This window comes from Pollachius pollachius (genome assembly GCF_949987615.1).
Source record: "Pollachius pollachius genome assembly, chromosome: 3".
Taxonomy (NCBI): Eukaryota; Metazoa; Chordata; class Actinopteri; order Gadiformes; family Gadidae; genus Pollachius; species Pollachius pollachius.
Window position 1 is genome coordinate 40,020,636 of NC_136936.1, and position 142,792 is coordinate 40,163,427.

At 41.9% G+C, this 142,792-nt stretch overlaps 12 protein-coding genes and 1 pseudogene across 17 annotated transcripts; 4 read left to right on the forward strand and 9 right to left on the reverse strand.

Annotated features, from left to right (window-relative positions):
- Positions 1 to 2,860: 2,860 nt before the first annotated feature.
- LOC307072687 (TSC22 domain family protein 1-like) lies at positions 2,861 to 9,776 on the reverse strand. 3 transcript variants are annotated; one of them, XM_079732098.1, is made up of 4 exons: positions 7,130 to 7,257; positions 6,741 to 6,950; positions 5,586 to 5,637; positions 2,861 to 4,521 (listed from the first exon to the last, which is right to left on the reverse strand). In XM_079732098.1, exons 2-4 carry the CDS (start codon positions 6,944 to 6,946, stop codon positions 4,258 to 4,260), a joined length of 522 nt encoding a protein of 173 aa, XP_079588224.1. In that variant the 5' UTR covers positions 6,947 to 6,950; positions 7,130 to 7,257; the 3' UTR covers positions 2,861 to 4,257. The 3 variants fall into 3 exon arrangements, 2 of the variants coding, with proteins under 2 accessions (XP_079588224.1, XP_079588223.1); XM_079732097.1 differs by having other exon boundaries at positions 6,741 to 9,776; XR_013811697.1 differs by lacking the exon at positions 2,861 to 4,521 and having other exon boundaries at positions 7,130 to 9,776.
- Positions 9,777 to 10,906: 1,130 nt separating this feature from the next.
- LOC307074019 (general transcription factor IIF subunit 2-like) lies at positions 10,907 to 25,992 on the forward strand (the record flags this gene model as incomplete). Its single annotated transcript, XM_079734006.1, has 8 exons — positions 10,907 to 10,978; positions 11,064 to 11,137; positions 11,251 to 11,269; positions 11,665 to 11,803; positions 21,338 to 21,416; positions 22,118 to 22,217; positions 22,381 to 22,524; positions 25,864 to 25,992. The coding sequence occupies 8 exons, from the start codon at positions 10,907 to 10,909 to the stop codon at positions 25,990 to 25,992; spliced, it is 756 nt and encodes a 251-aa protein (XP_079590132.1).
- kctd4 (potassium channel tetramerization domain containing 4) lies at positions 17,414 to 18,190 on the reverse strand (the record flags this gene model as incomplete). The annotated part of the gene is made up of 1 exon (XM_079734005.1): positions 17,414 to 18,190. The coding sequence occupies one exon, from the start codon at positions 18,188 to 18,190 to the stop codon at positions 17,414 to 17,416; it is 777 nt and encodes a 258-aa protein (XP_079590131.1).
- A 751-nt stretch (positions 25,993 to 26,743) lies between the features above and the next one.
- On the reverse strand, positions 26,744 to 28,962 carry tpt1 (tumor protein, translationally-controlled 1). The gene is made up of 6 exons (XM_079733011.1): positions 28,842 to 28,962; positions 28,387 to 28,460; positions 27,647 to 27,834; positions 27,458 to 27,563; positions 27,261 to 27,377; positions 26,744 to 27,152 (listed from the first exon to the last, which is right to left on the reverse strand). Exons 1-6 carry the CDS (start codon positions 28,867 to 28,869, stop codon positions 27,150 to 27,152), a joined length of 516 nt encoding a protein of 171 aa, XP_079589137.1. The 5' UTR covers positions 28,870 to 28,962; the 3' UTR covers positions 26,744 to 27,149.
- A 595-nt stretch (positions 28,963 to 29,557) lies between these two features.
- On the reverse strand, positions 29,558 to 55,115 carry ranbp2 (RAN binding protein 2). The gene is made up of 29 exons (XM_079733593.1): positions 54,927 to 55,115; positions 54,359 to 54,426; positions 54,148 to 54,259; positions 53,911 to 54,063; positions 52,947 to 53,177; positions 52,704 to 52,846; positions 52,350 to 52,545; positions 51,913 to 52,053; positions 51,610 to 51,769; positions 50,812 to 50,993; positions 50,107 to 50,294; positions 49,546 to 49,669; positions 48,715 to 48,876; positions 48,463 to 48,600; positions 48,195 to 48,320; positions 47,892 to 48,107; positions 47,711 to 47,794; positions 47,163 to 47,304; positions 46,850 to 46,941; positions 41,105 to 46,067; positions 38,196 to 38,366; positions 36,241 to 36,324; positions 35,887 to 36,056; positions 34,014 to 34,407; positions 32,887 to 32,985; positions 32,524 to 32,672; positions 31,914 to 32,187; positions 31,366 to 31,712; positions 29,558 to 30,467 (listed from the first exon to the last, which is right to left on the reverse strand). The coding sequence occupies exons 1-29, from the start codon at positions 54,996 to 54,998 to the stop codon at positions 30,159 to 30,161; spliced, it is 9,690 nt and encodes a 3,229-aa protein (XP_079589719.1). The 5' UTR covers positions 54,999 to 55,115; the 3' UTR covers positions 29,558 to 30,158.
- A 508-nt stretch (positions 55,116 to 55,623) lies between these two features.
- On the reverse strand, positions 55,624 to 65,029 carry LOC307073681 (LIM and senescent cell antigen-like-containing domain protein 1). 3 transcript variants are annotated; one of them, XM_079733594.1, is made up of 10 exons: positions 64,720 to 65,029; positions 60,159 to 60,318; positions 59,831 to 59,897; positions 59,565 to 59,685; positions 59,304 to 59,453; positions 58,898 to 59,048; positions 58,066 to 58,158; positions 57,823 to 57,871; positions 57,567 to 57,642; positions 55,624 to 56,552 (listed from the first exon to the last, which is right to left on the reverse strand). In XM_079733594.1, the coding sequence occupies exons 1-10, from the start codon at positions 64,818 to 64,820 to the stop codon at positions 56,438 to 56,440; spliced, it is 1,083 nt and encodes a 360-aa protein (XP_079589720.1). In that variant the 5' UTR covers positions 64,821 to 65,029; the 3' UTR covers positions 55,624 to 56,437. The 3 variants fall into 3 exon arrangements, with proteins under 3 accessions (XP_079589720.1, XP_079589722.1, XP_079589721.1); XM_079733596.1 differs by lacking the exon at positions 64,720 to 65,029 and adding an exon at positions 61,842 to 62,668; XM_079733595.1 differs by lacking the exons at positions 55,624 to 56,552; positions 64,720 to 65,029 and adding exons at positions 56,599 to 57,367; positions 61,842 to 62,670.
- A 627-nt stretch (positions 65,030 to 65,656) lies between these two features.
- LOC307073856 (ranBP2-like and GRIP domain-containing protein 4) lies at positions 65,657 to 86,195 on the reverse strand. The gene is made up of 25 exons (XM_079733815.1): positions 85,968 to 86,195; positions 85,712 to 85,779; positions 85,498 to 85,609; positions 85,261 to 85,413; positions 82,417 to 82,647; positions 82,140 to 82,282; positions 81,809 to 82,004; positions 81,270 to 81,410; positions 80,983 to 81,142; positions 80,466 to 80,647; positions 79,747 to 79,934; positions 79,268 to 79,391; positions 78,877 to 79,038; positions 78,615 to 78,752; positions 78,343 to 78,468; positions 78,084 to 78,263; positions 77,931 to 77,987; positions 76,410 to 76,551; positions 74,738 to 74,832; positions 70,243 to 74,316; positions 69,811 to 69,954; positions 69,269 to 69,506; positions 69,011 to 69,132; positions 67,286 to 67,478; positions 65,657 to 67,195 (listed from the first exon to the last, which is right to left on the reverse strand). Exons 1-25 carry the CDS (start codon positions 86,037 to 86,039, stop codon positions 67,122 to 67,124), a joined length of 7,515 nt encoding a protein of 2,504 aa, XP_079589941.1. The 5' UTR covers positions 86,040 to 86,195; the 3' UTR covers positions 65,657 to 67,121.
- On the forward strand, positions 67,502 to 68,877 carry LOC307073682 (transmembrane protein 223-like; annotated as a pseudogene). Its single transcript has one exon. The product of its transcript is annotated as a transmembrane protein 223-like (transcript).
- Positions 86,196 to 93,204: 7,009 nt separating the features above from the next.
- gcc2 (GRIP and coiled-coil domain containing 2) lies at positions 93,205 to 109,473 on the reverse strand. The gene is made up of 24 exons (XM_079732639.1): positions 109,309 to 109,473; positions 109,033 to 109,095; positions 108,834 to 108,918; positions 108,656 to 108,732; positions 108,425 to 108,529; positions 107,345 to 107,783; positions 105,212 to 107,169; positions 104,964 to 105,027; positions 104,714 to 104,814; positions 104,516 to 104,614; positions 103,829 to 103,948; positions 102,730 to 102,894; positions 102,252 to 102,356; positions 101,501 to 101,663; positions 101,041 to 101,141; positions 100,737 to 100,814; positions 99,999 to 100,136; positions 99,193 to 99,314; positions 97,945 to 98,121; positions 97,384 to 97,592; positions 96,040 to 96,258; positions 95,762 to 95,901; positions 94,040 to 94,241; positions 93,205 to 93,949 (listed from the first exon to the last, which is right to left on the reverse strand). Exons 1-24 carry the CDS (start codon positions 109,312 to 109,314, stop codon positions 93,876 to 93,878), a joined length of 5,010 nt encoding a protein of 1,669 aa, XP_079588765.1. The 5' UTR covers positions 109,315 to 109,473; the 3' UTR covers positions 93,205 to 93,875.
- On the forward strand, positions 94,383 to 95,679 carry LOC307073001 (transmembrane protein 223-like). Its single transcript, XM_079732640.1, has one exon. The coding sequence runs from the start codon at positions 94,754 to 94,756 to the stop codon at positions 95,588 to 95,590; it is 837 nt and encodes a 278-aa protein (XP_079588766.1). The 5' UTR covers positions 94,383 to 94,753; the 3' UTR covers positions 95,591 to 95,679.
- Positions 109,474 to 125,051: 15,578 nt separating the features above from the next.
- On the reverse strand, positions 125,052 to 128,931 carry LOC307073857 (high-affinity choline transporter 1-like; the record flags this gene model as incomplete). Its single annotated transcript, XM_079733816.1, has 8 exons — positions 125,052 to 125,690; positions 125,936 to 126,153; positions 126,916 to 127,069; positions 127,209 to 127,352; positions 127,474 to 127,622; positions 127,920 to 128,075; positions 128,202 to 128,315; positions 128,748 to 128,931. The coding sequence occupies 8 exons, from the start codon at positions 128,929 to 128,931 to the stop codon at positions 125,052 to 125,054; spliced, it is 1,758 nt and encodes a 585-aa protein (XP_079589942.1).
- A 5,452-nt stretch (positions 128,932 to 134,383) lies between these two features.
- Positions 134,384 to 135,246, reverse strand: LOC307073858 (claudin-14-like; the record flags this gene model as incomplete). The annotated part of the gene is made up of 2 exons (XM_079733817.1): positions 134,384 to 134,896; positions 135,022 to 135,246. The coding sequence occupies 2 exons, from the start codon at positions 135,244 to 135,246 to the stop codon at positions 134,384 to 134,386; spliced, it is 738 nt and encodes a 245-aa protein (XP_079589943.1).
- A 1,334-nt stretch (positions 135,247 to 136,580) lies between these two features.
- LOC307073859 (F-box only protein 47-like) lies at positions 136,581 to 142,679 on the forward strand (the record flags this gene model as incomplete). Its single annotated transcript, XM_079733818.1, has 10 exons — positions 136,581 to 136,671; positions 136,765 to 136,929; positions 137,127 to 137,203; positions 137,350 to 137,427; positions 137,560 to 137,668; positions 138,571 to 138,744; positions 138,930 to 139,079; positions 139,385 to 139,527; positions 139,734 to 139,893; positions 142,570 to 142,679. 10 exons carry the CDS (start codon positions 136,581 to 136,583, stop codon positions 142,677 to 142,679), a joined length of 1,257 nt encoding a protein of 418 aa, XP_079589944.1.
- Positions 142,680 to 142,792: the final 113 nt, after the last annotated feature.

Sequence of the window (142,792 nt, forward strand, 5' to 3'; positions counted from 1 at the left end):
TTGGATTACTTCCTGCAATTGGTTTTGTTCTCACCACAAACAAAACTGCACAGTTTCATCTGAGACTTGGAGTGGTTGTTTTTTTTGCTGCAACCGAGCGGCACCAGGGTTCGACTGAAATGGACCTGTGTGCAGGGGAACGCACCCTAAGTGTGAAAGAACCCCTAGCATTTAAAGTGTAATGGATTAAAGGATGCAACCTTCATCTCTCTGTACATATGTTACAACCCTAAATGGATCTCAGACATGATAGCGAAGTAATAAAGCAAAAAGAGATTGAGATGACACTTTACAACCAGGCAACATTAAAAAAAGTAACATTAAGTGATGGTTCCTACTGTTTTCCGAAGGCATGTGTTGCAATTGGCAAGTGACCACCCATGTTCCGGGCACTTTTGGGGTTACCAAAACCTACGACCGGACCCTGAAATTATTTTGGCTTTGGTTTGAAAGCTCCACTTGGTCCCATCTCTCTAGGGGAGCCATTTTAATGGGTGAGTCCGCTTCCAAAGACGAAGTCTGGGAACCAGTTCCTGTGACTTTAATGTGTACCATTCTTTCACTCCAGGGGGGCTGAAAGGGATGGGACTGGAGATAGTTCTGAGCATAGTACAGCTGCAGCATCAGTTTCTCTTGTGTCTGGTTTGGTGGCACAGGTCGATGTGGATTGTGTCAAAGTCTGAAACGACATTAAACAGTGTGCCAGGCTCCCAAATGTTGAAATCCTGTCACGGCTGGCTACTGACCTGTCTGACATTTCTGAAAGACAAAAAGAAGATGCAAGGTGTTAATTGATACGTACCACATCCTGTTAGGAGATGTCCCTTCATGCCCGACACTGTTAAACCATGATGTTGATATTGGTAAAGCCACTCCTGTAAAGCAGCAGGCCTACTGGTGCCCAATAGTAAATAGGGACACGAAGGAGGAAGCAGCGTATCTGATTGAGCACTGACCTGCGATAAAGACTCATAGCCCCTGGAGTCCCTGTTTATTGGCTCAAAGTCTGATGGTTCTTCACAATTCTGGACAGATTTTGTAGAGCTAAATGCAGTTGAAGTGCCGGACTCATTCCCCTTGCCCCATATGGAGGATTGTGTGGATAGAATTGGTTTAGCAACCTTTATCACCAACCTTGATTTACTAAAAGGGCATTGGCAGGTCCCCCCTACACTGCGATCATCTCAAATATCTGCATTTGTCACTCCCGACCACATCCCACAGTGTACAGTAATAGCCTTAGGGATGCAAAATGAGCCAGCAACCTTTCAGAGGCTCATGAATACTGTAGTTGGTGCAATGTGTACCTAGATGATGTGGTTGTGTAATCCTCATGCTGGCCAGAGCATATGGCTGTTTTAGCAACAGATTTTGATAGTCAAGAAATCTCTCATTAAATCTTGCCAAGTGTGAACTTGGAAAGGCTTCGGCCACGCACCTTGGTAAGCAGGTTGCCATGGGAAGTTCCACCACTAGACTTGAGCTTTGTAGATTCCTGGGTATGGTGGGTTATTATCGTTGTTTTTGTCGGAAACCGTTTTGCAGTCCAAACAGACCCTATATATGGACTATTGATTGCCAATCTGCTTCCCACTGTGCAAAGTCAGGTCTTTGGAGTGCCCTGGTGTTGGCTGCACCTGATTTCTCCCAGCCCTTCAAGATTAACGGGGATACAAGTGTGTAAGGAGCTGGAGCAGTGCTGCTGCAAAACGATGCAGATGACCTCAGCCTCCTGGTTTGCTACATCTCAACGAAGTACAAGCAGCATCAGCTAGGGTATTCCACCATGGAGAAGGAGACACTGGCCATGCCCATGCCCCTTTAAGGTGTATGTGGGGTCCAGTAAAGTGCCAGTCGTGGTGTACATCGACCACAACCCGTGGGTTTTCCTCCGAATGTATAACCACAACCAAAGACTAGTGTGGTTGGCTCTGCTGGCCCAAGGGTTCACAACATCATGGAGTGGATAGGGGTGACTTACATTATTTTGGCCTAGGGGAAGCCAAGGCGAAAATAATAACCAAAAGACCCCCTGACTTTTAAACAAAACCATCAGTCTAGGCTTGAACAAAAACACACTTCTAAACTACCTCTCTGGACAAACACTGACAAATCCGAACTCTGCTAACCCTAACTCGGTACTGATTCACATATTCCCATGCATACACCGTGTATGGGATTATTGTTATAGCTTTTAAGTTGTGAAATATAAAATATTGCACCATGAATACAAAGCGTTTGCATCACTTGTTAATGGTATCCACTCAATTTAAAATTGTAGAAAAGTTGCAAGAATATGATTAGCAAACAAAAATATATCTTGTTTGTGTATTTATGCAGGACCCATATATAGATCAAAGGACTTTTATGTAAAATTGTGTAGGCCCTACTTATTTCATATAAAATAGATTCCAAAGTTGTATGCATGATCAATGTATGACCTAGTATTGTATCATGGTCTGAAATTAAATCTAATATATTTTCAAAGGAATTAACACGAGGTGTAGTGACCATTTCCAGGGTTGCAGTGGAATTTGTAAATACTTTGTTTGACAAAGTCCTATTATCCCCCCATCTGCTGATGCATAATCCATCTACTTTGTAATGAATGAGGTGGATCTAGTTTGAATTATTTGAACATACAATGTGTTCATTAGAGTGCTGAAACGAATCAATCATTCAATAACACTCTGCAGAAGCAGCATGAGCACAGAACTGTCTGGTTAGACTGTGTTCCCAGTGTACCATATGTCACCTTCAGAGGACACACATCAATAGTCATGAAGCCCCACTATTACTCTGAAAGCACAATGTAAAATATTTGTTGTATCAGTCTGGTGATATACTTCCGTAACTCGTTTTTATTTAAAGACATGAAGTACAGCTGGCAGGTGCAAAGATATTATGGTACAATCTCTTGTCCTTTTTTTTCTCCAAAAACATGCATAGAACATGAGCATACAAATCATACATGGAATGCAAAAAAATATATGTATCTCAAGGCTGTGTGTGTATGTGTGTGGTGTGCGTGTTTTTGTTTTTTGATATTGTTTTTTTCATTGCTAGGTGTGTGGTTATCCAGGGGCATTTCAAAGTCAATGCATTACATCAGAAAAACAGAACAAAAAGATTTTCACTCTTATTGTCACTGCATTTGAATTAGAAGCTCTTGCCATTCGTTGGTCAGGTAAGTAACTTCAGAGCACATGGTTGCCCATCATCCAGGAATACAGCATTTACAAATGAGACAGCACAGTGTGAGCAGGAACGCCACATTTCCAGCCCACCTATTCAATTCAGTGTCGTTTCTCATCTTTTTCACAATATTCAAATATACAGAAATATACAGTAATATGCCAAACTAAAAAAATTGCAGCGAAGCTCATTGTGCCAAACCTGCCTTGTGATACAGATTTTTACATGCCATTGCAGGATTGATAAAACTGCTATAATGAGCTTTGTTCAGGGCAAATAGTCTAATAGAGTCTAGAGTCTCAGTTCTTAAATATGGATAATATTATCATTTTGCTTTATTATCCATGTGTTGAAGAGATAACCCCTGCCCTCTTGACATCCAACTGCCGCTAAAGATCAACAAATATTAGCTGTTCTCATCCCACACATAACGGGATATTGTTTATAAAGGGCCATCTTTTACCACCTGGTGCGAGCCATTTTAGAAACTGCCTCACCCTCCAAGTCACAGGGCAGATTTTGAAATGGATATAATGGCTATTTACCATCACACCTGGTCATAAAAGATGGGCTCTTCAAAGCAATGGTTCACATTTTTCAATGAAATTCAAGAAGGCTGGCTTTATGCTACCCTTTAATCTTATAGCTGTATCATTGATACACTACAATAACCTCCTCTATTTACACTTGACTCACCACCTGGAGACAATTAATACCCCCTCCTTCTCATCAATACTATTGTAAATTGAATCCGCATCAGGACACAGGCACAGTGATTTTGTAATTCTAAGTCCAGCATAATGTTAATTTACATTTCGGACATTTTAATGGATATGTCAAATCAACTTTTGGCATTCTGTCATTGACTCTATACAACTGCACTCCAAAGCATTCCATGTCAGTGATCCACTTGCCGCCTTCCCAAGAGTCAAATATGTGCAAATTCCTAACAGCATAGCATTTGCAATAAGAGGCAAAGCTCTGCCGTTATCGTACAATTCTGTAGTCAGTTTGTTGGCATGGTTAAGTTAAGGGAACATAGCCTCCTCGGTGTGCATGTTGCTATGCAGAGGAGAAAGAGTTGTGGGTCCCCGGTTGAGCCGTGGCAGCTAAGTTCGGGGGTCCTGTGGTCGCTACGGAGACCGGAGGAGATCCGGTCTGCACCTGGGACTGGAACTGGGCTATCTGCTCAGGGCTGGCCAGGGTCTTCAGAAGGGTGTTTTCTTGTTCAAGTTGTGTGTTGCGGTCGATCAGGTCCTTTATCTGCTCTTTGAGCACTTCCACCTCCTCTCGTACTGCAAACATCAGATGGCTCTTGACCAGGTCCTGAGGGAGGGACATGAACCAGAGCAGGTACATTTGAGGGTTTGTTTTTGGTTGATCATCACCACAAATGTAGAAATGAGACATAACTTATAATGCTTGAGGAGGGATTCCTCCCTCCGTCCAGTTCCACTGTTGGCATACATTTGACTCAACATGGCCCTCGGAGTATTCGGGATGACAATAATTGGACACTGTTAGACCGCCTCTTTTGCTTGTTTCAAGGATATGACAAATGCTTTTCTGGTAGTGCAAGGCAGTCACCTACTCTTCAAAGATTTGCTATGGCTGGATAAACTGGGCAGACTAGTAGGAATAATAGAAATTGCTACTATACATCTGTGTGACTTTCCTTATACGGACAACCTATGACCCGTTGCCTTGTTCCGTAACCTCCACCAGTGGTTCGGCACGGAAGAGAGCCGCTTCCTTTTGCAACACTTGTCAGGCTGCTAGGCCGTGCTGTCTCAAGGGCATTACAGGTGGCTGCACAACCAGGGACTCAAAAATTGGTCAGGCTTATCCTGGAAAGATGTGTGATGAGCAAAAATCAAACTTTGATGGATGATTAATAACATCAACTATTAATAAATAAAACCCATTTCCTGTATGTATGTATGTATGTATCTATCTATCTATCTATCTATCTATCTATCTATCTATCTATCTATCTATCTATCTATCTATCTATCTATATTAAACCACAATGGTGTACAATGAATCAATCAAGATTGTTTGAGCACAGTGACATTCAACAATAAAACAAACCTGATTGTAGCTGAATGAATTAGGCTCAAATCCAAGTTTAAAAAAGCAGCCAAGTTATGGATGGTTGCCTATAAACTCCAGACACATTAAAATAATGCATTGTGTCAAATACTTACTTCCAGTATTTTAGACGGTTAAGATTGTCGCACGAGTAGTAGTAGGAAAATGTTACTTGGAATCTATCAGCAATCGGCCGTTGCTTTTCTGACAATCATTGGAGTATTATAGGCATCATTAACATTCATTCATTCTTATCACTATTAACACTGAAGTATTGATAAGACAAGTTAGAAACTCACCATAGCTTGCTCAATCTTGTTGTCTATGGCCACGACACTGGCTCCAGACAAACTGAAATCATATATACAAAATGTCAGGCCTAGTAAGTGTTTTTTTTTTTGCGATAGGCCTGTAAACAAAATTACATGTATCACGCTGAGTCCAACCAATATACGTCATATCAACGTCTGAGTTTATGACCGGAACATGTTGAATTTAATTGGGAAAGGCTTTTGGCCAAGCTTCACTTTGATAATACTAGTAGAAGCTTTATGACTACATGTCTATGGAGAGCAGCAGATATACTGCATGAGGCAATGATGAGCAAGGCAGGTTCTAATGATGGTCATTTTGGCCTTCCAACAGAGCGGCAGCGTACATTTGGGCTGACAACAGCAAGTCCTCACTCTATACAGATTGACTCACCGACACCAAGAGGGACCTGTCAAATGCACGCACATCCACACACTGTTAGAATGGCCCAGATACACTAGATCAGCATTTCAGCAGTCTCCCGTCTCATAGACTTGGACACAGTTGGATGTATAAACACAAAGTCAGCTAGTATTTGGATTGAAGGTTTGAAGGGACAGGGTTTAAGTCTGATCTTTTATGCGGTAATTACAAGCACACATTAGAGGGTGACTGGAGGCATGGTTAACTTAACTTAACTGTAATACAACTTGAGATAACAATTTAAAATTTGTATATAATTCAGTGAAAATATAACGGGCCAATGTGTCAACGTGTATTTCCATTTCACAATACATAATTGCAAAAGTTGTAAAAACAACAGTTGTTTTTACAACTTTTCCCAAACTAAAATTGTATTCATAGCACTGGCAAATATTTATCCATGGACTGATGCTCCTTCTTAGTCCCCAAATTGCATGCTGCTTTAATAAAATATCACCTTTAATCAATAGCAGAGATATATTCCTAGCGATGAGGCATATTTGATCCTAGCACTGGTAGATGTGCTAATTTGATCACATTCAAAATGTTCAATGTCAAATATGCTTCAAGACACAAAATATGTGTGCCAGTCTGACAATCAGATATAAACATTACACAGAGTAAAATAAGATTATTACACTATGAGTGTATGCTTATTTATCTTCATTAAAAAAAGCATTAAGTCTACCAATAAATTACAGAATGAAAAAGCATCTCACCCATCTTCTCCATCTATGGCCTTAAGAAAAACGGTTGAAGTTAAGGCACTGGAGTCGCCCTCCTGCCCGAAAGCAGCGCTGGCTGGAGAGCTAGCTTCAGCTAGCTTGGGTAGCCCCAACAGAGCTGACTGGTGCTGAAGGAGAAGGCGCTGAGCATCCTCCAACTGGGTGGTTGTGAATGTGGGCAAACTGGCATACAGTGCCATCCCACTGTTCACACCATTGTGCATTTGGGACATGGATAGAGGATAATTCTTAAGGTTAGCAGGAGATGGCACTTGACTTGCACTGGGAAGATGGGTTAAAAGGCCTTGCGCTGTGAGCGGCTGTTGCTGTTGGCGATCAAGCATAATAGGGTTGCTTGTGCCTTGCTGGTCGGGCCCACCTACCCCCATCTGAGGGACAACAGAAAAGGTGTTGACTTGGAGGGAGGTGGTCTGCTGGAGCCGCATCTGAGCCGGCATAGATATCATAGGCTGCTCATGTTGACGTCCAACCATATTTCCATTACCAGGACCAGAAGGATTGGGCGCTAAAGGTTGAGATTCGGCAGGCTGAGGGATACTTTGGTGCGACTGACCATACTGGGCAGTAACGGAAGATGGCTGATGAACCTTCAATGGGCCTTTATTGGAGCCCGGGGATTGGTTAGCAACTGCCTGCGCGTAGGAGAGCTGCTGCTGGGACACTGCAAAGATAGGATTCCCTGTTGGGTTCTGGACACCTGTCATGGAGACCGACTGGAGGTTACCAGTCTGAGCAGAAGGGGGGCCGGTGGTCTGGGTGAGATCCTTGTGAATTAGAGTCTCAGTTTGGGACACTCCCATGTTTAAGCCATTGAAAAGGGATGTCTGGAAGCCCTGAAGAGAAGTTACATAGTCCTGGGAATGCTGAACCCTTCCAACTTTTCCACCGCCGACAGTGTCAGTGTAATAGTTTTGCGTACTGACCGTGCTACTTACAGTACACATACTCCCGATTGTGCTCTCTCTTCCTGCACCGCTATTAAAGCACTCAGGATAATTTTGCTGCATGCTCTCCCCTGCTCGCATTCCCGGGGCTGTCACTTCAGGAGTGGAAAAAGAAGGAGCAGAAGCCGGGGCATCTTTGTCGTGGTAGTCAGTGCATGTCCATCGGCCCTTTTTGAATGGCTCCGAGCTAGAGTCCAGCTTTACCACCCTGAAGCGAGAGCTAGTGGTGGTCGTTGTAGGGGCAGATGTGGGTAAAGGCTGTTGTTGGGTTAAAGATACAGAGGCAACAGTCACAACTGTCACGGCCGCACTAGACTGAGTTATACTTCCTCCCAGGTTCCCATTTGGTAATCCTATAACTGCAGGGCCAGAGGTGAAGGCCACAGCAGCATTAGCATTCTCAAATGTGGTTGATATGATAGTAGAGTTCATAGTTTGGTCTTGCTGGATTGTTTCATTTATATTGGCCCCAATGGCCACTCTGCCTGTGACACCTTCAATATTGCTAATATTGCCACTCCCACTTTTATTATCCCTCACAAAGACATTGGACGAAGGCACATTCACATATCCAGCATTGCTGCTCTGGTGATTAATTACACCAGTAGTTGTTCCGGTCACAGAACTGTGCATTCTAGCAACAGAAGCTGAGGTCACATCTCCTCCAGAAGAAATGTTTCCACTTGAAGTATTTTCCAGGATAACCCCAATGTTAGAAGATGGTGAGGCCGCAGGAGACGTAGATTGAGGAGGATGACGGAGTGTCACATGATGATGTAGATAGTGGTGATGCATAGTCCCATTAACTATGGTTCCAGATTGGTTCATGAGGTGGAGATGGGAGAGCTGGTTGGGAGAGATGGCTCCAGGACTCTCGACCTCATGGAAGTTATTGAGCGTTTCCTCAGATGAACTCCGCTCAGCTCCAGCTAGGTCATTTGCCCGAGAGAGAGAAACATCAAGGATTTCTGATGAAGACATGTCCTCAGTGTGTGATTCATCCAGATCATCATAGCTCTCGGTGTCCTCTGCAATACTGTTGTTAGTGCCAACGGATACCTGGGCTGAAGTAACACTAGTAATCTGGAAGCCACTCTTCTTTTTCATCTGAGCGCCTGCTGACTGGGATGATAGGGAGTGCAAGCTCAGGTTGTGAGGAGGTTGCTGTGAAGCTTGGGAAGACAATACTGATGCAGATTGAGTCAACAGACATTCATCGACCGGAATTTGGACGCTATTGACAACAGTGTTTGGTGGGGTTGACAACAATGTGCCACCGTCACTGCCCGTGTGGCTACCACTTGCAGGATAAATCCTTTGATGTGCCATCTTTCCATTGCTGGAGACTCCTGCAGAATCCGGATGATGCATTGTTAAATAATCCTGTAGGTAGTGGCTCTTTGACAGTTCTTTAGAATAGTGAACTCGGTTAACCCCGCCGTTTTTACGATGTCGTTATATTCAACAGCTACAACTAAAACTCAATAAAGCACACACGATGGCTCACACAATAATATCTCCCATACGGAGGCACATCCCTCGAATGGTCAAAGCCATTCCTCCCGTAGACAGACAGTCGGGAATCCTAGTAGCCACTGGCTAGTAGTCCGGGAGGCGCGCTAACGTCAGCTGACAGTCTCGCCACCCAGCGGTGTGGTGCGTAAGCTAGCAACTTTCGATTGTTGGCTTGAACCTTGACTACACCGAAATAACGTAAATCATTCAAGAAACCGAAGCATCCGAGGCTAAATCAATGCATGTATAGGTCATATTAATCTGAAGGAAAGGTAAAAGCTGCTAGCATGATGCCACATCCTCCATTCCCGGTTAGTGAAACACAGAACCAGGCTGGTAGCTTTAGCTATCGCCTTGTCAAATGATAACAAAAAAGAATAGAAGTAACCCGTTATCCGGCACAGGGCTGGGCGGTGTCGCGTAGTTCGTTTCTCCTGGAAAAAGCCTAATCCGTTCCATGCAGACTAGGTTTACAACAATATTTGCTGTATCACCCCTCCAACGTGGTAGAGTGTCACAACGCCTTCAAGCATCGGTCCTGCTGACTGGCTTTTGCTTTGCTCGTTTCTGGTGCGAGACTTTTTTTTTGTCAGCGCGAGACCGAGTGGGAGGAGGGCTTGCTTCGTAATGTGGCGACTGCGCATGACCGGTGCAGTGCAGACCAGACATAAAGCAGTCTGGGGGCCAAACGGGTTGAATCCATACACAGTATACACCAAACTAAATAAGGGACATAGGGGCCACGCAAAGTTATTCATAAATGAACGTTTATTAATTTGGATTATAAAAAAGTAAAAGGCAGTAGAAAATAGAAAAGGCTAAATTGGCAATTCCTCTTCAATTATTTGAGCTGCAACAGGCAACAGCAATCAACCATTAATATTCTCGCCCGTTTCGTCCCCTCCCTCCCTGCTGTATTTAGGTGTGCCCCTTGTAGCAAACTCCAGTAGAGCCAGAACGAGAGGTCATTTCCATCAGCACAACGTTTGTTTTTTCCCCAACAATATTGTATGCATACAAAGATATTAGGCAGTTAACACTTAAGTTAACACTCTGTATACTTAACCAAACACTCTGTGTTAACTTAACCTAAGATCTAGACAACCAGGCGACATCATGTTTGTGTGAATAATATATCGTATATATATATATCAACTCAGTAAAAGTAACACCAGGAACACGTGTATGCTGTGGTAAGATTAATTATGTTGTTCTGGATCATCTGATTTTACAGCAGTCTAATCGAACTCTCGCCTGGTCTTTATTCCCCTTCCTCAGTCGACTTGACCTCTTGCATTATCCAACCATGAAATTTTTCGTTATACGTGTTTTTCGAAAACATACTTTAAAATGGTCTTAAACGGATTGAATGTGGTATAAAGAAGGCGAAAGTCCCTGTGTGTTTGTGATAAATGCCACAACTGTTTAGCGGGGAAAATCCTCGAGTGGTCAATTATAGTACCAAATAAAGCACTTCAGTGAGAAAATGTAGCAAAGCGTCTAGCGTTTGGTTCTGGGAATTCAACACCGGAGGAGTAGTTGACCATGTGGCCACATGTCGGCAGTATGTGATAACTCAATTTGTGGAACCACAACATTAGTGAAAGCCACGCGCAAATGATCACGTGTTAAACACGTGAAATCCTCAGGTGTGTTGCTAAACTTCTTATTACCCCAAATATGTCTGAAAAAGCATCAATCGATCTTGCCGGAGTCAAACAAAGTCAAGGCATGGGCCTGTGGCTCGTAAAGGTGTGTCCACAGCGCTCATTATGACTGATGTGAGGCACTTGTATGTGTATTTTTGACTAATAACCTCACCCTAATATCAATTCAGGTTCCCAAGTATTTGTCTCAACAATGGGACAAAGCATTGGATAATGGAGAAGTTGGCAACCTCAGAATTGGAAAGTATGGATGCTGATATCAAATTGTTTCTAATATGATTTCTAGAATTCAATGCAAACTCATTAAGCACAAAACTGTACCAACAGTATTTCTCTGTCTTATGTCGTGCCCTACAGGAAACAAGGGAAAGAAGAGGTCAGGTCACTCACATTTTCTACATATAATCTAGCTCAATATTGAAATGACATTGTTAAGCAAAATACAAAGCACTTAGTTAGTTTTATAGGACTCATGTACAATGTAAACTGTTTTAGGCAAATATTGTATTGTTTTTGTGGCTAAGCGGGACATGGCTTCAATAAGTGTAGCTACAAATAGGTCAGGCGTTGAGATATGCACACACATATACACAAAGCCAAGTGGTCACCGAACACTACAAGTGTGACGAGGCCCACGATAGTTCTTTATAAAAAAATGTATCTAGTGTATCCAAACGCCTGTTTTTTAACATTGAGCACAGTACAACTGTACAAAAATAGTTCTTAAAGTCAGAATGCTTAATGTGTTTAGAATATTGAATTTTCTCCCAGGTGTCTTTCAAGCTAAATGAAGAACTGTGCACCCTGAGCTCTCGTGAGGTTGAAGTGATGAAGATCCCCAGAGACCATCCCTTCACAATGCCACCGGCGGGGGGCCCATCGCTCGCAGTCTACACCACATCTGAAACAGGTCGGTGCCACAGTAACTGCTGGTTGCTAAATCTCCAAGGAAACTGCTGCCCAGTGTTTCTAAACTCCCGCAGTTGATTAGGACAGTACAGAGGTCGGCTGCTGGCTCTCTTGATTCACACTGATGGAGCTATAACCACAACACCCCATCACTACTCACAGAATAGTGCATCACATACCCTCAGATCTACTAAATCTAACCTGAACTCATGATTGCAATCTGAGATCTCATGCAACACAATATGGTATCACATGGTTGGATAACAACAATCTACCAGGAAAACCAAAATGAAGCACTTACTCATCACTTGTATAACACATTTATTTAAGTCCCTAAAATCTAAAAATCTAAATATACCCAAGTTGAATAATGTTGCCCTGTTAGGAGTATGTTATGAGATAGGTGCATAGCAAATGTAGATCAATATTATTGATCTATATTAAGGGCTATTGATCAATATTAAGGGCCTTCATTATACCCGAATACATATCATTTTAATAATTAGTGGTTTTAGTTTGGACTTGCTCACAGTTGTCGTGGAAGCATACAACTCACTTGAGAGCAGTCGTTGATCCGTTTCCACTTGTCACATGCTTAACATCAATGTCTACTGCTTCAAGGAATTGCTACCTGCCAGGGGTAATTTAGCTTCTCCCTAATATCGATTCTTCCCTTATGGATTTGTCTTTTCTGTGCCTATCGAGAACTGGGTAGAGAGAAACATTCCTGGATCCTTCCTTTATATTATATTTGGTTTCAGCGTGGTGCTGCAAAAGGATTTTAGTCCATCTTATGTCACAGTAATGGCATCAGAAAGTTTCTATACATTGACAAGATACCCATTTGCAATCCCCCCATTTCACTGAATCCCACTGGCGCAATATTAGATTTTTGAAGACGCCAGTCTTCAGACTTTCTGTCTGAAAGTTTTGCCTCGATAGCTAAACCTCATCAAGGTCAAAATTGTTGTGCATAATTGTGACTGAGTGCTGCATTCACTTAGCGTGTCTGCGGATCAGATCGGCGAGGGCTGTGTGACTGCAGTGTTTTTATCTCCAGAGGACTCGTCATAAAAGAAACAAAGAGTTGACTCACTTTGAGTGGATTTCATTTTGAATTGAATGTCCACACAATGGGGTAGTATTCAAGTTGCTATTGAAAGTTATTCACCTACATCGATGCACGTAGATGGCCTAACCATTCCCTCATCTATCGCCTCTTGTCTTTGCTGCTTCCCTACATACACATTTACATGCAACGCCTGTGTCTTCGGTACATGATTTCCACACCACAATACAACCATTAAAAAAACGCTGTTTAATTTGACACTGTTGGGTTTTCTCCTGACATGGATAATGGTGTTACTTTTGGTTTGCTTTGACAAGCCACATCTGTTTATCAGGGGGTTGCTTAGCAACAGATGTAGTTGCAACAATAGTCCTACAATGATAAAGACATGATAATGATAAGCCGTAATTGTTTGTACAATTTTATTCCACTTGCATGTCGCTCGCTCTCCATCTGTCTTGTTCTAAAATATATTTTTCTTCTGGGATATTTTTCTCCCAGATATTTTTTCAGTAGGAAAAATGTTCAAGGCTAAAGCTCAGAGCTCCCTGTATTTGTTGCTAGATTTTCTCGCAGTAAACACTCAACGTAAGTCACGTGTGTAGTACACACAAACGCCGTAGAGGTAAAGTAATTTGAAATACGACCCGAGGCTTTGATTGTGTCCACCTAACACCATATTTGTTATTACGCTATCCCTTTTTTGAGGGCCACATTTTAGTTCTACAAAATGCAAAAATATTTGCTTTTTGTAAAGTGTGCATATTGGCCGCATGTTGTAAGTCCCCATTAGATCTATATGGCAAGCAGAGCACATTCTGCATGCTATGTAACAGTCCTGGAGAGGCTGTTGTGTGTTCAATTACAATGATTGGCTGGCTCAGTTTCATGGGTTTCCTGCCGGCTGTGGTTCATGAGGGCTGAGTACTTAGATGGTAAAATCTCTTGACTAGATCCTCTTGAAAAGCTAAGCCGAATCACTAAACTTCACATTTGCAGTGGGCTTTGAATGGTCAACTGCACAGTCATTCTTAATTGGTAAAATATATGTATATGTGTGAACAAATATGTTTGTGTGTGCATGTGCATATGCATATACATTTATCTGCGTGCATACTGTGCAGTAGACTAAACCAGCACAGCCCACTGCAAAATGTCAAGTTTAGTGGTTGGGCTTAGCTTTTCAAGAGGTATGTAGTCAAGAGATGTTACCATCTGAGTGCTCAGCCCTTCATGAACCATAGCTGGCGGAAAACTCATGAAACATAAATAGATTATATTCTAAGCCAACTGGGACCTCAATCTGCAGGAGGCGACAAAGGATTGTCGCCTCCTGCCACTAGGACTGGGAAACAACTACCATCAACAAGGGCTGTGAAACTACTTTCTGTATAAATAAGGTGGAAAAATAAATCCAATGTCCTATGTGGGCTGCCGTGACTTTTCTTTTGCAGATCCAAATGCCACTGCCTACCTGCTGCAACAGCACCTTGAAAGTGAATCTCTAAACTAATCGTTGACAATGCTGCATTTGCTTTGAATGGCAAACTAGTCAACGAAAATAAGTGATTTTATTATTCACTCGTAATACAAAGCAAATAATGACCTTCTTGTTCAGTGAGGATGTCAGCTGCTAATTCATCTTCATAATATGGATTTTCCAAGGCCCTAGTCGTCAGTTATGTTTGACAGGTTATTAAGGATTGAATGTTATTGTTTCCATCCATAGAATAGTGCAAGGCTGCCCTTCAATTGTCGCCCATATTGTGCGAAATATGGATAGTTTTCACTGCTGGTATCAAAAATCGTAAACAACACTCCAGAGAAGGCAATATCACAGCCTAAAGTGGTTGTGGTGACGTCATGGACTCTACGGATGTAATTTCAATGTCCTGCAGTACTTCATGTCAAAACCACCTGAGGAAGTGTACAACAGAACGCATTGCTAATGTGTAGCTAAGTGATGGAAGAATTGCTGGTTTTACCGTGGCATTCAATCTGTCCTCGTACATTGACATATAGGTAAATAAAACAAAGTATGCAGAATTAAATATCGAAGGGGGGCTGAATTATAGGATACGTGTATTTGGTGCAATGATACAATATTCAGTGAATTGCAATAGCATGCTTGCAACCGCTAGCCAATGACTCACTACCTACCTTGACATGTATTTGAGGTAATGTCTTGATACGCCTTTTGTGATTTTAAATATGTGCTGTTATTTTTATTACAATGCAACACATTTTTTAAGTTGCCCTTGACTTTTTTCAAAGATTTTAATGCACACCTTGTATCCCTTATTAAAATGGTAAATTACAGATTTTTTATATATAATCCGTCACTTTTAAAGGCCAGTTGTTAAAATTGCCCTGAAAAATTAGTGAGCAATAGGCACACACAAATTTATGGTTTAATAACAATATTCATCCCAAGCAGTATGTCAAAATATACAAAAGGATTTATGCCATCTGTTGGTGCTGACTACCTAGTCTATTTCTTTGGTTTGTCGAAGTCCTATTACATTGTTTATGTTCATTTGAATCGTTTTGGGTTGAATCGTTTTGGGTTTCAGTATAGTGAAGAAAGTTAGCCAATTATCAGACGCAAAAAAGACTGTACATTGTAGATTGAGGATGTTGATGCTATGATGAACTGTGAAGTCTATACCCAGCACACTTTAAATTTTCCCCGGAAATGCTACACATCATTCTCTGTGTGAATATGATTTCGGACATTCTACATATATTATCAATCTAATATACTGTTGGGCAATTTTTGTGCTCTGCCATGCTCATGAGACAAATCTCTAAGCTCGTCTTGATAATATCCACATATAATTTCTGAGGGCTTTTTGTGGATAATGTGCTTCATTTATTTCCGTTGGTTTGTATCGTTTTCTCTGTGACTCGTTTGCGGTTCCATCCAGTATCAACCTTGTAAAAGGGATGCATGAATTGAATTTGAACTCCACTAACCCGAGCTGTATTTCATTGGGCTGATGGCATTGTGCTTGTATTTCCCTTTTAGCTGTGAAAGCTGATTTCCACTCTTTATTGTTCTCATCAATCTCATCGTGTTGCTATTCCCCCATTTCCCATTGTCTTCTCGTGTTCCGAGTCTCTGTAAGTCGGTGCAGAATGACTCATCTGCCTGGCATTCAGAAGCATACAACCATGGCAACAAATAAGATGGCATGTCCTTGTACATATGTGTATGTGACAGACAGAGAGAGAAACATTTTGTGTGAGCGTATAATCCTCCCAAAATGCTGTTACTGTGTGTGTTGGAGGAGTCATGTTGTGAAAAATAATATTTTCAGCGTTCAAGGCTCGAGGCTGTGGTTGACTGGCTTTTGTTAGGGTTATTTAGAAATGTGAGAAAAGGATTCTGTTGCACAGCAGTCAAAGCAGGTGGGAGTATCAGTTTGTACTTCTGGTTTCCTAGACTTAGAATAGTAGCAGCAGCTACCCCATAATTAATACTTATCCACGCATCCTTAAAATGAAATAAATGGGAAGACTTTGCAACCAAGTAGACCAACTCATGTCAATGTTATAATCAACAACAACATACTGCACACAAGCTGTTCGAAGATGGGAATTGTTGAAGGTTTTGATTGCAACTTTTATTTATGTTTTATACATTGAAAAAACAGTTGAACAGTGGTTGGTTACTGTACTTCAATTATAGATCAAAACAATATGGCACTAACAGACCGTTGTTACTTAAAGGTACATGTATCATGCTTGAAACTAAGCAAACCACACACACACACACACACACACACACACACACACACACACACACACACACACACACACACACACACACACACACACACACACACACACACACACACACACGTAAAGGGAAAGGCAAGCATGATAAGAGATACATTGTGGATTACTTTTTATCTGTATTTTCACATTGACTTGATAAATCTTTTCCACTTGGGTGTAACATCACTCGTATAGGCTCCATAGAGGGAGAAAGAAGAGGGACATGACAGAGTTGTGTTTTATATCCCTTAAACATGGTTTCAAACGCACGCATGCACACTGTTGGTTGGTTTAAGAACACTGTTGGTTTAAGAACAACATGGCAGAAAGGTTATTTTTTGCATTAGGAGTAGCAATGCTTTAGGCTTCATATCATAAAAAAGTACAAATTTTATCAACCAGGGTTTGACTTGTAAGAGATATGACACTGCATCCCATTCAAAAAATTTTTTCAACAGGATTCTCTCATTTTGATCAATCTGAAACGTTAAGACACTTGTTTAAAATAATATTGTAATACTTGAAATTCTAAGTTCTAAGAACCATGTGACTCCCTTGCCATCTCTTTAATCCCCTACCTCATGATGCAACAACTTTGTACACAACACAAGCTATCAACAATTTCACACAAAAAGATCAGTTGTTTAAGATGGGTATGGACTCTGTCACTGCTTTCTCCTTTTCCATGTGACGATGTGCCCTCTCTCTCTCTCTCTCTCTCCCCCTCTCTGTCTCTCATGACCCCTGCTCTTTAACACCGTTCTACTTGACAAAGTGCAGGGCCTCAGCCGCCACCACCGACCCTTTGCTGCTGTCGAGGCTGGTGATGAGCTTGAAGCCCCCCTTGAGGGCCAGCATCACCGTCTCCAGCTTGAGACAGTCCAGGGTGCACAGAAAGGTGCTGTCCTCCTTCAGCACCAGTCGGGAGCCCGGCTCCGACTTGATGAAGTGGCGGAACTGGATCACGTTCGACGACACCTCAAACTCCTCCGGGAAGCCGTCCAGGCGGCTCTTGGAGATCTGCACCAGCCGCGCCTTGACCTTGTCGATAAACGCTGGATCGCTGCAGTACACCTTGAGGCCCTGTGACCGCTCGTGGCTGTCCGTCACCTCCAGGAAGGCGGGCTCTCTCTTGGCGGTCCTCTGCTCCTCCCACTCGAACACGGCGTCCACCAGTTCGCTCAGGCGGTAGAACTCCGCCTCTTTCCGGAGGAGCCCCACCTCCCGGAAGTCATCGGGCAGCTGGAGGTCCCCAGTGCGCAGGAAGTTGAGCACATGGCGGAACACGGGTCCGTCCCGGTCGATGAAAGGGTTTCCCATGGAGTCGGTGTGCTGCACGGGCTTCTTCCCATTGGCCAGCTCCTCGAGCAGCGAGCCCTGGTATTTGACCAGAGTGGTGCGGTGGGCCGTGTAGAGGAAGCCCCCCACGTTGAGTGTGATTGTGCCCGAGGAGGGCTTCTTGAAGCTCTTACTGGGCTGCAGTAAGTCGGGATTAATCTGCCTTATTTCGCTGTCCATCCTTCTTAGATTCCATTCCATGCCGCAATCCACCGGGTCTGCCTGCTGTATGCCCCAGCCCCTCGCAGACTTGGAAGTGTGTGTGCAACGCAACAAAGCTGCCTCTTCCGTTCTCTTCTCCCTGCCAGGCGCTCTATATGTGCGAGTTCTCTGTGCTGTTCAGATGGAAGAGCTGTTGGTAGATGCCAGGTGGGGGAGTGTGCGCGATAGCAACTGGTGGATCGTGCTGTCTGAGAAAATCACACACTGCACTGGTTGCTTAGAGCAAAACCACATCTCAGTGCTCCTCTCTGTTCCACCCCCTCTCTTTCGCTCTCTCTCTCGCTCACTGTTGCTCACTTTCTCTCTCTCTCTCCTGCTCCTTCCCTAATTAGCTTTGATGAAAATGGTCTTGTGCTTTGCGAAGCGCGCACACACACACACACACACACACACACACACACACACACACACACACACACACACACACACACACACACACACACACACACACACACACACACACACACACACACACACCTCCCGCCCCCAGTCTCCAGATGGTTGGAGGCTGCAGCACTGTAAACTAAGGGGTGTGCATCTCCGAAAGGTGCTAAGGTGTTTGGATTGGTTTATAATGCCTGTTTTGTTCAATCTATGCTCTATAAGTCAAAGTGCTTCCCTTTGCTTCTCCAAACAGGATAACAAGTGGTTGCCAAAACCTCTGTTCTTGTGCTCTCTCTAAATACTCAATGTGCTTAGCTGTCTGGTAATTGGGTGCAGCTACCTGAAACCTTGTGTCGTTGGTTGTTGTGTCCCTGTATGTTTACTGTATTCACAGTGCACCACTGCTACCGACTGCAAATAGTTAAGATGGCTTTTCTGCTATGCCCGTACCAAAGCAAAAAGCCCAGGCTGTGTTATGAGAACTGTGATCTAGATGATGTCAGCAGTTGGAGCTAGTCTATTGCCAATCACGATGTATAATTCAGAGAGTGGCCGGGGCATATTGGACTTGAAATGCAATGTATTAGTTATATTCATTTTATGACATGGAGGGAAGTTACGACATTTTTCCTTTTAAACAGTGAGCGACTTATCATGCAACATTGTATAAAGATATTTGAAAAGCTACATAATGTACAAATTCAGGGGGAACCAAGAACCAGAGAACACATTACACGGCTCAATGAGGCCAATGGTCTCACTTTTCCATCGATTTTGCGGAAACAAAGTTGATGTTGAAGACTAGATTTAACTTTTTTTTCAAAAACTCATGAGCAGCACTGTTAAATTTGACTATAGCAGAGCATGATATATTGGACTGCATATACACTGACTTTGTTTTGGTGTAAGATTATGGGGCTCTTTGTATGTGAGTATTTTATTTGCCCTTTGTCTAACGTCAACTTGCGGGTTTTTCCTTTATCACATCTAACAGGAGGGTGATTAACAAATCCCTGTATTTCTTTTTTACTCTAGGCGATAACCAAAGCTTATTTCCTACTGTACCTTTAATTAATCAACCAATGGTGAGTGCGCTCCCTGCATTCAAAGGAATTTAATTATTCATTGGTATGGTGTCTGCGCTGGTGGCGTAATGCAAAGTGGTTGACTGCTGTGACGCTGGCATGGCAACCACTTAAAATAGAGCTATGTATGAGCTATGTCACTTTTCCTATTCCCTTTTATGGTATCTTAGAGGCACATGACACAGACATGCACCACGAAAAACAAATCACACTCATCACCCTTTTATTCTTGAACATGGGTTTAAAGTTAAGTTGATTTGGAGAGGATTAGGTCGTCAATGATTCTAAACCATGTTGAAATCCCAAATTAGATCAAGTCAAAAATCGTTTCTGGATAATGACTTTCTCTCTGACCGGAGGCTGATGGGAAATGACATTAGGAGTCAATGTTGTTTATTTAACAACTTCCATCTGTTCCTTATCTTTGCACTCTTGGTGTATGTATTGGTATTGACAGTCCCATTAGGACTTTCATGATCAAACAGAAAATCAAAAAGTCTCTAGAAATATATTAAAGCAGGGAACTGCGTGTTCACATGTTCCAAGATGGAGAAAATAATGGAGATGTGTATCTAGAGTTAAGGCGTATGTGGGGGTGGACAGGAGGTCGTTTGTTTGCCGTGGCAACCCCAGCAAGGTCGGAGCTGGGAGGTGAGGAGAGGGGAGAGAAATTCATTCTGGAAAATGGATTACGGGGGCGAAAAATAGACCTCTTGAACTTGTCAGGTTGCTATGTTTTTCATACGCCTCGTTCTTTTGTCTTCTTCCCTGCTTCTGCAAACCATTATGTGTTTTTATGTAATTCCCCTCTACATCCATATCCAGCCCTCAAAACCTCTACTGCAGATCCTGGAGAAAATGTAAAGAATCACTACTGGCATTGATCGTGTTGACCAAAGCCTTAGGCTCCCACTCTACTTGATTAACAGAGGGGAGAGTTTGAGAGAGTTGGAGGATAAAGGCGTACGGCCACTTGTAACAAATCCTATTTTTCACAAGATGATTTGTATACGTAATTGCCAATCAATGGTTATAGATGACAACATACACAATTGATAAACCGTATTTGGTAATTATACAGTTTTAACATGCATTCAAGGCACAGTATTAACTGTAAATCAGAAAGTTAATATGGACTGTTTATCTGTCAAATCAAATCCATTTAATGTTCAAGGACACAGGGAATCTAATTCTAAATGAAAAATGATAAGGCGGCTTACGTTTTAAAGTGTTTGACCTCCTACGTCATTATACAGTCCAATCACAATAATCCCGCATCCTTGTCATTTTAGAAATCAAAGATGGACCGTTGGAGGAGATGGCTCAGCCCACACGCAAGCACATATTAAACCCACATGCATGTGTGGGTTTAATAGAGCTATCAGCAAGGGCTCTGGCTAGTCATGGTCCAATAATTGCATGTAATTGCAGCAATTTGTGGCAAAGCTGAAGATGGCCATGGGCAAGTGACATTGTGAAGTGCAAAGTATTCACTATATACATGTGTATTTCATATACTTGAGGTGGTGGTCCTGTGCATTTGACTTTTACCTACTTCCTTAATGAAAGCTTGCTCCCTGAAATTGCCGTCTTCTCAACAAAAGCAACATTTTAGATCGGCCAGTTGACATATTACCAAACTCTTCATCTTTTCCAGGGGAAATAAGCATGGAGGGGATGATCGTTAAAAAGGCTGAATGCAAGCCAGCAGTCCAGGGCTACATGAAGCTCAAAAAGTGAGTGATCTGTTAGTGACACTGTGCAGGGTTTTGAATAGGCAACAGGGGAGAGTAGTAGAATACGCTGGGAGCTTGGAGACAATTCTACTACATTGCTATATATCAATGTCTTGTAAATAATGCTTTCCCATTTGAAGAAATCTTGAATTTGCAAGCAATATGTGCCTCTGCAAGTTATCCAGGAGGCTGAATGACTGCAGTGGCAGGCGTAATTGGCAACAGGGTCTAACACCCCTAGTTATGTTTCAGACCCATTTCTGTACTATTTAAATGTCTCATGACACAACACTTGCCTTAGAGGTTGATGCATTACTCATCTATGAATATGTTGACATTCAATCATTAGAGCATTACTACTCCTACTACTATTACTACCGTTACAAAAATCATGCATCTTAATTTTTTTCATCTTAAAAGATTCCAGCCATAGCTCACCGATGGGATCACTATAGCAACATAGTCATTATTAGTCATAGTCATTCAGTGATAAATGCAGAGATTGTGAGTAGTTAATCCCCCATCAACCATGATGGCGTCATGCTCTGAAATATCACAATGTGCTCAACAGTCAAGCAGTAGACATCTACATAAGCGGACACATTCATGTGGATATTGTTAAAGGACAGAATGTTTACTGCCCTCAAACACACTTATGCAGAATATGTATAAATGTACTTATTTATTTGAATGTGTGTCAGACTGCAGCTCGAGGAGTCCACCAAACCACAGCGTCTGTCGCAGCAGCTCGAGAAAGCCGTCACAAACATCTATAAGCCTGTGGCCAACCATATTGTCAATGTAAGGTGTGTGTGTGTGTGTGTGTGTGTGTCAAGCTCTTGTCATGTGTGATCTACTGTGCCACTGGAAAGGAATTGAATATGTACTTCATTGTTTATTTGATTTGTAAACTACAAAAGCTACCGATCATCTGTGGAAGGTTAAAGTGTGTTTATGACGGCAGGCGGAGTTCGAGAAGAAGAAACGGCAAGAGGGGAGGATGGTCCGGGCAGAGCGACGGGTCGTGTTGGATATGCTCTTCTCGGCGTTTGAGAGGCACCAGTATTACAACATTAAGGACCTGGTGGACATCACTAAACAACCTGTGGTGAGACAAACGCACACACACATTCAGTTTTAGTTTGAAAGATCCCATTCAATATTATTTTATTTCAATAATAATCAATAAATCAAACCCACCTGTTTGAATTGACATAACAAACTAGCTGAGTTGTGCCTTTTTATATCATTACTTACTGATACATTTAACCATATCAGTAATGTGGATCCCAATATCCTCAGTAAGGAACAGCATAATCACCATTGTTGTGTGAAAAGTAATAATTATGATTTGTAAATTAAACTACACCCCGATCTTTTAATAGTCACAAATGTTTACTTAAATCTATTAATGGAAGAAATGATTGACTGTCACAGTGGATTGGAATTCAGCCCCAGTAAAAATGAGAAAATTCAAATGATCGATATTAACCTTCCAATTCTATTTAATTTATGTTTTGTTTAATTGGAATTAAACAGGCATCTGCGTATCCCTTTTAAAGTCCTGTATTTCAGTTTCAGTTGAGTGCTGTGTGCAAGCTCAGTTTAAGTTTCTTATTTTAGGTAACGCATTGCTTATTCTAACAGCTTTTCTTGATTTCAGTGTCCATTAAGTACAAACACATGCGCCCGCATACGCACACCCTCTCTTAGGTGGAGGGAAGAAAACAATAGTTTTCCTGCCCACCTTTCACCATACCCTGCCTTGTGAAACCAAATCACCCACAGTGTATGTTCTCGACCATTTACACACTTGTTTAGCGTTCTCTCTCATGCTCTCGCCCTCTCGAATGGAGAGACTGATACTGTGGATCCATTCCAACAGAGAACAGCAGTGTGTAGGTGCTGATGACCTTGGGGTCCTTCGATTACATAACCACGGGCAGAGTAGGAGTCAAACACCACACATGCTTTCATTCTTCCCTTAAGCACTTAGCCAACACTCAAATCAAGTGAACTAAAGTAGTCAAATGGTTCTGTTGTGACGCAATCAACTTGTTGTATATTTTCGAGGGGTGCGTGCAGAACCCACTCCGTTTGAATTTTACTGATTAGCCATGTTTGCTCCGATAGCTCACCAAGACTGCTGTAGAAATGTCATGTCATTCCAGTTTAGTTTCCTCAAAATAGGTTACCTTTTGATCTATTTGAAGGTACGATTTAAGAGCTATTATTTGAGTGCCACCCGTGCTTCCGTACCAGTAGAACCCCATGGAACTTTATTTCGGAACAAAATATGTATGGTAGTCAGTGGCGAGAGACAAAGAAACTATCCCATTTTATCTCTGCCAATTCAACATGAATTTAGTCAATTTATTAAGTGTGCAAGTCGAGAAAGTCACAGTTTGACGTAAAACTGATTAAGTGTAAGAATGTTGGAGGTTTTTAGACTACAATATTGATGGGTCGTTTGCGACCGAATCAGTTCGAATGAACAAATCTTTAACAAAAAAGGAACCAAACTGATTCTTCTCTCTCGTTTTTCCTGTCGTCTCGTTCGTGCTCAGACTCGTCTCCTCCCGGACCCACTAGTCGCTGACTCGCTGTTCGTTCACTGACTGTGAGTGGTGAAGGGGGAAGAGGCTTAGTGAGCGAACGTACGATAATATGATTCAATGTCAGTGAAATGGTAAATGCATGCTCTTTGTACTTTCTGTGTCACGCCGGATTACTCAAATATTTGAATGTCTCGTCAATCTGTCTCGTTCTTTCATGGTTCGTTCTCAGCCCGGGACCCCCACCATCATTGCTAAATCAAGTCTATTATCTTGCTGATATGCTAAACATCCAATAATCAACTACACCCCCCATCCCGTTGCGTTTGGTTAAAGTTTAGTTACATTGATAGGAAGACGAAACACCATTGCAACAACGTTATAACAATACATGGAATATCATATGCTACACTTCCCTCGCTGTGCTTATCTTGGCAGTTGTGTCAAAGTAGCTTTTACACAAACGTGACTCGGACATTATCCACAGTTGCGTTGAGGCCTAGGCGACGTTGTGAGCACAATCTCTGTGTTATTCCGACAGGTTAGTGTGACCATAACTAACACATAAAACGGACCGGAAAAGAACCATGGGCCGATGCAAGACATCCTACGGAACGTCATTGAAACGGTTACATTACAGAACCGTAATGTAACAGTTATCGTGGCTCTGCCTAGTAAAAAACCATACCAGCCGACACTTTACATATTCTTCACAATATACCATGAACAGTTATCACTATTCCTTACCTGTCTATAAGAAACGAGCCATCTCAGCGTCCGATTTTGCGTTTCTCCGGTCACGTAACTCGCCATCGCTCATAAGCCACGCCAATGTTTACTCTGGTTTTGTTTCGAGCTCTCTCCGCCTCCCTTTTAGTAGCTGTCCTTTCAACAAGTGTCTTTCCTCTTTTTTTCGCCGTCTTAGCGGTGCTAGTTGTTGGTAACCGGGGAATGGGAAATTTAGGGGCCGTTGATGAAGACATTGCTATTCATTTGTTGTCGCCGTAGTAGTGCAAAACTGACTGCTAGGCTCGTGAACGCTCACGCAAGGACGCACCAACGTCGTTGCCAAGGTGAACGGACAGTCCCACAGCCAATAAGAACGGAGAATCAGAGCCTCGCTCTGATTGGTCAAAGTGTACATGAGCGGTGGCAATTTTTGGGGGCGGCACACGGAGGCAGGGGAGAGCAAAGTAATTGGCAGATATTCTCAGAGCACTTCACCTACATATAGCTGACTGGCTATTATGACAGTTTTGCCAAATATTACAGTAAAAAAATCACCCACCCTAGCTTTAAGTCACCCAAGGTCACCTTACAAAGTATGAGTATAAAATCATAGAAGAAAAAGGAAAATAAATAAGATAGATAGTTGCTGGATAAAACGCATCAGGTATGCATTATTTATATTTCCTCCATAGCTAAGTATGCTTTACAGAAATAAAATTGTACATTCAATTGTATTACCAATTTCAATTGACAGTACTTGATGATTTTTACATGGAGAACGGAAGCCTCTCTTACGTGTGTGGGAAGGAAAAACCTATTATATTAAAGAGGAATTGTATGGATAAGCAGAGGAAACCTTTGGTTATCACAAAAAATCACATTCGAGGTCATTAAAATACGCAGAAGATTTGTCTTATCACCCTAAACCTTTTTTATATATTTTGTATATGTGTTGCTTGTTGCCATGGCAACGTTCCCGCCGACATCACGTCAGTCGTTGCTCCAAAATAATCAAATCGACTGCGACATCTTGTGGCCAAATAAAATCATACGTTATGTTCTTGACTTAAGTCAACGTTTGGCCTATTCCCATCTGAACATAAATCCGTACATGATCACATTAATGACGTTAAACCTTCCTTTCTCAACGTCTTTCTTTCAAGACTTACCTGAAAGAGATAATGAGAGAGATTGGGGTATACAACACCAAGGGATTGCACAAGAGCACATGGGAGCTGAAACCGGAGTACCGCCACTACCAGTCTACGGAGGTGGCGAGGGATGAAGACTAGCCCGGAGAACCCATTGCCCTTTCACACCGGATACTTTCCTGGACCAGTGTCAACGGCAGAAATAACATTGCTTCTCACTTTGTTATGAGTTACTTTAAGAGACAGCCAATGCAAATAAAATGATATGGCTATGACTATTCATTTCTACATACATTGATTCTCGAATGTGGTTTTCCTAGTATTAACACAATGGCTCTTATGTACAGCCCAGTACTTCCAATTAGCTACGTTACCTTTACCCTATCATATTGTAGGGTCAGTTTGGTAGTCCCACAAATCACTGAATATAACGGGTCTGGGAGGGCACTGAAATCTGATAACTGGAGATGCCACTTTTGCCTCCACCAATCGGGTGGCTAGGATTTTGTTAGCTCCCTCACTTGTAACTAAATATTGCAGTTAGTCACATCCCAACTTCATTTGCAAAGGCAACATGTCAGACTACCATTTACAGTTAAGGCAGTCCAAATTTGAATATCTCTGGATATAATTCCAGGAATTAAAAGCAGTACATATAATTTCAATGTTTGTTGGATAGGACAACCAAAGAAGCTTTGGCAGGGATTGTTTTCCTTGCCCTTTAGAGGGAATCTCATGTGGCCATAAGGCCATACAATACTAGAAATACTGAAGTATGTAACCACTGAACTGAAGCAGGCAAGGACCAAACCTGATAATTATTTGTCAACCTTTTTCATACTACACCAGGGACATTTTTGGGTGAAGTGTTGGCTATAGTCATTCCAAAACAGACGTTTCAAGGTTTTTATTTAAAACCAGAATCATACTCAGTCAGGGAGATGGTAAATTGCATGCCGTCAGACAAGGCAGACGGTGATGAGGGTAAGCCAATCAGCCCCACAGAAAACATGATGCAGAATGGAATATTGGAATCATCAAGAAGCGAAGTTCATGCAAGATAAAAAGCAGAGCCCAATTTTCTTGCTTCTGTGTCTTCAATTAAGTGATGAAAAAGTACAATTGACAACTTGTGTATTAGATGAAAATTCACTCGCATTACCGATACTGTGGGCCATAATGTCAATAATCAGTGGACTGCACAAATAATTCCTTTGGGTTGATAAAGACCAGGTTCTTTCCCATATCCGTAAGTCCATTCAAAATCCACAAGAAAAGCCGAAGGGGTCTTTGAGTTGTTACTGGAGAGGGAGAGAAAGAAAAAATTTGTGTTGTGTTCTTTAATCTGAAATGCACCAGACATTCAAAATAACCTATGATTACAAGCAGACTGAGATTAAAGTACGTACAACTTTCTCGACCTCCAGACCGTCCTTGAAGAAAATCATGAATGGGGTGACGCCATCCTCACGGAAGTCAAGCATGCCCAACATGCCCAGGGGGTTCATTGAATCACCTGTGAAAAACTGATGAGAAATATTTAAATGGCAGCCAGTCTTTGCAACAAAATAAATGCTGCCACTGACCAACGAGTGCATGTCTTTACCTGGTAGTTCTTAATGTTAGCCATAATATCCCGGACCCGGTCGCCAATTTGCTTCATGAAAGGTTCCACTCTTTCTGGCTTGGTCTCCTGCAGTTTGGCTGTGAGTCTAAATAAACAAAAGGTATACTTTTAGTTGTACATTACATGCATTAGACTAGTGCAATTAACCAATTCCCATTTTAGACTTACTCCTTGACATAGTCCTTGATGTAGACTTTGAAGCTTTTCTTGTTTAAAATGGTCTCCTGCAGTTTTGAATTGAGCACAATATCCACACCCGATTCTGTGACTTTGTCGAAGTCTTCCACCTGTTCTTCTGCAGATTTGTTTCCACCGATGAGAGATTCGCTGATGTCACCCCCCGACCTGGTGACCATCTGAACACAAACACAGAAGGTATTGGTCATTTTGGTGTAGCCTTGTAAGATCATCTTAATATCAAATTGTAGTTCCTTGCTCAGATCAGACTGTTTCACAAAAAAAATACATTGACTAGAAATTATTCAATGAAGTATAAAGACGTAAGCAAACATTGATCATACAGTTAAGCTGATTATTTCCAAACGTCACATTGGCGATTTGACAAGACGCTGACTCAATTCAATGTTGGCGATTTTAACACTTTTTAGGACGCCCTTCCATTCGTGCGCAGTAGGACACGATCCTTGATGAGTCAATACCGGGACGTGCTTTTAGTGTGACGGTGACGTAGGCGGAAAGGCAGAATGTTTCCGGTCCAATGGTATGGACCTCAAAATGTGTACATTTATATCGATACATTAGTGTTTAAGATGTAGCGGTGAACCGATGTACAAAGTGTTGGTCAAATCAGGACTGAACTTCTATTTAAAGTCAGTGGTGTTGCCCCAGAAAATGAGCCCGGTTCCCCATCTATTTATCAACCGGGAAGTTGTAAAATATACACTCACCGCTCCTTCTACCTCGATGAAAAACCCATCTTCAGTTTCCTTGATCTTGTAGATGTCGGTGAACATCTCATCACCTGCGATGAGAGAAAAAGTTTTCGATTTTGTAAGAATTAAAACGTCAGGAACAGCAGGCAACGCTAGGCGGCAATGGCTACGCGGCAAACAGCCACGATGATCACACTAAACAATGACAAAAAACAACAATGTTTTTTCAACTCCGATACTTAATCTACACGGTTTAGGTAGTCTGCTTTCGAAACGATGACATAGAAAACAGAAGAGAAGAAAACGTTTTAGCTGACGATTCCAAAATGACGAAGTAGCCCGTGTTAGCATGACGGACATTTTGATTAGCATTGTTAGCAAAGCGGCTCGAGAAAATGTGTTGAGAATAACCCAAGTCGGTGAAACAGCTTAAACAAAATCCCAAGTCGTTGAATACGGTGTTTACATACCTGAGACTATGTCCTTGTAGATCAGCATTTTGACGGATTGATGTTAAGATACTGCGGGACAAGACGGCAAACCTCCCACCACGACGGGACCTGACGAGAAAAAGACCGATCCGGCCTCAGACGGAACATTTACATGGGATCGCGGTGACGTAGCCATTAAAAGGGACACCACGCGATATTGCCGCCTCGTGGCTGGAGTGTTACATAAACGCAATCCATTTCTACTTATTTTCTATGTACACACAGGAAAATAGTTGACACAAGTTGATCAGCAACCCGTTTTTTCTCAATAAGGTATATAAGCCGGAGAAAGAGATTTTAATAAATTAGTAAATGTTAATATATTAGTTGTATATTATTATCAGTTAATATAATATATATAATAGTTTTTTCCCCATCAATTAATTTGCATTCCTATTTAGTTCATATTCATGTAAATATTACGATTTTCTTTGGTAAAAAGGGTAGCTGTAAATGTTTATATTGAAGTAATAGCAAGCTACTTGAGCATTGTGCAACATCATCCATTCTAACGATATCAATGTAGTTATTTTTGCACAATGCTGCATTTAAGCGACCAGTATCTCTTCACCATCAGCATTATATTTAAGGTCACAAAACCAATCTTCACAAGAATTTAATTATCGAGGGCGGTGAAGTGGAATAAATGCTTAAATCAACCACAAAATTAAAAACGCATAAAAAAAAAAGCCAAAAACAATTACAGCAACTTTATTAAATTCTTCATCTCAGTACGAGAAGAACCCTTTTTACTTTTGATATTTTTAGGGTAAATCTGGTTCCGTCTGTCCCGTTACAATGCAGGAATTTTGTAGCCTTAGGTATAACCATCGTTCTTACAGAAACAGGGACAGGCAAAACAAGTCATATAGAAAGTCAGCATTAAAAAAAAGGAACACAACGTCAGGAAAATATGGTGCATGGTGAATTATCAATGCTACCTCTGAAAACAGGAAAATAACTATACATATTTGTACAACAACTTCCCTTAAAAGGTGACATGTAATGTAAAACCTAAGTGCAACCCAGCAACAACACCGGACTCTAACAAAAAGCTGTCTCGTTATACCTTCGCCAATATGATCAGTACGAATGTTTGGACTACTCCAGTCCAGCTTAAAAAAGGAGGGCAAGAATCAATCTGCATTAAAGGACTGAAGAAGAGAAAGAACAATCATCACATGCTCTCATTATAGCATTTAACTTCCGATTCCTGGGGAGTTGATTGAGAAAATAATGACATTTAGAGTTTCCTGTGCTCATCAAAGTGTTTTTCACCATATTAGTTATCAATGTCTATGAAACCTGTCCACAGTTCACAATGCTTATCTTCTTGCTGGACTTGCCGGACGCAGAGCCCAGCTCAGCCATCGCCCGCACCACCTCCATGCCCTCGTGAACCCAGCCAAACACCACGTGTTTAAAGTCCAGATGCTCGGCCTTCTTCAGAGTGATGAAGAACTGGGAGTTGTTTGTGTCCCGACCGCGGTTCGCCATGGACAGGAGGCCCGGGCCCGTGTGTCGGATGTCAAAGTTCTCATCTTCAAACTGTCCACCGTAGATGGACTTGCCGCCGGTGCCATCATGGTTTGTGAAATCACCTCCCTGAAAACAGAGAGTCATGTAAGGTTCCTGATGACAGCAATAATATCATAAAACAGTGTTACCGGATTGAAACCGCAAAGATTTTTCTCCACAGGTTTTCAAACCTAAGAATTGCCTCGTTTATTACAAAAGGAGGGGCTTTCAACGTGGTGGGGGTAAAATTCAGTTTAATATCATATATTTATTTGACCTTTTATTATTCGGAGACGGATGCTCAACTCCAACGTACTAGATTCCGTCGTTACTGTACTTTAGTGCGGAAGAGGTTGAATCTTTCTAGTCTAAAATGTATTACTATTGAATTGTATAATCTTTCACCCTGCTCCATGTCTTTTAATTCCAAAACCCTATATGATAACTGTATCCTGGACTTTACATTGATTGTAAACTTTTTCTCTACCTAGCCTGTTAACCAGACAAATCTTGCAATCTCTTGTTTCATTTGCTCTCCAGATAAGGTATGGCTTCCCTCCCATACAACAAATGTTCTGCCTCGTACAAAATAGAACAGCAATCACAATGGTTTGTCTAACATGAGGCGGGATAAAAAGGATGATGGTGCAGGCGCGCCATAGAGGCATTTCAACAACAATAGAGATAGCTGCCGCTGCTGTAGAATGGTCTGTTGATTACACCATCGAGACAGTACTTAACTAACGTGACGTCATTTCATTTCTGCGCCAGTTGTTGACACCCTTTGTAAATCCAAAATTAACAGAGCGGTTCGAGACTAATTGCAGTCTGCAATTTGTCTGGCAATGCAAGGGTGTGCTTTACCCGGATACGGGTACATTTGGGATGAAGAGGTTGGTGAACACTAGGGTTGGGTGGTATCTGGTTTTACCGGTACGGTGTGGTGTGGTCTCATATTTTCTAAATATTGCTATTAACAGCTGACCTGACACATGAAGTTGGGTATAACCCTGTGGAAGATGGAGTTTTTCAGGCCAAAGCCCCTGCCTCCCGTGCAGAGCACCCGGAAGTTCTCTGCCGTCTTTGGGACAGCGTGGGAATACAGTTCGACGCCGATGGTGCCGAGGGTCTTGTCATCAGCGGCGATGGTCAGGAAAACTCTGGGATTGGTGTCCCGGGAATGTTCCTGGGCTCGGGACAACGTCTGCAAGGTGGCGTCTTCACTGGGCTGACTCAACCGCTGCTGACACTCCAAAAAGGTCTTCTTGAATTTGTCAGCTAGGTCTGCGTTCTTGAACTTGGCTGCCAGCTGCTCCACACTAGCATTGCCCTCTGGAGGAGGAGAAAGAGTTAACAGCTGCCGTCAAAGATAAAAAAGAAAGAAATCTCATACAAATTATAATAATTAAGTAACATGAATATTGACAAATTCTGATTGGCTAATAGATTGACGAACACATTGGAGACTGTAGAAAAGGGGGTATATATATTAAGGATCACATCACAACACTCCTGATGCGAGTGGCCTTTTACCTGCATAGTCAGTGGTGGTCCAGACCAGAGCGTTGGCTGACGAGTTCATGGGCTTGAGCTCCATGATGGGTGTGATGATGTGATTGGCGCACACGTTGAGCACCTGCTCTCTCCTCATGATGACACGGTAGGTGCCCTTGACGGGGTGGTAGAGGATCTTTATGTCTCCCACGCCGCGCTCCTTCCACTGGTTGAGCCCGCGGTCCCAGCGGTAAAGCTTGGTGCGCTCCTTGAACAGGATTTCCTCGTCCTCCTCACCCGACTTGGTCTCCACCTGGGGAGGGACAGCGAGAACTTGAATGGAAGCCGACTTCAGCGCTTAAAAGGGAGAAGAGTTTCTGATGGGTCTGCAAAGTACAAGAGGCGCTGCTGTGTATGTATGAAACCACTACGCTAGTACAAATCATGTACATCAAAAGAGCTTTCCATGCATTTTGACTATGTTAGAAAACTTTGCGTAAGTAATGCTAGTACAAATATTTGCATTTCGACAGCAGTTCATCATTCACACAATCTTGAACCTGGCTGATAACCTGTTGGATTACAAAGGAGAATCTAAATCATTTTAAATAAATGTAATCCAATTGAAGAGGAGGTGGAGACAAGGTACCTCTGGCAGAGACACTATGGGCTCGAAGTGAATGTCCACTTCTTCGGCAGCCTCCCCTTCATCCCCTTCCCCCTCCTCGCCATTGTTCTTCGGTTTGGCTGCACCACCAAACACCGAGGCTCCAGCATTTGCCCAGGAGAAGTTGGTGTCTAAAGAGGAGAGGAAGATAGGTGTCCGCTCATTATGAGCAGCTATGCTTCTAAATATCCCGGAAAGTTGAGTTCACTGAAAGTTGTTTTGGAAAAAGCATCCGAAAGTGACGGAGGAGCATATGTAAAAATTATATCAAGGAAAGGTCAAAGAAGAAAAAGGAACACAGGCAATGCAAACGGCATTTGTTCCAACTTGTAAATGATCAGTGACCTTTCGATCCAAAGGCATATTCTCCATCTCCAGTGTTTTGTGCAAGTTCTGCGAAGGAGAAGCTTCCGCCCCCGAGCGTGTTAAAGCCGAAGTTGATGTCTGCATTAAGAAGGTAAAGAAGAGAAACATGTTGAACATTGTGGATCCCAATGGACCAAACTTGCATAATGTTCTATTGTTTAAATACGACTTTGTTATATTGCAATAACACAATATATATTAATGCCGTTGAAAAAAAATATATGTTTATCAAGGTACATATTAGGGGGGGAATCTATCATACGTTGTTTACATCTATAATGTAAACAACGTATGAGTAGGCCCTTAGGAAAATATAAGTATGGTGGACAGAGGCAAACTATCGATAGAACACTCAAAGAGACTTTATCATATGAAAAAAATATTAATGATGGGCCTGCTACTTTTATATACCAGGGTAAGGGTAGAAGGGTAAACTACTGAATATAACAACCATTGACTATTGAACCTTATCCTTGAGCTGTCATAGCAAGGTAAACACAAGTGTTAACATTGATTAGGTAGGCAGGTTGGTCTTCTACCCATACATGGTACACACAAGAAATAGTACCAGCATGAGTGTAATGAGCAAAATGAGTTTATCCTACGATGACGCCTCTGAAAAGGGTCCATTACAGCTAGGGTAAGCAATTTTGAGAAACCAGCCAAAGTAAGCCAATGATATAAATATTAAACCCAAAAAATGTATCTCCCTTCCCTTCAGGCATCCCGCAAAAGCCACTCCTCAAAAACACATGACAAGCTCGCTAGCTTAAGGCCAAAGGTCTGCCTAGCCTTGGAAGACGTATCACGCGCAATATTCTTTTTATTACTTCATCTCACATTTATGTGAGATGACTTGTAGTCAGGGTGGATTGCTTTGAGTTAACAAACAACATTCTTAGTCATGGACACCCTAGTCCCCACCTATTTAGTGTGACACACCTAAATGGAACAGGACCATAATAAATGTTATACTCTCACCCGTGTTCACCCTTCAATGACAAAATGTCTGCTGTGAAAAGGGCCTATGTAGAAATGCAGTTACGAGTAGGTTATGTTACTAACACAGCCTTACACACTAGTTAAAGATAACCAAACATGTATACCTTGATTAGTAGTGGTGAAAATATTGGCAAGTGAAGGAGTTGCAGCATCAACATTCGAGTCTGGCTCTTTGCTTTTCTTGGTTGAGAGATCGATGGGACAACCGTTGCTTGGGACAGTATTCTGGGCCTCAGCCAAGGTGCTGACTGCCCCCTCGGTGCAGACTGCACCCTCTGTGCAGACTGCATCTTCTGTGCAGACGGCGTCCTCAGTGCAGACGGCGTCCTCAGTGCAGACGGCGTCCTTAGTGCAGACGGCGTCCTCAGTGCAGACGGCGTCCTCAGTGCTGACGGCGTCCCCTGTGCTGACTGCATCCTCCGTGCCGGAGAGCTGGCCTGAAGGCAGCGTCTCTGAAGCACCAGCGGAAGACTTCGCCTCTGCACTTTGTTGGGCAATCTACAACAAAAGGAAACCAAAAAACAAACAAAAAAAATAATTACCTTATTTCATGCATTGATAAAAAATATTACTTAAAGGTGACATTATGGTGTTTCCCAACAAGTAAACATAGTATATGAGATCCAGAAAACATGTTTTTTAAGCTGTTTGCCGGAGATAGCTTTTAGGAAAAAAAATCTCTCCTACCGCTATTCCCATCTGTTTCAGTCCCTTCAGAATGAGCTGTTTCTAGTGTCTGTAACTAATGCAAATAAGCTGCTGCTGCCCATTGACCAATGAGCTGTCAGAGTGAACCCCAGCATGGAGAAGTGATTGTTGCCGTTTGCGGACTCCTGGAGCTCTATCTAATATAATACAGTGTTTCCCATACCAACCCACAGAATCAAAACCGAGCGCCACAAATTGATTCTGCTTTTAATTATTTATTTTTTACGCAATTTTGAAATATAAATATCGTTCCGTTCATTCATATCCGCATAGCACTCTTTCTCCCTGTCATTCTCGTTCACACACGCACAGGCACACAGAGCGAAGCGCGCATACATGCCAATGGTGAGTGGGTACACTACCACATATTGGATATACCCGCGTATCACTGACAGCACTGACAGCGGATTCGCCCGCTTCTCTCATCGTGCCTACAAAGGAAAATCTGAGGCAGCGGAATATTTGCGATTAATGTGAAATGTGGTTATAGTTTAGATAGATTACGTTGTTGGATCCCTGCCAGGCAGTCACATGGCAAACGGACAAATTAGACAACTATTTTTGAATGGAATATCCCTGCTTCTGAAATGCAAACATCTCCGCCAAGATCTCATCCGCTGGTCCAAAAAATCTAATCTAAATCTATGCTCTGATTGGAGGGGGGTGGGGAAGTGGGAGGTAATATTCAAATGTGCCCCCTTCCTACGTAGGAGGGGGCGACAAAACTGACTCGCTCGTATGGTAACTGTAGGCGGGGTACTTTCAGAAATGCATATCTCCCTCAAAAAATCATGTCGATTTTTTTCAAAGTTTGTATGCGTGTGGGAGCACCAGAGACCCAAAACAACACCCCAAATCCCAGGAAAAGTGTTGTTTTCATAATATGTCCCCTTTAAGATTATTCTTTTAAAATGGAGGTATGATAAAATAGAAGGATCAAGAACAATCTTAGCTTCAAGTAAAAGGTGCACCATTTCATATTTTCAAGTTATCAAACACTTTGAGCAACCGTTTTGAAAAATGGGGCACCACTTTTTAGCCTCAAATCAAGGCTATTTATTGTATAATCCATGAGTGGTTGATTAATTTCATGTACAACATTGCTCATTATAAGCTCTAATCCCCCTACTTCTTGAGTTAGGGTCTCCACCCAAAATGCATCTTTTGTTGTGGAAAATCAAGCTGAAACAGGGGGTTCACTTCAGCTTTAAAATCCTCCTGAAATAAAATGACAACATGGATTATCTCATACTTAAGTTCCATACACACCAGTGCCTCTTGAACTTTGCGGACCTCCGTCTCAAACTCCTCAGCCTTGTCTCCCTCTGAATCACTTGTGCCCAGTTCACAGAAGAAGGTTGGGGGGAGTTGTAGGCTCTTTGCCTTCTCCTCCTCTTCTGGTGTGGGCTTCTTCTCCCAGACCACCTGGCAGTCTGGATCTGAGGTAAATCCGGTCAGAGAAAAGACAAACTCTTAGGCTATATTTGGAAAGCCCCATAATTCATAGTAGGCTGCAGCCCTTACAATAAGTGTTACTATGTGTAGTGTACTATGAGAATTGTTGTGTAGATTTTCTCTTGAATACTGATATCTTCCATGAAATTAGGGCTGTATATCACGTACCATCAGATGCTGTGGTTCCTCTCTCCGTAGGGTCAGGGTAGAGCTTTCCGTTTAAGGAGTTCACAGCAGATTCATAGTCTTCATCTGAAAAGTCAAAATCAAATTCAACCCGTAGACTTTCATCACAACCCATAATGTGTCCCAGACAGGACACTTGAAGCAGAACCATTGCAGACCTGATTCTTTTCTTCCGCAATATTTGACTCATCTGATTGAAAAAGAACTATCACCTTTGGTCAATTTGCGTCAACTGTTCTGCTCCATCAAGTGCATTTAAAAAACGTTAAAAGGCACCAATGAAAACAATGTTGCCAAGATTCACGTATTGATACCAAGGGAATACCTTTATTTAAATTGCTTTTTATTACTGGGATGTGTCGCAGTCATATACAGGACCTCGTTGGTCAATCGTTTTTTTATTTATGAAAAAGCATCTCCAGGGGAGCTCAAGGCCCATTCAGGGCTGGTCAGCTTCCCCATGGTTCGCACCTCAATTAGAATCAGCTCGGTTGTTGAGGTTAGCACGCTGTTCTTAGCTGCTAGTCAAAATCCACTGCTCAATTGATACTTGATTGGCAATTCAAATATTTGCAGTGGAGAGCCTTATATTCTGTATTATATAACACATCTAAGAAAGAGTAGGTGGGCCTCCTTCCGTGCATACCCTGCTCCCCCCCACAGGTCAGCTACCATAACGTAGCTAATCTAATTATGTGGGATATACTATCTTGCCATTAAAATGTCAAAAAGTACATACATCTACATCGCAAAGTCAGTTAGTGGGGTCTAACCCCACCTTGCTGTTTTGTTTTGTTTGTACGACTTAAACCACACCTATACGCACCGTCGCGTAATGAGAATGGCTTCGCTTTGCCCCTTGAGCATTCGGCAATTGGTAACTTGTAGGGGTGTAATGATACACGTATTTGTACTGAACCGTCACAGTACAGGCAGAGGTGGACCGCGCTGCGTAAATGTGGTGTATATAGCGTTAATATGGCGAATGTAAAGGCTTGTTTTGCGATGCGGAATTTAAAACATGAAGTCGGAGTTCCCCCTGGACTATTTAGCCAAAGTATACTACTCCGACTCTGTAATCCGACTCCGTAACTATGGAGACACCTCGAGCATTCGCAGTTCTCCGTCGGGATGTCGGATACGCAATGCAATTCGCCGCCGGATCGATCTTATATGTTGACTAAAAACCATGTAAGCAGTGTTAAACTTCCAAAGCTTTTCAAATCTTTTTTGGTGTTTTATTGATCCTTAATGTGCAAAGTAAACAATGTACAAAGTAAATAAGGTGCAAAGTCAAACCAGAGAAGTGATTCCGGAAATGATTTTGTTAGAGGACCAATTACAGCCCTTGCCGTCTCCGTTGCGTCGACGGATAGTTAAAAAATATTGGATGCGCACATAAGCTACGGAGATGGTCTCCGACAGGCTCTACGGAGAGGGTTCTCCGTGCAGCACTTCAACATGCACACGCATTTGAAAAGGCACCATCCAGGTGTTACTATCACCATTGCTGTGCAGTTATAACGAGCTGTGCAAACCCAGCTTACGACACTATTTCAACAACCCCGTCTGGGAATTCAGAAATGCAAATGCCATAACCAAGTTTATTGGTGTTTTCATTGCTGCTGATCAAAAATGTTCCCCTTAACTATGAACCGTACCGTCCTGTACCATACCGTGACTTCAAAACCGAGGTACATACCGAACCTTGACTTTTGTTTACCGTTACACCCCTAGTTACTTGGCTTTGCAGCCAGGAGGAAAAATAGACCAATTCAATATACCAAAAGGAGTAGATACTGAAATGAGGATAGCTTTCACTGTATTCAATCAAAAAATATTTATGCTTAATGCACAACTTAACAAAACAATTTGAAGTCAATTGCAGATGTCTGTTGTGCATTACTTTGATAACCTCTTATTTGTTATAACCTTACCATCAGTTTCATCGTCGCTGGTGTAGCTTGGTTCGTTCTTGTAGCAGAAGAAAGTCAGTGGCAGAAGTAAACTCTTGGCCAACGCTGCCTGCTCAGGCGTAGGCTCCCTCACGTACACCACCTCAACATCAGAGACCCAATCTTCACCACTTCCTTCAGCAGAACTGGGTACTGGAACAGAAATTTGGAGGAAAAAAAGAATTTAGATTAGAAAGAAAGATGTCATTGTATTTGCAGTTACTTAATTTACCCAGCTGATTTAAATCAAAGACAGGACGTTAATATGTTAGGAATTCACACAAATGAACAAGATGCTTTAGAAAAAAACTAAAAACGTGCAATTGTATTAGAATAACTATTATCAAAAACCTCAGGGAAAGTAAACTTCTTTCAAGGTGTGTATTCTTCCTTTCTTTTTTAATATGCTGTTTGACAGTCCAATTTCTATTTAATTATAAGCTGTAATGTAATTTCTTTAGTTCACTGGGAACAAAAGGAAAGCTTTTCTTTGGTACTGGTTCACCTATTAAGAATTTTGAAATAGACAAGGAAACTGCTTTCTGGCTAATGCATTTTAAACTATAGCCTTTTTCCACTCAAAGCCCCCTTCCCTTTCCCAAAAGTGTTTGTGGCTAGAAGCCAACCTAACATTCAATATTTCAGAACTGCACCATAACCCAATTAACAAAAGAAGCCATACTTTAGGGACCTATAAATATTAGGGGTGGAACGGTTCAGAAAATTCCAGGTTCGGTTTGGTACGTTTTTTGGTAAAGCAGGGGATAACATTGAGCTTATATCTATATAAAAAAATTATAGTATATTACCGTAGCAGCTGGTTATTATTAGTAGGTACAACTTTTTGATAGGAGGAGTGTGAATAATTGGTTTGTGAGGAAAGAGATTGGCGGCACTGGCAATATAGAAAGAACTATACAATAAATTATTTCTACTGTTTATTTAATTTGAGTTTACCAAATTTGCTAAGGTACCTTAATTACAGCACAAAAGGTTATTTGAACCCAATGAACCTGAAGAATACATACATGCTCCAATCTGTGACAAGGGAACTGATAGTTCAGATTTTGAATTGGAACGTTAATTCCCTTATACATATGATACATTTTAATCTGGAAATTCCATCAACATTAAGGGCTCTCAGGTTGGGAATTTCTGAACTAGGGGTCAAACGCTACATTTTTTAAAGATGATCAATTGATTTATTCCAGTCCTATTGAACGCCCAAGATAATCAAATAAAAACTGAATAATCGACCAATACGACTACTGGTCTTTTGGTTCCAATACCAAATCAATTCTTTGTTTCTTTTTTTAAATGTAATGTCATGGCGGTTCAATGATTGAACCGCCGAGTTCAGTTTAATTGTAACATTTTCTTAAAATAATAACCTTTAGATAAAAAGTTAAGCAAACGTAATGTAGTACAGAGATGTTTGATTACACCAGGTTAAGGACATGTCTGACCTAGTCAGGTGCTGTACTACGGCCTTGGAATAGTTCCTGAATGGAATATTTGAGCATGCCACTCACATGCACGATCAGTTATATCATTGCAATAAAACATGCACTACTGTTAGCGAGTAGCACACGTTTATACACTTTTGTGCCCATCGAGATCCGAACATCGGAACCAATCTTTTGGTCCAGATCTCTGTAGTAAAGTGCCACAAGTGTTGAATAGTTCTTAAAAAGTAATGAGGCCTATAGGTTGATTAAAATGGCAAAAGTAATGTCAACAAATTCACCAAGGCAGTGTGCAGCATAATTTACACACCCTTTAGCCCATGATCAAGTGAAACTTTTTAAATTTGTGACAGACTCCAACAGTGGGAGGATAATATTACTGTGCCAACATCGCCCTTTGGAAATTATCATGGCTTTGGATTCAATGACAGTATAAAGGTTTAACTGCTCATTCAAAGTTGAGTTACACTCTGTTTTTGGCAACACACACTGGGCATGCAACATGTTAAATGTGTGTTGCTTCCCGGCTATCGCCTTCTTTCAGGTGAAAGCTGGTAACATGTGGCATAGCATGGCACACACAGACAGGGGCATGGCAATGAGAAGTACCTGGGGACTCAAATTGGAAGGACGATGTGGTGGTCCAAAAAGCCATTGGATTATCTTTGAAAAGCCTAAAATCCAATCCTAAAAAGATAGCATGTTTGAAGAAAGAAGCTAAATTCATCTCCATTTCATATCTCAGCTGAATTAACTACTATTCTAACGAAAAACTGCACCACATAAACCATTGTCAAATTAGATAATCTGGCATTTACTGTTTGGTGGACACTTTTAACCAAATCGTCTCGCAATGTGTATATTATTTTTTATTAAGGGTGGCCCCAAGACCCTGGCAGTGTTAATGCCATGCTCTACCAGTTAAGATAGCCTTATTTTGTATATATTTAGGACTTTTTTAGGGTTTTTCTGCCTTCTACATAATTCGAGCTAAATGAATTGAAGTGGGCATGAAAAAAGACAAAAATGGATGGGGGATTTATGAATGGTTGCTGAAAGGGAGGTACTTTAGATAGCGATTAGGTGCAGAATAATTTAATTCCATCAATGGAAGATCTGTGTACCTGTGATCTCAAACAATTGTAGGACCTAATTCAACACTTTTAAAGAAATAGTGTGTTCAATTAAAATGTCACGGGCTACATTTAAATTGGGAATGATCATTTACAAAGTGTCCCCCGATTATCCAACTAGTCAAAAATTTCCACATTTATTCTTGAAAGTGAAGTGTTTGCTAACCCATGTTGGCGAGCTCCTCTCAGCATTGAGCATTGAATAGTGTTGCACGGTAAGGATGGGGATACACTTTAAAACATGGACCAACTAAATGGAATGAATTACAATATTTGGCTTTGGAAGATTTACCTTTCTCTGGGATTTTGAATGCAGGTGATGCAGATGACTGGGACACATTGAGGTTATCTTCGGTCCTTGAGTTAGATGAAGAATTCTCTGGGTCTGGAGAAGACTTGGTTGGGCCAAAGATTTTTTGGAGGGTATCTGTACCAAAGACAAACTTGGGGGGAGAAACCACCATCTTCATAGGGTTTGAAGGACTGGAAGTTATAGCTGTCAATGGCTGAATGTCTGAAATCAGGTCTGTGCGCTCTTTAATGGCTTCTTCCAGGATGGCAATCGCTTCTTTTCCACATACTTGTGTAGGTGTACTCATAGCTGGCATTGTTTCCTGAGGAGTGGCCACCCTTGAAGTCACTGGGGTCATTGGTGTCTCACTATCCTGTGCATTTTTGGCCTTCTCAAATACCTCTTTGAATGCATTTGCTACATCCTGTAGTTTGAACCTCACAGCCAATTGTTCAACTCTGCCATCTTTAGCATCCGTAAAGTCTAAAGCACTCCACACCCAGGCCTTCTCAGATCCTTTCATCATTTCTAGCTTCATTGCCGTTGTAATCCAGTGGTTGCAACAAATCTTGAGCACCTGATCTCGTCTCATGATAAGCCTCACTCGTCTAGTGTCGTAGTTCTGCAGGATCCTGATTTCTCCGATGCCCCTCTCCTTCCATTGGTTAAGGTCTTTGTCGTAACGGTACAGTTTAGCCCGGTGATTGAAGACCACCTGCTCATTTTCCTCTCCTGTGGAAATCTCAACAAGATCAGGCAAGGGTACAATGGGTTCAAAGTACTGACCATCTTTGTCCTCATCTTGAGTTGAATCTTGCTCATCATCAGTGCCCACTGACACTCCGCTCTGATTGAGCTTAGCAGGAGACTTGGAAGGGCTGATGCCAGGCTGAAAACTGAAGCTAAAACCACTGGTGGATTCTCCAAATTTAAATAGGTTCTTTCTAACGGGACTGCTTGCTAGAGGAGAAGCATATACAGAAGTGTCAGCAGAGTCATCTAAAGGTTCTCCTCTAAGATCGTAGTTATCCCATTCCAAAGTAGGACCTGTGCCTTCAGTGTTGGGCTTTACGGTCAGCCCCATTACATTGCTAGATGGTGTGAGGTTTGCTGCGCTCTCATCACAGAGTTTAGTTTTCCCATCGGTCAGGAAACATTTCAAATCTTTTAAACCAGTCTTCATTTCCTCAGCTTTCTGAATGAGATGGGCTGTTCTGCCAGTGTCAACAAGCTTGTGTGGTGTCTGCAATGGGATATCTAGTAGGAGTCTCTGGCACTCTTCAAACTTCTGCTTGAACTCCGATGCTAGCTCTGGTGTTTTGAACTTGGCTGCTAGCTGTTCTAGTCTAGCATCTCCATCAGAGAAATCATTTGCTAACCACATCCATGCTTTGTCTGACCCTGCTAGAGGCTTAAGATTCATTGTGGTGGTGATCCAGTGGTTGGCACATACCTTCAGGACCTGCTCTCTTCTCATTAAAACTCTTAGTCTGCCATTAGCGGCATTTTTGAGAAATTTGAGGACACCTAAGCCCCGTTCTTTCCATTGGCTTAGGCCGGTATCAAAACGAAACAGCTTAACACGCTGGAAGTATAGAACCTGCTCTTCCTCCTCTCCCGTGACCAGGTCAACCTTTTCCGGCAACTGAACAACAGGCTCAAACTGTATGTCATCATTCTCCTCCGTCTTGTACATGTCCTCCTCCTCCTGGGCAGCCGAAGAGTCTACCTTGCTTGGAGACCCCTGGTTGGATGAAAACAGATTCTCGCCAGCACGAGAGAAGCCCTTAAAAGTGGGATCATTCTGGCCAAATTGAAAGTCCCCACTAGAAGAGGTGGCCAAGGCTGCAAAACTGAATGCATCATGCCTACCAGTAAACAGTGCATTTTCGTCTTCCTTAGTTCCATCAATAGATTGTGTAGACATTGTTTCTTTGTGTTGGTCCGCTAAGTTTTTGAGGACTGTAGAAGCAGTCACTGGTCCAGTTTTCATCACAGATACTTCATTTGTAGTTTCTTGAGCACCAAACTTGAATCCCCCAGCTTGGATGGGCAATGAAAATGAAAAGCTTGAAGCGCTAGTAACAGGAATTTCTGATTGGGGCACTCCAAACTTAAAGGAAGAACCATTGCTGCTACCAAAGCCAGAAGTAAAGGCAGTTCCAGCTGATTGACTCGATGCAGTTTTATCTCCAAAACTAAAGCTAAATGTTGAGCTACTGATGCCTGAGGAAGTACCAGGGCCCCTAGAACTTTGGTTAGGATTAGGCGTCTGACAGGACAAACATTGATTGACCGACGCATTGTTTCTGACCAAACAAGTGTCACAGTCCCACTCCCCAACTTTCTTAGCAAACATGGCTCCCAGTGATAGAGTAGGGCATGGTGCTTTAGCTGTAGGGGAAGTCGTTTTGGATAAGGGATTCAAAGTTTGACAGGCAACACAACTCTTGGATGAGGACTCATTTCTTACATAACATGCATCACAGTCCCACTGTCCTGGTTTCATCCCAAATTGGCCACCGAAATTCGAGCCAAACGCAGAGCTCAGAGGCTTGGTGGTTGGGGCAGCTTTCATTTGGGCAGGTGTTCCTGCTTTTTCTGTGACAACTGATGCTGCTGAGGCCTGAGGAGTTTGACAGGCAACACAACTATTTGAGGAGGACTCATTTCTCACATAACATGCATCACAGTCCCATTGACCTTGTTTCATCCCAAATTGGCCACCAAAACTCGATCCAAACACAGAGCTCTGGGGCTTGCTGGTTGGGGCAGCTGCTGTTTCTGCAGGTGGGCCTGCTGTTTGAGAGACAACTGATGCTGCTGAGGCCTGAGGAGTTTGACAGGCAACGCAACTCTTCGATGAGGACTCATTTCTCACATAACATGCATCACAGTCCCATTGACCTTGTTTTATCCCAAATTGGCTACCGAAACTCGATCCAAACGCAGAGCTCTGGGGCTTGCTGTTTGGGCCAGCAGCCATTTGTGCAGATGGACCGAATGTTCCTGAGACAACGGATGCTGCTGAGGCCTGAGGAGTTTGACAGGCAACACAACTCGTCGATGATGACTCATTTCTTACATAACATGCATCACAGTCCCATTGACCTGCCTTCATCCCAAATTGGCTTCCGAAACTCGAGCCAAACGCAGAGCTCTGAGACTTGGTGGTTGGGGCAGCTGCTGTTTCTGCAGGTGGACCAGCGGTTTCTGATGGTTTTGTTACACCTGATGCTGTTGCGGAATGAGGAGCTTGACAGGCAACGCAACTGTTCGAGGCCGACTCATTTCTTACATTACATGCAGCACAGTCCCATTGACCTTGCTTCTTATTAAACTGAGCTCCAAATGCACTGGTTCCAGTATCGGCCAGGCTTTGACAACTAGTACCAAATGAAAATGGAGGATTAGAAGAACCGAATGCACCAAATCCTGAAAATGGAGTGCTAGAACTATTCTTTGAAGACTCAGTGCCAAATTTGAAAGTGAAGCTACTTGCTGCTGTTGGTCCTCCAAGTGGGGGTGGTGGTTTGGAGTCAGTGACTGTCGTTCCTTCTGGTTTTGACACAGTTTGTGGATTTTTGGTCTGACAAGCTACACATTGAATATCTTTGGGCTTGTTTCGCACATAGCAAACATTGCAGTCCCATTCTCCTTCCTTAAGTGCAAACTGGGCTCCAAATGATGATTTGGTTTCATTCAGTTTATAGCCCACCTCTCTCTTTTCCTGCAAGCAATGCTTTGCTGGTGACTTGGGCACATTTTGTTGAGCTTCATCGAACTTTGTTTTGAAAAGCATTGCCTCCTCCGCAGTTTTGAAACGGATGGCTAGTTGTTCAGGTTTGGGCTGCTCATCTGCATAATCAATGGCATTCCAAACCCATGACTTGTCTGAGCCAGCATTGGGTTTAAGTAGGGTATCAGCGTTGATATAGTGGTTGGCACAGATCTTAAGGACTTGTTCTCTCCTCATTAAGATTCGCACCTTTCCTGAAATGTTATGCTTTAAAATCTTTATATTTCCAATACCCCGCTCTTTCCACTCTTTTGTCTCCATTTCAAAACGGTACAGCTTGGCCCTATTACAGAACAATTCCTGTTCTTCTTCCTCACCTGTTTTGACATCTATCTTATCGGGCAGAGGTACAATAGGTTCAAAATGAGGACCATCATCATCATCCTCTAACTGGGTGCTGTCATTGTCACTTTCCAGTGGCTGATTTTGCTCGACTTGAGGTTGCTTTTCAACTTCATCTATAGGCTTGTTGACATCCCCAAAACTAAATGGCTTCTCAACTTTTTCAAATACGCCTGAAATTCCAGTGTTTGTTGTTGCACTTGCGAAACTGAACCCAGAAAGATTTTTAGTTCCAAATGTGAAGATGCTCCCTTGGCTAGTGGATTGATCCTGAGTCCCAGGCTTCTGCTCAAAGTCTGTTTTAGTGGAAATATCCGAAGTCAGCAGCCCAAGCAGACTCTCACTGTGCTTGACTGGAGAAGCAGAGAAGGTAAAGTCTCCGTCGTTGGATTTGAAATTATTAGTGTTGAATTTGAAATCTGCAGATTGTGCAGTTTGACTAGTTGGCCCAGCAACAAGACTAGGAACCTTTGGGATGTCAGTCGATGCTATTTGGCCAAAAGAGATTTTCCCAAAATCCATTGCTTTCCCCTCAATGCTCTTGGGTTGAACGGTAACCGGAGAGGGTTTGGTGAAGTAACCAGGCTCAGGAAGGGGCAGGTTGGTTGTTGGCTGAGTCACACCATGGCTGTAATATTCCTCACTGTACGGTGAGAGAAGGTTGGTTGCTGGTGACTCAAAGCGAAGAGGTGCACCGAAAACTTGTTCTTGTGGGGGGTAGACGCAGGGCGGTGCAGGTTGCATTGGTGGTGTGTGGTTCGGCTGCTGGTAGGAATACATATGCTGTTGTGGGGGCATACGATTCATGTTGTACATTGAACCCTGTGATAAAGCACAAAAATATGCATTAGAAGAGTCATAGCTCACTGGTCCAAAATAGGGATCCACCGATAGTAATATTCTGGGCCAATATTCTTGCCAATGGCATATAACGATGTTATTTCTTTGTTTAATTTTCTTTCTTGCCAATGCAGAGTACAGATCAGATCTTGAACTTCAAAATAGAGCGCTAGAGTTTAGTTTGGACTACGGTTTACAGAACATCTCAATACGTTAAAAGTTAATTATTTAAAAGAAAAAGGAGATATAGTCTGAAGGAGAACTGTTCATTGAAATGATTAAGCCAACAAAATCACTCGCACTCCAAGGATAAGAGAAACGGATTATACCATTGACTATATGGTTAATACACACCCAACACTGATTTATCCTAACATATAAGCGAATGTTATAGTTTCACGTTTGATAAACTGCACGTATCAGAATGCTCAAACTGTTCCTCTACCGGGAAGCCGCAGCTGTAGTAACTAAGCTTTAATGAATCAATAATGAGTTGGACCGTTTCAAGGACATTTTTGCATTGGGTGTGTATAAAGAACAAACAGCTTTCCTGCACGTGTCTGGATTGTGTATGATAATGGTGAGCTCATTAACGTATGTGTTTGCATCCAACATTAGCCACTCCCATCGATGAATGACATCTTATTCTCCGATAGGCCGATGGCAGTCAACAAGGCAAGTATCAGCCGAGACGGATGAATCTCAAACAAATCGGTGCATCCCTAGTCCAAAATGGCAATCTGAATATCAACTACTTATCTTACCTTTGTGGGGGTCACATTTGCTGATGTGCGTAGATATTGAGAGTTATAAGATGAAGACTGGTTGTAGTACCCAGACTGCCCTGTGGTAGCATCTGAGAAAGAACACACACGTTTTACTTGTTTAGAAACCTAACTAGTTATTCTACTTTAGGAAAGAGTTGCGATCAGATCCCAAGGATTTAAAGATGTGTTATATTGCCTTCCATGCCATGACAAGATAGATGCTGCAATCTGTGGAGGGTAACCTAAGTTTATAGTCACCTCATATAGCTTAAACAAGTAACTGACAATACCGACTTATTTAGAAACCTACCTGTTAATTGTGGTGCTTGAAAGGGCGGTACCGGGGTGTAGGGCTCTTGTAGGCCATCGGCTCCATAGCTGTCCCCATACATCCGATGATGAGGGGAGCCCAGGTTCCCACTAGAATTGTGCTTTAGATCGTGGACCTCATTCTACAATGTAAAGAAAATGCGTCTGAGTTTCTACACACAAACAATCCATGTTTGTTGGTTGGAAAGTAGTTACAGCCCCATTTTATTACTTATTTTTTACACACGCACAGCTGCACAATAACAACAAATGTACAGTAGAGGGTGATTTATCACCAGACTACACAACCAATGTGCAGAACATCTGGATAATAGATAAAAGGCAAAAAAAAGGTCTCAGCCTTTCTTTCAAACTGTAGATGCGCAGGGTTTTTTAGTTTAATGTTTGATCAAATGCCCAAGGGTTACGGTAAATCATATTTTGACTCGAATAGAGAGGGCTCCGATCTCGAGATTTTGCGACTACCAAAACTGCATGCTAGCGTGCTCAGATTGCAATACCACAAAAATGCAACATAAAAAACCTTACTTTGAGAGCTTCTACTTGCTGGCAGAGCATCTGTAGCAGAGACTTCTGATCCTCGACCCAATGCGGTGGTGTCTTAGGAGACATCTGTTGATAATGTAAAGAAAACCTTGTAAGTTACGGAAAACATCAGCAATAGGTTTATTAAATTAGTCAACCCATTTATAAATGAAAAATAACCAACCAGGTGTATTTTGGAGGGAGAAACTGTGCTTTTATTGGGTGACGTGGTTGGGAAGTTGATGCGGGAGAAAGTTGCGGTAGTTTCTGGTGTGGGCCGGGTTGGTGCTCTTCGGGCCCCTCCCGTCTCCTCTTTCTCCTCTGCAATCTCACCAATCTCTTCCAGCTGCTGATTCACCTCATTCAAGAGGTCCATCACCTCTTCCATGGATATCGGCAGCTGGGGTAGAATTGATTTATCACTGACTTATACCTATAGAGGAAACAATTCACCCCATAATTTTGTCCACAACAAACCACAACAAACCTGCTCCAGGTCATCTGAATTGTAGATCTTCAACAGGTAAGTTCTGAACTTTTTGAGGAACATGATACACCGGTCTTGTGTCTCCTCTACCCCACTGCCTGCCTCCTCTGACAGCCTTTGGTAGATCTGTGGAGAATATCAATGAAAGGCAGCCTCTACTTAAACCAAATCAACTGAATGCGGCTGATCTGCTAGTGGCAACACAATAATTGTCAACAGCAACCCGAGTACAATTAGTTCATTCAAGTAATCTGAAACTTGGACTTGCCCGTGCAAGATGCCAGGAAGATGACACGTTATTGATCGTTTCCAGGGTGGAAATGGCTTCTTCTGTCTTACCCTCTACGTCCAAGAGAGACGCAAATCCTATCATGGCTTCTTCCTCATAGCCCTTCACAATTGAGATCTGAAAGTAGGAAAAAGTTAACAGGTGTTAACAAACTGTTGCAGTCATATAACTTGTATGCATGCAACATAGTCTTAAACTGTAAAGAAATTATCAAATTAAATAATAATTTACCTGGATATCTCTGTTGGAGAAATGAATGAAGAGGGGGTCAAGGGGTTCTGGTATGCTTCGCCTGTTTTTGATCTTGTCTAAGAGAGGAAGAGCAGCCTTCCAGTAGTGGACACTACGGCCGATGTATTCCTTCTGGTCATAGTATGAGTTCACCTCCATGCCCTGAGGAGACAAATCTGGTTTAATGACGAGTATGTAAAAAGTCTGGGCATAGTACTAAACAGAGAAATACTACTGTTTTAATCAAAGCCAAGTAAAAAAATAAGTTTCAACATTAAATGAGAAATCCGGTGTGAAATGGATCTGGGATATGTTTAGTATCAGTTAGAATGTTCGTTTGGGAGCAAAAAAGCACAATAGACGCATTCTTAAGTTGGCTGTTTTTAGCCGATTCTACCAAAACGCTATGAACTTGGAATGATAGGGGCATGTCTCATGGTAAAAACTAAACCGCTTTTTTATACCACTTAAAAGGCTAGAAGTAGCCCGACACTTATTTGGTAGTATAATAAGGGTCTTAACATATAAAACGAGGCATTGCTAACTTTTGTTTAAAATAGCGATTTAGTTTTTACCATGAGACATGCCCCTATCGTTCCAAATTTATAGCATTTTTGGTAGAATCGGCTAAAAACAGCGAACTTAAGAATGCGTCTCTAGGCGCTTTTTTGCTCCCAAACGAACATTACAACTCGTTATCATAGCAAACATATCCCAGATCCATTTTACACCGGATTTCTCCTTTAACCGAACGTGAACAATGTGAAGGCAACAGCATGCACGCAAGTATTGGGTAACCTGCTAGGTGCTAAACACTGGATACATGCTCACCATCTGGCTGAGATGTTGAGCCCAGGAAATAGCGAGTGCTGGCTGCAAGCCGTGTTTCTCTCCTGCTCTGAGTGAACTCAGACCATGCTGCACAACCAGACGCAGCTTGGCTGACGTGCCAGTTCTGCAAAATAAAAAATGCAAAATTGATGCAATGTAGAGCACTTTTAAAACACTGAGGGAGTCCGACAAGTGGGAAATTCTTATTAAGCTCATCTAGAATATAGAAAATTGTTCATGAAGTTGTGCTTCTGAGGAATGTAATAACCCAAGGTCTGAATCTTGGGAGTTTATTCCATGAGTTGCAAAACTCTATAGCATATTACCCTCAATATAGAATCTATGTCATAAATTAAAAAAACACCCATTATTTATTTTTACCAACCAGAACGGAATTCATATCATTACCTAGGCTTTAAAGTTTACAGTCATACAGTCAAAAGGTGGATTGAAAAAAATTCAAATATTTTGCGGGCTGTAAAAGGGTGTTAGTTGAAAAAAAATGGAAAGAATGCCTTTGGCCTTCATTGTGGCCACATGCAGATCTCTCAATAAACGTACAGGGCTTGTTTATGGATGAGACTGTAGATGGCATCCCACCACTCCCTCTGCCGATCACTGGACAGGGAGCGGAGTAGAGGAAGAGGAAGGCATCGGGGCTCGCTGAGTGGCTGCTGGCCGACACAGCTGATCTTAGCAGTCTCCTGGAGCTGGCTATGGCAGCAGAACACCACCCCGCACACAAACACCTTGAGAAAAAAAGTTTAAATAAATCAGAATGGAAGCTACCTTCTGCTACCTTCAACAGGAGCAACTTTTAGTCTTTGAATAGTTAAGAATTCCTATGTGTGAAGTGAACCTATTCATTATTTTGTGAAGGCATACTGAACCCCATCTAGGTAGTCCATTATGATTTTTAGAAGATTATACCGAAATACTGTATCATTCTCAGAAAAACTGGAAATTAAATTTGAGCTTGAATAAGGTCTGAATGTCAAACCCCATTTGAAAGTAGTTTGATAAAATTGTGGAAACCCAACCAAAACTAATAAAACATGACTAAAACAAATGAGGCCTTGTGTGCACCTTTGATTTGACTGCCCTCTCAAGCACTAGTTGAACCTTCACATCAGACCTGCATTGTGATACTACAGGGTTCATATATAGGGAGTACACCACTACCTGATGATTCCCAATGCTGGAAGATATGATCAGGTTTTCAAACAGGGTTTGTATTTAAAGTAACATCTAGTCCCTGGAAAGTACCTCCAGGTCCAGCAGGGAGATGGACTCGGGAGCATTGGTGTCAAGTTTGGATGTTTCCAGGTTGAGTCTGGGGAAGAGCTGCTTGAGCCAGTCTCGAAGGGCTGGCCTCTGGGCCAACAAGGTCCACTGCAGGCCCAGCCAGCTCAGGTGCTGCAAGTCTCCTCCATGGAGCATGATGGAACCTACAGAACACAAACAGAACCAATTGAGAGCCATTATGTTCTAGCAAATTACACATATTACGTTTTTTGCAAGGACTAAAAAGTGGCAGAATAACTCGACTAGTGGTAACCTCGAACTATCAATGATTTGAGTCTATAATAAAAATACATTTGGTTGTCGTCGTCCTTAATGGAATCCTCGCGTCTTTAAAGTTGTGCGTGTTTAACAGAGGGACAAATACACCGGGAGCATGGTGGGGCTAAATTAATGATAGCACAGCATTGTTTGGCTTCAAGAAGGAAAACTTATCAGTTATACGATGACTGGTTTGTGGGGGGGAATCTGTCTTTTCTAAGGCTTTTTCTAAAGCTCATAGCAGCCTATATTTTATAAATATTGCATATTCTGTATTTTTTTTTGCAGATGCTGAAATCAATGTTTTGGTATTTTGGTATGCAATTTGTTGTCATAGATGGTGAGTCTTTTAGCAGTCGCTGTGCTTGCCTAAAGACAGCTGTGGGAAATCCAGATAGGCCAATTGATTTATAGAAGTTTAGAGTGTTTGAACCATTCGGCATCACTCGACCATGCAGTTTTTGTAAAGGGCTGTCGAGGACACCCCTGTACTCCACTTACCATTGTCCCACTTAGCCAGCTGGGAAAATTCTGGGACTTGTGTGTTGATGGAACAGAAGTCATCATTGGCCATGAAGGAGGCACTTGTTGAGGACTGCTCTCCAAACAGGAGCTCAAAAAGAGAGCTCTGCCCGATGCGATTACCAAATGCTTCCACCACCTACAATACAATAAAATGTACAATGTATGAAAAGGAAAGGCAGCTCAAATACATCCATTCCAAAGTCAAGAAAAAAAACAAGCAGCATAAGATGGTTGTTTGAGCTGAAAAGTGATGAAATGGTAAACGATTGTTCCACTGACCTCAGTGATAAAGGTTTGTGGCTCCGAGCTAAGGTTGAGCAGCATGTGCCCAGCCTGGCTCTGTCTATCGTTGGCCATCAGCTCCAACAGCTGGGGTGCCAACTGATCTCCTTTAGTCAGCTTAAGCTTTGGTCTGGGCACCTAAAATGACAAAGCAATATTGACATTTAACTTTTCGAACAACTCCATCCAATTGCTCACTCGCCTTTCTCTACCTTTATGTTGTCTACGACCAGCCATCTATTACTGACATTATCAGTGTGAGGGGCTATCTATACAGTAGTATAATAACATCATTTCACTATAAAGTTGCACTGTTTAATTAAGACGTGCACTTTTGAACCCCCGAACTGGCTGTGTGCTGTATGCTACGTTTTATTGTTGGGAACAGTTACACTTTTAATATAGTAACCTTTCTAGGTTCTATAAGCATATACCTGGTAAGACAACAGGAAGCAGAGGGTGGCCAAGTCGGTCACAGCTCTCCAGTTCTGCTCACGCTCTTGGGCCATTTTCAGTAGGAGGGTACCAGTGTGCAGGTAAAGGTGAGCTCGCATTTCTCCAAACACCTCACACAGCTCGTCTGTCTGGCCACCTGCTGTGGCACTCACAGACCGCATGGCTTCATCAAAACTAAAAATAAATAAAAATAAAACACAAACACGCACATACATTATATCTGGTTTATCTCAAAGGGGTTATGCCGCATGGCGCTTTGGAGATCTTAAAGAGTTGGGTTTAATCAATGCTTATGCCGTCTGCGTGGGCATATGCAAACACACTAAACCTACCTTCTTAGGGCATCAAGTGCGGGCATCACTCCACTGACTGATAGTTCGAGTCTCAACAGGTTGCAGTGGGCCAGCAGCAGCTCTCCTTTAAGGCGACGACACAGCTTTTCATTGTTGGAGACACCGGGCTGGGCCAGGTTTTCCTTAAAACACATGCCAAGTCAGTTAAAGTATTAAAAGGTGAAAACGTCACACTATTTTTATCTACACTATCTTTTTTATCCAAAATACATAATGGCTGACCTGCAGAGTGTCGACCACCACAGAGTTCCAATCCAGACTTTTGCGTAGCTGGCCCTTTTTCTCATGGCTCAAGCAGTGTTTCACAGCCTCATCCAGGCGGCCATCTTTAGAGTACAGCTCAACCAGCTTTATGTTGACGTGGACATCGGCTGGGCGCACCGCTAACTCAGACTGCAGAAGATCGAAAAGGCGGTTCCATCCCTGTTGGCCCTGACGGCTGAGAAGCTTCTCCTGATTAGGGAAACAATTGTACATAGATGAGGGGTACGAGGATGATGGAGGGGGTAACCATTCACTCAGCTCACGATTTGGTTTGATTCCCGATATTGGGTTTGCGATTCCATTCTCCAAAGTAAATGAGAATATACTGTATATATATACTGAGTCGTAATACGACAGGAAGAGATGTTAAATTGAAGGTATTTAGAATAGGATAGATAGAATAAGTCGGTGGCTATAGAGAAGACTGGAGAATTAAGAAGAGTGAACAAGTTGTCCTGGTGTTATAGTGAATGAAGGCTTAATGAATTAACTGTTCTAAATGTTCTCACCGGGCGACTGAATCGCTATGTGAGCCTAAAGGAATACAATATTGTTGGCATGTGGCCGTTCATCATTGGTAATAGGAATAATTACTACAAGAGAAGTAATGCTTCATGATCGAATGATGAATTGCCCAAACGACAATCTTTTTAAAAGTTGTATTAAAGTATCTGAACCAGCTGTGCCTTTTTCATTAGTCTTGTTTACATGTGATGTATTGTAGGTTACTGCAGTTCTATGCAAACAAAACTAGAACCGAAACACAGAAGCGATAGTATTGTAGCAGCATTCAGCTCCATTTTTGTATAACCTGCTACAGACTAGAGAGTGTGACGCATGACGTTGAACCAACCAAGTTAAATTAATATTAACATTGGCATGTTGTTATTAATGGTTGAAAGTAGCTTGCAGTTGATCTCACCTTGAGGTTGAAGACAGCTGGGTTACCAGGGAGCAGCTTGTTGGCCTTCTCCACCCAGAACTCTGCCCTGCCGTCAGTTGGATCCTTACTGCACAGCAACTCAGCCACCTTCAGAACCAGGTCCTTCTGTGCTGGGTTCAGGTCCACTGACCGCTACACACAGACAGAACTCTTTAATGTAGTTTACCTTCAACAGTGGAAGCATTGCAGATGGCTACAGTATATGTGATTACATACCTTATAACATCCAACTGCTTTGTCAACTTCTCCCTCTTTCTCAAAAAGCTGACCAAGGAATTTGTGTGCTTTGGGGTCCCTCTCCTGGACTTTAAGATACTCGGACACATGTCTAAAGACAGAACAAAACAAACATTTACGTATGCAAATATAAACAAACTCCAAAACAAAATGGTATTCAAATGGTTTGCTTTAAATAAAAAAGGCTTACCTTTTAGCAAGTTCATACTCCTTCGCCTCAAAATACAGCTTGGCAAATAAAAAGCCTTTGATTGGCTTCTGTAGAAGAAATTACAGCATTGGATATTCAAGTCATGAAAGTTTGACATGGTCGTTTGAACAAGACGACTATTAATTCAACGAACTCAGAAAACCATATTCGACCGGAAAGCTACGACGAACCATTATGCGTAGTGAATAACAGCATATTAAGTCATGTTAAACGTTAACTACTTAATAAAGGACAGGGGTAACGTCCAGCTGGCGGTCCCACATCAGCCAGACATCGCGGCCGAAGCAGCGCGACTCGGGATTCTACCGCGCATTTCCAATGGAGGACACGGTCAAGACTCAAGCTAACAAAATAGTGATCTAGTAACGGTAACGTTTCAACGAACCACAATATTCTGCTCGTTTCACCTTGCAGAGACGTCAGTAAGGTTAACATATTAGCTTCATGTTTGTGGTGGGTACAACTTGCTTATTCGCCATAACGTTTAGCACATGCTGGTATAAACATGATGGCTGAACGGCTAATTTTAGCCACCGGCTCAACTCACCTCTTTGAGCGAAGGGGACGAACTGTGTACTGAAGAGATATAGCGATCCACTTCAGCCTTACTTCGCCTCATGGCTTCGGAAATTAATGTTAGATCTCTATACTAATGTGTGGCAGAATCAATTGTTGAACGATAATTAGAAATAGTGTTCGTAATTTCTCAAATCGTTACTGCCTCAATAGCTCTTCCGCCATCATGGTGACAGTGCGCAGTCTCGTAACAGCAAATGGCAGCAATGGTTGTTGAGTCACGTGGGCGGGAGACTCCTTTGTCATTGGCTTGTTTGAGTTGACGGATAATACGAAATTGAAACTTTGAATCACCGATTGACGCACTTTTACTTTGAAGTTGTTCACACCCGGCCTAGAACAGTCTCTTGACCGATAGAACCGTGCATAGCCCAAGCGTCATTATTTAATTAAATAACAACAACATTCTGTTCTCGACTCGAGTGAAGTAACGTGGATAAAATATTATCATTGAATGGTAAATGTTATATACAAATTGGCACCTCAAGAATATTTATTAAGATCATTAATATTAATATTTAAAAATAATAATATAATCATTGACATTTACATGAGGAAAATAAAATCAGTGTAAAGCATACACCTTCAACAGTAACAAAGTAGAAGATGAATACAATAGCATAAAGAAAATGTTTATTTTCCAACAAAAATCTCTTGTGAGTTGCCAATAGACACACTGCCCATTGCTTAAACCATTCATAGGCCAGCAATGTGTGTATAAATATAAATAGAGCTAAAATAGATTATAATTAAAAAATGCGGGATTTACAATTTGATGAGTCAACAATCGTTTTATTACAACTCACATTCACAATGCTATATGTCCTGTATAACAGCATTGGAATGTGTTCATTAAATGACTTGGTATTCAAAAGTGTTCATTTATGACAGAATATTGATGCTGTAGTCAAATGGTTATAGTGTTTCCTGATGAGAAAGCCATCCCTGAGGAATTCAGCATACCTCCTCAAGTAGATCTTTACGTTTTGTTGCGCTCATGGTGATCATGACGCTTACAAAAAACTCGGACAATGGTTGGTGTGATTATTAGAGTTAAACGCTTAATCAATAGTGAATACATTGTTAAAACAAATAAACTTTATCAAGATCAGTATGCTTAGCCTTTTGTAAGTGTAATCATTTTTTATATTTATAATCCAGCAATGTAATTTCCAGGATTTAGACAATTAAATTAGTTAATTACAGTATTTGGAAAGTTTAACTGGATTGCATTTTTGAGCAAGGGACAGTTTTAACAGTGCTGTTCAGCTTATTCCAAACATGAAATTTGCCAAATTATAATAATAAAATATGAGGTAGTGGGCAACGCTTTAAATCCATCTGCCAGTGTGGGATCTATAGCAGACATGTAAATACTTTAGGGCAAAACAATACTATTAATTACTAGACAATTGCTCCATCATTTGCCTGCAAACTTCTAAAATAATATCCTAGTTACAATATGAAATACACATATTTAGATTACTTCCGTGGCATAGGTTCTGAAAGCTTCTTGAGTCTTTTCTTCAGCTCCAGGGGAAACTTCTGGTAACACTTTTTACACACTGGTTTCATGTCAAACTCCACAAACTTGTTCCTTCAGAAAGAAAAGACACAAGAAGGAAAGAAAATAAAAAGGCAACGTCACTGTCTTCTCCAAAACATGTCTCATGCAAGTAAAATATCTTTATTATTTACTTACCAGTATTTATTATTTATTTTTGGAAATATATTATTGTTAATATCATAAGACAAACGGTTGTATATAAAAACAATGCACCAGCATTATCATATGATCCTATTTTGCCAAAGACAAAATTTGCAACAGAGAGTGCAGAAAGTATGCTCTTTTAAGTATACACTCAAGATCAAACAGAATCATCGAGAAAATCCAGGGTTGGAGAAATAGATACAGTGAATGGGCATATGCCCCTGTTTGCAAAGCAGAGGAAATTGTGATACAAAGAGATGTAGTCAAATTCTTGAAAATCTGCAATGTTATTTGGTTTGAAAAAATAAATAATAAAGTATTTCCTCAAACTATTGCTATAATTAACGTGTCTTATTACAATCATTAACTACATTATGCATTCTATAATACCATACTCCTTAGTTCAAGTCTAAATGAAAGTGAGAGTACGCCATATTTTGCAGTATAAGGAGCAGCATAATTGCATTGAAACAATCAAGATGAAATTAATGGAAGAAAATAAAGATTGAGACTAACCAAAGCACATGGAATCAAGCAGAGATGGATAGTGAAATAATTAGAGGCAAATGGGGATGAATAACTTTTTCTTCTTGTCTTTGGAGTTGTGCTCGGTCCTGGACAACCGGTATCTCATGTCTTCTGGCATTCGATCATAGCAGCGCTTACATACTGGTTTCAGATCCACCTCTACAAATTTATCTCTGCCAGAACCCAGAAGCCAGCATGAAAAGGGAGTTGAAAGAGAAGATGTTAAGATAAGCAAAAAAGCACATGAAGGGAAGAGAATAAAGCAGAAGAAATGAAAGTCATACATAGGGGAAGAAGGATAAGGAGGCAATGAGGAAGCACATTAATGAGGATGTGGCAGAACGCTACAGATCATAATGTTGACAGACTTACTTGAGAGTGAGCTTGGTGTTGCAGGTGGAACAGGAGAAACAGTTGATACACCAGGCTTTGTTTAGGGCCGACACCACTGAATCATGGAGGAGCAAATATTCTTGCATTAATTGATATATATATATATATTTATATATATATATATTTATATTCTGTATATACATACACACTTGTGTGTGTAGGGCTTTATATACACACCCAAGTGTATACATGCATACATAAAAACAAAATTGCTAACACATTTGAGTGTACCTACCATCTCCCTCGATGACACGGTTGCAGTGGTAGCAAACATCCCCAAACAGCTGAAGAAAGGGTAAACAATGGAGAAGGCCATACTTAAACTCTTTAATACAAAGTACTGTAATCAAAAGAAAAATACACAAATCTTAAAACTGCCTTAAATCGCAGGCTGGAAATTCCTTCCATTAAAAGGAATCATATCACCTACATTCGGAAATGTATCCCACCATATAGTGGGGCCTTATTCTGGATTTACCTGGTTGTAGTGGACCTCGCAGTATGCCAGGCCTTTGCGTTCATAATGGCGATGCCCCAGGAAAGGTTTCTCACACTTGGCACACACAAAATGCTGGAACAACAAACAAGCCAATGCTGAAATGATTAGCCCAAATTCACATAAGTGTTCCTGGTTATTTTAGCCTCCACATAATTTGTCCTTTTGAATGATTTTTTTGTAGGAAACTTATGAGTGTTTCAAACTTAATAAAAGACAGGTGTGAAGAGGGTCCAAATATCACACCTCAGAGCAGATGCCTCTTGATACATAAACGTGCGACAATGGGCAAACTAAGGTCAAGAGAGTATCATACAGAGGACAATGGTGTGTTCGAGACTAGAGGTTCAATACAAGTAGATTTTCGTAACCACAAGGATGTAGATAATGCGATGCATGTGCCAAAAATGAGTTTTCTTCCTTATTTTATCTTTGAAAGACATTCTCTCTCTATCCCTCCACCAGAGGGAACCAGTGTCCTCACCTCATGCTGTGTTCTCAATCGCAATCGCAAAAATGTCCCATTTTTTCTGTTGGGCAGGCTCGAAGGCTATATTCACGAACAGCCGTTTGTCCTTAAGAACTTTAGCTTAGTCTTGTCAACATACATAAGCCTACATGTTGGTGCTTTTTATGTTGATTAATGACTAATGAACTGACTTTCATTACATTTTATGAAGCAGAATTACTACCAGAGCTAATAGCAGATTACATCTGACACATAGAAAAGGTAGGATCAGTATAAATTGCATAAATAATAGCATATAATGATAAAGAACCTCATTTATAGGGTAGCTTCTTTCCCTAAACATACCTCCACATGCCATTGTTTGCCCATTGCGTTGACCACACGGCCCTCGATCGGTCTGCGGCAGGCTCCACAGATTGGAACCCCCATCTTGTCATGGCAGGGAAGGCAGTACAGCTCGCCCTTCAACTCCCTGGCATCCGATGTTAACTCCTTCCTAAAAAGTAGAAGAACCAGTTAGGAAAAATGTTGTATTTATAGTTGTGCAAAGCTTTGCTTATGTTTATTCTACTGTAATCAAATCTTGACACACGTGTGTTATGTCTGGATACATTTGGTTGTGGTTTAATGAAGCCAATATGTAATATTGTCCACTACAATGTTCAAATCCTATTTGATGTAGAACTACAACAGACGTTCTTTGTCTGTCAGGAGGTGGGCAGTATGTATGTGTGTGTGTTGCGAGCGGCACCCGCAATTGTTGCAGCTGAAATGATCAGGGTGGTAGGAGTCATTTTTGAAGAGAAGTGGCTTCTCCTCGATGATGGCGTGACACTTCTGACACATGTACTTGCCCATCCCACGGGCCTTCTCACGGTTGTGGCACGGACGACACAAGTGCCTGATGGCAGGAGTGAAAAAGAAGAGTAAGTGAAGTAAATAAATGATGATTCGAGTAGGGACAGGAGTGTCAACACATCCAGAGTGTGTGTGCATCAGTCTGCATACTCACCGGCCAGCATTCTTGACAAAGCCCACATCAGCAAGCACATCTTGACAGATGTCACAGCAGAAACAGTCTGGGTGCCAGCTGTTGTTCATAGCCTTAATGACGCGGCCAATAATGAACTCGCCTGAGAGACGAACATTTGTATTTATTATTTTATTGTAAATGGTATATGGAATTAGACAGTTAGAAGTGTGCATGTAAGAATTGTTAAAGACAGCGGTTATGATCCAGCATCACAACCGACAGAGTAGTAGAAATCTTTTACCCACCACATTGGTGACAGCATGGAGCGAATAACATCTGGAAGTCATGCTCACAGTATTTTCTGCCTTCAAACTGCAAAAATAAAAACATGCTCATTTTGAGATAAAATAATGCATTTAAATATATTGGCATCAAGCAGTTTATGCCTTTAGTTAATGATGACCCTTCTTGATCATACTGTTTATGGTTTGTCTGCTTGCATGACGATTGTACTGAAGCATAACTATGTTATGGCTAACTCAGTCATAACATGCAGGAACCATACTTCCATCTTAAACTTAATGGGCATAAACTTCATAGACTGACAGAGAGATGGATAGATGGAGACCTCACCTCGTAGAAAAGTCCCTCTGGGAACTGCTGGAAACATTGAGCACAGACAAAACACTGCTCATGGTAAAGTTCCCCATTGCTGTTCACGATCTTCTCGGCGGGAGCGAAGGTCCCCTTGCAGCGCTCACACATGGCGTTCGCCAGGGCATTCGCCATGTTACTGGAAGGAAGAGAAGGGAAGAGAACATAAGAAAGATGAGGAGAAAACGAGAACGAGTAAAAAACGAGTAAAAATCCTCTCAAGAATATGAGAGGATATGTGAAGAAATGTGAATCAAAGTGAGCTGAGGTATTATAAAGCATAACAAAATACATGTTATTATACTTTTTTCTTTCATTTCAATCTTGCTTTCTACCATCCTGGCACTTCAGAGGTTGTAATCCCAACGTTGATGAATGATTGGCTAAGGTAGTTGTTTCTATGCAAAATGCTGATCTTTATGTATACGACAAAATGATATTGAGGTAACAGATCGTGGGAACCTCATATCATTTGAACCTTGAACACAACAACTGTCTCACAGGGTTTCTCACAGAGTACAGATACTCCCAATTGCCTCGGTTACTGGAACAGACATAGTTCAGAAACTTTGTTCAAAAAGTGGTGAGTATTCGATCATTAAAGTTTAATCATTCCTCAAGTGAAAGCACTTAGGGGGAAAGCACTTATATATATATATATATATATATATATATATATATATAACCCAAGTGTGCTCTGGTCTATACACCTCCAATGCCCACATACTTGGCCTATTTCACCTTGCATACCGTCTGTCTCGGCACTGAAATAGACTTCACTGCGCCTTCCATGACATTGACCAGGAAGCAGCTGAGTGGCAGTCAATGGTTATTCCTGCACATACACAGCAACTTAGAACTTTGACGAGTCACACCTACAGCAACAAGCATATTGGAATTCTTTCTGGCACAAATAAACCAAGAAACAGCCGAAAAGCATTTCTGATCTTCTTCCCTATATTTTTATATTTTCTGTATATATATTGTGTATGCATACCTTATCCTCACATTTTTTGTACGTATGGAAATGTTCTCTTAACGTTTTGGAAGAAATGGCAATTGTTTTTGTTACATTTGTATTGCCTGGACTTTTTTGGTTTCTATTTTTTTCTTACATTTATCCTCTTCTCTTTCTTCTATTATCTTGAGAAGAGCAATTGTAACAGTAACAATTTCCCCCAGTATCAATAAAGAAACCTAAATATGAATATGACTTATATGTGACTGAGGTTGGTGAGGAAGGAACGAGATTGCAAAATGTGTGTCCGATCTCCAAAAATAAAAAAATACCTCCACAAGGATTTCTTTTTGCCTCTTGCCAGGCCGTTATTGTAAATAAGAATTTATTAATGCATATATTTTATAATATAACTTGATTGGTAAAATAAAGGTTGATGATGATAAGTCACTTCATAAAGCATACATTTTTTAAAGACTCACTATACTAACCAATAATTTATTCTTAATACAGGCAAACAAACACAAATGGAATGCGAATCCATTGTGTTTTCAGCCTTGAAGACGCACACGTACACGTAGACGTACACACACACACACACACACACACACACACACACACACACACAATCACGCCAGCACACTAGCACACACTCTTATTACAGCAAACAGTATCTGGATAAATCTTCTCACGTGATCACTTACAAGCGGGCATAAAAGTCACAGAACTCTTTGTACACTTTAACGTCACTCTTCCGTCTCTGGGACTTGGAAACAGGCACCTCTGCTTCTCCACTGTCCCCAAAGCGGAGGCCTCCCGGCTCCTCGTCCACACCCCGACGAGGGGGGTCCGGACACTCCCCATCTTCAGGTATCAGCGGGGGCAGGGTACGGCCATTCATCTTGAATATTGTAATCCACCGGAGCCAATAAAGAGCCTAATGGGATCTATCAGTTCAGCCGGTCGGTTAAATCCACTTTGTGTCTGACTCTGTGGTCCTGCCCATCAACCAACATTAGCTTTATCTCGGGAACAGGCTGGAGTTTTTGTCAAATCCACCACAAAAGGGTAGAAGTGGTATTACTAGGGGAGCTGTAGCATTCCAGTTTGTCGCTTCCAACTCTGCTGTATCCCCTCGCTCTCTCTGCTTTAGTCTTCAGCCACCCCTCTCTCATACTCAGACACATCCCTCTCCATGACCTCCTCACTCCCCCCATCTCACTCACTGGACCACCCCTCGTTTCACACACACAAGCTATTCTTGGGTAGGTTACTCATCCCTGACGCCAGAGGGTCCCCTGTGCACACACACACACACACACACACACACACACACACACACACACACACACACACACACAGACACCCACCGTGGCCATTATGAGTAATTCATGACCGTATAATCACAGACAAAACACACTCACCTGTAACCTCACCTTGGACAAACTAATCTGCTTAATGTGATTTAGTTATGTTCACATTTGGTCTCATGAATGGAGGGCAATACCAGTACTGTATGATTGGGACTGTTAATGTTAGTGTTGCTTTACTTCAAAAAGGCTGTGGTAATAAATCAAAAAGGTTATAATGCAACTGAGGACAAGAAAGTTAGAAGCAACAAGACACATTTCACTGTTCTTTCAAAAGGCTTTGGAGGTGCACAATGTGAGAAGCTGAAGCTTGGTATTTATTAAAGTCTAAAACACTTGATTATATTCCTGTATGTGTGGTTGTGCATGTGTGTGTTAGTGGGGGTGTGTGTGGTTGTGTGTGTATTGCTTCCTTTGGCATTTGAGGCCTCTGCATGGCCATTCCGCAAATAGACGTCAGTGTAGCCTCAACTCCAAACTACCAAACTAGGTGCTGTCAGCTGTTGATTTCCGTGCTGTGCTGACCTGCATTGTGTGAGGAACTGTCCACACACAATTTAAACACCTTCTGAAAGGCTCTAATCACAATCACAAACACACGACATATAGAGACAAATTACATGAACATATACAATGAAATATGCATATTTTCACGTAATATATCAGTATTTCCTGTGTTTGTTTGATGTCGTTTTTAAAAGAAACATTTTCAGACCCCCATTTTATTTTCTGGGCAGTATGTTTTGATTTTATAATTTCTGAAGTATGCACTCTGTCTTATATACACACCCACAGCAGCTGTAAAAAAAGAAAAAAGAAAAATCCCAAATCCAGAGGAAGTTTAGTTGATTGACATGGGGCAAGGGCAGGGACAAAACAGGAAACACACACAAGGCACGCCTTTAGATAATAATGTGTTGAAAGTAGGGACAAGGGTATAAAGGAGAGTCTTGGTCCATTGAAAACATAAATAGAGACAAAGGCAGAAACACATACTTAAAAAAGGTTTGTGGCCCAACACTGTCTGCAGTTGTTCCAACAGTCTTTTTTACTTTGTTTGTTTCCAATGGAAACTACTTATATTTGTTTGCAGTGTCAGTTTACATGTTGAAGGGAGAGTCACGTTATTGTCCTAAATTCTGTGTTCTCAGAATGATAGGTTGAATGAAACCGGAGTAGAACACTTTATTCCTTACTAATTGCCTTCCGTAAAGTTACGTTAAATGTTAACATTTAATTGTTTTTTAATTAACAAGTTTTGAGAACCACAGCATTGTTTTGAAAATATATAATTACCTTATAAGGGTTTGGGTTTGAGACACAAGATATTAATGCTAACTTTGTTTTACTTTTATTTTTGTGGGTCTGAAGAAACAAAGTAAAATTGGGTGTCATTTACACAGCAGGTATAGCTATGGAAGCTATTCCTATTCTAGGCTAAACTGTATTTAACAATAAATAATAATGATCATTTGAAGTCATATAACTGTTGTATAATTCATATCCAAGAATGATTTATATATATATATATATAAAGCAATGGTTTTGCAATGGTTTTATTCAGGGTACAAAAATAAACCTATTCTTTTGACGTATAACCCTGACCCTTCTTTAACGCAAACTCCAATGTATTCTCAGTCAGTGCTAGAGAACCAAAGGCATAACTTGCAGCAAACAATCCCCCTTTCATACATCCACGCTGTGTCAACAGTAGCTATAGCAACATAATCGGTTGCTTGGGCCGAAAACATGTTGTCTCCAGACCAATACTGTCTGAGCACACCCACAGACCCACCCACATGCATGTGCACATGCACATGCATGCATTTTCCTTATTAAAAATGTTTAAAAAAATCGATATTTCCATAATTGTTTTTAAGCTAAAAAGATACACACTCACACACTTGTGTTTCTGTCAAATATTTCTTGCATAGGAGTTCCTCTATGGGAAAGACGCAGTCTGTTTTCTGAACACGTTTCTATCTGTCTTTTAGGACTCGGTCCCCTCTAAAGAGGAGATCGTCTCTTTCTGCATTCCTCACATTGCAACATCCATGTATTCACTGACATGCATGCGCATGTTTCATCCACATAAAACACACACAGACACACACACGACACAAACACACACTACTACTATTCTACTATTCCATTAACCTCACTCGGTATGCTTATATATTTATCTGTGTATGAGGGAAGGAGGTGGTCTTACCCAAGGCTGTGTCTAGACAAAATGCCATCGCTGTCCGGCCTCTCCTGTCTGCGTCTGTAGAGATGTGAGTTGGACAGTTCCTTCAACTTAAGAGCGTTCATCTCTCTTTATCTGCCAACACACCCTTTCTTCCCGTCTCACCGGCTTCCTTTCTTTTTTCCTCTTGGTAGGAATACTTTTTTCAGTGCCGATGATAGAAGATTCCCAGTGCAGAGAAACACTTGATGGGCAAGACAGCTCCTTGACCAACAGTCAAGAGCAGGAGACGGGTCTCCACTCGTTCGCTCTTACAATGGCAGCCAGTGTTCAACTACCTCTCGTTCACTATCTCCTCCACACATACTCCAGCACACCTCCAGGGCACAAAGCCAGAGGTCGGACACACACACACACACACACACACACACACACACACACACACACACACACACACACACACACACTGAGGTGTGGCTCCTTGACAGCATACCTCAGAGCTTCGCCCCTCCCTTCCTCTCACGACAGGTAGAGGTACAGTGGGTTCCTTCCCATAGAGAAATAATGAAAAGACTGTTACTGCAACTTGGAGCTTTCTGTTGAATAAGGCTTCACTGAAATGCTTAGCGGCCTTTAATTTCAGACTGTTGCCCAACAAATTATTCTAAACAATATATATGTATATATATATATTTTATAGTAAGAGTAGGCTTACACAAAAAGCTTTTGTAAGGAAGAACTTAAAAATAGTGGCTCTGCCCTTTGTTGTAGATGACCCACTTATTTGTGTTCTATGGGAGGTTCACTTTAAACAACAAGAGTGACCTTAATGTTTGTTTAATATTTCTCCACCCCAAAAATAAACCCTCTGCACATGGTCACGGATATTAATCTTTTTGAATAAATCAAGAACATGTTTGGGAGTCTATGATTAAAACAAAAAATAATTGTTTGAGCGATTAAAAAATATGTGGCTGTTACCTACAAAGCGCTAAACAACTTTGCACCCTCGTACATAACAGATCTCCTCCGCCACTCCCCCACATACCAAACATGTTTATTGTCAGGTATTGCATTTCACATAAAGAAAAGGATGTCTATTTTTTAAAATAATAAAAGGTTACAATGATTAACCTCTATTCGGTTAATAATAATATGTCAAACTTGCCGAAGGCTCTTTTAGTGTCTGTATATAGGCTATATTCTGTAAGGCATCACTGATTCCTACTTTTTATAAACGTACAACAAATTCCATTACAAATATGGAATTTCTCTATGCACATATTAGCAAAAACTCACATATTTAGCCATTACCATTCCCCAGTAGTAGACATTTAGAATAGCCTATGGAGTTAACTTCCTAATTATTTTTGCCAAATTATGAACACAAGTTTTCTCAATCGAGCCAAGCGGTCTTGCATTTTATGGCTGAAATGACCTCACTTCCAAGATGAAGTTTGTAAAATATCCATTTTAACTTGTCAACTTGATAACCAATTTGTATTGTTTCCTATTTTCAATTGATACTGCAAATACATTTTTTTTATTTTATTTGTTGTTTTGTGTGATATAACCATTTATTGTAATAATGATCACCCCGAATTCCTGTTTTATTTCTAGGCCTAGGCTTACAACTTTCACACATTAAAAGATAGAGAGGAATCTATAGCCTATACTTTGTTGGCCTCTAGAGGTAGTGGGGACGCATAAACAAATTATTATCAAAAACTATAGCAACCATAAATAATACCAAGAATGAATTAAGAAAATATCTAAGACAATATTTAAACTTACCAAACAACAAACACTGCTTACCAATAAATAAAAAGTAACAATGTGTGACCCATAACCCAACATATATAAAATAATTGTATTACTATATTTCCACACATATAAAACACTTAAATAATAAAAGTAAGGTTCACATTACAGAATGCCTCAAAGAGCATGCCCATCACTTCATCATTTGGTTTAACATTCATCAGGCATCTTTAACAAACTAAATAGTGTTATGGGTATTGTGAGGCTATACTGGTCTCGGGCTCACATATAGTGATGATTTATAAAATATATATTATAATGATTCTTCCACATACCGATGTAGCAGCACAACCTAAGCATAAATGCCAGCTGGCTCTGAGATGAGTTGCCACTTAAAGAAAATGCACAAATATGAAATAAAGTAAATCGCACTGACTCCTTTTGCAATGCCATAATTCTGGTCATTTCGACCCAAATATGTGATGACTTGACCTGGGCTATCAGTAACTACTGTCAGGAAGTTAGTTTTATATGCATGTATATACAAGTGGACATTAACAAAACACATCACCAGTATGATTTCCTGATTACATTGTACATTTAGTATGTTCCTGATTACATTTTCCCACCCTATTATGTTTTGCTCAAGTGTGATAAATAAGTATCTATCTGATTCCAGACCAGCTGTGGAGATACGAAGACCATCCAGCGCCCCTGGACCCCGATACGTCTGGCTGACCTGTCAACAGCGAAAAGAAGAGACGAAATAGCATGTGAGCAAAAACACAAACAGAATGGCATTGTGCATAGATGGGTAAAATAAGCGTACCCTGTGCTATTGCTGCCAGCCTGCTCTTCTCCTCAGGGCTGAGCTGCAGCATGGTGTGTATGACCGGTAGCAGGGCTTGCCGTTCGTTACCAGAGTTCAAGAAGATGAACTGCAGCAACACATTCTTAAGGTACTCCATGTTCGACACGCTCTTGTCCCTCTCCAGGTTACGCTCCAAGCGCCGCAGTTCACTCTTGAGCAACCAGGGAGCGACAGATACACATTAGTTTTATCCGCTGCATTAAACAGCAACTATGAGACAATTGTTGCCCGTTTAAGATGACTTGTTGTATGTATATAAGTAGAAGGGGGGTTGTTTGCTTAAGTAAGGTGGGTGGATGTTGAGGACTTCGGATGTCTCTTACTTTTAGAATATTTTTACGATAGTGCTTATTATCAACAAATAAAATCATTTACAGTTGGCTGTAAAAGAAAAATAATGAAATGATGTATAAACAACTGTAAAAAAGTGTACTTTTGATATGGTTTGGCCGTAAGCATGTGTGAATCTATACAATTATTATTATATATTTTTTTAAAACGTTCCTTAGATCGAGGCCACTAGGTTATCTCGACCATCTCCCTGTAGTTCATGACGCGGCATCAAAAATAAAGTATGGCGGCGCCCTGTTCGTAAGGTGTCAGGAAATACAAGTTTGCAATTGTTGAATAAAGAAGCGTCTTCGTTTCAAGCCGTTCACGGCGAAGGATGGGATTCTTTCGTTTATTTCGTAAGTCGAATCAATGGAATTCGATCCAAGCTCGGGTTCGACTGCTAAGTATTCAACAAACTGTCGCCAAAGTACTGAGGGAAATCCCGCAAAGTAAGCCGTTGTCGCCACAGAATCTATCAACAAACCAAACGAAGGACGTCTATAGTCGTATTGAATGCCTGATCGGGATCGAGTTGCCACATGTACTGTCCGGACTGCGCTGTCCAAAATACAGCAGGGATTTAACCCGACCCGGTCGCTGTTATTGCACATCAACCAAGATCTCCAGAGACGTCGTTCTGTTCCATCACGACCAAACCCGCTTCGTACGCCTCCTGGCGACCTTCTGCGGCGCTCACTCTCTTCTGGACCTACCTTGCACATTTCGCTTACACTGGTCTGAGAAATGAAAGCTCTTTAAAAGAACAACGCAGTTACCACCACGGGATTTGCCGGGTTTTGGAGCTTCGATATCAATTTAGGAAGAAGTGTTTGGAGATACGGGTTTACAGGAGGGTTTCTTGCGGTGGGAGCGGGCATCATAGGACTTGGCGTCCTGTTTTGTCGCCGTTCTGTGAGTCGGGTGATTTTACACCAAGGAGGCAGGATGGTTACAGTGGCGACCCAGTCCCCCCTTGACCTGACAGAGGTCAGCAAATAACCATGCCGCTGTCCCAGGTCGCCTGCCACTCCCACAGGAACGAGTCCCCCTTGTTTATTCCACTCACGATAAAGGACAATATATTCTACTTTATTTTGGACAAAGAAGGGACAATAAACAATGCTCAATTGTTTAATGTTACCGTTGGGGCATATCAACCACTCTAAGCAATTGGGTACGAAGAATAACGTCAAACAATTGGTCATGAAACCAGTTGTATTTATGATCTGTGGAATCAATTGGAAGGGAAAAGAAATGTAATAACTGTTTTCAATAAATTCCAATGAACGTGAATTGATGTTGCGGTCCTGTGTTTTTTATTAGTTATTGAGTTATTGTGTTTATGCATACTGTAAGTTGCTCCATGAGGACTGCATTGGTGGCTTCCGTTTCGTGCGGCATACTGCGTGCTGCTGTGGTCAGCTGTTGGCTCAACTCTTGCTTGGTCTGCTCCACAGTCCATACAAATGGTTCTGGCAACATAACAGAAATCGTAGAACAGTTTAGTAACTTTGACATGCAGTCAAAAGATATTAATGAGAATTGAGCTACAATGTAGTTGTAATCATTAGTGTTGTGGTCATTCAGTCCTAAAACACGTGTGCGCACCTTGTTTAGGGTCTGGGGAGCCGAGAAGCAGCTCTAAAGAAGGCAGGGGAGGATGTTGCAGGAGGAGGTTCTTGGTCTGTGGTTTCCATGCCTGCGCCCTCCTCACGGGCTGGTTTGGAGTAAGCAACTGTCGTTCCTTCTTCTGATTTTTGGTCACACTGAATATCTTTGGGCTTGTTTTGCATATAACAAACATTGCAGTCCCATTCCCCGTCCTTAAGTGCAAACTGGCCTCCAAATGATGATTTGGTTTCATTTAGTTTACAGCCCACGTCTCTCTTTTCCTGCAGGCAATGCTTTGCTGGTGACTTGGGCACATTTTGTTGAGCTTCATCGAACTTTGTTCTGAAAAGCATTGCATCCTCTACAGTTTTGAAACGGATGGCTAGTTGTTCAGGTTTGGGCTGCTCATCTGCATAATCAATGGCATTCCAGACCCATGACTTGTCTGAGCCAGCATTGGGTTTAAGTAGGGTATCAGCGTTGATATAGTGGTTGGCACAGATCTTAAGGACTTGTTCTCTCCTCATTAAGATGCGCACCTTTCCTGAAGTGTTATGTTTTAAAATCTTTATATTTCCAATACCCCGGTCCTTCCACTCCTTTGTCTCCATTTCAATACGGTACAGCTTGGCCCTATTACAGAACAGTTCCTGTTCTTCTTCCTCACCTGTTTTGACTTCTATCTTATTGGGCAGAGGTACAATAGGTTCAACATGAGGGCCATCATCATCATCCTCTAACTGGGTGCTGTCATTGTCACTTTCCAGTGGCTGATTTTGCTTGTCTTGAGGTGGCTTTTCCACTTCATCTATAGACTTGGTGACATTCCCAAAACTAAATGGCTTCCCAACTTTTTCAAATACGCCTGAAATTCTAGTGTATGTTGTTAGACTTGCGAAACTGAACCCAGAAAGATTTTTAGTTCCAAATGTGACGATGCTCCCTTGGCTAGTGGGTTGATCCTAAGTCCCAGGCTTCTGCTCAAAGTCTGTTTTGGTGGAAATATCCGAAGTCAGCAGCCCAAGCAGACTCTCACTGTGCTTTGCTGGAGAAACAGAAAAGGTAAAGGCTCTGTCGTTGGATTTGAAATCATTAGAGTTGAATTCGATGTCTGACGATTTAGCAGTTTGACTAGTTGGCCCAGCAACAAGACTAGGAACCCTTAGGATCTCAGTCGACGCCTTGTGGCCAAAAGAGATTTTCCCAAAATCCATTGCTTTCCCCTCAATGCTATTTGGTTGTTGAACCGGAACCGGAGAGGGTTTGGAGAAGCACCAAGGCTTAAGAAGGGGCGGGTTGGTTGTTGGCAGATTCTTGGTATGACAAGCTACACACTGAATATCTTTGGGCTTGTTTCGCATATAGCAAACATTGCAGTCCCATTTCCCATCCTTAAGTGCAAACTGGGCTCCAAATGATGATTTGGTTTCATTCAGTTTATAGCCCACCTCTCTCTTTTCCTGCAAGCAATGCTTTGCTGGTGACTTGGGCACATTTTGTTGAGCTTCATCGAACTTTGTTTTGAAAAGCATTACCTCCTCTACAGTTTTGAAACAGATGGCTAGTTGTTCAGGTTTGGGCTGCTCATCTGCATAATCAATGGCATTCCAGACCCATGACTTGTCTGAGCCAGCATTGGGTTTAAGTAGGGTATCAGCGTTGATATAGTGGTTGGCACAGATCTTAAGGACTTGTTCTCTCCTCATTAAGATGCGCACCTTTCCTGAAGTGTTATGTTTTAAAATCTTTATATTTCCAATACCCCAGTCCTTCCACTCCTTTGTGTCCATTTCAAAACGGTACAGCTTGGCCCTATTACAGAACAATTCCTGTTCTTCTTCCTCACCTGTTTTGACTTCTATCTTATTGGGCAGAGGTACAATAGGTTCAAAATGAGGACCATCATCATCTGCCTCTAACTGGGTGCTGTCATTGTCACTTTCCAGTGGCTGATTTTGCTCGTCTTGAGGTGGCCTTTCCACTTCATCTATAGGCATGGTGACATTCCCAAAACTAAATGGCTTCTCAACTTTTTCCAATACGCCTGCAATTCTAGTGTTTGTTGTTAGACTTGCGAAACTGAACCCAGAAAGATTTTTAGTTCCAAATGTGACGATATTCCCTTGGCTAGTGGGTTGATCCTGAGTCCCAGGCTTCTGCTCAAAGTCTGTTTTGGTGGAAATATCCGAAGTCAGCAGCCCAAGCAGACTCTCACTGTGCTTTGCTGGAGAAACAGAAAAGGTAAAGGCTCTGTCGTTGGATTTGAAATCATTAGAGTTGAATTTGATGTCTGACGATTTTGCAGTTTGACTAGTTGGCCCAGCAACAAGACTAGGAACCCTTAGGACCTCAGTCGACGCCTTGTGGCCAAAAGAGATTTTCCCAAAATCCATTGCTTTCCCCTCAATGCTATTTGGTTGTTGAACCGGAACCGGAGAGGGTTTGGAGAAGCACCAAGGCTTAGGAAGCGGCGGGTTGGTTGTTGGCAGATTCTTGGTATGACAAGCTACACACTGAATATCTTTGGGCTTGTTTCGCACATAGCAAACATTGCAGTCCCATTCCCCGTCCTTAAGTGCAAACTGGGCTCCAAATGATGATTTGGTTTCATTCAGGTTATAGCCCACCTCTCTCTTTTCCTGCAAGCAATGCTTTGCTGGTGACTTGGGCACATTTTGTTGAGCTTCATCGAACTTTGTTTTAAAAAGCATTGCCTCCTCCGCAGTTTTGAAACGGATGGCTAGTTGTTCAGGTTTGGGCTGCTCATCTGCATAATCAATGGCATTCCAGACCCATGACTTGTCTGAGCCAGCATTGGGTTTAAGTAGGGTATCAGCGTTGATATAGTGGTTGGCACAGATCTTAAGGACTTGTTCTCTCCTCATTAAGATGCGCACCTTTCCTGAAGTGTTATGTTTTAAAATCTTTATATTTCCAATACCCCGGTCCTTCCACTCCTTTGTCTCCATTTCAAAACGGTACAGCTTGGCCCTATTACAGAACAATTCCTGTTCTTCTTCCTCACCTGTTTTGACTTCTATCTTATTGGGCAGAGGTACAATAGGTTCAAAATGAGGACCATCATCATCATCCTCTAACTGGGTGCTGTCATTGTCACTTTCCAGTGGCTGATTTTGCTTGTCTTGAGGTGGCTTTTCCACTTCATCTATAGGCTTGGTGACATTCCCAAAACTAAATGGCTTCTCAACTTTTTCCAATACGCCTGCAATTCTAGTGTTTGTTGTTAGACTTGCGAAACTGAACCCAGAAAGATTTTTAGTTCCAAATGTGACGATATTCCCTTGGCTAGTGGGTTGATCCTGAGTCCCAGGCTTCTGCTCAAAGTCTGTTTTGGTGGAAATATCCGAAGTCAGCAGCCCAAGCAGACTCTCACTGTGCTTTGCTGGAGAAACAGAAAAGGTAAAGGCTCTGTCGTTGGATTTGAAATCATTAGAGTTGAATTTGATGTCTGACGATTTTGCAGTTTGACTAGTTGGCCCAGCAACAAGACTAGGAACCCTTAGGACCTCAGTCAACGCCTTGTGGCCAAAAGAGATTTTCCCAAAATCCATTGCTTTCCCCTCAATGCTATTTGGTTGTTGAACCGGAACCGGAGAGGGTTTGGAGAAGCACCAAGGCTTAGGAAGGGGCGGGTTGGTTGTTGGCAGATTCTTGGAATGACAAGCTACACACTGAATATCTTTGGGCTTGTTTCGCACATAGCAAACATTGCAGTCCCATTCCCCGTCCTTAAGTGCAAACTGGGCTCCAAATGATGATTTGGTTTCATTCAGGTTATAGCCCACCTCTCTCTTTTCCTGCAAGCAATGCTTTGCTGGTGACTTGGGCACATTTTGTTGAGCTTCATCGAACTTTGTTTTAAAAAGCATTGCCTCCTCCGCAGTTTTGAAACGGATGGCTAGTTGTTCAGGTTTGGGCTGCTCATCTGCATAATCAATGGCATTCCAGACCCATGACTTGTCTGAGCCAGCATTGGGTTTAAGTAGGGTATCAGCGTTAATATAGTGGTTGGCACAGATCTTAAGGACTTGTTCTCTCCTCATTAAGATGCGCACCTTTCCTGAAGTGTTATGTTTTAAAATCTTTATATTTCCAATACCCCGGTCCTTCCACTCCTTTGTCTCCATTTCAAAACGGTACAGCTTGGCCCTATTACAGAACAATTCCTGTTCTTCTTCCTCACCTGTTTTGACTTCTATCTTATTGGGCAGAGGTATAATAGGTTCAACATGAGGGCCATCATCATCATCCTCTAACTGGGTGCTGTCATTGTCACTTTCCAGTGGCTGATTTTGCTTGTCTTGAGGTGGCTTTTCCACTTCATCTATAGGCTTGGTGACATTCCCAAAACTAAATGGCTTCCCAACTTTTTCAAATACGCCTGCAATTCTAGTGTTTGTTGTTAGACTTGCGAAACTGAACCCAGAAAGATTTTGAGTTCCAAATGTGACGATGCTCCCTTGGCAAGTGGGTTGATCCTGAGTCCCAGGCTTCTGCTCAAAGTCTGTTTTGGTGGAAATATCCGAAGTCAGCAGCCCAAGCAGACTCTGCTTTGCTGGAGAAACAGAAAAGGTAAAGGCTCTGTCGTTGGATTTGAAATCATTAGAGTTGAATTTGATGTCTGACGATTGTGCAGTTTGACTAGTTGGCCCAGCAACAAGACTAGGAACATTTGGGATCTCAGTCGACGCCTTGTGGCCAAAAGAGATTTTCCCAAAATTCATTGCTTTCCCCTCAATGCTCTTTGGTTGAACGGTAACCGTAGAGGGTTTGGTGAAGTAACCAGGCTCAGGAAGGGGCAGGTTGGTTGCTGGCTGAGTGACACCATGGCTGTAATATTCGTCACCGCACGGCGAGAGAAGGTTGGTTGCTGGTGACTCAAAGCGAGGAGGTTCACTGAAAACTTGTTCTTGTGGGGGATAGTCGCAGGGCGGAACAGGTTGCATTGGTGGTGTGTGGTTCGGCTGCTGGTAGGAATATATATGCTGTTGTGGGGGCATACGATTGATGTCGTACATGGAACCCTGTAATAAAGCACAAAAATATACATTAGAAGAGTCATCACTCACTGGTACAAAATAGGGATGCACCAATTGAGATTTTCTGGGCTGATACTTATGTTTAAAATAACAATCTTGCCGATGGCAGATACCAATATATATATCTTTGCTGATACAGAGTACAGATCAGATTCCAATGTTTTTTTTTAAACTTTCGTTTAACAGCTAAGTAGTCTAGCCTATTTCCAACATGTGTAAAATATGAATATACTGTAGACAATGATACATAGAACATGCCTGAATTGTATGTAATTAAACTAATATAATATTAGTTAAAAATATATTCATATATTCGTTCTGACTACGTTTAGTCATTAAGGAAGACTGTAAAGAAATGGAATAAATAAGTCCAAAATGGCAATCCAAATATCAATACTTATTTTACCTTTGTGGGAGTCACATTTGCTGATGTGCGAAGTAGATATTGAGAGTTATAAGCAGGAGACTGGTTGCAGTACCCATACGGCCCCGTGGTAGCATCTGAGAAAGAACACACACACACACACACACACACACACACACACACACACGCACGCACACGCACGCACGCACACACACACACACACACACACACACACACACACACACACACACACACACACACACACACACACACACACCAAGAGTTGTGCTCGCTTAGAATAACCAGTTATTCTACTTTAGGAAGCAATTTGTGGAGTGTAACTTAAGTGTAAAGTCACCTCATCAGTGGCGGCTGCTGGTCTTTAAAGAGGGGAAGTTCATTTTCGGCCTACATCTTATCAATTGTCAATTTATTTATACGTAAATTCTGCTCTCTGTTCCTTTTCAAGGAAATGCTCTGTGACCCTGCCATACTTGACCAGTCCAATCAATGTCCAGCAGAGCTAGGCTGCTTAAACGGCCTTGGCCCACTGTGTTACGGGTGTAGGACTTGAGCCGTTTTAAACAGGAGAAGCTCCTTTCTACACCTGCAGATGTTGCTCCAATTGTTGCCACTAATGAGAACCGTTTGTAAAGCTGTGGCATTGCACTGTCCAACTCCATGTCTTTAAGGAACACCAATAAATCACACAGCTTTCCCCTCTCACCCTACAAGTCCTGATCTGAATACAGGACTTGAAGTTCAGACCTCAGGCTCCCTGAATCAAAGTGATGGCCAACTACCAAAATGATATTAAACTCGAACAAGGAAATGTGGGAATTCTGTTCAACTGAAACAAGGAATTGTGTGTATAAGTGTATGAAATGTACAATGAAAATTGTCTAGCAATTTCAGCAAGCAAATATCAAGAAATAGGTTGCAGTTGTCTTTCATATCGCTTGCAAAAACCGCGATGGGACTGAGGACTAAAGAGAGCTCCGACTACGTTTTATATGTCAAAATCGCTGTCAATCAAACGGCAACTCAAGTCTTTCGCAGACCCTCCCATCATCACGCAGAAGCCCAGCGTCCAGGCCAGCCCACTCCTCCATTCACCCCCAGAGACGCTGAGCGTCTGTGGCAGGGACATAATCGCAGCATTATCCAATGACCCTCGACTTTCGACGCACTAAAAACAGCTGTTCTATGCAGCCCCATTTAAGAGAGACGCCGAGATCGTTTATTGGCCTGTGGCATGTGCCACCGCGACGTCTGACATACCATGGCATATGCCGTTCCCCCCAAACGGCAGTTACCGTTCCTAAACGGCATATGCCGTTCCTGAACGGCATATGCCATGGTATGTCAGTGGTCGCGGTGGCACATGCCACAGGCCAATCAACGATCTCGGCCCTACTGCCATTTAAGTCGATGCACGCTGAGCTTCATCAGGCAAATGCACTGTGACGCTATGGGAATGTATGAGAAGGAAATCGAGTCAGTCGATCTGTGATAAGCAGCTGATTCTGAACCAACTCGTCTTCGAGATCGACACATTTTTAGTCAATGAAATGTTAACAAAACAGTATATATTTGACCATTTAATTTAAGAAATTAAAGGGGAAGCCGAGCTTCCCTTGCAGTCTTAGAGAAATCGCCACTGCACCTCATACAGCTTAAACAAGTAAGTGGAAATACCGACATAGAAACCTACCTGTTAATTGTGGTGCTTGAAAAGACGGTACCAGGGTGTAGGGCTCTTGTAGGCCGTCGGCTCCATAGCTGTCCCCGTACATCGGATGATGTGGGGAGCCCAGGCTCCAACTAGAATTGTGCTTCAGATCGTGGACCTCAATCTACAATATAAAGAAATATGTTTCTTCACACAAAGAAACTTAGATTTATACACACAAACAAACCACCTATCCATGTTTGGTAGTTAGAAAGTAGTTACAGCCTGATTTTAATATCACTTGTTTTTTTACACACGCACAGCTGTGCAATGAGTCATTACATCAAATGTACAGTAGAGGGTGATTAATCAACCAACTACACAATGTTACAGCCGTAGCCGTATCCAGCAGATTCTCTGCTCTGTCTCCCCCTCTCTGTGTTTACACGTATGTGCAATGGGCGAGGCATTCCCTTAATGTCTCACCTGGTCAAGTTGCACACCTTGACCATCTCCAGTCATCATCCCGGCGTATATAAACCCTGGTTCTTCACCCACTCAATGCCAGATCGTTGTTTCAACTAGAATGGATCACCAACCTCCTATCTGCCTGCCATCCACCCTGCGTGCTCATCTGCCTGCCTCCCTGCCTACAGCGCTGCCTGCCTGTACATTAATCTTTTTCCGCCAACCTACACAGCCCTGAACTGTCATCCACCCTCACCTGTCCACCTCCTGTTAATTCCCTACTGTTCTCGTACCCCGTACAATAAACCTCTGGTTAAATTCAACTTTCGTTGTCTGCATCTCCGCTTGGGTTCACACCGTTCGATTGTTACATAAAACCAATGTGAACAACATGTGGATAATAAATGGAGGCAATAAGAAGTCTCCCCCTTTTTCTTACAATAACTATACAGTAGATGAGCAGGGATTTTTTGTTAAATGACTCAGCAGGGTTTTATTTGCTCTCTAGTTGCTGCTTGTCAATTGAAGTGCTCCAACAAGGAAATGAAATATCACCACGAATGTCGGTCGTCCAATCGCATAGCCGAACGCATGCTACAAGATGCGCTTATTTGCATAAAGTTAACTGAAGTTCAACTTCTGTCCCTCCCCTTTACATGCGCCACGATCACCCGCCCGCATGCAAGCCTTCCCAAAATCCCTTGCCCCCCACGTCCACACGTCCAGCACGCTTCCAATACAAAGTGAATGTGGGAAAAGCATTACAGTTAAATACCCTCTCATTCCCTTGCAAGTAACATTTGATGAGTCTTCTTTGCAAAAGGTTGAATTGTTCCATGCGCTCTAATTCTCACATTGTAAATACAAAATCTGAGTTCATTGGCGCTTATCGATAACAGGGATGTTGTTTTAGTTTAGGAAGATATTTGCATTGCAATTCTGACGACTATGGTGATTCAGAATTGGACGGATTACTCCAACCTCGAGATTTTGTGACTTTACCAAAACTGCATGCTAGCATGTCAGCTTGTTAGCATGATAACGTGCTCAAATTGCAATAGGCCTACCACAAAAATGCAACATAAAAAACCTTACTTTGAGAGCTTCTACTTGCTGCCAGAGCATCTGTAGCAGGGGTGTCTTAGGAGAAATCTGTTGAAAATGTAAAGAAAACCTTGTAAATTATGGAAAACATCAGCCACAGGTTTATTAAATCAGTCAACCCATTTATCAATGAAAATGACCAACCAGGTGTATTTTGGAGGGAGAAACTGTGATGCGGGAGACAGTTGCGGTAGTTTCTGGTGTGGTTGGTGCTCTTTGGGCTGCTCCCTTCTCCTCTTTCTCCTCGGCAATCTCACCAATCTCTTCCAGCTGCTGATTCACCTCATTCAAGAGGTCCATCACCTCTTCTATGGATACAGGCAGCTGGGGGAGAACATTGGTATCACTGGCTTATACCTCTAGACGAGGAAACAATTCACCCCATCATGAAACCACAACAAACCTGCTCCAGGTCATCCGAGTTGTAGATCTTAGACAGATAAGTTCTGAACTTCTTGAGGAACATGATACACCGGTCTTGTGTCTCCTCTACCCAAATGCCTGCCTCCTCTGACAGCCTTTGGTAGATCTGTGAAGAATATCAATGAAAGGAAGCCTCTATCTACTACAACCAAATCAACTGAAGGCTGGTGATCTGTTAGTAGCAACACAATAATGGTCAACAGCTCCCCCAGTAAAATCAGTTAATTCAAGTAATCTGAAACTTGGACTTGCCCGTGCAAGATGCCAGGAAGATGACACGTTATTGATCGTTTCCAGGGTGGAAATGGCTTCTTCCGTCTTACCCTCTACGTCCAAGAGAGACGCAAATCCTATCAAGGCCTCTTCCTCATAGCCCTTCACAATTGAGATCTGAAAGTAGGAACAGGTATGAAACATTTCCCAGCAGTTAATAAACGGTTGCAGTAATATTACTTGTATGCATGCAACATATGCTTAAACTGTGAAGAAATGATAAAATTAAATAATAATTTACCTGGATATCTCTGTTGGAGAAATGAATGAAGAGGGGGTCAAGGGGTTCTGGTATGCTTCGCCTGTTTTTGATCTTGTCTAAGAGAGGAAGAGCAGCCTTCCAGTAGTGGACACTACGGCCGATGTATTCCTTCTGGTCATAGTATGAGTTCACCTCCATGCCCTGAGGAGACAAATCTGGTTTAATGACGAGTATGTAAAAAGTCTGAGCATAGTACTAAACAGAGAAATACTACTTTCCCCTAATATTTTAATAAAAGCCAAGTACAAAATTAAGATTCAACATTAAAGATCCCATATCATGCTTTTTTGGGTTAATAATTGCATTTGGGGGTACTACTAGAATGTGTTGGGGAAACGTGCTAGGTGCTAAAAATTGCAGACATGATCACCTTCTGGCTGAGATATTGAGCCCAGTAAATAGCGAGTGCTGGCTGCAGATCGTGTTTCTCTCCTGCTCTGAGTGAACTCAGACCATGCTGCACAATCATACGCAGCTTGGCTGACGTGTCAGGTCTGCAAAATAGAAACACAAAACTGATGCAATGTAGAGCACTTTTGAAACATTCAAGTCTGACAAGTGGAATAAACTAAAAAACACAAAATTGTTCATCAAGTTGTACTAGTGAATAACCCAATGGCTGAATCTGATAGCTTAGTTTTAAACCATATGAGTTGCAAAAGGCTATAGCATGTTACCCTCAATATTGTTTTAAGTCATAAATAAAAAAACACCTATTATTTATTTTTTTACAAACGGAGCAATCTTTACAATCATTCAAAAAAAGGTTGGATTGAAAAGTGGACCAAAAATGGAAAGAATGCCTTTGGCCTTCATTGTGGCCACATGCAGATCTCTCAATAAACGTACAGGGCTTGTTTATGGATGAGACTGTAGATGGCATCCCACCACTCCCTCTGCCGATCACTGGACAGGGAGCGGAGTAGAGGAAGAGGAAGGCATCGGGGCTCGCTGAGTGGCTGCTGGCCGACACAGTTGATCTTAGCAGTCTCCTGGAGCTGGCTATGGCAGCAGAACACCACCCCGCACACAAACACCTTGAGAAAAAAAGTTTAAATAAATCAGAATGAAAGCTACCTTCAACAGGAGCAACTTTTAGTCTTTGAATAGTTTAGATTCCCTATGTGTGAAGTGAACCAATTCATTATTTTTTGAAGCAGGTACATGGAGACTCAAATAGCTAGCGTTATTATGCATGATTGATCACTGAACCCCATCGAAGTAATCCATTCTGATTTTCCAGGGACAATATTTGTAAGATTATACCGAAATATCGTTCTTGGAAATTAAATTGTAGAGAATGATGTCTAATTATCGAACCCCACTTGAAAGTAGTCTGATAAAATCTTAGAAACCCAACCAAACTAATAAAGCACCAGGTAAACAAATGAGGCCTAGTGTACCCCTTTGAGTTTGGATTGCCCTCTCACATCAGACCTGCATTGTGATACTACAGGGTTCATATATAGGGAGTACACCACTACCTGATGATTACCAATGCTGAAAGATATGATCAGGTTTTCAACCAGGGTTTGTTTTTAAAGTAACATCTAGTCCCTGGAAAGTACCTCCAGGTCCAGCAGGGAGATGGACTCGGGAGCATTGGTGTCAAGCTTGGATGTTTCCAGGTTGAGTCTGGGGAAGAGCTGCTTGAGCCAGTCTCGCAGGGCTGGCCTCTGGGCCAACAAGGTCCACTGCAGGCCCAGCCAGCTCAGGTGCTGCAAGTCTCCTCCATGGAGCATGATGGAACCTACAGAACCAATTGAGATCCATGATGTTCTAGCAAATTATACAAACATCACTATTGTTTCCTTATAGTAGCCTGTATTTTCTGTCAAAAATAATGCAAATGCTGAAATCAATGGAGATGCACATCCTCCTTATATTCTGTAGTTAATTTGTTGTTAGAGGTGGTGAGTCTTTTAGCGGAGTCACTGTGCTTGCCTATAGACAGCTGTGGGAAATCCAGATCCGCCCATTGGTTGATGGGAGTTTTGATCGTTTAAATCAATGGGCATCGATAGGTCAGACTCGTCCATGCAGTTTTGTATAGTGCTGTCGAGGACACCCCTGTACTCCACTTACCATTGTCCCACTTAGCCAGCTCAGAGAATTCTGGGACTTGTGTGTTGATGGAACAGAAGTCATCATTGGCCATGAAGGAGGCACTTGTTGAGGACTGCTCTCCAAACAGGAGCTCAAAAAGAGAGCTCTGCCCGATGCGATTACCAAATGCTTCCACCACCTACAATACAATACATTTTACAATGTATGAAAAAAAAAGGCAGCTGGAATACATCCATTCCAAAGTTAAGAGAAAAAAGAAATAAGCATCATAAGACGTTTTAGCTGAAAACAGTTGTTCCACTGACCTCAGTGATAAAGTTCTGTGGGTCCGAGCTGAGGTTGAGCAGCATGTGCCCAGCCTGGCTCTGTCTATCGCTGGCCATCAGCTCCAACAGCTGGGGTGCCAACTGATCTCCTTTAGTCAGCTTAAGCTTTGGTCTGGGCACCTAAAATGACAAAACGATATTGATATTTAACCTTTTACCAAGATATTGACAGCAGCTGCTGCATGTGCCATTGCATATTGGTGGTTGAAATCGAACTCTGAAGTACAAGTTACACTGGGGTATTTGTTGGCACTAGGGATGCAAACGTGTACTCAGCTTAGGCTCAATATGGCTTCAAATGCTCAGCCCTATCTTGATAGAAGTATATATAATTTCCCCACAGTCACTGGCTATGATAACAGTAGTATACTAAAGTCCTTTTACTATAAAGTTGCACTGCTTAATCAAACCGTGCACTTTTGAACACCGAACTGGGTGTGTGCTGTATGCTACATTTTATTGTTGGGAACAGTTACACTTTTAATATAGTAACCTTTCTAGGTCCTATAAGCATGTACCTGGTAAGACAACAGGAAGCAGAGGGTGGCCAAGTCGGTCACAGCTCTCCAGTTCTGCCCACGCTCTTGGGCCATTTTCAATAGGAGGGTACCAGTGTGCAGGTAAAGGTGAGCTCGCATTTCTCCAAACACCTCACACAGCTCGTCTGTCTGGCCACCTGCTGTGGCACTCACAGACCGCATGGCTCCATCAAAACTATATAAAATAAAACACATGCATGTGTTACATGTCCAAACACATGTTCAAACATTATATGGGGTTTATTACACAGGGGTTATTAAAAAATGCTCATCCCGTCTGTTTGGGCGTATGCAAACACACAAAACCTACCTTCTCAGGGCATCAAGTGCAGGCAACACTCCACTGACTGATAGTTTAAGTCTCAGCAGGTTGCAGTGGGCCAGCAGCAGCTCTCCTTTAAGGCGACGACACAGCTTTTCATTGTTGGAGACACCGGGCTGGGCTAGGAATTCCTTAAAACACATGCCAAGTCAGATGAAAGACGTTAATATATCTGCTAAACCTACTGTACCGCTTGCGTATTTACATACCATACTGTATTTTCTTTCTCCAAAAATATATACATCCAAAATACAAAATGGCTGACCTGCAGTGTGTCGACCATCACGGAGTTCCAATCCAGACTTTTGCGTAGCTGTCCCTTTTTCCCATGGCTCAAGCAGTGCTCCACAGCCTCAATCAGGCGGCCATCTTTAGAGTACAACTCAACCAGCTTTATGTTGACGTGGACATCGGCTGGGCGCACCGCTAACTCAGCCTGCAGAAGATCGAAAAGGCGGTTCCATCCCTGTTGGCCCTGACGGCTGAGCAGCTTCTCCTGATCAGGGAAACAAATGTACATAGATGAGGGGTACGAGGACAACAGGGAAATAAGATGGCTGGGATTTATTTAACTAAGGGAAACTCAGCCACAAACTTTCTAAATTCCGTCAGCAGATAAAGGCTAGCGAAGAGAACACTCTTGATCACTGTTACACCATCAACAACAGCGCCTATCATGCCGTCCCCCACGCTGCTCTAGAACCCTCTGTCCACGCTACAGTCCACCAATTCAGGCAGAAATTAAAACTCTCGAATCCTGTTGATGATGGCAAGTGCAATAACGAAGAAGGAGTTTGGGTATGTCCACTCTACAAACAGTATCTGGAGGGTGAGCATGCGCTGTCCTGCACGTTAGCTTGTGGTTGATTATAAACACTGACCAAGATGAATGATACAAACTCACGTTCGGATTAGAAGGGTTTTCAATCTAGTGGATTCCAGTATGGGAGAACCATAGAATCACAGTGACCTCCTTACACCAGCCACTGTTAGTGTAGAAACAAATACTTCCACCTTCCGTTTTGCCGGAGAGCTCTGTGTAACTCTGTCACACCAGAGAGCTCTGTGTCACCATTACCTGATGCTAATGTTTCAAAGAGCCAAGTTTCCCTAGAGCACAAAATGGAGGATGAAGATAATTCGACATCTTCAGCAGTAGCTGGAGTTTGTCCATTTTATTGCCCAGTTATCGCACATTAGAGAGGAATATTCGTATTGAAATGCGTGGTCTGTGTCTGCAGAGCCAAAGCACTGGATTACGATAGAATGAGAAAATTTGAGAAAAATAAATCCAAATGAGTTGATTCCATGATGTTTAGAAGCTCTTAAGTGGTGAAAAAAAAGAAAAGTCGTAATGCGAGTGGCAGGAAGAGTTAGTGCGGAAGAACAGTAAAATGCATCTTCCATTACAGTCACTTTGATACACAGTTTGTGAAGTGACGCACGGCCATTGTTAAGACATGCAGCTAAGGACCCAGGTGCAGACCAGTTGCAATTGTCAAAAATATTTATTCCTTTCCTTCAGGATTTAAACAAAAGGGCAGAGAGGTCAATAAGTCATACTCAGAAGGTAAAAGTGTAATGCACAAAAGATACAGGCAATGAGCCAACAGAAAATGAAAAATCCAAAAACAGAAAATCACAAGTCAGAGAATCCGATGTCAATGTCCCTGGCAGAGCAGAAACAGGCAGAGCAAAAACTGGCACAGTATCTCAGCAAACTTTCTGGTACGATCTGACAAGGGCTAACAGGTGGGCTGAACTTAAATATCAGAGGGGAAACAAATCATTGGCGAGAAAAGGGAAAGGGAAAACTCAATCGAGACAACGAGCAGGCAAATGACCAGGTGTGGCAGACAGAGTCAGGTGTGGGCAGGGAGTGGCACAAGGCAGTCGAGGGCGGGGTTCGGGACCAAAACAAAAGCTCATGGCAATGCAAACAAAAACATTCAATAACACAAAGGACGACCAGGGCTGACAGAGTCCATACAGGATACTAACAGCCATAGCCTTTTACAGTCATTTTACAGACATTTGGACACAGGTGATATTCTACTAGACGTTAAACTGAACATGAAACGCAATGCATGAAAAGCTGTGTTTGACGGTTACCATTTCCAGAGGAAAGGTTCTCCATGTTGTTATTATCAAGCAGGGCAGACACAGAGCTGCTACTTGTGGAGGAAGTGATAATTTGTCTGCAGTTACTTTTAGGAGAAGGTATTTGAGTAGGACATGAGTGAATGTTAACATTTTGATTTAATATCTATGCCATTTTTCGGAGGTGTTTAAAATGTGTACAGGCTGACCGGCTCACATAAACTTCCCTCAAAATCTGTCCATCTTGAACAAACAGAAATAACAACAGAGACATGGACGTACAAACCGTGTGTGTGACGTCATCTTAAATTCTCCAGCCAACCATTATTTAGATATGCCAAGGGCGTAGATTTGTGTGGGGACCAGGGGACGTGTCCACACCAATGTCAAATGACGACTGAAATGTCCCCACTGATATGCAACATATTGCCATATTTTTTGCTTTGATTTACGGCGAATATTAACTAGGTTTTAGATAGAATAAGTTGGTGGCTATAGAGAAAACTGGAGAATTAAGAAGAGTGGACAAGTTGTACTTGTGTTATAGTGAATGAAGACATAATGAATGAACTATTCTAAACATTCTCACCGGGAGTCTGAATTGCTATGTGCGCCTAAAGGAATACTTTTTTGTTGTTGCTGAGGCATGTGGCTGTTTATCCAGGGATATAGAAATAATTACTAAATGAGAACTAATGGTTTATGATCTAATGAGATAAAGTCTTTTTTAAAAGTTGTATCAAAGTATCTAATCCAGCCGGGGCTTTTTTACTTACAGTCTTGTTCACATGCAATGTATTGTATGTCACCATTGTTCTATGAAGGCAAAACAAGAACCGAAACACAGAAGCAAAGGCATAGCAACAGCATCCAGCTCCATTTTTGCATAGCCTGCCACAGACTAGACTAATAGACTAGTGACGTATGAGTTTGAACAAGCAAAGTTAAATAAATATTAACATTAATATGCTGCTATTTATGGTTGAAAGTAGCTTGCAGTTGATCTCACCTTGAGGTTGAAGACAGCTGGGTTACCAGGGAGCAGCTTGCTGGCCTTCTCCACCCAGAACTCTGCCCTGCCGTCAGTTGGATCCTTACTGCATAGAAACTCAGCCACCTTCAGAACCAGGTCCTTCTGGGCTGGGTTCAGGTCCAATGACCTCTACACACAGACAAAACTCTTTAATGTAGTTTACCTTCAACAGTACAAGCATAACAGATGGCTACAGTATATGTGATTACATACCTTATAACATCCAACTGCTTTGTCAACTTCTCCCTCTTTCTCGTAGAGATGGCCAAGGAATGTGTGTGCTTTGACGTCCCACTCCTGTACTTTGAGATACTCTGACACATGTCTAAAGACAAAACAAAACAAAAAGAAACGTATGCAAATAATCAAACTCCAAAATCACAATCTAATGGTTTAATTTAAATAATCAAGACTTATTTGACTTGACCTTTTAGCGAGTTCATACTCCTGCGCCTGAAAATACAGCTTGGCAAATAAAAAGCCTTTGAATGGCGGCTGTAAAAGAAAGTTACAGCATTGAATACGACTATTAATTCCAACAAATATCCAAGGAGCTCAGAAAAGTAGATAAATTGACAGGAAATAAAGCATTGTGCAGACTGAATAACAGCATATGAAGTCATATTAAATGTTACTTAATAAAGGACAAGGGAAAATTCCAGTTACTCTGCACGTCAACTTACCTGTTTGAGCGAAGGGGACGAACTGTGTACCGAAGAGATATAGCGATCCACTTCAGCCTTAGTTCGCCTCATGGCTTCGATGTAGAATGTTAGATTTCTATACTAATGTGTGGCAGAAGGTACTATTGAACGATAATTAGAAATAGTGGTAGTAATTTCCCAAAACGTTGATGGTTCAGTTGCTCTTCCGCCATCATCATGACAGTGCGTAGGCTCGTCATTGGATTACCTGAGTTGACGGATGAAATGAAATTGAAACTTTGGATCACCACTGTGACGCCCTTTTATTTTGAAGGGGCGTACACCCGGCCAAGAATAATGTAGGCCTTTTGACCTACAGAACCGTGCAAAATATTAAATTAAATCAAAATACTGTCACTCGAGTGAAGTAACGGATAAAATCATCAATTTTAATATTTATTAGGAAAATAACGATTTAATTCAGTCTACAATATGCCCCATCAAGAGTTAATATAAAAACACAATACAATAGAATAAAACACATTTTATTTTACAACATAAATCTGTTAGTTTAGATCCGAGCTGCCCATAGTAACAGTGCCGATTGCTTGACAATTTATAGGCTAGACAAACAATGTGTTAATAAATATAAAAACAAAAAGTTAGTTCTAAAATGCAGGATTTACAATTGGATGGGTCAACCATCTTCTGCTTACCATTCACATTCACAACGCTATATGTTATGTAGACATACACAACATTCACATGTGTACATTAAATGACTTCGTATTCAAAAGTGTTCATTTATGATGAAATACTGGTGCTTCAGTCAATCGAAAAATCGAAAAATGAAGATGAGTAAATTGGAAAAGCTTTAAAGGAATCATGTCATGCCACCAGGTGTGGGTGTGATTAGCTGCTACAAGCCATTTGGCACAGGGAAGGAATTATTTTCATAGCGACATCACAAGAGGGCGCGTCCACCTATGTACACTGGATAGATCAGTCTACCAGCCCACCCAGTGGACTGTAGCAAACGTTGCTCATCTATCCTTCAAATATCTGGGTGGACACGCCCACTTGTGATGTCACTATGAAATCATTCCTTCCCTGTGCCAAATGGCTTGTAACGGCTAATCACACCCACACCTGGTGGCATGACATGAGCCCTTTACATCCATCTGCCAAGTATGAGATCTATAGCACTAGGTTCGGACATTTAAATACTTTAGGGCAAATCAATACTATTAATTACTAGACAGTTGCTCCATCTTTTGCTTGCAAACTTATAAAGTTGCAAATTGTGTCCTTGCAAATTATAACCTAGTTACAATATGAAATACACATATCCATGATTACTTCCGTGGCATAGGTTCTGAAGGCTCCTTGAGCTTTTTCTTCCTCTTTTCTTCAGCTCCAGGGGAAACTTCTGGTAACACTTTTAACACACTGGTTTCTTGTCAAACTCTACAAACTTATTCCTTCAGAAAGAAAAGACACAAGAAATAAAGAAATATAAAAAAGGTGACCATTAACGCCTTCTCCCAAACAGTATGTACTGTATACACAAAAAAGTGTGACAGCCTTGCCATACTATTCTATTTCTCCAACCACAAATTATTTAACACAAAGTGTACATGCAGAAACTGTGCTCTCCCAAGCTTCCACACAGAAAATCAAACAGAAGTTAAGGCATTATCGTGCACCAATCATCCAGAAAATCCAGGGTTACATAGAAGATATAGGGAATAGGCCTATGCCCCTGTTTACAAATGAGAAGAAATTGTGATACAAAGAGATGTAATTCAATTCTTGAAAATCTTGCAGTGACGCAGTATCTCTATCGAAGCTCTGCTCTGCTGTTATTATGTTTGAAAGTATTTCACCAAACTATAACTGTAAATTATAGTACAAGTAATTAACTTGTTATATAATACTATTCTCCTTTGTCAAAGTCAAAATTAAAGTGATTAGTCCATTTCCTTCAGAATATAAAAGGCAAAAATAATGACATTACAACAATCAACGTGGAATTAATAGAAAAAATAAAGATTGAGACTAACCAAAGCACGTGGAATCAAGCAGAGATGGATAGTAAAATAATTAAAAGGTAAATGGGGATGAATATTTTTTTTGTGGTGCTTGTTCCTTAACAGGTATCTCATGTCTTCCGGCATCCAACCATAGCAGCCCTTACATACTGGTTTCAGATCCACCTCTACAAAAGTATCTCTGCCAGAACCCGGCATGAAAAGGGAGTTGAAAGAGAATATGTTAAGAGAAGCAAAAAGCACATGAAGAGAAGAGATGGAGGGGAGAAGGATAAGCACAATGAGAAAGCATATTGATGAGGATGTGGCAGAACGCAACAGATCGTAATGTTAACGCTTACTCGAGAAAGTACTTGGTGGTGCAGGTGGAACAGGCTAAACAGTTGTTACCACTGAATCACTGAATGGAGCACACACACACCCACACACACACACACACACACACACACACACACACAGTCTTTGTGAAACAAGGGAGAAGGTCATACTTAGGCCATATAATCTCTCCACCTAGTCTCACAAAACTATGGGAAAGCCCTAGCAAGCAGTTAGAAGGAAGGTTGACTGAATGAAAGCGGATGTACAAAATATCAGTGGGATGAACAAGAGGGATGAACAAGGTTTGTGTTTTAAAGTCAGTGGATTCTACAGTAAGTCTTCTTCTAGTATCTCTATAGCCTCAACGTTTTCACAGCCTTTCCATTGGTGTGAAATGGTCAAACCACAGTAAACAACCAAGGTTCACAATCTTTCCTGTGGAAAGGAGAGTTACCGGTATTGCCCTAAATTCTCCTCATCCTCAAAACCGCTTATCCGGGGTCGGGTCGTGGGGGCAGCAGCTCTAGCAGGGGGCCCAGTGGGCATCCTTATCAGATACCCGGACCACCTCAACTGTCTCCTTTCCAAGCAGAGGAGCAGCGGCTTTAATCCAAGTTCCTCACGTATGGCTGAGCTTCTCACTCTATCCCTAAGGGAGACGCCAGCCACCCGCCCGAGAAAACCCATTTTGCCCGCTTGCACCCGCGATCTCGTCCTTTCGGTCATCCCCCATCCTTCATGACCATGGGTGAGGATAGGAACGAAGATCGACCGGTAGAAAGAGAGCTTTGCCTCCGGATCAGCTCTCTTTTGGTCACGATGATGCGCTAAAGCCAATGCATTCTGGAATTAAACGGTTTGTAGACTGGTGTGATGCTCACCATTTGGTCGTTAACGTCACTAAAACAGGAAATTATATTTGACGCAACATCAATCTGTGAACCTAATCCTGTACTTATTGACAACATACCACTACGTCAGGTTACGTCATTTAAGTATCTGGGTTTCTATTGACTGCTCTCTTACCTGGCACACTCATGTTGAAAGTCTTTGCACTAGGCTCCAACAGAGCATGAACTTTGTAAGAAGGCTTAGACTGTATGGTGTCAACAACAAACTCCTGTTTTTGTTTTTTCAAATGATTTCAGAGTGTGATACGCTATAGTATGCAAAACTGGTATGGTAATACCTTAAATTGTAGGCCACCAAGAACAGTACTTCATACACTTGGTGTATCAAAATTCTGTGGTCAGGGAGGCACATACGATTCTGGATGATCCAACCCACATACTGAATCAGGAAATAGAGTTGCTACCCTCAGGTAGACGTTTTATTATAACCAAAATGCAGGTCAAACTTTTTCAAAAACTCATTCATGCCAGCTGCAATTATAATGCTAAACAGTAACTAATGACTTTTTTTTACCTAGTATTTATTTAATTTATTGGACTTAGCCAATTGTATCCCTGATTGCTGTTCTTGTACACAGCAGTCTGCTGAACTAAAGCTATGTTTTTTGTGATTGTCTTTGTTGTTGATGATGCAGTGAAGCATGTTCAATTTGTCTCTGTGTATATTTTATGTGGTATGTAGCAAGTTTGTGATGCAGTGACTGCAGCCCAAGATGAATCCCCCCCCCCTGAGGACTTTATAGTATACTTTCTTATCTTTATCATGAATATTCCAAACAGGATTGGTGACAAAGTGCAGCCCTGGCGGAGGCCAACACCCACCGGGAACTGACTTGCTGCCGAGAACGCGGACACAGCTCTCGCTTCGAGAGTACAGAGATTGGATGACCCCGAGGAGTGACCCCCTCACCCCATACTCCCGCAGCCCATCCCACAGTATCATCCGGGGGACCCAGTCATACGCCATCTCCAGATCCACAAAACACATTTAGACCTGATGGGCATACTCCCAGGCCCCCTCCAGGATCCATGCGAGAGTGAAGAGCTGGTACGTAGTTCAAAGTCCGGGGGATAAACCACATTGTTCCTCTTCAATCTGAGGTTCAACTATCGGCCGAACACTCCTTTCCAGCACCTTGGAGTAGACTTTACCAGGGAGGCTGAGTAGTGTGATACCCCTGTAATTGGCACACACTCTCTGGTCCCCCTTTTTGAACAGGGGAATCACCACTCTGTTTTGCCACTCATTTGGCACTGTACTGACTCCCACGCAATGTTGAAAAGGCGGGTCAACCAAGACAGCCCCTCAACACCCAGAGTTTTTAGCATTTCTGTCTGGATCTCATCAATCCATGGGGCTTTGCCACTGTGGAGTTGTTTGACTACCTCTGTGACTTCCACAAGGAAAATTGACGACGAAAGCCCATCAGCCTCAAGCTCTGCCTCCACCATAGAGGGCGTGTTAGTCTGATTCTGGAGTTCCTCAAGGTGTTCCTTCCAGCGTTCGACTATCTCCTCAGTTGAGGTCAACAGAGAGCCATCCTTACTCTACACAGCTTGGGTGGTTCGCCGTTTTCCCCCTCCTGAGGTGCCGGATGGTTTTCCAGAGACACTTATGTCAACCGAAAGTCCTTCTCCATGGCCTCTCCAAACTTCACCCACACCCGCTGCTTAGCCTCCGACATGGCAGCGGCCCTTCAAGCTTGTCGGTACCCTGCAACTGCCTCAAAAGTCCTCTGGAATAACATATTCCGGAAGTCCTCCTTCTTCAGTCGGACGGCTTTCCTGACCACCGGTGTCCACCTTGGTGTCCAAGTGTTACCGCCCTTTGAGGCACCTAAGACCTTGAGGCCACAGCTCATCGCCGAAGCTTCAGCAATGGAGGTTTTTAATACTGCCCACTCTGGCTCAATACCCCCAACCTCCACAGGGATGCCAGACAAGCTCCACCAGAGGTGTGAGTTGAAGATCCCAAGGATGTTGGCCTCCTCTAGACATTGCCAATTCCCCCGCACTACTCGTTTGGGTTTACCAGGTTTGTCTTTCCAGAGGTTTTGAGAACCACAATATTGTGTTAAAAAATAGAATCCGCTTATAAGGCTTTGGGTATGAGACAACATATATAAATGCTTACTTAATATCTATTTTTTTATTTGTGGGTCTGAGGAATCAAAGTTAAATTGGTTGTTATTTGCACAGCAGGTATCGCTATGGATGCTGTAGAGGCAAAGTGCTAAGACTGACAATCTAGTTTCCCTTCTTTGAAGCAAACGCCAATATATTCTCAGTCAGTGGTAAACAACCAACATAATCTGTTGCGGTTGTCTCACACACACACACACACACACACACACACACACACACACACACACACACACACACACACCTTATTTAAATCCGTACTCTATATGTATATGAGGGAAGGAGGAGTTCTTACCCAAGGCTGTGTTTAGACAAACTGCCATCGCTGCCCGGCCTCTCCTGTCGCGACAGTTCCTTCACCGTGAGCGTTCATCTCTTCCTATCTGCCGACACAGCTCTGCCCCTCCTTTCCTCTCAGGACAGGAAGAGGCACAGTGGGGTTTCCTCCAATAGAGAAACACAGAGAGGAGTCTTGAGTTGTACCGGTCCGGACACACGGCACGTCCACTCACACCGTTCGCGGTCAATGTTCATTCACAAAGTTTGCTGCCTTCTTCTCCGTCAGCCTCCAGGTTCCAATCAGCGTCCCTGCGTCCGCTTCCTTCCTTGGGTTACCTTAATGTGTAATATTTCTCAAACCCATAAAGAAACCCTCTGCACACAGATCTTAACATTTTTGACCATATTAAGAACCTGCTCAGGAGTTTATCTGATTGGAACAAAAATAAATAAATAGTTTGACCGATTAAAAAAGATGTGGCTATTATGATGTCTATGCTGGCACAGATACACAAGATAATCCATCTGGATCGACGAAGGCGTACCACTTCCAGCAGAACAAGCCCAAGACGGAGATTTGCAACGCCACCAAGCATCAGTATTGATAATGTGCAGCCTTGACACCGTCCGCTAGGAAACACTCGCCCCAGCTCCTGATCCATCTCACTTTATTTAAGACCAGCCAAGTTGTGTAACAGTAGAAAGCGGCTTACGGCCATTAATGCTATGGATATTAAAGGACAAACAGAAAATGTTGTCATCATGTTAGATGCATCGTTCAAATAGCCGATAAAGTAAGCTGGAGAGCACATATTGAGGACGTATCTTGGAAAAAAACATGATTATTGCCAGGTATTGCATTTCACATAAAGAAAAGGATGTCAATTCATTACAATAATGAAAGGTTACAATGATTAACCTTTATCCGGTTAATCGTAATATGTCAAATTTACAGAAGGCTCTTTAGTGTCTGTATGTAGGCTATATTCTGTAAGGCAACACTGATTCATCTTTTTATAAACGTGCAACAAATTCCAATACAAATATGTAATTTCTTGCACATATTAGCAAACCCTCACACATTTAGCTATTATTATTGTATACCATTCCCCAGTAGTATACATTTAGAATAGCCTATGGAGTTAACTTCCTAATTATTTTTGCCAAATTATGAACACAAGTTCTCTCAATCGAGCCAAGCAGTCTTGCATTTTACGGCTGAAATGACCTCCCTTCCAAGATGAAGTTTGTAAAATATCCATTTTAACTTGATTACCCATTTGTATTGTTTCCTATTTTCAATTGATACTGCAAATACATTTGTTTATTTTATTTGTTGTTTTGTGTGATATAACCATTTATTGTAATAATGATCACCCTGAATTCCTGTTTTATTTCTAGGCCTATGCTCACAACTTTCACACACAAAATGATTGAGAGGAATCTATAGCCTATACTTTGTTGGCGTCTAGAGGCGGTAGTGGGGACGCATAAACAAATATTATCAAAAACTGTAGCAACCAAACAACAAACAACAAACACTGCTTACCAATAAATAAAAAGTAACAATGTGGGTAATAATGACCACACGTGACATCTATTTATTTGATGTTAACAGCCATGAATTTCCCAAAATGAAACAATCTTTTAACATTACATGACAATACTGGACCCATAACCCAAAATATATAAAATAATTGTATTACCATATTTCCACACATATAAAACACTTAAATAATAAAAGTAAGGTTCACATTACAGAATGCCTCAAAGAGCATGCCCATCACTTCAACATTTGGTTTAACATTCATCAGGCATCTTTAACAAACTAAATTGTGTTATGGGTATTGTGAGGCTATACTGGTCTCGGGCTCACATACAGTGATGATTTATAAAATATATATTATTATGATTCTTCCACATACCGATGTAGCAGCACAACCTAAGCATAAATGCTAGCTGGCTCTGAGATGAGTTGCCACTTAAAGAAAATGCACAAATATGAAATAAAGTAAATCGCACTGATTCCTTTTGCAATGCCATAATTTTGGTCATGTCGACCCAAATATGTGATGACTTGACCTGGGCTATAAATAACTACTGTCAGGAAGTTAGTTTTATATGCATGTATATACAAGTGGACATTAACATGACACATCACCAGTATGATTTCCAGATCTAGTAGTATGTTCCTGATTACATTTTCCCACCCTATTATGTTTTGCTCAAGTGTGATAAATAAGTATCTATCTGATTCCAGACCAGCTGTGGAGATACGAAGACCATCCAGCGCCCCTGGACCCCGATACGTCTGGCTGACCTGTCAACAGCGAAAAGAAGAGACGAAATAGCATGTGAGCAAAAACACAAACAGAATGGCATTGTGCATAGATGGGTAAAATAAGCGTACCCTGTGCTATTGCTGCCAGCCTGCTCTTCTCCTCAGGGCTGAGCTGCAGCATGGTGTGTATGACCGGTAGCAGGGCTTGTCGTTCGTTACCAGAGTTCAAGAAGATGAACTGCAGCAACACATTCTTAAGGTACTCCATGTTCGACACGCTCTTGTCCCTCTCCAGGTTACGCTCCAAGCGCCGCAGTTCGCTCTTGAGCAGCTAGGGAGCGACAGATACACATTAGTTTTATCCGCTGCATTAAACAGCAACTATGAGACAATTGTTGCCATTGTTAAGATGTTCTGTTGTATGTATATAAGTAGAAGGGGGGGGTTGTTTGCTTAAGTAAGGTGGGTGGATGTTGAGGACCTCGGATGTCTCTAACTTCTAGAATATTTTTACGATACTGCTTATTATCAACAAATAAATTCATTTACAGTTGGCTGTAAAAGTAAAATAATAAAATTATGTACAAACAACTGTAAAAAAGTGTACTTTTGATATGGTTTGGCCGTAAGCATGTGTGCATCTATACAATTACTATTATTTTTTTTGAAAACGTTGCTTAGATCGAGGCCACTAGGTTTTCTGGACCATCTCGCTCCCTGTAGGTCATGACGCGGCAACAAAAATAAAGTATGGCGGCGCCCTGTTCGTAAGGTGTCAGGAAATACAAGTTCGCAATTGCTGAATAAAGAAGCGTCTTCGTTTCAAGCCGTTCACAGCGAAGGATGGGATTCTTTCGTTTATTTCGTAAGTCGAATCAATGGAATTCGATCCAAGCTCGGGTTCGACTGCCAAGTATTCAACAAACTGTCGCCAAAGTACTGAGGGAAATCCCGCAAAGTAAGCCGTTGTCGCCAAAGAATCTATCAACAAACCAAACGAAGGACGTCTATAGTCGTATTGAATGCCTGATCGGGATCGAGTTGCCACATGTACTGTCCGGACTGCGCTGTCCAAAATACAGCAGGGAATTAACCCGACCCGGTCGCTGCTATTGCACATCAACCAAGATCTCCAGAGACGTCGTTCTGTTCCATCACGACCGAACCCGCTTCGTACGCCTCCTGGCGACCTTCTGCGGCGCTCAGACTCTCTTCTGGACCTACCTTGCACATTTCGCTTACACTGGTCTAAGAAACGAAAGCTCTTTAAAAGAACAACGCAAAGTTACCACCACGGGCCTTGCCGGGTTTTGGAGCTTCGATATCAATTTAGGAAGAAGTGTTTGGAGATACGGGTTTACAGGAGGGTGTCTTGCGGTGGGAGCGGGCATCATAGGACTTGGCGTCCTGTTTTGTCGCCGTTCTGTGAGTCGGGTGATTTTACACCAAGGAGGCAAGATGGTAACAGTGGCGACCCAGTCCCCCCTGGGACCTGACAAAGGTCGGCAAATAACCGTGCCTCTGTCCCGCGTCGCCTGCCACGCCCACAGGAACGAGTCCCCCTCGTTTATTCCACTCAAGATTAAGGACAATATATTCTACTTTCTTTTGGACAAAGAAGGGACAATAAACAATGCTCAATTGTTTGATGTAACCGTTGGGGCATATCGACCACTCTAATTGAGCAATTGGTTACGAAAGATAATGTCAAACAATTCGTCATGAAACCAATTGTGTTTATGATCTGTGGAATCAATTGTAAGGGGGAAAATGTGACTGTTTCAAATAAATTCCAATGATGGTGAATTGATGTTGCAGTCCTGAGTTTTTCTGACTTGTATTTATACATACTGTAACTTGCTCCATGAGGACTGCATTGGTGGCTTCCGTTTCGTGCAGCAGGCTGTTCATATGCTCCATACTGCGTGCTGCTGTGGTCAGCTGTTGGCTCAACTCTTGCTTGGTAGGCTCCACGGTCCATACAAATGGTTCTGGCAGCAAAACAGATATTGTAGAGGAACAGTTGAGTAACTGCTATGTAGTCAAAATTATATGAATGAGAATTGAACTATAATGTCGTTACTAAGCATTAGTGTCGTGGACATCAGTCCTAAAACACGTGTGCACACCTTGTTTAGGGTCTGGGGAGCCGAGAAGCAGCTCTAAAGAAGGCAGGGGAGGATGTGGCTGGAGGGGGATCTCTGTCTCCGCGGTTTCCATGCCCTCGCCCTCCTCCCGGGCTGTGGTCTGGAGGTCTATGCTCCCTGCCCCACCATGACTCAGGTCAGGGTTCCTGCGCTGGAGGTCAGACATTCGGGGCCTCCGGCTGGATTGGGTGGACGGAGAACCTGAGAGGAAGGGTAAACATTTGTGGTATGAGACAGACTGGAATGAAATAAAGATAGTGACTAAGTGATGGCACTAGAGATAAGCCTAATCCAAATGTTACAATCTAGTACTTTTGGGTTCCGAGTATCCAGATAATGGCAGTGAACAAGTGTATCACGTCAAGTGAAAGCTGGTACAGGCCAAATTTCAAAAGCTCCCAAAATCCAGCAGGATCCCTCTAAAAGAGATGGTTAGGCGTGCGACTGGTGCGGAATGGGCAGACATACAATGGTAGCATGAAACTATCTATGAAACAGGGTTGCACTAATACAATCTCCAAATGCCTAGGGGTGAGCTATGTATGTCATTAAAAACGATATATGACTATTATATCATAATAGTCATATAGTGCACAGCTATAAACGTGCTTTGCGAGGTATGGGACAAGAACAGTTCCCTTCCTCACACCTGATAAGTCTAGACTGATTGTGTCTAGACAGAATGCTAGACTAAACAACATACCCCCTGTTGGAATTTCTACTGTGTGGTTTTCTGCTTGGTTTTGCTCTGATGAGCGCCAGACATTAGCTGTGTGGGAGGTGATGAAAGACCTTAGGGTGTTGCTACCATGAAAGCAACCCCCGTCCTTTTAAACCAATTCTTCTTCATGACTTTCAAATGCTTTCATGCAACTACATTTCTTCAACAGGACGCCAACTCCCTCTGCCTGCCACTCTGTGTTATTATATTGCATTTTCCCAATAGCCAGACAAACCACAACAGATGGGACCAGAACCAGACTACCCTCCTCCAGCCTAGCCATAATAACCTCCCAGGTTATTGATTCCCGGGAGAGAAAAAGCATTCACACAAATTCTCACAGATAATATCTATAATACATTTATAGATCGGTTCAAGGTCAACTAACTCCCAATACTACTGTACACCGTAATGCATTACAATTTTATAACATTTTATTGAATGCCCATTACAATTAAAATGCGTTATTCTGTTTGTACAAAATACTTCTACATCTTAAATAATTGCAATCATCTCCTCATATAATTCCATTGTGTCATAAGATTGACTGGTGAGTATTTGATTATTGCCACGATATTGCCAATACAACAACAGCTGCTTCTTACCGCTCTGGCTCTGTAAGGTGAAGAGCTGCTCCTCCAGCCGGCTCAGCTGGGCGTGCAGGGTCTCCACGGTGGACCGGTGTTCGTCCTGCAGGTGCCTTACCTGCTCTCGGAAAGCCATTCTCTGGGCCTCCGCCTGGGCCTGCAGCTCTGCTTGGCCCTGGGCTTGTTCCGTACGCAGGGACATGTTCTCGGATTGCACAGAAAGTAGCCTGAAAGAGATTTTCACCGATTTATTTTAATATCTCGACTGACTATGGGAAAATAACATGTAAAGCACCGGATACATTGTATTGAGTGTTTGTAGCGCTCACATTTTCAACACCGTGCACCATGGGATACGATGTATACGACAATTTTAAGATTAATTTGAGGGGGCACCAAGACAGCAACCCCTCCCCCCCCCCCATTAAATCATATTCAAGCTGTTTCTAAATGTAACTTGAAGTGGCATATCTACGTCGACGGTATGTGCCCCGATGAAACCACTCCCACTTGTGTGGAGCTAAATGCAGTCAAGTGCGACCCTTGTGACGCCGTTTCATTTAGCCTTCGCTCCCTCACCGCTCGCGGAGCTCCGCCTCCTTGGCGACCGTCTCCTGGAGCATCTTGTTGTGACGCTCCAGCAGGGTGTCATGTTCGTGCTGGAGTTGCTGCAGCTCAGCAGTGCAGCCCTGCAGGCTCTGCTGGCTCTCGGTCAGCCGGGCCCGAAGCTGCTCCACCTGAGAGGAAAGCTGCTCCCTGCAAGAGCACCAAAACAATGAGGATACCCCCATGTCTAACAAAAAACGACCTCAAATCTGGGTAAATGGGGCGTTTCTCTTTCTCTCGTTTCATATAAATCAACACTGTGTGGACTGACCACTTTAGAAATAAAATCCCCTACTGAAGGCTTTGTCTACCATCAGTTTCTCTTCGGTAGAATATCTCTGCAACGAAACACAAAACAAGGCGTAACTCTGCAACTTCAGTTTTTGGATTCCAAGGCTCAGAACCGTCTCCACCCAAACGTTCTGCTTAACATGTTAGTACTGCTGGATCCGAGGTCAGATGGCCCTCATTATAGCCAGCCTGTTATTATTTGACTTGTATTTTAAATTTATGGATACGTTCTTTATCAATAGGAGTGTAAAATATAGCACACTCACAATGTATCACATAACAACTATACAACTGTTGTATGTGTACAATGATTTAAAAAAGTTTTAAAATACATTAATGAAGAAAACAAGGAATATTAGCTTTATAGTCTCAATAGTACTACACTGTGTAGTAGTCTGTCAAATGTGGCCGTCAAATCTATTCAATGACGAAGGCAAAATGGTGGTTCTGTGGTGCAGTTTTCTTTTGCTTGGAAGATTTGTTTTTCCGGTCGCAATGCTGCCCCCTGTCACCGTGTGTATTTGGGAGACTATTGAATATGAATGAGGGCTCTGTAGCTGAACGTAGTCGTTTGGCGTTTTAAAGGCAAGATAAGTCAGCAATTGAAAAAACGTGCCAAAGCATGAGCACAGGTTCCAGTACATGGCATGCTACAGCAGAGAACAAATGGCATTGCAATATTTTGCAACATTTATTCTAGGAGCACTGGCCGAACCACCTTATTCAGTTGTCAAAATGCCGTGCCATAACAAACCAGCAAGGGTCAAAGGGGTCTGTTCATAGACAGGGTCTGTCTATGAACCAATCATTTGAGATTTCTATCATTTTTTGTGATTTAATTGCACATCATAAAAGATTTGCACTCCGTCTCGCTCTAGCAATGTTAACAGCTCCCTAAACAGTTCAGTTTGAAATCTCTGTCGGCCTTACCTTTCCAATTTGACAGGTTCGCTGTCACTCTGCAAAGTAGCCTTATTCTTCTGCTGTTTAAGCACGTTGTGGACACGCACTTTATAACTCTCAAAGTCCCCTGTTGTTAAGACAAGCTCCGCCTGAAAATAATAAGCAAAGAGACAATAGGATAAACAAGGTTCTCATTAAAATAAATTTCCAGAGAGAAGCCAAAATGTTTGCCGTCTATTCCTAATTCCTTGAAGTAAAGCTCTAAATCCCCCTTTTTCATTACTATTGGACAAGCCCATGCTGACTCCAAGAAAGGTTCTTGAGCACTTAATTAAGTAATGGTTTAGAAGTGGTTTGCAATGTGCCAGTGTGGCTCGTGTTGTGCCAAGCTCTGCCCTGAATTATGATTCTTAATTGCAGCTAGATCTAACCTCATAGTGTTTATAAGTATTCACTTATTTTTATTTTATATTTTATATTTAATATTTTTATATTAATTTTTTTTTTTTTAATAATAATAATAGCTAGGGCTGGATGATCTAAAATCACTAGATGTAAAATGTACAATATAAAATTAGGTATAAAATGAAAATAATGATACATGTGGACTGAAGAGATGGGGAGGTAATAGGAGGTATGGGGGGGGGGGGGGGGGAGATGAGAATTTGCGCCAATGAAACTGGAGGAACAGGAAAAGTAAACACAATAAAGCGAGGACGATGTAGGAGTGATGGAGAGAAGGTGCACTCCGATAATAGCACGCTTGATGGATTGTCCTGCGTCAATACGATGTGTGCACAAACAATATAAGTGTGTGTGTGTCGTACACGCACCTTAGACACTTCACACTCCTGCTGGAGGTTGGTAATGCGTTGTTGCAGAGAGCTGGCTGTCCTCAGATTCTGCTCCGTCGCACACCGTAGCTGCTCCTGAAGGCGATGTCGCTCTGCCATCAACTCACTCACCTCAATCTAAACACGACATGTGGGTACACAGGCCACCATTCAACAGAGAGCCTCATTGTCAGCATGTTGTGTTGACAGGCTAGAGTATCACTGCTTCCAGGGTTTTTTATGTATGGTGCCACTGCAGCTCTCCTCAAATAACGTAAGTATGCGTCTTGTTACGAGCATTCAGCTAATGCATCGTACACTACTTGTTCAATTCTCTCTAAAAAGAGACACAACATTTACTTTGATTGATTAGATTCAGCATACTTCATTAATCCTGAGAGAAATAACTACAGTCACTGACGGTCTGCTTAAAGATTGAAACATTATGGTAAGAATAGAGAATATTAATAAAATAAGACTGATAAGATGGAGAAAAATATGGTCAGGAACATAAGCAAAATTAATCTGTACACGGAAATTAGCATAAAATATGAATTAATATGAACTATAAAGTGATGAAACCCTGTTATACACAGCCATCACCCTTACATGTCTGCCACAACATATATGTACACTGTGCCCTCCACATTTCACAAGCCATAAGAAAACAATACATAAAAGATCCAAAAAGCCTGGCCATGTTTTGGATTTGAAACAAAAGTGAATGGGGTGATTTACCTTACAACACTCCAGCTGCTGCTGGTTATTCTCCAGCTCTCCTTTTAATGATGCCTGGAGCATCATGGAGGATGCATTCTAAGAAACCGACAAGTGCGCAAAAGGCACATACGGTTATATAATGCACGTCCCAGGCAAGGGAACTTCATTACACATTCATTCATTGTACATGCACTTTAATATTAACATTAATATGGCAATACTGTTACACAATAAAAGATAATTAGTTTGCATTCCTAATGGAAGGTCTTTTAGACTTTTCTGAGGATTAGAGGCAATGCAAAAAAAAAACCTCAATGCAAACCTGATTCTTAGCTTCGGCTAAATCCTTCTTGGTTTTCACCAGCAGCTGCTTCATCTTGGAGGTCTTCTCCTCCCGCTGCCGCACCTGGGACTTCAAGTCCTCTGCATGACACACACGTTTTACTTTGATGTATTTCTCACTATAAGAGGAAATCAGCAACTTGTTTCACAGCTGATCATGGCTCCTTGTTGCGTTAATCTGTCCAGGTACCCTTGAGCAAGATTCCAAACCTGCTCAAACTGCTCCCGAAGACCGTGCATGGTGCACGGTATGAATACCGCAGACAGGCGTGTGAGTGGGTGAATGTAAGGCATTCATTGTAAATTGCCACTCATGGATATTGTGATTATAGGGGGATATCTAAATCCATTTTCCTTTAAAAAAAAGGTATCGTCTTCAAATGCAAAAAAAACAAACAAAGTCTAATACGTGTTAATGAGTGAAGGGATGAAGTCAACACCTATTTGCTGCTTGAAGCTTTCTTCTGATTGGACGTGAGTGGCTATTTGCGCCTTCAGCTGAGCGATGTCACTCTCTCCCTGGGAGACTTTAATGTTGAGCTCCTTGACCAGTCGTTCATAGTCCGCCATCTCCATACCCAGCAGAGAGTTCTGCTGTGCCTCCTGCATGGACAGGAAAACACACACATGCCTATGTATTGAGGTACAATACCATATAATAGAAGCTAATGGCAATGGCCAATTCCATTCATGCTCATATAAAGGAAATTATAGCGAGTGAACGTTGTGTACAGGCTTGATGTGGCTAAACAAAACAGGGATAAGAGAGGTTGAGGGCAGATCAGTGTTTTCTTTGAAAATATCTGCGTCAATGGAAAATGTATGCGCCGATTTCTGTTCAGTCGACAAGTCGCCATCCAGATGGCTATATATAGATGGCAAACCACTAATGGAAAGTAGGAACTTCAGTGCTATGGGCTAGAATGGCTCCATCCTCCTTTCTAAATGGTGATCATAGCTAGAGGCCTGCCATTACAGTGGTCCCCTGCCGTAAGCCAGTACGGGGGACAAGTGCACCTGCCTGACTGTTCTCTGCCCCAGGGTCTTGTGTGTCTTGAGTGGCTGATTCATTATTGCGTTGGGTGTATGCTTCAGAGGACGCTGGTGAAATAGTCTCTGTTGGTGCTTGTAAAAATTCTTTGTGTGTGTCTGGGTGGGTAGGCATGCATGTGTGTGTGTGTGCCTGCACACCTTGCGTAGTTGCTGCAGCTCATGAGCAGTCTGCTGAGACAGCTGCTGCAGCCTGCCAAGCTCAGCTGTCAGCTCCTCTGATTTAGAAGTGGCAGACAACAGCTCCTGAAAGTTCACGAGACACACACACACACACACACACACACACACAGTTTGATTCAGGGAATACAGTGTTTTGGTAGGGAGGTTTTTGAACGTCAGACCATTTATTGCGTAACGCAAACCTGAGTACAAGGACGGTCTCACAACCCTACGGGAGAGCTACCTCGCAACAGATACAGCTGAAGAATGGTAATCCTGGTTAAATACATGCCATTACTCAATTATCTTCTTCAACTTACAGGTCTTAACTCCTCTCCGGCGGTGGGGGACTGCAATTTGCACCGATCCGTTGCGATCCATTGACACACTTATACAACAGCTCATCCTATCACACAGAAGTTTCCTCAAACGTTGTCCCTCCATTTCTTTCCTTTACCTTGACCTTCTGTTCCTTCATCAGCCTCTCGGCGAGCAGCTCCGCCTCTAGGCCCTCTCGCTGTTGGCCGGCCTCCTTGACGAGCGCCTCCAGTTGCTTCACCGTGTTCCTCCAGGTGAGCACGGCGGCCAGGAGGTCCTCCTTCTCACTGCTCACTGTGGCGTTCTGCACGTGGGTGGAGGGTTCCAAAAAGATTTGAACAGCAGCAGACCAGGATTATTCTACAGCTGGGCTTACCGATGTACACACACTTCAATTTGGACAACCAATACATACAATGCAAATAGAGGAAACTTGTGTGCGCTTAAAAATGAACACCACACACACATTACACACATATACACGACACACAGACACACGCGCAGAAACACACACACACAAATCTGTCATCCATGCGAAACATGAAACCATAATGTGTAAACAGTCCGCGCCCCCTAGAGACCAATAACGAGCATTAAGCTCAGTCTCTGTGACAGCACAGTAACAGATGGAAAAACAAATAACTTCCTTCTACCACTCATTAGGGGGAAAACAGGGGACGGGAAGAAGAGTCAATTAAATGTGGACGCCTCCCCAGACTCATTTAATGGTCTATTTGAGGCCATCGTTGTGCCATGCACGGCTCGCTAAAGGGTGTCCAAAGATAAATAACCAACTGTATATCAGCAGACAGTAGAGAAACGACTGCTAAAGAGCTACGGCGTTGCTGCCAGTGCGAGCCGTGCTCCACAGACACCATCATGGGAGGTAAACAAAGCAGGGAGATAAATCACAGGTGAAATCTCAGTCTCTATGCTATGGGCCATGGGCACAGCTAGTTCGGCATGCAAACAATCACAATGCACATGCAGTCAGATCCAACTGTTGTTCTGCTTTATTAATAAGTCTTCTTCGGTGGTGTTTGACTTGTTAATAGGCCAGATCATCGCTGAACCACTGGCCGGGCAGGCCCATAGAGCGTATTTGGTTGTTTTAATGTTCTCCTGTGGAGGGAAAATCTTTCCAAAGCTTGTGTGTGGTGATGTGGACAGGATTCTATATCACGGAAGGGGATGAAAACCTGTGTACCCGTAAGGGCACGGTGTAGGCAGGGCCCTACCTGTGATACAGCAGCATCGAGCTGCTTGGTGAGCTCTGCCATCCGTCTCTCTGCCCCCTCCGCCTTCTCCCGCTCCTTATCCAGTTGCTCCGTCAGCCTATCGTGATCAATCTGCACGTTCTAGACACACACACACACACACACACACACACACACACACACACACACGTACACCATTGATTTGAAGGCTGGCTGAGCAGCAGTGTAGGAAAACACTATACGTCACAGTAGATTTGACAGCCGCTCCATTTAGGCTGCGAGCAAAATGCACATTTGATACAAGAGAGTGGTTTCATCCTAAATGGAGGCCAACAGTGTTGTCTCGGGGACACTGATTAAGAGTCCAATAGTACATGGAACATCAATACAATGTGTTATAGCCCATTTACTTTTTGAAGAACTAGGGTCGCTCCTACACAAAGACATATGTTATTGATATGGTCGTTAGGGTTACAGAGTATGTAATTGTTACTTGAATAAAACCTTAATCATTATAAATATTAAATCGAAAAAGATGAACATGTTAACAGACAGTAGGAATTTAATAGTAGTAGTTATGACATTTCTGCACGTAAATCACAGAAAGATGTTTGGCTCGAGAGAGGGTTTTGTTGAACATACGTTTATTGTATATTGTGCAAAGATAAACCAAAGGATACATGGTCAGAAATGGACACTTTGCCTTACATTGTAGCTCTCAGCGGTGTGGATGACATCCTTCATGGAGCTGCTCACTTTATCTCGCTCAGCCTTCAGCAACTCCACTTCCTCCTTAAGGGTGCTGACCTAGAAAGACCATTAAAAAAGGGAGAGCCCATGGATTTTAGATGGCAAAACAATTTGCAGATTCTGTGGAAATCGCGAGTACTTTTGTGACAACCGTACCTCTTTCTTACTAGTGTCCAGTTCCTTTTTTGCTTTGATGGCCACTGCCTTTATCTTGTTCATTTTCTCATTCTTCTCTTTGGCCTCAGTTTCCAGGAGGGCTGAGTGTCGATGTGTGGCAGGGTGTAGAAAACAAAACGTAAAGCAGACTTAATGCATTACTCAGATTAGGCTAGTAGGAGTCACACCAGCATTTCTTGCTGGGTGAGGGGACCAAGATTAAGTGATACACAGTGATTACACTCCATACCTATTTTCTCAGCAAAGTGACTGGCTACATTTTCTTCACAAGAAGTTGATTGGGCAGCAGATTCCTAGCGTAGTGAATAGGAGAAATGTTAAAAAGCAAAAACATCAGTAAACGTCTCTCTGCACATCAGGCTGGGAATTATAAATGGAATACATTCCTGAAATTAGGAAGCTAATTATGTAATACAATTATTAGAATGTGCCAATTGAAACCTGTTATACTAATTCTTAAATGATCCACTCACGCACCTTCAAGGCAGCCATATCCTCGCACAGCTTAGTGACGAGGCAATTCTTTTCTTCAAGTTGTTCTTCCAGTTTTCTTCTCTGTGTATTCATGTCCTCTATGGCTTCGTCTGAGATATGGGCATACAGTTTCTGGTTCTCTTCGCTCATCTTCTCATTGGCATACTTCATCTCCTCTAGATCCTTCTGGAGTCCCTCGGTGTCCCTCACCACCTCCACCAGGTTGCTCTTCAACATGTCCCTCTCCTTCTCCAGGTCCTCAATGCGAATCTGGAGCCCCTCCCGAGATTCCTTCAACCCGTCTTCTCCCCTGGCTTCATCGGTCTTCATCGCCATGCTTTGTTCCCGCTCTAGTTCTTCGATGCGGTTCTGGAGCTCTTGTTCCCGTTCAGCAGAGTGTCTGGACGCCTCTGCATGGCTCTCCTGCAGAACCGTCATTGCTGCCCGGCTTTGTTCCGCCTCCTCAGCCAGTGACTGCAGCCTGGCCTGCAGATCGGCTTCCTTCTGCTCCAGCTCTGACTTGAGCGCAGTCAGTTCTGAGTCCAAAAGGTTCCGCTCGTCTTGAGCACAGGAAAGGGCAGAGGATGCTTTCTCAAGTTTGCATTTGAGATTGTCCCTTTCTGCGGAGAAGCCTCGGACAGCCAGCTCAAGGGAGGACAACATCTCTTGTCTCTCCATGAGCTCTGCTTTCAGGTTCACCTCTATCTTGGCTTTTTCCTCCGTCAGATGTTCAATCTCAGCATCCTTAGCCTTCCCAAGGCTCTCCTTCTCCACACTCAAACTCTCTAGCTTATTCTCCTTCTCCTCTTGAATCCACTGGATCTCCTTTGTCCGCTCCGTGACAAACATGTCTAGCTGCTCCTCGAGCATCTGGACTTGGGACTGCAACCCGTCGCGCTTTGCCGTCAGGTCCCCGACGATCTTTCGGAGCTCATGGACCTCATTGTCCTTTGCCTGAAGCTGAACAACGATAACCTCATTCTGTTTGGTCAGCTCCTCAAGCGACTCCTTAAGCTCCAAGGCTAGCCTTGTCTCTTCTAAAACAGAGTCCTGGGGTGGGACCACACAGTCCTCCATGGGCTGCTTGGTAACTAGCTGTTCTTCAAGCCGTATCTGCAATTCATTCAGACTTTTCTTGAGGCTCTCGTTGTCTTCTGTAGCTTCTCTGGACGACACCACCAGGATGGTCTTTTCTTGCTGGAGTTCTTCGATCTGACATTGGAGATCCTGTACTGCCTTGGCACCCTGTTCTTTCATGGTCTCATACTGGGCAACAAAATTAGCCGTCCTCTGACCCAACTTATTTTCCAATCCTTGCAGAATGTCCTTGATTTGGACATATTCATCAATGGCTGTGTTTCTTTCATGACTCAAGGCTTCCAACTTAGCCTCAAGTTCTTCAATTCTGTTGTGTTGTTTTTCTTGTGCTTCCTGGTTAAGATCTTCTAAACTCAACGACTTTTGGTCTTCTGGTCTAGCAAGGCTAGCGTATAATTGCACTTCAGAGGCAGAAGGGAGGCTGTGACCATCAAGTACTTCGGTTGTGTTATTGGTCTCCAATCCCTTCACTGTTTCATGAATGCCAGAGCCAGGAACTACTTCCGAGTTCAAGTCTTCTGAGGTTGTGTTTTGTTCAATGTGCACACTCTCTCTTGTCATTTGGAGCTCGTCGATTTTGAACTCCAACTCCTCCTTCTCTGCCTGAAATTCCTCCCTAACCCTCTCCAGCTCCATTTCAAGCTCGCCCTTCAAGTTTGTCAACAATGTCAGCTCATCATGCAGCATTGTGTTCTGGGCCTGGACATCTTCGAGGACACCTTTCAATCTGCAGACGTCTGTTGCCTCCCCCTCTGCGACATCGGATTCCGCCTGACTGCAGCCAGACAGTTCCAGCATCCTGGCGATCCCTGAACCTCGTATCGGCTCCTCATCTTCCTCTTGGACATCCTGCAGGTATGTGTCTAAAACAAATGTTTTCTGTGTCAACAAACAACCTGGTAGGTGTAACTGAGAGGCTATGTCAACATCATACAATGACGACAAAGTATCTGGTCGATGAAAACGAGAGGCTGTGTCCACGTATTACAACATGTTTACACTCCTGAACAATGCACACAGTGTGAAGTGCCGGCTTACCTTTTAAAGCCAGCTGCTCGGTCAGCTCGTCATGGAGCAGAAGGAGCCGCTCCCTCTCCATCTCGCAGTCCTCCTCCAGAGCCTTCATCTCCTCCTGATGTCGTGCACCTTGCTGGGTCAGCTCCTCTCTGAGGTTCTCCACGTCCTGATGTGCCAGTGATAGCTCCTTTTGGAAATGTTTCTGTGAATGGTGGGCGGCCTCCATTTCGGCCACAAGGGTCTTTAGTTGATCTTGTAGACAAGGCTGCACTACCTCCGAGGGACATGAGGAGTCGGAACAGTTTGGTTTGTAGTAGTCTGTGAGCAGGTTCTGAAGCTGTGCTACTTCCTTCTGATGGTTTTCGTTGAGTTCCTCGATGCTTCCCTGTAAGGTCTCGATTTGTCTCTGATGGTCTTCTTTTTGAGAGTCAAGTTGTCCTTGAAGTTGGTCCAAATCATCCTGAACATAATATCAAAATATTTGATGCAGAGGTAGATATCAGATATATGTTTTTAAGATGTATGCTTTATATGAATATATACACTCAGTGGTTACTATTTTAGGTACAAATGTATAAGTGCTTTTATAGAGATTTTCCAAGTACTCCCGGCCCTAGGGGTACAGAAATGAGCCTTCCCATATTGACAGCTTAACCAAAGGCTTGCTTGGTTGATCATCTAAGCAGCTCAGTCAACAAAGTAAATATTGTAGGAAAAAGGTGTTGGCACCCCTGGTCTAGGTTTAGTTGTTTTTCAGCCATTAGCCATTAGAACGTGAAATAAACCTTTGTATGTTTACTTAATCGTCACCAACAGAAGGACAAAGTAACTTCCTGTTCGTGTCATTTTAACATTAGGTCGGTTTTATTTCTGTCTGTCTTCGTACCAGCAGGGTAAATATATAATTCTATACTGTTGCCCTATATAACCTAAACAAACGGACCCCTAATGTTATGAGCTACACCTGTGTTTTTCCCTATTGTGAAACTTGTCTATAAAGTGGCCATTGAGTGTAGCTTGTAGGCTACAATGACATTCTAAAAAAATGCGTACATTGTTTTCTTCTAAGGAATCTGCCTCAATATTTGGGTTTCTTCTCACCTTTGTCTGCTTTTTTGTCCTTTCAAGATCCTTGCAAGACAACACCAGTCTTTGTTGACACTCTGCCTTTTCCAACAGTAATGCCTCCATTCTCTCTGTCAGCTCCTGGTACACATAAAACATGCATGTCAGTGTGTACGGCCACACAAATACATTTGCACAAACACAAAAGTCAGTAGGGATGTTGTATTAATGTCAACTGAAGAGAAGCAATAATAATTTAGCAGAAACCTGCAATAAATTGGGGTCGACTGCATTGCTGCTGCTGGCTTTTGATTGTTTGAATGTTTCAACTTCTTTCTCCAAATCTTAATATAAAAGAGGAGAGAGGGAGTGTTATATTAACTTGTAATCTGTCTGCCAAATTACTGAGCACATTTACATATAATCCAAATATATGGCTACAAACCTGTACATTTGGTCTTCATTTTCTGCATGGCTGCGATTTGCTTTTTGGCAAACTTGATAAGGTCATCTTTGGACAGTGTGTCCAACTAGGGGTTTTAAATAATGGTAGACATAAACAGATGAACATCAATGAAAGGAAACATATTTGAAACATCTTTATTGAACAAGGAAGAAACGCAGAGGTATGTTATGCACAGCACCTTTGACTTCGATGCACCTGCTGGAGGCGAAGCCACAGACTGGGACCCAGTGCCACCGGGTTCCTGTTGCAGCACATTAATATTGAAGGGTTTATAGGCAGTACTGGACGTGAGAAATTAGCCACATGAGCCATGTCTTTTCATTATCTCCATGGAATGAATTGATATTGCATGAAGATGGCGAAAATAATAGAATACCACACACAAGCAAGTGATGTTACACATTCATCATTTAAATTGTCAAACCTAGAACTAAATTAATCGACGACATCGTACCTCCATCTCGACGGATCAAGTGTTGACCTTCTGTGTATGGACCCTCCTAGAAGTTAAAGGGGTGTTGCGTTGAAATAATTTCGAATATCATTAAAATGTCGTGCTCTTTTTTGGAATTAATGGTATATCGTCTCCACTGTTTTGATTCCGGTACCGAGCGATGGATTTCCGCAATCGTCAGACCAGATGACGTCAGCTATGTCGTACGTCGTCCCATGCTTTCTTGAGACACTCTCATTGGCTGTGCTCCGCTGGCCCTATAGGCTGTTGCACTTCTTTAGAAATATATATATATTAGATAAAAAAATCGGAAAACACAAACGTTCACTTATCAATACATCGTTCATTCAGCATCAGCAGAAAATAAAATCAATACAAATAAGTTTCCCCCAAATATAATTAATTACAATAGTTAGAAGAGACACATTGCTCTTATCCCACGATTATGTGGACATACAATCAGAATTTACCCCTTGCAAATGGCTGTGCTTCATGTTAAATCTGCCATATACTGTGTATATGAAAGTGTCTGTATTGAGCCTGAAGCATAAGGCCCTTCAGTAAACTGCCTCTCATTTTGACACTTGTGTTTTATTTGGTTCCACTTCACTCTGTATCCACCTTCCGTGGTTTTCGGATCAGACGGGTTGCTCCGATGACACCCTTTTCTGGAGGAGATTCATGTCTATTCCATCATGCTCTCTAGCATCAAACTGTTGACCCTGCCTCAATAAAACACAGTCATCCATCAAAGCCTCTCCCATGTGTACATTTGTTGAGCCCCTAGTGGGTTTGATGCTGTTTCTCTCCCCCTCATGGCTGCCACTCAGGGGCAGTGACTGGCACAAGTGACATGTGAGAGTAACCAGGGAATAATGAATGGGATGGCCGAGTCTATCAAAATGAAATGTATTCCTACTTTCCTTCTTCCTTTCACTCGCTCTGAATCATCAGAAAGCACATTCAGTGCGCATATATTTCCATCTGTGTCAATGAAGTCATGGGATAGGTTTTAGATTTCCTCCCTCCCTCCCCATCTTTCTCTCTATCTCTCATACCCTCCCTCACACTTTCTTTCTTAAAGTAATTCGGTGAGCCAGATGGGCCCATTGAAAATCTCAGCTATTAAAGGTCCTTGCCATTGGTTATATTTATATGTCATTCTGTATTTACTAAAATACTATTCAAAGCATCCCCATAAGCCTCAGAGCACAATATACACCCTCTAGATTTATTAATATCAACGTTTTCTCTCATCGAAAAATTGCAAAATTAAATGCCGGGTCGGTGCACTGAAATAAAAATAAGGTTGGGCGTGTTCGTTTGACAGTGCAGCTGATATTGGCAGTTAAACTCACCTCTGGTTTTCTGAATATTACAAGACCAAACGTATCACATTCTTGTCCATGTATTTTTCCTATAGTAGCTATTTCATATCAATGTTCCAGAAATCACTCCTGGCAAGTGTTGAAGACCTCAAAAGCACAACAAACAAACAACAACAAAAACAACATCAATATTGTGTTGTTTTTGTTGTTGTTTGTTTGTTTTGTTCTGTTGAGATATCCTTTCTGCTGTCATTCTTACTCTGCATTTTTTTCCAACTTCTTTCTTCCTTTTTTACCCTCTTCCCAATCAGTGATGTGTATGTGTTGTTCTCCAGCGTGTGATTGAAGCAGGTCCTCTCGGTGGGGTACTTCCAGACCCCTTGTAGTGTATAGGAAGGTTGTGAGGCACTGATTGACTGTAAACAACAGGATGACGCTTGATTGTGCTTTTGACTTTGGGTCAAGGGGATAATGGGACCAACCTGTTGCCTCTGTTAGCTTTCTTGAGCATGGGAAACCTGTTCAAGATGACTGTAGAAAAACATGCTGGAATGTATTTGTAGGCTCTCTTTTGCTTTTGCTTGTGATGGCAAGGTCAACAATTCCTACAAATGTGGCAGCATAATTCACACATGATTAAGTGACCAAATCCATTGAAATGATTAGCCTTCGTTTTAAGACTGACATTAATTGTGTGGATGTGCAGTGATATTAACATGTGAATGGCATAACGACACTATGGCAACATGACACACTGGTTCCTCAAGGTAATCCTTTTTTGTGCCTTCATTTGTTCTGTCCCTGACATTTTGCCTTCTTAGTCTGGCGATGGCAGCCCATTAATAGCCCATGTGCCTTGACATTTTCCTTTATTTCTTAATCAATTGAGTCTCCCGGCGGTCTTCACTCATAAAGAGTCTTTTCTAAATAAATTACCTCTTATTATAGTTAGTAGACCCTATAAAATATAAACATTTTAATATTTAGTAGAGGTATGCAGCTAAATGACCTAATAGACAGAGGTTTCTGTTAAAGTGACACTGACTATTGCTCTTTTAGGTCAACTGGTTCGCCAGGTCGCTTCATGCCCTAAAATATTGATGGCATCAGACTCACATCCTCCCAGCTGGAGACTGGACAGTGCTTCACACCAAAGTGAAAATTCGAGACAAATATGCAGTTTGACCTTTTATTGTGGATGAATTGATAGTAGCCCTAGGATGGAAGACGGTCATTTGAATTAGAAAATAAGTGTTTCAAAATGTTACTTGTAAATAATTACAAGTAAATACTGACTCTATGAACCTGCTAAATTATTGATTTTTTGCCATTTCTGTTATTAGATATATGTTTATATTGTAGAAACAAACCTCATTTGCCAGGATTACATTTATAGTGAACCTGACCTACAGTCTGTTGTGAATGCACCCTATTTCTCTGCCTAGCACACCCCTCAGTTCAATTTGTCACAAATGTTTTTCAGTAGAATAAAACTTAAGGAATAATCCAATCCTAACAATATATTATTCTAAAATATGTGTATAATACTCTGAAACATTTCAAAAATCTTTCACAACTTAGACAAGGTGGAATTGGCTTTGGGATTAGATGAGCCTACACGGGGAACCGTTCACCCTCTTATTCAGACAGACTATATGTTATACGCATTCTTTATACAGAACATTTCTTATTTTGGGAAGCTAATGGTGTCTCAGCATGCATTTTATATAGCATATACACTTCCTTTCATTCTTCTTTCACTATAGGGTTAGCTTATAGCAATAACCATGTAATCCTTAAACAATTAAGGGTCCTTGCTCTGGAGAAACAAGCTCCAATGCTAAGCACCACATTAGAGGACTTAAAATGATTCACAGAGTACTCTCTGCAGAAGAACTAGAGGAAGAAGAAATAGAAGTTAATGAATGACATCAAATCGGTAATCCATCAGGTGACATGTTGTACAAAGTCACTTTACTGAAATCGTCAGCCAGTGTGGGATTCAATGACCTTTTCAAGTGTACAATGATGATCATTTTATTTGTAGACCTCAAAAAATTGTATGGTTAAAAGATATATATTTGCTGAGTAGGATTGCTGTTTTGCAAAAACAAGCCAAGGAAGTGGTTAATTCCTATGAATTATGCTGAAATAAGCTATGAATATAAAAAAAAATAAGCAATGTTTTTTTTAGCAATGGCACTGCTTAATTCATTAAAATGTCAGCCACCGAAATAAATTAAAATAAAAAAATGCTAAGAAATTCTAACCTGAAATGACTAACTGAGACAATAAAAAGACAACAAAAACTGAGGATTAAACTGGGAGACCAGTTGAGTCTCAATATGAGTCTGCTTCGTCTCCTGATAGTCATCACTGACACCACCAAAGCCCCAGCTTGAATCAGTTCTCAACGGCTCATAAAACCTGAATCCACAATCTCCTATACTCGGGTATAGTCAAAATCACAGAGTGACTTTTGAGTGGTGCGGTGGCTTACAGGATTTGCCGGGAGAAGGCCAACAGTTGATCTCCTTAAATCAGCCATGTTGGTCTTCAGTGTAACAACCCAGTTGTTACGCTCTGCAAAGCCCATTTCGCCACCACCCAACGCCTCCAGGAACACCTGGGGGTCATCCTCGCTGACATCTTTGTCCACAAACCAGCTGGAACCTAACAGGAATAGCACCAAGAAGTGCCGGCAGTTTATCATCCCTTCATACTCCTGTGCCACTGAACTGGGCCCCAGCTAGTCAAGATCTGCAATTTGTCTGATTTTCCCCCAATTACTTACAGATTATCTCAATTTATCACCTTACCACTCTTACTGATTGGGTAATTACGAGAGATCCCTGAAGAGTGGCATCCCCCGAAGGTTGGGTTCTCCAGTGCATTCAGTCAGGTCAACTGGTTACTGCGGTCAAAGGTCAACTGGTCCTAAAGAGACTAATAGCCTCTCTTAGCGCATGGTCTGGAGGTTAATAGCAACATCAAAATATAAAACTGGAATTGTAGGTTCTTATTCAGCCTCATCGATTAGAATACTCCCTTACTAAGGCAGTTTAATCAACAATGATCTTAAATGTCCCCTGTTACCTGCCCAATGCTGATTTTCTGATTTGATTTATTTTAATTCAATTTTATTGATCTGTAAAACTCCCATAATGGGCCTTATCAGTAGAAAGTGCTTCACACGGTCAAAATGTAACATCAATAACATATTTAGGGCCTAAAGTATCAGTATTGATTTACGACTCAGCTCAGCTTGTTTGGACTGGGAGATGGATAGCCTCTCTGGTTCTCTCTCAAATAATCAATTTCATTTCCCACCCCCAAAAATTGTAGTGAAGTGACAGCATTTACGTTGCTTCAGAACAGCCTGGGGTGATTTGATCTGATAACCCTAACCCCATCATAGTGGCAAAATGATCTATTTTATTCAATTAAATTCGAGTTCAAGATATTTTATCCATGGCTTCTCATAGGTTTACATTCTCCTGAAAAAATAATTTTCAGACCTTCATTAAGTTCATTAAGTTCAGACCTTCATTATTACCCAAATATTCATATCATAGGAAATAAAAGAAAATAAAGTTATAAAGGGACTAAATGAGCTGCTGCTCTGGCATGGATTTGTCCAGTTTCATGAGTGAGTGACTGTGCAGGCCTAGATATATTCCCAACTTTCATCAATGGTGTGGTGAAGGCAGGACAAAGAGGCTACAATTCTTTGTAAAAGGTTGAACAAGTCAAGTGGGGGGTCCTAAATCATTTTCTGATAATACTGAATTACTCAGAGTTTCTGGAGAAATGGGTTCCGTTGTCAAAGACTGAGAAATGTGACAAAAAATGCATCAACAAGTAAATGTAGGAATCTCTCCTCAGCAGTGAATATGACACATAAACACGTAAACACCTAAAAAACAACAAAAGAATAGAGCGGAAAAGGGGGCTTAGAATTTTTTTTAACAACATTTACTCCAAAAAATGTCTCTCTCTTGCTCTCCAAACAAAGAAACCTGGAAACAACACTATTAGTGTAAGATAGTATGCAGAAAAGATCATTGTGCCATAAACCATTCTAGTCCGAAATCGATTATATTATTTCAGAGGAACATTTACAGTGAGAGCTGTAACAGTAACATTAAGCCAACACAATAGACAATGGAACGACAAGTTGAAGTTTAGGGGGTCTTGTTTTGGATTGGCAAATTGTGTCACCCTCTGTGATATGGGTCAATTAATGGCTTGGCTCATGTAGATTTAATTATCTTTCCCCATTCAGAACTGGTAATGAGATTATACTTACCCACTTCCTCTTGGAACCTAGAACAGCAATGAAGATGAATCAAAATTGGTGAACAGGAGCATGTAATGACTGCTTGTCTCTCACTGTTGAGAGACTATCTATCTATCTATCCATCTATATAATCATCTGTCTATCCATCTATCTATCTATCTATCTATCTATCTATCTATCTGTCAATCTGTCTATCTGTCTATCGGTCTATCGGTCTATCGGTCTATCTGTCTATCTGTCTATCTATCTATCTATCTATCTATCTATCTATCTATCTATCTATCTATCTATCTATCTATCTATCTATCTATATTTCAATCGATCTATCTAGTGTCTATAGTATCTAGATCTATCATAGAGGGTTTGTGGAGCTCTCTAGGGACCTAACCTACAGATATAATTAGGACTTGTTGTGCCATTTTACTCTCTTTCTTCCTCTTTCTAATTAATTGATTGGTTTATTACTTATGCAGTTGTTCAATTAGTATATTTTGGCACCATGGGCATTACACAAGCCTTCTATTATGTCCCATTGGACTATATCATGAAGTATTCATGCTGAGGGTTTTCAAATACACACATGTGCATAATATGCGCATACAGATTCCCATCTATGCACCGAGGCCGTTTACAAGAGTGAACACGCCGTTCTGCTTTCTGAGCAGCGGAGAGGAGAGCTAGGGCTATTCCCGCAGCCCTCTCCCAGAATCAATCCAAAAGACACCCTTGCAAGGCAGGCCCAACCAACAATTTACCCCATGGTTAGATGGTGTCGTGACCAATGACAATCAATTAAATCATTTCAGTTTGGTTTTATGAAGCACTGCTGTGTGTCTTTCTGCTGTCCATAGATGTTGTTTATATTCTGTGATGAAAATAAGCTTTGGCGAGGAAGGCAAGACAAATCATGTTGCAGGACATTTTAATACAAATGCTTTCTATTTGTCTACCAAGCCTTGGTTTGACCTTACTGTCTCTCATGCGTCTGCATTGTTCAATTCAGTAAATATACACTCCTATGTTTATTTCTCTCTTATTCTCTCACTGACACACACACACACACACACACGCACGCACGCACGCACGCACGCACGCACGCACGCACGCACGCACGCACGCACGCACGCACGCACGCACGCACGCACGCACACACACACACACACACACACACACACACAACCACAGACGCACGCATGCACACTAAGATAAATGCAATATTCTTTAGGGTGCTCCCAAGAAAGGGGATCTTTGGTCAAGAATATGCTGGACCAGTGGGCTGTCATTCTGTTTAATAGACAGGGTCAAACTCATCTGTCAAGGCAGACACACACATACACACACACACACACACACACACACACACACACACACACACACACACACACACACAAAAACAATGTGCACACAAACTCGCCGAACAGAATGAAACACAGCGTGCTCACACACACACACATGGATAAACAGTGACACACACACACACGCACACACACACGCACACATAAATCAGTTGCCTGTTAAAACAGTTGGCCTCTGTGCACTGACGTAGTTGAGTGTATGTTGTTGGGGCCAAATCCTGGACTCTATCATGTGTCATCGCAAAATGACAGCGTCGTAAAGCATCAGCGGTGGGCAGAGTGGAGGAGAGCGGCTGCTGGTTAGCTAGACAAATGGCACCTGTCTGGGATATGTTACTCCCCTGTTAGCCTGCCTGGAGCAAACGGGAAGCAGCCAATATCACTTAGAGCTGCAGGTACACACACACACACACACACACACACACACACACACACACACACACAGTCATGCGCATGCACGCACGCAAGCACATGCACATAGGAACGCACACAACAACACAAACACACACACACACACACACAAACACACACACACACACACAAACACACACGCAATGCACATACACACACACACACACACACACACACACACACACACACACACACACACACACACACACACACACACACACACAAATCAATTGCCTGTTAAAACAGGTGGCCTCCCTATGGATCAGCAGTCAGGAGAAAAGAGGGAGGAGGAGACAACAAAACTGTGCTTTCAGATTAAATATGAACTGTAAAACTGAAACCAAAATGAATGTCGCCAAAATTATTTGTAGGGTTTCGTTAAGAATTCCATTTTCTTTAACTTATCTTATTTTTTAAATTTAGGGTGGGATACACACTAGTATAATAGAGTAAAATAGTTTCAAAGCAATTCAATATTATTATTGTACCAACATGCTTCTCTTTTATTTTAGAACCTATTTACACCTCTTCCAATGTGTTCTCATTGTGCAGGAATCACTGTGTTAGGCAATAAGCTGCCCAGGGAAAAGATCCACGTGCAATCATGAATAATGCTGTATGTTGATTCTTGTGATAATCCCTTATCCCCTTTATCAGCTTCACTGATGACGCAGTTCTCCGTAGTTTCCAAACCGTGCTTCAACTACCAGTTATTTTCAAACCCCATTTAAACTCAAATCATATCATTTCCTTTCATCTCCTCCCCTCTCCTCCTCCCCTGCCTTGCTCAAGTTTAATTGGAGAGAAGCTACTTACCACAGATGAGATCAATGTGATGACTAATAGAAGACACATATGGTTTTCATTAGTTACCATAGCTCAATACTTACCGAGCCGCGATATAAATTAATGGTTCCAAAAGGGTACGATTGTGGATTTATGTGCAGTATTGGATATATGTTAAAAGTGTGATGACGACACACTTATGACACACATCCAGTAATGCACTTGCTTCTCTCACAAATGCTTTTGTTGGGTATGGAGGCTGTCACTGGACAGGAAATCCTAGGATCTGCAATCGAGTCAGCTGCCATCTATCATGCCTGTTCAAATCAAAAACATTGCCCTACAACTCTTTTTTCATACGGAAAGCTCAGATCGTTCTTTATGAGTTTGGAGAATGGGGGTCAGGTTGGTCAACTGTAATAGCTGTGATAAAAATATGTTCATAGAAAGTGAATGCCCTTTTACAAAAAAAAGTAATCAACATGTGCCAGCAGCCGAGATCTTACAAATGTTGAAGCCTGCCTCATTCAGAAACAAATAGCAGAAAGAATGTTATTATGCAGACTTTAGCATATTCTCACATGCTATGGCTCAACATTAGACTTAGAAAATCGTCCAGATGATCTGCCAGATAGGAAGTGTGTTGAACTGTATTCCTTTTTGTGGCTCGCATGATGCAGTGGCCAGCAACTGCTGCACAAAGGCTCAAATATGTTAAACACTTTCTCTGTGGACAATAAGAGTAAGGGTGCCCTGCTTGGGGTTATCTGCACATAATGTGTCTTTCGCTCTGTCCATCCTGCAGAGAGCTCCACCACAGATCCCTGGTAGAGGATGCAGTCAACTTCTTCTGCTGGAGAAGCTATAGCCATATTTTGTCCCCTTCATAAGTGTATCCCTGAAATCAGCACGAGAAGCGGATGGAAGATGAAAGCAATAATGTAGAACTTCCTAGGAAGTTAGTCCTTTAACAACAGCTGGTGGTGAGCATTCAGGCTCTACCAACAGTTCAGTACGACAGGGGAACTCTTGAGTCCAGATGCAGGAGGACATCAGAATCAGCCACGCCTGGCTAGAGCCAGGCTGTGCCTCCCCGGGGATGGCTTTGGAACGGTCCCCCTGCCTCCAAGTCTGTGAAGATTGGTCTGCCGGCACGCCTCCACAGCCCAAAAAGTTAGCAACAGCCCAACTCAGTTCAGAGTTTAAACGGTGTCTGTGAGCCTTGAGAGTGTCAGAATCCTGGTTATCCTAAAACTTTGAATCCATACCCATAGGAACATCCACCCCACTGGTACGTGTCACACTGGTGGAGAATTGGACGTAGAGGAGGTCTGTGGCGGCTGAAGACATGTCCTTGTATGCCTGGGAGACTGACCCCTCAGGGCCCCATAAGGTCCCCGTGGATGACTGTGGTTGACGGTCTTCAAGTGGCCCACTTGAGGTCGGGCACGGTTGTCCAGGGTTTCCCAGCTTCCTAAGCGTGTCAGTTAAGAATAGCTTGGATTAGTGGTTTGCAAAGTATTTACAGTCCTTAGACTTTCAATCTGCTACAGCTGCGTATTCTCTAGCACGAGTGCTTCTCACTCTCACCTGTTAAGTAATTTTAAGTAAATGTCAAACAACCTAGTCAAGGATTTTTGACAGTGAGGCATCAATTACTGATATGTTAAGATTTTTGAAAATAGTTCAATGTAAATCAAATCTATTTTTAGTTTTGTTGTACTCCCCAACATTGAATCAACAATTTATAAAATAATATTATCCTGCTTTTGTAATTTTCATCACAATCATCAAGTCTTCATGGTTCAAATCCCTTTGCTTATATGTTTTATCTCTTGCTAACAACCTGTTTAATATCTGTTTAATATCGACATATACATCACATTGTTTTTAAGCAAGCTGGTTCCCCTTCCAGTACATTAGTTCTGAATATTCCCTTGTGGACAATGGTTTTGATTTCTGTGATACAGAGAGACAGGGTTTAATTACTGTATGTCGTCCTTTGTTTGTCGAGCCCTCTGTCAACTTTGACTCTAAATCTAAATCTATGACATTATATAACCACCTACAATATGTTTCCACTTTAATAGCATGGCATTTAAAGGTCTGTATCGTCCACATGTTGTATATTTCCCTCCGCCTGAATCTTAAACAGTTGAGCTGTGGTTGCTGATACACTGTAATGTGGCTGCAGCTATAATAGCTTTATCGTAATTTATGTTCCTGTCTTCAACTGCCAGCATTAATAAACTGGTGCCTTGGGGTCTGGGAGAGCTTGTGTGTGTGTGTGTGCTTTTGTGTTTGTGTGCACATGTGTGTGTTTGCGTATGCGTGTGTGTGTATAGTGTGTGTTTGTGTGTGTGTGTGTGTGTGTGTGTGTGTGTGTGTGTGTGTGCACATTTGAGTGACAAACACATGCACACACATATTCACACGCTTGAGTGTTATTTTGTGGTTCTATAATCGGTATGTGCTTGTAATTGTGTCAAATATCTGTTATAAATACAATCTTATGCAATTTGTGAAAGAATGTAATGTAACTCACACTTTTTTGGGTCTTATTGAGGTGTACAAATTGCTAAGACATATATGAATGTATATCTCAGCAAACCCCAAATCACCTCACATATGAGCTAACCGAGAATCAATACATACTCTCTCTATCCTCTCCTTCCCCTTTTCCAAGCACCACACCCTGCCTTAGCCCTCTGCTGTTAATTTTCAATCTTGAGGATCCAGGCACTTAGCCTAATGTACCTAACTGGGGCTATGTCCAGGCCTCTCTTGCTCCACCACTACCGCGATTAGAAAAGCAGTAAATGGCTGCTTATGCAATGCTCTAAAGTACATCCTCTGTTCCTTTCTCTTAATTTTGGTTAGAAAATATGCTGCTGCTATTTTTTTTGGTACTTAAAGTAATGATGATTGATTATTGGCCTCTTTCTTTCTCTCTCTTACTCCCTTTCAGAATATATATAAGAATACCTAGCTCCAGTTATGCAGCTATAACTCCAAGCTAGGCTTTTATGCACTGTTGGAGATCACACAGTAGAATACTGTGGTATAATAGTACCACAATAGTACCGAGCATCAAGAGATGCTTTTTTTGCATTTGTTTTACTAGTCCGATTCTTCTTTTTGTTCCTCTCATGATCCTAGTGTGATAGTTAACCACTCGGTTTACTCACTTGGTGGCAGATATATTTGAAATTAAGCTAATAGTTATTGAGGTTAAATGTCATTTTTTTTGATTTGAGCTTATCTGACGGATATATCATGAAGTATTCATGCTGAGGGTTATCAAATACACACATGGCAATTCATGATAAAAGTCACTAATTATAATTATCATTAATAATTTGTTAATGATGAACAAATCATTACCAAAACATTGATATACATTGTAGATGAAAAAGGGCTCAGCCTAACAGTAGACTGTACCAACTGGTATGCTTATCTATCCATTATACTTCTGGGTGGATGCTCCCATTGCCAAGCTTCCTCCACTCGAGGGTTGATTTTGACATGGCTTCTAACGGCTAATCAACATCACACCTGGTGATAAAATAGAGGCCCTTAACATATGATTGTTATACAGTTTGTATGTTAATCTTTTGTTAATGATAGTTCATATTTTTTGTTATTATTGGTTATTTTTTAGCTTGGTTAATTTTTAGCAATTTAAAAATATTGATGATAATTAAGAGATTGGAATTATTGCACTGATTTTGAGTTATAAACTTATCAATTGAGATAAACTGACGCAAAAGAGCTATTTTTGCTTACACCCAGCCTGAGATCTTTAGTCCAAAATATGCTGTGATGCCTCAGGAGCCAATGGGCTGTCATTCTGTAATAGACAGGGTCAAACTTAGCTGTCAACGCTGACACACAAACACATACACACACACTTACACAAACACACACACACACACACACACACACACACACACACACACACACACACACAAAAACAAACACACTCAAACAAACAAATAAGCATGCACACACACACAAAAGCACACGGACAGGTACACACACACACACACACACAAATAAACACACTCAAACAAACAAATAAGCATGCACACACACACACAAAAGCACACGGACAGACACACACACACACACACACCTACACACACACACACACACACACACACACACACACACACACACACACACACACACACACACACACACACACACACATAAAAACACACACTGAAAATGGATGCACTAAAAATTGGAAAACAAAATGTTCTGATCCATAAAGAAAGAAAAAAAAAAAAAAAAAAAGAGGAGAGAAAAAAAAAAAAAGAGGTTAAACTAAGCAACACATTTTTAGGTTATATATATCGTATATATTTTTTTTTGGAAAGTTAGGTTGAATCTTGGATGTTTCCTCTACATTAAAGGGGACATTTTTTATATTTTGATAATGGATAAATATGTATATAAAGCGAGCAGTTAAGTGATGCATTTTGTTTTACAGATTGTTTACAGGTGTAAAAAAACGCTTTGCAAAGATCTAACAAACAGCGACTTCTCAACTTCCACACGACAACATCACTCCTAAACACTCAACTCTCGTTCAACTCTCATACCCAGATTCCCCGAAGCCTCAGGACCAGAAGATTCATATTCAATTAGCCTGAGCATAATTATATCACATTAATAAGCAACATAATATTCTCTTTGTTATAAATAAACGGAAACTCAAAGCAAAATACAAGTTATTCAACCAAATTCAATCAAATGCAGACGAACACACCCAAACACACCCACACACACACCCCCAAACACACAAACACACACACACGCGCGCACACACACACACACACACACACACATACACACACACACACACACACACACACACACACACACACACACACACACACACACGCAAACACACACACAAACAAAGTCTGCACGTTGAATTATACATTATTTATTATTTACCTCAACAATAATACCGTACTCATAAGCATTAATCATCAAATAGATTTAATTTCCCTGTCACCAAAAATTCATTTTGATGCATTAAAATAAATAAACTTTGTCCATATATCGTTTAGTTTATACATCACAGAAAAATACAATGCTATTTTTTACATAGAGCCACAAATATTGGTCAACAGTTAACATTGTTATTTTTTTTCATTTTCAATTCAGTTTGTCAATTCGTCTAATTCCATCACACACATAATGTCCTCTTACGGACAAAGTAAAAGGTTTACATTCACATTTAAGTCCAACGAGTGAACTTGATCTTTTTTCTTTATGTGGAAACAACACAGATACCTTGCATTCCATCATAACCAGCCGGGCTGGTCCAGCCCCCTCCCAAACATAGGTAGACAGCAATGGAGGTGGTCTGAAGTGGACAGTGTAACAGAAAAAGACTGGCCAATCATTTTCCAGTGTAACCCCGAACATGCTTTGTCTCTCAATCCGTGTTGAGTGAATATTGTGGTGAGGATAAATTGCTGAGCTGACGATTCAGGTCACGAAGTCCCAGGTCCCACCCAAAATGAATGCCCAAAAGTATTCATGAATACAAAGATATGTATTAAAAGAAAAGTAAATGACACATCAAATGTATTTACTGAATTGACACAAGTTATTTGGTAATGCAAAGCTTGAGTGAATTGCTTTGTTCAATTGAAGCAGATGTTTTTGCAACGAGAGGCATAAAAACACTGTCTTAGGTTCGCTCTGATTTAAGGATCTAGCTTTATGCAAATGATGAGGAAATATTTCCTGGTTGATCAGCCTATGGAAAGCACTGTAGGTTGGCAGGTGAGCTCGCTCATTACAAGCTCATCCTACCCAACTCACGTCCAGATCCAGATGACTTAACACATTGGTAAACTAGTTTTGCAATGTTGGTTTAGTATGCACTACTTAGTGTCAACAAACAACTGACAAATGGAATGCTATTTAACAAGACAATCACAAAGAAATTAACATAAAGATAACCACACTAATACTTGCATGCACAAAGATTATATCTGGGAGACGATTTTCAAGTCTTATTTTAGTATTCATTTTTCAGTTGTTATCCATTTCCAATTCAATATTAATACATGTGTATATTGCTGCATAATTGAATAGGGCCTATCATGTTGAACCCAAGCCAATTCTGAAGCCGACAAACTGTGCCTATCCTGTAGCAAACTTCTCGCAACATAACCAAAAAGTCCTGTTACATTAACAATGATGCCACAAATGATCATTTGCATGGTGTCGTTTTGACCATATAGGCTAGGGATGACTTTATTGTGCTTTCAATACACTACCCAATTGTCGCTAGAATAAGAAGAGCGCAAACTATTTCCTTGTCACATAAAAACGAATCGTTACATTTGTATGCTTGGCGGGCATCCAAGTTTGAGTGAAAATAACACTTACGACGCGAACATGTTCATCATTATTGGATAACATTGACCTGGGTCATTAAAGCGAGTAAGTTATTAGCGCTTGTGTCATTGATATAACTTTGCATATTAAAACCAAGCTTGAATAAAAAAATAAAAATAAATAAAGAGTGTGATAAGAAAGAAAACAACTTTTGCTGAATAAATACCTGTTCTTTTCTTTAAATTTGTCAGTACAACACAAAAACGGTCAGACATTCATCAATCTGGAAATGGAACTAACACTGATAATTCAACACGATATATCAATTTACAAAGATAGAAGAAACATTATTGCTCTATTAAAGGTGCTGTAGGTAAGATATAAGAGATATTATTTGAGTGTCATTAAAAAAAAAGATATTCAGCAATCAAAATTCACTGTGACAATATCTGTTCCGAGTTGACTTTAACTGCCTCTGTATCATCCAATTCAGAAATATAGCCATTTCTGACCAATCAAGGCATCTCTTTCCTGATTAGATCGGGGAATCTGTCTTGCCTGTCAATCACAGGTGCATGAAATCCAACACATTTCAATGACAAAGAAATGAAGGGAACGAGGGAGCTTAGGAAGGAGGAAGGGACGTTATTTTTGTTCGGCTCACACTCTTTACATCTCCAGAGTCGTACCTACAGCGGCTTTAGAAAATAACATTCTATGTAAACAAGGATCAAGTGAACATACCATACTATCCTCCATCTATCATCAGTGTATCATCAGAGGCAGATGCTTATCCATTACTTCGCAAAACAACTACACCTTAACCTAAAGACATGTTTTGATATTGCACTTTGTTTGTCTTCTTTATATCTGTTCCTGCCTGCATTCACTGTAGAAGCACTTTAAAATAATTTGTGGCAGTAGTATATTTAAGAGATGAATTTGATTGAATTCACATGGGTGCATGGACTTGTACGATTTTCATGATCTAAAAGTCTGGGTCCTAGTGACACCAGCTCTCCCCAGCAGAGCAAGAACAGAAGGAACAGGGAAGCACCACATACTCGGCATGATACACACTTGTAGAGTTGGTTTGAAGACGAAGCAGAACCTTCTCAGCGTGCCTACCCTAAGTGACCTTTGTGAGTTTTGAAAATGGATGCTTATGCCTCCAACCATGTTTCCACTCGTTTTCTTCTATTCTTCGTTGTGCAATGATTCCGCACTGGACTCTCCGTCATCGCTTAGTACGTCAGCGTTGGTGAAAGTCCCCGCAAGAGCGCCTCCAAGTCTGACCGGCGCCAACTCTGAAAGGATAATGTTGTCCTGGTTCCCAACCAGCGTTGTCTTGTCCATGACCTCTTTGCTGTGTACAGCGTCCAGAAAGTCATACTTATGCGAGACCGTTCCGCTCTCAAAGAGATACTTGGTCAGGTAGGAGAATGCTACGTTGGCCAAGAAAGATGCCAACATGGATATGGACTTGAACGGGAATCTCTGCTGGACATAGTGTTCTACATCACCGGTGAGGTGGTGGATCTTCTCCTGGGCCACCCAGCCGGGGTAGTAGATGAACGGTGGGAGTTTGAGGTAGGGTTCCCCACCCCCAATGCGTAGCAACAGGCCAAAGACATAGCCGGCCACAGAGCCGTACGTATTGGTACCTTTGATGAAGAGCACACAGATGAGCTGTGGGAATATGATTACGTACACCAGGTCCGAGCTCAGGTACCACAAGCCGTACACTGTTCCGGTCAGCAGTGCCATAGCAGTTGCTAAACTTCCAAAAACAAAGATAGTGATGCGCATCACCCAAACAATCTCCAGATCTGATGCCTGGGGAAAGGGAATGACGGGCAAAGAGTCACAGAGAAGCAATCACAGTGCAATCACAATTCTAGATTTATATTGTCATGACCTCACACGGATCAACAAACATAGTGTATACTAACCGCTAATCAACAAAAAAACTAAAACCCATCTCTATGATTGACAGAATATAATTTGATTTGTTCACTGATGTTCACCACAATCTGGTGTCGTTTAACTATGAACCAGCAGTTGCTTGCGTGTGCTCTTACCGACTGTCGGAAAGCCAGGTGATAGATGTTCCTCGCAAACATAGAGCTGGCCGAGAGAATCGATGAGTCGGCAGAGGACATTACAGCCGCAGACACCGCACCCAGCCCGAAGAAGGAAATGTAGGATGGGCAGAGGTGCTGGAGCACGATTGGAAGGATCATGTCTGACTGATCCTTATCTTTTGGAGGGATGGCCCCATATGAGGTCTGGTTCCAATCTGGCACAAGAAGCAGAAAGACTAGTGTGATAATCGTTAAAAAAGGGAGATCATAACATAATTATAAAATGAGTATACCTAAATGATATGCATTTTATTCATTGGATATACATTCAAGCATTTCCAGAAACTATATAAATCCTGATTTCCGTATCGTTTCCATGTATTCTGCACTGCAGAACATTCTGTCCCTAGTTCTTTCCTTAGTTTTCTCTCTTGTTACCCCCTAACTATCCCAACTCAAGCAGATGTTTTTCCACTTGGACTGAGATGAAGCAGCCACATTAATGAGTATCTTTAGATGTAATATTCAACTCAGTAATCCAACTGCCAAAGCAAGTCAGCTCTTTAGCTTAAGCTCATAAAAAGACAGGAGTATTGCTGTCTGAAAATGGAAAGACTTAAGCTTAGATTGTATGCAATTTTGATATAAGCATCAACCAAATGGCATGGATTCCTTTTGATTCATATGGTATGACATATATAACTTTTTTCATTTAAACATGTTATAAACTATTTTACCATTATTAAGTCATTAAGCAGACGCTTTTCAGTAAAAATGCTTCCTGTACAGCTCATAAGAAGCAGGTAGGGGTAAGGGGGTATCTTGCTCAAGGAGGACCGCAGGTTAGACTGCAGACATTTCAGTTGAACCCAGTTATTTTGGGGTGGGGGGCGGGCAAAAATCCTGATCACCAGACCGCCCTGTCGCTACGATAGACCGCGCTCCACACTTGACTTAACATGAATTCATTTCTTTACCTGTGGAGGCGCCAATTGCTCCTATCAGGACAGATGGCACAGCCATGACCAGGCATCCGAAGGCGGCAAGGAACGACAGCACCTGTGCATAGGTAGCTGAAGAGGCAGACAGAACCCGTTGAAAATACACCTGCCAGGGAATCCCCCCCAACATCTAGAAATAAAAACAAAAACAGTTGTGCATCGGCAGCATAGAAATACTCTCTGAAAAATTGCAATGCTTGGTTTTGTTTGGCAATATACATAGGGACGGTTACAGTGCATGACATAGTCCAGCGGAAGCATGAGCTCACCAGCAGAAAGAAGTTGTCCGCCCACAGCCATGCGTCATCTGGATCAATTTTGCCAAGCCAAGCTGTCTGGTAAATCGCCTTTTTGGCTGATACACCAATATCTGCTACGGCAGGATTTGCCAGGGCAAAAGGCACACTGATCCACTGAAGGGGAGAGGGGGAGACAATTGACACAATTGATCGACAATCGATCCTCCACATGTGTGACGCATGTCCTTCAGATTCCACTGGTGTTGTTGACGTGGAACCAACACTCAAAACTCACCAGTCCCAAAAAGATACAGAAGAGCTGAACCACGTCTGTGTAGGCCACTGAGTAGAGACCTCCCACCAAGGTGTAGAAGATGGCGATCATGGCGGAGATGATGACGGACATGTTGATGTCAATGTCCACGATGACACTCAAGGTAGCCCCTGGTTGCAACAAGAGACGGTACAAGTCTGTCCATTGTTTCATGTGATATGTAGGCCCGTTTATTTGAACATTGTCTTAATACATTTTTTCTAATAATTGTATTGGACTAAATAACCTACATTATTGTGATCATATATAGATATTAATAACATCCAAACTCTAGAACTAAGTTAACTTAGCATGTTTTATTGTCGATTTTATTCAGGCTGGTGGCACATATTTATGTTGAGCCTAGTCTACAAGAGGTAACAATGTATGGATATCATGTTGGGGGACAATATGCTTGTATTACCTACCCAGTGCAGACAAAATGGCAGCAGACCAAAATATTTCCCCCATCAACGCAGGAATAAAGAGCAAGCCTCCCATTCTTTTGCCGTATATTTGCTGGAAGGGGTCGAGCATGGTGACGTATCCACGGGAGCGCATTGGTTTGGCGAAGAACAGGCCACCTATAAGGATGCGTACGGAGCTATGAGAACCACGCATCTCACCACGATTCTACATTTTTTTCGAAGTGAATGTTTACACACAATGTTTGTGTGCAATCATGAAGTTAACGGGTACAGCTTCCTTACCCACAACCAAGCTCATCGCGTAACCAAACGGAGCCTGCGCCCAAGCCAGACCGAAGTCTGGCAGGTACACGTACTCCGCCGTGCCGTTGATGTATCCTCCGCCAACCCAAGTGGCTGTAGCACAAGGACACAATCAACATATCCTAAAGGTATCGCTTGAAGGAAAGATACGTGGTGTTTCATAGGGGACACCGTTTGCCCTGACGCGAACGTCTTCATTGGAACCGCTTGTAATGCGTAAAATTGGATATGCCTGGAAGTATGATTGTGAAGCCCTTGATTTTAAAGTTATAAATAATACATTAATTGGGCTGGAAATGAGAATCCACCTCAGGGCTTTCAAATTAAGAAATAAGCATAACTCTTTTCTGGATCCAACCTTTAGTAGCCTTCAGAATTAGATTAGGGAAATTCAACTATAGTCTGTGGGTCTATGTGACAGCAGCAAAACATAAATGATGCTCGGTCACTATAGAGCAGTCCATGTCACAATAAACTGCCAGAATATGTCGAATAAGTAGTGAATAAGTAAAACATGGTTCACACCAGTCATGGTGAAACCTCCCACGAAAAGACCAATGTCTCTCCCGCCGACCATGATGATCTCACTGCGGTCCGAGCCTTCTCCAACCCCGGAGTCTTTGTTCTTCCAGGCTGCCCAGATGCCCACGCAGAGAATGAGCAGATAGAAGATTACGATGGCCACGATGCCCTCTGCGTGGATGGCCATAACGCAACCCAAAAACTAAGTTCTGCGCGCAGGAGAATCCAAACCTGAGGGAAAGAGAGTACGATTTTTACCTCATCGCTCAGATCTTTGCACAAAGTATGAATCATGTTATATTTTAGAAGACATTTTTACTACTTGAACTCTTTTGGAACCCTAGGCCTACATATTGGAGGTGTTGCATCGATCTTATACGACAGGTTGGGATATTTTATTACATTATCTAAATGCTCGATTGCGACTCTTCACAGTATTGTTTGCTTCTTTTCGGAGGGTGCTTTACTTCATTGACTACTCGTCATTTAAATTCTTACGACATTTAATTAGTGTACAACTGTGAGCGTCTCTAATGTGTGGAGATAATGTTCCGAGCGCATCCACGTTTAGTCACGGAGTCAGAAGATGGAAAGACATAAGGAAAGGTTGGACCACCTCATCCACAACTGGTTTATTCCCAGTGTTACATTTATACACTGGCTCCAGGTTCCAATGTACTTGCTTTTGCCTTCTGCTCTTATCGACAGGCGTAACGCCAATACAACAGAACTACTAACCCAAATAAGCGGCAGTTACGATTAATATTTTTCACATTTACATCAAGCCACATAATAAAAATAAATTTAAAGCTATTATTCCTTACCTTTGTAGAAATGAACCTTCAAACAGTATAGGCTTGGGGTTTGATATCCAAAAAAGGAACTATATATTTATAGTTCTATGTTTATTTTAAATACTATAATATTAAGGAAGATAACCGAGGTTCGAAACACTCGTTAAGTCTCTTTTCTTGTTTAGAAGTGATCACCGTCACCAGAATCAACCAGAGCGGTTACAGCGCTGGAGCAGCGAGAGGAGCCGGTATGGGGGGGGGGGGAAGTGGTCGCGTTGTGTGTGTGTGTGTGTGTGTGTGTGTGTGTGTGTGTGTGTGTGTGTGTGTGTGTGTGTGTGTGTGTGTGTGTTGTGTGTGTGTGTGTGTGTGTGTGTGTGTGTGTGTGTGTGTGGGGGGGGGGTGTTGGTGGGGGAGAAGGGTGGAGGGAGGTGAGTGGTGGCTGCGTGGAAAACGCCTGACGTGTGGATTCCGTGGTGAAGGCAGAGAACAGCGAATGTACCGTGCATGCCAGAGAAAGCATCCCAAACACAGACGTCCTGCCAGCTATGGGGTTATTTTTTGTCTTTCAACGGTGTACCCTCTTAAGTGGCCTACATCGGAATGTCTTTTTGCATCCGCCAAACGCGGACGAGTTTATATTTTTGTTCTACCCGTAGGTGGGCTGATTGCGAATCTAACTATTTCTACATTTGTTCTATGAGGCGATCTAAAATGGTAGGGGTGATGTTTAAACTTTATTCTGAAATAGCCTACGATCGCCTCCCGTTAACAATAATAAAAAAAAAAACAATTTGAATGATCAATTGCTTAATCCCATCACATATCACCAATTATGTACTAGAGAAATTAGAACTGAACGAAGAATACATTCAGTGTGTTAACAGTGTGTTAAATGGAGATTGAAAGGACTTAAAAAAAATACATTCCGATGCCGACATTTTAACATTATGTGGTCGAGAAAACCAACATAAACATCGCACTTCATATGGGCAAATTACGCGTTTTCTTAGAAAAAAGGGCAAAAAAGTGAGTCACACATTGGGTCCAATTCATGAACAGACTCCGTTGGCTTCATTCCCAGGATAAATTTTAAAAATAGTTGTATTTATCTATTACTATTGAAGTGGATTTAGATACTGTGGAGGAATTAGGCTGCCAGAAACCCTAACATAGGCGAGAGACTTCAGCACCTAGGACAGCGACCGTTTCCCCACAGAGGACAACGCTGAGATCCTCAATGACCAATATTACTCAACACAGCTTCTGCAGGTTTGGCAATAAGCCTCACTTACAACCACTACTTATCTTTATACCAGAACCATGAACCAGACAGTCTCACTTCAGCCAGAGCAAGAGGTTACATTACACACCAGTTAACAGACCAGAGCCTGGATGGGGTAAGCAGCCACAACGGCCACACCAAATGTATGTTTTGGATTACTTGGGCGGAGACACATCCAGACCCTTGGACTACCAGAGGCCCAAGGGCAAAGGACCTTTACCCTACCCCAGTGGAAATCCCTAAATTGTCTGGTGGCACCCCAACCCAAATCAGGACAGCCATTGTGGGTACCTCTGTTGTCAGGAAGGCCAGCTATCCTCAAGCTGCGCTAATTAGGATTTTCCCAGGCAGTCAGTGAACTCCTCCTCACCAGTAAGCCAGGAGAAGACTCAGGTCAAATCCTCTCTCAATTGCAACAGGCTGATGAGGTGGAAGCCCAGATTCCAGGGTGATTTGCCCCTGACCAGCCGAATGAGTCCAGCCTGTGACTTGCATGGAGGAGTGGGTCGGTGATCGAGGAAGAGCTCTAGGGAGGGGTGAGTGCAGCCACCTTCCCACATTTTGCATTTAAACATGGGTTGCTTTATTGGATTGTTAAAACTACAGCAGGGATTTTGTGGAACAAATACTGGTGCCATAGACTTGTGTATCCATAGTTCTCTACCTAGTCCATACTCACCAATCCGGGGCATGGCCAAAGAAAAATCCTATGAGAGAGACCTGGCCTGCCTTAATTGGTCTGGGCAGTTGCAGCTTCTGCGCTGCAGAAGCTGCAGAAGACATTTCTTCTGCGCTGCCATCTGCGCCGCGAAGGGGTTTTCTATTATCTATCATATCACTGTGTGGGGAAATGGCATATTGGCGCCCTCTGCAGCTGCAGTGCAGGCACCCCTGCTTGCTGAGAAGGTGCACAGAAGCTGTGTGAGAAGGGGAAAGGGGAGGGGGGCGCGGCCCGAGGGACAGTTCACCTCTGGGTCTCCCAAATGGAACGGACAGGCTTGGAGGGGGTTTCATCATTCAAACCGGGGTGTAATTCAATGTAGAACCACCACTGGGTCCAGGGTGTAGCGGGTATTTCAAGACGACTGTTGCCATTGTGCCAAAAGACCTACGGGAACCCTCTCATCCGATTGCCTATCATCGAGACTCCCTTCAGTCAGCTCACGATAGACATTGTTGGCTCCCTCCCTAGGTCAGGCAGTGCAGAGAACATGGAATACCCTGGTAACCAGGCAGCTGTTTCATCTATTGGGAATAGCAAGTTTCTAGTCCAAGTTACTCTCCCAAATGTTCCAGGTAATGAAGCTAAGGCAAATGCACACCTTTGTATACCATACTCAGACAGACAGAGTAGTTAAGAGAATCAACCGCACCCCGAGACAGATGTTTAAACATTAGTTTATCTAGATCAGGGGCCAGCAACCTTTACAACATGCAGAGCCAGTTTGACATTTTCTCGTTAATGAGTGTGCCTTAAGTCACAATATATTTAATATTAAGCTGAATTATGACTCAGCGACCAAAAACATTTCCAGAAGACCTGGAATTGTATTATTTCCATATAGTCCACAATCATGCATCAACATTTTAAATGTTTTTTTTGTTGTTATATTTGCAACATTGGCTTACAAATTATAATTACATATGTCCCATCTTAAAACACCACTTTCAGAAACTCCTTCAAAAACATATCTGCACTGTGAGAAATGTAAAAAACAAGAATATATGAGAATGTTGGAACCATCCACATCAATATCTTTAAGACACGTACAGCTTTGCGAAACCATGTGAAGGCGATGCATACAGGCCACTTGCAACAATATTTTAAATATCTTCTTCTCTATTACCCACAACATAGGTTTAAAAACTATTAATTGATCCCATTTCAGAACACTGCTTTCAGTAACTCATTTAAACATACTTGCACTGGGAGGAAATGCACAAAACAGAATAAAGTGCAAAATAAATCTGTAGTAATGATTATGCTGCCACGTGCCACTGGTGGCACGTGTGCCTAGGGTTGCCGACCCCGGATCTAGATGGTAAAATTGGGGAAGTTTTTTTTGCCATCAGAGTAGTGACCAAAAGCTTCAAATGGCTCGAGTCTGGCTCTTGGTCAGCACATTCAGAAAGCCCATGAGGAACAGGCACAGAAAACGAACCCGGATGCCACAGTCTCAGAGTTCCAGACTGGTGAGAAGGTGAGGGTCCCAATGAATGACAGCAAGTTCCTTAAGTGACATAGCCTCTAGGAGGTGGCGGAAAACATTAGCCAAGCAAACTACTGGCTAAGACAGCCGGGCTGGCAGAAAGGCCAGCAAATATAATTTAAATTAGAAACAAATAGCATGAATCTGACCACCAGCCAGACGAATCTTGAATGATTTCAGGAAAATGAATGAGGAATCACACTTCAATGCCTACCTGATGCATTGAAAAGATGAACTACTAGAATGATTGTGACAGGCTCGCCTCGTCAGGACCCTAGGTCTAAAAAAGTTGTACTAGCAGGTCACCCTTACCTGGCAGGCAAAAGAAAAGATGGCATTCTCAACCCCGGATGGCCTCTACACACACAGAACGACCCTCCAGTATCCATTGAGCACCCAAAAACTTCCAAAGAGAAATTGATCTAATCCTGAGACCCCTTTAGTATGCATCCGCCAATTTGGATGACATGGTAATCCATAGTGCGGACTGCATGGGTCACTCCCTTGAAGCGGCCAAAATCGGTCCTGCCCAGTTTTGGATGCATTAACAATTGGATATGGGACTGGGTAGTGGTCATGTCTTGTATGTTCATCGAGGCCACTCTGACCGCCACACGGGGGCGCCATATGCACTTCAAATTCAAAACATATTACTAATGATTTGCCTATTTTGAGAAGGACACTGTGGAGAGATCATCTTGACTTGATTATTTTTTTAATTGAAATCAATACAACAAAACAACTTAAAATAATATTTAGGCTTGAATAGAACAGACTATTTGTGGTGCTTATCAGGTATAACTCAATTCTTGAAATACGGAGGCAGACAAAAGAGGAAGAATATAACAATTTTAAACAGTAAAACCAAAGGCATGGAGTCAGGGTTTAAAATGTGTTAATCAAAGTTTATATTGCAGCTGCTGTCCAAAAATACTACATTTCATGACATTACATCACTTCAGACATTTCTTTGGTCGGCGTCACGTGGCCTGAATAACATTAGATTTCTTTAGTTTGCATCAAAGGTTATTATTATTCCAATTAAGACAATGCTGTCTGATAAACTCTCTGCTCCAATTAAAATGTTCCCTAACTTAGGTATAACGTATATGTTATTGAATCCTTTTGGAAAAAATTGCTACTCCAGCCATTCTTCAATTCAGCATTGCAAATATGCTTCTGAAAATCTGTATTTGTGTTGAGGAAGAGCCATCATCTGGTAATTTGTTTACACATACTTTTATTTCTTCATCATGCAAATCCAACAAGGTTGACTTCTGACATAAATCAAAGATAAGTTGAAAGTGATGAAGAGCCTTAATGAAATAATATTAGTATGTATTACTATGTATATTAGCAAAGGTCATTGAGCCTGTAGCCACCTTTGGAGACAGAGAGAACTGAGGGGACACAATTGCCCCTCAGTGCTTCTGGGGGCCTGTAGGACGGAGCAGCGGCCGGTACAGCAGAGGGTGGAGAAGGTGCCGAGGGAAATCCAACCATTTGGTGGGGAGGCGGGTATCTCGTTGGCTGCTGCTGCTCATTGGTGCTCCAGAAGAGAGTAAAGGCCCCAATTAGACTCAGGCAGGATGAGGCGTAGCCCACATAAATAGCCAGGCCGATCTCATACTTCAACGCACTAGGCAGGAAGGGGTTATAGAATTCCTGAATAATGCTATGGGTTGTCCATGACACTGGGATCAGGCAGAGTAAACCTGCGCTGAGGAAGCAAACACCTCCTCCCAACAGCAGGGCATTCTTGGTGGATAAAGCATGGGCACACTGAGTACACTTCATCCCCATGACAGCTAGAAGGACAGCTAAGGTACTGGTGACACAAGAGAGCACCATTAGTGCTCGGGCGGCCTAGAATGAAACAAGAAATATAATTAAAACACAGAAACAAAATGCGGGGGAAAATATTTGATGGTATTCCCAGGTTAGGGTATCATATGGTGCTGTAATGGTCACAGCTAATAATAAAACACTACCTGAAGATCTGACGGAAGAGCCAGGAGGGATCGGTGCAGCTCACACTGGTAAATGCCTGTGCTATGTGATACACATTCCATCCACAGGCCCTTCATATAGGAGATGGCGGTTATAATGTTGGAGTCCACGTAGGCAGAGCTGCGCCAATGGGGAAGCACTGTTGCTGCTACTGTACCAAGAAAACCCAGCATACCCAGGAAGATCCCAAGCAGCTGAAGAGCCATGGTGGCCACAAAGGCCTCTGTTCTTGCTTGCTGGTCAGCCACACAAATGTAAGAAGATATAAAAAGATTAAGTGTAAATGATCCCAGAATCCATTGTTATTGTAGCCATTGACCGATTTGGAGTGGTTCTTTAGCTGTCTCTGATATGTCCGTGACAATATCTCTGAAAGTGTTCAGTTCTTTAGCTTCTTTCTCCTATACGGTCGACTGTACCTGTGAGTAATAAAAGCTGTTTTGAGCCTCGCCTGCTCTCTTGGTTCCTCAATGACAATCTGTTACCCGGTCCACTGCTCTTCAGAAATGGAGGTGTTGCGACGTAGAGGAATTAAACATTCACAGAAACCATGCATGCATGCTATTCCAGATTATGGTTAACCAACACTAACTATTTAAGCATTTACAAGAGAGAGAAAGGCCTCAAACAACACATTGGTAAAGCATGTCTAGCTAAGCTTTTCTACAATAATACTTAATACAAATATTGGGCTCGGTTTGTATTAGCACATATTGGTGTTCATTTTGCTGGGAACTTACTTAAAATATCCTTAGGATACACAAAAGGTAGTTAGGCATTTATCAATATTAACCATTAAATTTCCTTCCTCCTGACTCTATCAAGAGTGGATACAAAAGGAAAAAACGCAAACAGAATCTACTCCTAATATAGCTAATTTCTGTGATAAATAAATAGGCTACTCATATTTATTTGTATGTATTTATTTGTATGACAATGCAACACACCTTTATGTGCATAGGCATTACTAAAATGTGCATATTAAATATATAAATATCGATCTATATCTATATCTAAATCGATATAGATATATAGATATGAGAGCAACATAAATGGCTTGCGGAGTGATCTGAACTCTCACACTTTGTTGAGCCGAGGCGGTACCGTCCGCCGGGGTCAGCCGGCGCGAGATACTTCCTGTAGGACTTGTACTGCTGTTTCGCGCCGCTGTAATACAATAATACGCACGTGAATAATTTTGACCAGTCCAGAACCACAGTTAGCTAAACATATTAAAACAAACCAACTAACGTTAATAATTGTATTATTAAAAACTTTTAATTGAAATGACTAGCTTGCTAAATCCCAATTTAACATACTTTAGCTACCTAGTTGTACCTTGCTAGGAGAAGCCGTCGTTATTAATCTGGGTGAACGTCGGCTACTGAAAAGGTTTGGTATTGTCTTCTAGTGAGATACTTTATGGCACAAATAAGAATTTCCCCTAAACAGATATCTTATTCATTCTATATACATTATGGTGTATCAATGACAACTTTCTACCAACATGTTTACCATCCCTACCTTGTAGGTCAGGACCATGATAACTCGTAGTCATTGCAGAAGCGGAGTCAGTTTCTTTGAGAGGCTGCCATCCGAGGTGTTCGACATGATTCTGCGCAGACTCACTGGTGAGCGATAAGGCACAAACACAATAACACGTATTTTTTATTTAGTGGTATTTATATTTGAGCGACATATTTGTTCAAACGTGTGTTTGGAAGTCCTGGAAGTGAGCGTTTTCAGCATGGTGTCGAAGGCAATGAGTTGCCAAATTGTAGACCACGTCTCCACCATGGCCTGGACCAAAAGAATGATCCCTCAAAACTTTCACCACTCAAGATTTCCTGATGACAAGCAATCTACCTATCGACACTACAAAGCTCTAGGTAAGCATTGCCAGTTTGAAAATATCATTGATGTGAACGCCTACATTTTGTATTTAAATGCACAATGAATTTGACTATCAATGGTATTCTTCAAAGTGACCTTCTGTCTCGTACACTTTATGTGAAAGAGTTGACATTACTTGAATTATATCTACAGATGTGATAATTATATTTCCCCAATTCACCTTTGTGCCTAGGCTTGTTGTTCAAGAGATGCACCTTGTTATTACCAACCAAGGACAGATTGAAATTTATCCACACAAAGTTCTCAAAGGTAACAATACGTTGGTATTATGGGGTTGTTATCTGTAATATAATTAGTTTACGATGAACAATTTACTTAACAATATATATACAACTTTTCCACTGGAGAAATTATGCAACATAGACTTAAACATTGTCAAATAAATTTCTTTGTAGATCCCATGTTTCATGATGCAGTGTAAGCCTACTGCAGCTAGCTGTCTTGGCTTCTCCAGCTATGGTGTCTTCCTTCAGGTCAAAACCCCCAAAAACATGCCGAAAACCAATCCCATTTCATTTAAAATTGTAATAACAACACTTGCATCATTGCATGTTTGCATTATATGTATTAAGTATTTATCTAACTTTTACATTATTGCTTTTAAGACCCTAATTGCAGGATGGAATGAGCTGGAATGCCACAGAGTGTTCATCTTCCTGTGCGACTTCACAAACCTTCCAAGGAAAATGGAGATTGTAGTCAATGGAAAACCAGGTGTGAACAGGTTTAGCAGGTGTCTATAGTTACGCCGCAATAATGTGTTTATTGTGGGTTTAAATTGAACTTTCCATGGTAATGTCGGGGGTGGAAACAGATAGTAATATTGTCATATGCAATATGACATTTTGAACATTATAAAATATACAAAATAATCAACATAAATAAATGCTGTAGGTAAGATTCAAGAGCTTTAATTTGATTGTAATTTGTTGCCATAGCCACCGGTCATTAGTGAGTTAAATGCTGTTTGGATATTGGTTCTAGTTGACCTCGCAAAATTTAGATTTTAGTCCGGACCAGGCTCAGACCAATCAAACCAATGGGGGCATCTCTTCCAGTATTATGAGGAACTTGCCTGCAAATCACAAGTGCGAGAAATGTAAAACTTTGCGATGAGGGAGAAATGTAGGGAGGGAGTGTACTTAGTTTGGGTTGTTTCTTTTCCAAGTCTCGTTCTCTTCTGCTCTCTTTTCATTCTCTCTTTACAACTCTCAAATCTTACATACAGCATCTTGTACGTAAGATTTGAGAGTTGTCTTCTGAAACAAACCAGATATTAAACTTTGCACTTCACAATGAATATCAGCTGGGCAGCAATTGACTTACACAATTGGGCACAGCCTTATATTATAAAAAATAAAAACATTAAATACACAAGTGACACTCTTGCTCTCTTCGCGCTTGTTGAATATGGTTGATAAAAGTAAAGCAAAAACGTCTCTCCTCTAAGAAATGTCTCAAGCTAATTTAGATCCTTATTTGGTCTATTTTGGATACAACGGATTCATTTAATATGTTTAAATAAGTATGGATATTGAGTGCCAGCAAATTGACCTATCCAAAGCAATCAGATGGGGCATTCTTCTTACAGTTTTTCCCTAACCCTCTCTTTGCAGGAGCGAGTCGATACCTAGAGCTGCAAATTAGACAGTTCTGTCGTCAGGTTCTACTTGACCCATGGTCAAGCCGCAAAGAATGTGGGTTTTGGCTGACACGAATCCTGAAGCCCTGGCCCATGGTTAGCCAGGCCCGTTTGCTCTTCATCCTGTACGGGCCCTTGCTACCAGATGGTGAGTCAGCTAAAGGCAAGACATTTTCCCTTAAAATGTTAGTTGTAAACTTAAAAGATCAACTTCATCATCTCATAATTATAGAGTCATCATTGTAGGTGACCATTTATTAAGCTTGCCATTTTCTTGCCCAGAGGCTAATATGTCCTACAGAACAAGTCATTAAACCTCTGCCCTTCCTCCAGGTTCCCTTGGCTGGCAGCAGCTGACAAGTACTGTGCTGTCAAGCAGTGCCCTTTCGGACTTGGCCAAGGCTGTTCTCCTGCTTCATACCGACTTGGAACTCAAAGACTGGAACACTAGCACCATCTTGGCCATCCTTGAAGAGATAAGGGGTACCCATAGTGCAGACAAAGACACAAAACAAATAAAAACAAAATACTTTGAATTGTATTTAAAAGTGCTACTGAGGATCCATTGTACACTGCAACAGCCCTTTTATAGGGTATTATAATACTTTAATTTGTATTTTTAAATAATATTGAGTGCAGAGTCTGACTGCTTTTAATTTAAATGGAATATTTATACCATTTTGAATATTTCTTAAAATGTCAGAACCTTCAAGAAACAAGTGACCTGTTAAACACAATATGCTGAAGAGTGTTTGTGTGTGTGTGTTTCTCTGTCCACATTGCTTTAGTCCTGCCACAGGTTTGGCATGTGGAGAACGTAGCTCGACTGCTGGTCCTGAGTGGCACCACTCTGTGCTACAGTGTCCTGGCTAACAAGGCCCACAATGGAAGGCTCTTTGAGATTTCAAGACTCCTTGTTTATCTTATCCTGGTAAGAATGTCCTCCCTAATACAGATCAAAACAGATATGTTTCAAGCCTCATACCTACCCTAATCCCTCAATATTATCCTCCTTTTGTGTTTATCCAACCATTCTATGTATACTTATATTAAGATGTAAAATATTTTACGTTTATCTTTTCACCGTGGCAATTTTCTGGGCTGATTACTTCAGTGTTTGTGTGGTCCCTAACTTAGGTGTGTGAAAAGGATGGCTACTGCATGAGCTGGGTGGTGACGCTGGTTCAGCAGGTATGCAAGGTCTTCACCGCTGCTGCTGACAAGTGGTCCTTCATCCAAAGCCTAGAAAACATGTTTTCTGAGGTGACCATGGAGATATACGAGGCCTCCCTTGCAGGTGAGTTGCCACAATCTATTAGCTATCATGCTTTCAGGTTTTTTATTCTGGGTCAGCTCTCCTTAATGTAATGTAATTGGCCCTTAAATTCAGTTTAAATAAGGGGAAGACAGGTGCGTCACATAAACCCTTAATCAGCAGGTGACTGGGTAACGCTAATCATCAATCACAGGTTTGTTTGCAAGCATAGCATGTGTTTAACCAGCCATCATCGTCGTCATCTAATAAAGTGGCGAAGTCAAGCCCCTTCCGGTAGAGCCCATGGGACCTATGAGATTGAAAAATATGAATGGGTTTCAATGGAGAGAAAGTAATTATTTTCTGGTCCCAGTCTTTATATGCCCTGGATTACACATATGTTGTTTGTGGATTTAAATGATAATTTTCCATGGAAAGAAAGCTAAAAATCTTTGCGAAGAAGTTTGGTAATGTTAGGTTTTGTGTGAGGCCGCTTTGTGAACTACAGCTCTTCGCTGCTCTCGACGCGAATGATATACGTCACCACCCGCAATTGGAACTCATGTCGATCTCTCTGCTCCACTTCACGGCTTTTTTCCAAGGGGAGGATGAAAGCATCGAAAGAGGTGAAAACCATTATAAGTTGGGGCATGTGGAGAGTTTCAGTTATGCCGATGGGGAGATTGTCGGTCTTGTCAACGCCAGTCGCAGGGAGCGTGACGTCACATACGAGACGTGTAGTCTTTCTCATTGTGTTTTCTCTACAGCCTTTAACTGAACAATTGCACAATAAACGGTCAAACTCTTGACATGAAAAATTATCATTTAAATCCACAAACAACATATATGTAATCCGGGACATATAAAGACTGTGACCAGAAAATAATTACTTTCTCTCCATTGAAACCCATCCATATTTTTCGATCTCAAAGGTCCCATGGGCTCTACCGGAAGGGGCGTGACTTTGCCACTCTATGCAAACCATTCTACAAGTGGTGGTGGGGTTAGGGTCTACCGGGGTCTCCTTAAGGATGTATACAAGTTAGACATATATAACTGGGGACACAACTAAACTGTAACCATACAATTTAATTTTAATATTAGACTAACCTTGCTACTCTTGAAACCAAAGCCAGTCAAAATAAATGTATCGAAGCTGATTCTGATAACTTCTGTCTGCCTATATAACATAACGTTTTTTTTTTACTGTTATTTGTCCCACCAGGGGTAGTGGTAGACCATTATTTTATTACTATAATAGCAGGACTGTGGCACCAGTTACTCAAGTTACTCATGTGCGCATGTGCCAAGCAGCCTGCAGCTTACACACACACACAGCACGCGCAAACGCATACATACACCGCAAGCACGCACATACCCACCGGATACACACACTAAACCCAAATGCACATGCGCACAAACATACATGGAAACGCACACACACACACACACACACACGCACACACCGCACAACGGCAAGACAAAGGCAGCGACACATACACGGAAGTGCACACATGCGCATGCGCACACACCGTATGTCAAGACAAAGGCAGCGACACACTCGCCGAGTTAAGACGTTATGTTTTTAAATTGATTCTTGATTCTTTCCGCGCTGGCAATTGACTTGGATGCCACAGCCTGTGTCATAGTGATCTGCCTCGTCGACTGACGTCCTGCCTGCAGTTCTGCAGTTCTGTAGTTATGTTTCGCGGTGGCAAAATGCTTATCAATGGAAGATTTCCGCTTATGTTACACCACAATGTTGCATGCAGTGCAAAATAATTTCCCCCCGCTTTCATGTAGAATACCAGGATACTGCTTTTCGCGATCATTCGCAGTTATTTTGGTCGGCAAGTGTGAAACGTTGGACGCGCACATGCTGCATTAATGCTTGAATCGCTTGAAGTAGTAAACACAGAAGTAAGGCGGAAGTTAGTTTGTCAGTCAGTTCAAGAAGATGCCACTGATTGATCAAATTCGCGGTGATTGGTTGATGTTGCGTTGAAGTTGCAAATCGCAACATCGCGAAATTCTTGAGGGTCAGCCTGATATTCTCCTGATGGGCCGTATGTGTGAACAACATTTCCTGACATTTGATCCCTGAAAATCTCCTGAATAATACTACCCCTGAGGTAGTATTTTCTCTGTAGGAAATGTAAATTAGCTTATATGTGAATGAGGAGTAGAAAGTCTGTATTTCTCACACCATTTCAGTTGGCGTGTTGATGATGCTTCTGCAGTGTGGCCCCCTCAATGATAATCAGCCTGTTGCCTTTTGTCCGCTGAATGGTTAAAATATATTAAATTGTTGGCAGTGCTTTTAAGAGTCATTTGTGGTGAAGGAATTTTATACGTTGTAAAATTATAGTCAAAATGTTATTATATTATGCGCTCAGGAATTTGTTACATTATCGACTGGGGTTTCCACATTACTGCTATGGATTTAATTACAGCTAGAGGTTGAGCACGCGCAATGTGCGCGCGAAAACTCTAGTTGTTATAAAGACTATTATAAGACTACTATAATTCAATTCTGTAGTTTTCCGGGTTGTTTTAATTACATGGTATTATTGAACCTTAACAAATGAAGGTTCTCATGGAACAGAAGGTTGCTGTTTTAGCGCTTCTGGATTGTGTTAAGAGAAAAATGGATTATGAACATGGATCAACGCCTTATATTACATATGTATTGATGGGGAAAACTGATCTGTTTCCTAGGAAACCCACAGGAGGACTTGGCGAGCTTCCAATCGCTGTGTACCGTCCTCGGCTCCAGCGCACACTTTCACACAGAGATACTTCGCATGCTCCTCAAAGAGTCACTCTAGGGGTTCAGAGGTGTGCTCATTCATTCAGGAGGAAATGTCAGCAGGAAGTCATGCTTAGGGGGGTGAATGAACCATGCAAATTAGATTGATTGCATTCAATAATATGTTGAGAA

Excerpts from the sequence above, each read along its gene's own strand:
- LOC307073681 (XM_079733595.1), bottom strand. The coding sequence starts at position 62,038 with ATGAATGGCCGTACCCTGCCCCCGCTGATACCTGAAGATGGGGAGTGT. Across the intron at positions 59,898-60,158 it reads CAGAGGGACTTTTCTACGAG|TTTGAAGGCAGAAAATACTG; the intron begins GTGAGGTCTCCA and ends TTATTTTTGCAG. Across the intron at positions 57,368-57,566 it reads AACACCAAGCTCACTCTCAA|AGATAAATTTGTAGAGGTGG; the intron begins GTAAGTCTGTCA and ends GGGTTCTGGCAG.
- tpt1 (XM_079733011.1), bottom strand. The coding sequence starts at position 28,869 with ATGCTGATCTACAAGGACATAGTCTCAG. Across the intron at positions 28,461-28,841 it reads CTACAAGGACATAGTCTCAG|GTGATGAGATGTTCACCGAC; the intron begins GTATGTAAACAC and ends CTCTCATCGCAG. Across the intron at positions 27,564-27,646 it reads ATCAAGGACTATGTCAAGGA|ACTCACAGCCAAACTGCAGG; the intron begins GTAAGTCTAAAA and ends TTGTTTATTTAG.
- LOC307073856 (XM_079733815.1), bottom strand. The coding sequence starts at position 86,039 with ATGAGGCGAACTAAGGCTGAAGTGGATCGCTATATCTCTTCGGTACAC. Across the intron at positions 82,283-82,416 it reads TGATGGTCGACACACTGCAG|GAATTCCTAGCCCAGCCCGG; the intron begins GTCAGCCATTTT and ends ATGTGTTTTAAG. Across the intron at positions 78,469-78,614 it reads CTTCCTGGCATCTTGCACGG|ATCTACCAAAGGCTGTCAGA; the intron begins GCAAGTCCAAGT and ends TATTCTTCACAG.
- LOC307073001 (XM_079732640.1), top strand. The coding sequence starts at position 94,754 with ATGGGATTCTTTCGTTTATTTCGTAAGTCGAATCAATGGAATTCGATC.
- LOC307072687 (XM_079732097.1), bottom strand. The coding sequence starts at position 9,082 with ATGCATCATCCGGATTCTGCAGGAGTCTCCAGCAATGGAAAGATGGCA. Across the intron at positions 5,638-6,740 it reads GCCATAGATGGAGAAGATGG|TTTGTCTGGAGCCAGTGTCG; the intron begins GTGAGATGCTTT and ends ATATGATTTCAG. Across the intron at positions 4,522-5,585 it reads ACAAGATTGAGCAAGCTATG|GACCTGGTCAAGAGCCATCT; the intron begins GTGAGTTTCTAA and ends TCCCTCCCTCAG.
- ranbp2 (XM_079733593.1), bottom strand. The coding sequence starts at position 54,998 with ATGAGGCGAAGTAAGGCTGAAGTGGATCGCTATATCTCTTCAGTACAC. Across the intron at positions 52,546-52,703 it reads GCACTTGATGCCCTAAGAAG|TTTTGATGAAGCCATGCGGT; the intron begins GTAGGTTTAGTG and ends ATTTATTTTTAG. Across the intron at positions 32,188-32,523 it reads CCATAGTGTCTCTGCCAGAG|GTGGAGACCAAGTCGGGTGA; the intron begins GTACCTTGTCTC and ends GTCCCTCCCCAG.
- gcc2 (XM_079732639.1), bottom strand. Across the intron at positions 99,315-99,998 it reads AGGAGTGTGAAGTGTCTAAG|GCGGAGCTTGTCTTAACAAC; the intron begins GTGCGTGTACGA and ends TATTATTTTCAG. Across the intron at positions 95,902-96,039 it reads CTCCCCAGACCCTAAACAAG|AACCATTTGTATGGACCGTG; the intron begins GTGTGCACACGT and ends TTTTGCTGCCAG.